At 37.6% G+C, this 117,189-nt stretch overlaps 2 protein-coding genes across 7 annotated transcripts; one reads left to right on the plus strand and one right to left on the minus strand.

Moving 5' to 3' along the window:
* Positions 1 to 8,788: 8,788 nt before the first annotated feature.
* On the minus strand, positions 8,789 to 27,338 carry INTS12 (integrator complex subunit 12). Of its 5 annotated transcripts, XM_074823216.1 has the most exons (8): positions 27,187 to 27,338; positions 26,078 to 26,149; positions 20,378 to 20,543; positions 18,221 to 18,373; positions 17,488 to 17,675; positions 13,523 to 13,682; positions 12,073 to 12,225; positions 8,789 to 9,744 (listed from the first exon to the last, which is right to left on the minus strand). In XM_074823216.1, exons 3-8 carry the CDS (start codon positions 20,531 to 20,533, stop codon positions 9,163 to 9,165), a joined length of 1,392 nt encoding a protein of 463 aa, XP_074679317.1. In that variant the 5' UTR covers positions 20,534 to 20,543; positions 26,078 to 26,149; positions 27,187 to 27,338; the 3' UTR covers positions 8,789 to 9,162. The 5 variants fall into 5 exon arrangements, with proteins under 5 accessions (XP_074679317.1, XP_074679316.1, XP_074679318.1 ...); XM_074823215.1 differs by lacking the exon at positions 26,078 to 26,149; XM_074823217.1 differs by lacking the exons at positions 26,078 to 26,149; positions 27,187 to 27,338 and adding an exon at positions 26,540 to 26,786.
* On the plus strand, positions 27,000 to 104,891 carry GSTCD (glutathione S-transferase C-terminal domain containing). Of its 2 annotated transcripts, none has more exons than XM_074823211.1 (12): positions 27,000 to 27,078; positions 36,482 to 36,913; positions 38,529 to 38,990; positions 44,622 to 44,876; positions 45,551 to 45,644; positions 88,609 to 88,724; positions 88,941 to 88,985; positions 89,383 to 89,511; positions 93,750 to 93,883; positions 95,656 to 95,686; positions 99,801 to 99,870; positions 103,819 to 104,891. In XM_074823211.1, the coding sequence occupies exons 2-12, from the start codon at positions 36,503 to 36,505 to the stop codon at positions 103,953 to 103,955; spliced, it is 1,884 nt and encodes a 627-aa protein (XP_074679312.1). In that variant the 5' UTR covers positions 27,000 to 27,078; positions 36,482 to 36,502; the 3' UTR covers positions 103,956 to 104,891. The 2 variants fall into 2 exon arrangements, with proteins under 2 accessions (XP_074679312.1, XP_074679313.1); XM_074823212.1 differs by lacking the exon at positions 27,000 to 27,078 and adding an exon at positions 27,410 to 27,444.
* The last annotated feature ends 12,298 nt before the right edge of the window (positions 104,892 to 117,189 follow it).

Raw genomic sequence — 117,189 nt, forward strand, 5'->3', positions numbered from 1 at the left:
AAAAAAAAAATGTCAAGCAGTGCCTTTCAATTAGTATTTACCACCTATCTGATTCCTTAGGCCAGATATGGGGATCATAATGTCTAGTAAATAAGCTAGGATTTAAGATGCATCAAAATTTGTCTTCCAGGAAAAAAAAAAAAATCATTATTCTCAGTGTCTGATGTTAGATTGAACATTGAAGAATGTATTGATAAGCTGATTCACTGTTTGCAGAATTCAGGGTCAAAATCCTTGTATTTTGCTAAAGTATCTTCAAAATGGTCAAGGCTATTTTAACAAGTTAATATAGTTCACATTGCATCCTCAACGAGCATAGCAAACAAAAAATCCCAAGGAAGGATCTGAATGTCAGGTGGCGCTTCTATAGCTTTGCTGACTACAGCGATCCTTAGGTCAGGCTGGTGCCTTACACCTGAGCTAGACTGAATAGTGATCTAACAACATATCATTGCTATCACCATTAATAACTGAGTGTTCATTGCAATTTATTTCAATACAGTAATGCCTAGGTCCTCTACTGATGAATGAAGACCTTCTTGTGCTAAGCATTGCAAAAAGCAAAAAAAAAGCAACTATGCCTGCAGCAGACAGTGTAATTGAAGGTAAACTCCCATCAGGTATTTTCTGTATTGCTGCATAATTGCTTGTTACTGACCAAACATTAAAATGGCAAGACTATTGAAATTAAGTGAGGAAGGGAGAGGGGTGGAAGGCTATACAGAAATTGTTCTAAAGCTCTTGTGTAAGTTCCTACTTCCTATAGTTGAAGCGTGGGGTAAGAAGATGAAATTATTCAAATCCCTTACTGAGATGTAATAGGAAATAACTTGTGAGCAAAGAAAGGATAAGAAAAGTTCAGGCAATCAATGCAAAAAGTAGTTTTAGCTACACTAATGGACCTAGTTTCATTCTCTTTAGTGTCCCAAATTTTAATTTCATTTTCCTAAAAATGTAAAGAAAGTTCTTAATCTTGCTCGGAAGGTGAATGCAGTGGATCAGAGAGATGAGAACCTGAAATTTCTTCTGGATTAAATCATATGATCGAGAAACTTTGAGTTCTCTGAGATGGACATCCAGAAACGGGTATGTGAAACTCTGAACTACTGCAAATCCAATGATCAATAATAACAGATAATGCATTATTTTGCCTAATTGTGCATCACCTCATGCATTTAAATCTTGCTGTTTCTACAGCAAGCAAAAAAGGTTCTCATCCATTTTATTAATGGATGTAGCTGTTTTTACAGAAAACTTTGCCTTTAGTTAAATGAAGAAAATAAAGCTTTGGAGAGGGAGTGTCAGCTTAGAAGAATGGACTGAAAGACCACAATTCACTCTACTAAGTTCGCACTGCTTTGATTTTTATATTTTAAGATTATGGGGAAGATGTGGACAAGAAGCTTTTCAGTATGTCTTGCAACTTAGAATATTTTATTTGGAGATGATCTATGCAGTAGTTGAAACAGTTTTAGAAATGACTGAATTGTACTTAATAGGCTTAATGCAGTCATGTAAGCACAATGGTGAAGTTTTGTATTTCAGACAGTGAAACTAATTAAGGACAAGAGTCAGGAAAAAAAAATATTTCTGAAGTCTTAGTTCTGAGAACTCAGCTTGAGTCATAGGGAGAGCTCTGATTTTGAGTGTTAGGTACATTCCCCATGAAAAATCAGGCTCTGTGAAGGTGTCTCAAAGCGTACTCAAATGCTGTTCTCCAAAATATTCACTGATATCCTGAAGTAACAGGGGATGAAGGATGAAATATACTGGAGCTGGCCACATAAATTTCATTGAACTACTGTGGGATTTGGGAACTCCTAGTAGCCATATGAAATCCCAGTGTATGGTTAGGACCCATAATAATTTTTGTTGTGGGATAACTTATATTACTTTATTATATCCTCATAACTTGGGACCCACAAAGTACTTTATTAGGTACCCAGGTGGACTGGTTTACTTCATTTCAGAAATTCAAAGTTTTAGTTGTTATCATTGGATATTACAAATACATTGCAAACTTTTATTTTTGTTTAAAACAGATGAATGCAAACTACAACTGCAAAAGATTAAGAGATGCTCTTTGAATCTAAAGCCTTCCTACATTAAGGAGACTTAAAACAATTCATATTAGACTTACTCAGACACATTTTTGTTCAGATAGTGCTTTAAATACTAGAAACTGAGCTATGTTAAGGCTCCAGAAATTCCTCAGAATATACAGTGATTTTGCAGCTGTTTCTTTAACATAGAGAAGGTTACAGTATTCTAAGAGTTTTCTTATTCTGATTAATGACAAAACTAATTTCTTTTGATTGAGGCAGGCTGCAGTTTAATAGACCAATCTTGCATTTATTAAAATCTGCATTTTACTTAATTGAACCGTTGTGACGGCAAGTATGTACAAGATTGGGTCCACTCAAATGGAAGTGTTTCTCCATTCAGGGAGTATTTTTAAGTTGCCATTGATAACCTGGAACGCAGAAAATGTCCAAGCCAATGAACAGCACGGAGTCTCTGGCCCTGACCTCTGGCACCTGTGTGCTTCACCATCTTCCCTCTGCTTGGACAGTGCTTGTGAACCTGAAGTAAGGATTCACCTTTTCAATGCAAACACAGATTGAAGAATTATTCCTTCTGACTTTTCATCTTAGGAAGCTTCACTGAGTAATTACCTCCTTCAAACACTGAAGTATATTTTTGCTGTCATTTTAAGATAGCTTGTGAAAATGCAGATATGTGAAGTGGACCTAACACCTGCAATAGGAAACACAGCCATGACAATCCTTGTGCCTGTAGATCTATTACTCATAATTCCTCTTACAATATTGTTTGTTCAGAAATGGTGAAAAAAATCTTCTTTTAAATTATTGTAATAATAAAAATCTATTTTTGTAAAGATCTGTTTCTTCTTTTTTTAAAAAGTAAGACTTTTTCCAGAAGCAAAGGGCTTTATATGCTATCCAAGATCTGCCTTCTGTTGTGAACTATAAAAAGCATCACTGCAAAACTAGCAGAGCAGAGGAAACAGTTGCCTCAGATAAAATGCTGCATTTCTAGTACGTGTTTCTAGTATGCTTATCTATCAATATATTACAAGTTGTCAAACACTATCAAAATACTGAGCAAGTTTCAAAATACACTTCAAGTTTCCAAATGTCAGCTTAGTTCTGTTCTTTCCTAGCTGCTCCTGAGGTCGTGACCATTATTTACTGCTGTGTTCAGCCAGAGGTCTGTCATGAGCTGTAATAGATAAAAGCTTGCGTTACTAAAATAAATTACAGAACTTTGTGTTAGATCTTTCCTCTTAGACCCAGGTATCACAAGCATGCCCTAGTCGGGCCAGAAGGAGCATTCATGGAACCAGAGTAACCTATTGTTTCACATTACTACGGGTATCAGAGTTTGGGCATCTATGAAAAACCATCATATATAAGTGGAAGTAATATATTACCATACCAATCATAAATCGGGTAAGAAAAGTCAAGTAGCTATTTTTATAGTAAATCACAGAGCAATTGGGTTTGGGGATAGAAAAGTCACAGGACTTTTTTCCAGTTATTTTTTCTAAATATGAGGTATGCTTCTCAAAATTCAGAAGGACCTTCCTTCTTTCTGCCCTACACTAGATTCCTCAACCTGACGTGCAAATTCAGTCAAACAGTCCTGCAGAACAGACTCCATTCCTAAAAATACAGTTGTTAATTCCATCCTAACTATAACTTCAAAGCAGAAAGCAACTGTTCCCTTCAATCTACTCTGTTTTTCAGCAGTGCCTATCTTACATATTCAAGCTAAAAACTTGATTTAAAAGACCAGGTCTATGCTATAAATCCCTCCTGATATAATACTTCAAAGAATCACAATCCTAACTGACATTTTTATACCAACAGAAGGAGACACTCTATTTCATTTAGGAAGCTGGGAAAGTTACAGTGGAAGAAAGTCTTTTGCTGATACAAATTGCAGCTCTATTGCAGAGTTTGCTAATACAGTGATATCAGCAAGTCCAGCTAGACTTGGCCTTATTTGGGGGAAAAGACAGGCATGCATAAAAGGTATAGAGTTAAGTTATTTTATTCTAAATGAATAGGAGATAACCTACGGTGAACCCATGCCAGAGTTACAGACGTACAATCAGGATACACTTGAATCAGGTCTCAGAGGTATTTTAAATGGCACTAGCTATCACAATTTAAAAACAAAGATCATTTTTTTCTGCTTTTATTCACCCCATATGTGGTACTTAATCTGCCCAGTTCACATGTAAGCTCCTGAACTCCTGGCAAGCAAAACTATATGTATACTTAGAGGCAAGACAGAGGCAGCTAGCACCTTGAACCTTCCTGGGGGAGCAGGTTTTACTACTAGAGTGAACACTTTACATAGGAGCACTCCAGCCATTAACAGAATCTATCTTCATGCTCTACTTCATAGTGTAAGCAACATTCTTCTGATTAACATTTAGGAAGAAAATATGCCTTCTGTTTGCTAATGGAAACTGCTTCAGTATCTTTTCCTACTATACCACCATTAAAAACCTTCTGTGCTAGAGAGGAAGAAGGATGGGCTGATCGAAAAGCAATAAAAGTTCTGGATTCCTCCTCCTCATGCTGTTATTTTTAAATCGCCCTGGAAGCCGCAGGCACTACAAAGACAAAGCCTTTCTTTTTTTCCTCCACAGGAAATAATGGTTGAAAAAGTATGCAAATTCTCCAGGTAGCTAAGGCAATCCTGAGTAAATGAAACTATTCCTTTGGATGTTTAAGGAACCTCAGCCTAAATCTTAAATGTGGTGAAGGGAAAAGAGGTATGGGAAATAGCTGCATGTATCAGATTTACACAGACTTAAAATACAGGATGGCTAAGAAAAGCTGTAGCTTTCACCTAACTACGAAAGTCTGTGTGGTGGGTTCACCTTGGGTGGATGCCAGGTGCCCGCCAAAGCTGCTCTATCACTCCGCATCCTCAGCTGGACAGGGTGACACAAGCTAAGATGGAAGGCTCGTGGGTTGAGATAAGGACAGGGTGAGATCACTCACCAATTACCATCACAGGCAAAACAGACTTGACATGGGGACAATTAATTTAATTTATTACCAATCAAATCAGAGTAGGATAATGAGAAAATAAAAACTAAATCTTAAAACACCTTCTCCCACCCCTCCCTTCTTCCCAATTTCTCTACCTCCTCCCCTCCAGTGGCACAGGGGATTGCGGTCAGTTCATCACACGTTGTTTCTGCTGCTCCTTCCTCCTCAGGAGGAGGACTCCTCACACGCTTCCCCTGCTCCAGCATGTGATTCCTCCCACAGGAGACAGTCCTCCATGAACTTCTCCAACGTGAGTCCTTCCCATGGACTGCAGTTCCTCACAAACTGCTCCAACGTGGGTCCCCCATGGGGTCACAAGTCCTGTTGGCAAACCTGCTCCAGGGTGGGCTCCTCTCCACAGGTCCACAGGTCCTGCCAGGAGCCTGCTCTAGCACAGCTCTCCATGGGGTCACAGCCTCCTTCAGGCACATCCCCCTCCTCTGGCATGTGGTCCTTCATGGGCTACAGGTGGGCATCTGCTTCACCATTAACCTCCATGGGCTGCAGGGACACAGCCTGCCTCACCATGGTCTGCACCACGGGCTGCAGGGGAATCTCTGCCCCGGTGCCCGGAGCACCTCCTCCCACTCCTTCTTGGACCTTGGTGTCTGCAGAGTTTTCTCTCACATATTCTCACTTCCCATTCCAGCTGCAGTTGCTGTTACACAGGAGGTTTTTCCCCCCCCCTCCTTGTTAAATATGTTATCACAGAGATGCTACCACCGTTGCTGATGGGCTCGGCCTCGGCCAGTGGCGGGTCTGTCTTGGAGCCGGCTGGTATTGGCTCCATTGGACGCAGGGGAAGCTTCTAGAAGCTTCTCACCGAAGCCACCCCTGTAACTCCTCACTACCAAAACCTTTCCATGCAAACCCAATACAGTCTGAGATGTTTTCCTGTTTAGAGATACTCTCCTCATCACAGAAGGGATGGAGAGAGGATTAGTAGAGCACTGATCACAGACAGAAAGACTCAAGATCCTTTTCCAGTGCTCAGCCTGAGCCAGTTCTTGAGAGCCAAACAAAACCTGGAGCAGCCAGGATGAAGAGAGGGAGCACAAGCTGTGAAGAACAGCTCAGGGGTGTGAGTGGAGAGCTGGAAGTCTTGATGCTTTAACTACCTGTCTTAATTGTAATGGTAAAGCATGAAGTGTAACCTGTATGTGGCTGGGACAGGTTTGAAGGAGTGTAACAGAATCCGGCAGGATACGTGAAATTAGCTGAAGGGAGGCTTGTGGGTGTAAGAGCCCAGTAAGGAAAAAGCCACGAACGTCTCCACAGAAGCTGCAGAGAGGCAGTCACAGCACCTACAAACCTCCTTTCTAACAGTAGCTGGGCTAAGTACAAGACCATGCTAGGGCTGGGGAAAGAGGGGGATTACATTCTGCAAAATGAAGAGACAAAGCTGATCCCACCAAAGTCTCTGGAAGCGGGAATTTAACGTATTCAGCCTGAACAATACCTACACACACAGACAAATTCCTCTTCCTCCCCCTGGCCTCCCCTTACAGGTTCACAGTATTATTAGCAGTTAGGCAGAGCAGCCAAGATGCTGCTAGGATACAAGTTACCTTGGACACTGCTGATGTCTGGATGCAACTCTGCCCTAGCACAGCTTCTGTCTTGCAATAATCCTGGGGCATCTGCTTCATTTGCTCCTGGAACTGAGACACTAAGTAACAATGAAACACAGATAGGTAGACACAGATATGACAGTTCCCATAAACATTGTGTGGAATACATCACTCAGTGTAACAAGAGAACTTTTCCTATGCAGGGTTAAAAAAACCCATGTTTTTCATTATTCTTTATGAAAGCAAAATATAAACTCTCATTTGGACAAAGGGCTAAATATATTCAGATCTCTGAACAATCTTGTCTATTTGAAACTCTATGCTATTGCAAATATTTTTGATCTATTTTAACAGCTAACGTACCTCATATCACTATTTCAGACACTTGCAAATCCACAAAGGAACTAGTGTAGAGGGGTAAAAGGAAGTCTGAGTTGAGGAGAAAGGAAAAGGGTTTCTGAATACCTCTACCCCCTGCCCAAATCAACCAAACCCTTTGTCTCATGAATGCTATGGGAGGGACAGTGACATATTAGGATCCCAGTTCTGGGTTACATGGATCCTAACACTTGGTCTCCCAAGTTCCAGACCCTGGCCCTTGTGCCTTCAGACATGGTTGGCAGGCTAGCCAACCTGAAACCCAAGAAGGGAGCTTGCCGTGAGTCTTACATTAGTATGAATCTGACACACTGCAACATCAGAACTGGTGGGGTGGTCTGCAGTTTTTCTGTGTCTAATTACAACTCAAGGGATAAAACAGGTACCATAATGCAGCTGGGTAACATCTGTGTCCTAGCATTTCTTTGTGAGTTATGTTTTTGCAGCCAGGAGATTGGAATTAGCTTCCTGTAAGCTTAAGACTCTTCTAAACCTCCACCACGTCCTGGCCCTTCTCTCCAAATTGCATCTGGAAATCCAACCTTTTTTTCCAGGCTTAAACCCATCTACATACAAGCCTTGAAAGATCCAATGCCAATATCCAATTAGAAGTAGTTTTGCAACACTTGCTGGTAAATTCAAATACAGGGTCCTCCAGCGGATTTGGGAAAGCATGCATGAGCAGTGTTCCCTCTAAAATCCAAATCACTGAGGGGAAGGGGAAAGAAACCAAACTTTTAGAATATACAGAATCCATTTGCTACTTTGCGTATCATGAAAGAAGACATGCATTTGTATGTGTCTACTTCTGTTCCTAGCTCCTACAGAAATTGCTGGAAAAGGTTTTCCAACTGATTTCAAAAATCTGTAATAGACATTTTTTAAAAAGCAACAAACAACTCCCTGCCCCACCCCTTCCTAGAAACTAGATGACAGGGCTAGAAAAGGGTTTTTATCTATCTGAAGTGTTGAACAGTGACCAACACTGTCACTAACTAGTGAAGAGATTTCTGCCTTTGCTCCTTGCTTGTATGAGGAAGCAGTAATTTTAGATAATAATCATACAGGCTATGGTAGAACAGTTCAGAGACTAGAGGCTTCATTTTCCAGGATAGGTTGGCAGACAATACTGCTCTGACAGATGCAAGGATTGTGAATTTTATAGTAATACTTAACAGCATGGAATACTTAGGTAATCAAAAAACTCTTCTGTGTTTCAGGTGTGCCAGAAAGGAAGATAACTTATTGACACCTAAGACAATTCCCTTCATTTTCTTCTATTTTCCCCTCTCTCACATCAACAAAAGTGTTGTTCAATCAGATTGTGTTTTAATTAAAATATACACTGCCTACCACTTATTTTCTATTCATAATCAACAGGACGATATTAAGGTTCTCTACAGATTAAGAAAGCTTGAAAACACTGTTCTGGCTCTTCCGCTCTTTTTATGGTTTAGGGACCGTTTATCTTCTGCCAATGCTCTTTCCTCCTCCCTCAGAGAAGTATAACAGCAAAATGACCCGAGAAGTTCCCTACCAAAACAGGCCATTTAAAACTCTTGCTTTAAATAGAATATGTTGTTTAACAGTTAATTTTTGAAATTGTTTAAAAGAAAATATATTTTTTCCCCTAAGGAAATGTATAATTTGGGATAAGTTTCATTAACTCTGTACAATACAGACAACTCTGACCAGCTGAAGCATTTTTAAGTATCAGAAAATCAGGTGAAAGAAAAACAGCAATGATTTCCCAGATTAATAATAGTTTTATTAATAACATTTAAGAATGACAGTTTCAGTCAGTTCAATTTATTAAGTGTCCACATAAATCTGTGGTTTTTTTATACTCCAAAATACCCAACTTTTACAATTTCAAGTTTCAGTGCTTTGAGCTAAAGAACACGAGCATATAATAGTGAATTCCTCCAACATATTCAATTCGTAGATTTGCAACGTCAGAAGAAATACTAGGATTAAAGTTTGACCTCCTGTATAACCTAGGTTTTGGGCTTCCCTGATTTAACTACTGTTTCATCCAGTAACCAGGGGATTTTCTTTAAGAAAAACACCAACCCTGCTGTTTCACAGAACACAAGCAACAAAATTACCACGCAGCCATACTACTTTTTGAGTTTCTTTTGAGCAGCCTTCTTCTTGACCATTTGTAACCTCTTCATAGCATTGAGCTGAGACTCCTGAGAAGTCGGGCCTTTTAGGGAGGTCGACTGATTACCAGTATCTGCCGTGGTTTTGCTTGCGCTGCCCCCACTGTTACCCACAGTCCCACTGTTGCCATTCCCACTGGTCACCTGGCTGCTGGTGCTTGGCGCAGTACTGCTGGGACTAGGAAGACCTACTTTGCTGACATTGTCACTGCTTACCGAACGGCTAAGAGTGGTTTTCCCCAGTGTCAGAGGTGGAGGAGGTTTCAGCTGAACAGGGTTTGTGTTGTTGTTGGCAGAAGCTATTTTTGACCCTAGTCCTGTTTTGGAGGTTGCCAACCCTGACAAACCCACAGGTTTCTGATTATTTGAAGAAGCTGCAGGTTTCCCACTGGCACTCTGTGCTGTTGATCCCAGTTTGGCAGTTGATGGATTGGCAGAGGAGGTTTTGGCTGCAAAAGCAGCCCATCCTGTAAGGCCACTGGTTGCTGAAGAGGAAACACTTGTACTGGCCGAGTTCCCCGAAATTGCTGCCGAGGTCTAAAATAAATAAAGCATTCTTATTTGTGTAACAAATAGCATCTATTTGTGTAACATCACAGCAGGAATAGATTGAGCCTCTGTTTCAGTTCTTTTCCCAGGAACACCCAGCGGACAATATTTCAACACTGGTCACTACAGTTAAAAGTATTAATAAAAAAGGAAAGGATGCCAGCTGCAGGCAACTTTTAATTTCCCAGCCACATAAAACCAGTACCGCCTTTTCTTCCCTTTCTTCTATACAGCTGGCAGGCTATCATATGGCATTGTGATCCCCCCTTAAACTCTAAAAGATGGTTTAACTGAAGTAACTACAAAAAGCCCAAATTTGTGAAGTATAGAAGAGGGAAGCAAGCCACCATCTTCTATTGTTTACTGTCATTACCTGGTGTCACTTTTTAACAAGATCACAGATGCTCAGACAAAAAATTAGACACTGAGCAAGTAAGTATTACATTTGTTACAGTCTTTTGGTCAAATTAGCAGTGTCTAAACTTCTTTTCGTTCCCTTCCCTGCTCTTGGTTCTTAGCAGCCTGTGCCATATTTAAAAAAAAAAAAAAGTCACTGGACTTCTTTCCTATAGTCTTCCCATTCAGGTACTGCAAAATACAAACCTCCTGTAAACAAAGTCTTCCTTGTGGGCAAAGTGCTATATCCATTAACTGCAGTTCCCACACAAACCCTATAATCCCCAGTTTTCAGATGGGGATAATACACACACTGAATTATTAAACCAGAGTTATACCAAATGGCAGAGTCAAAACGGAAATTAAAACCCTCTATTCAAGTAATACCCCTTCTATAATATATCCAGACAGTTTCTAAACAGTAAAGATGATGGATGAAATCAGGCCTCACTCCTACAACCTGTTCAGGCACATAAATAACTCTGCTGAGGTGAAAAAAGTTATTCACAAGTGTAAGTGCCTGAGCAATAGCCATCATATTATTCATGATGGTTTGCATCCAGGCAGAGCAATGGCAAACATAACTTTAAGCATATGAATAATCACTTTGATTCTGAGTTAAAGATGTGTTTTCCTAGGTAAGGGTCATGCTTTGTTGGACTACTATGTTATTTATTACACTGCTCTGGTTTACTACCTTTGACTAACTTTTGACAATATTTATTAAATAACTTGGAGAAAAAGAAACATGAGGCAACATATATAAGAAGCAGCAGGCTCCTAAATTAGATCTCACAGTCAGCTCTAGTTTCTCTATTGTAGAATCATAAAACCACCTAGGCCGGAAAAGACCTTCAAGACCATCGAGTCCAACCATTAACCCAGCACTGTCAAGTCCACTATTACCATGAGAAGAAGCCTTCTAACTATTAAAATATGCATATGTTACTTGACCACAGAGTGCAAATCATACCTTTTACACAATTCATAGAACCATGGAATAGTTTGGGTTGGAAGCAACCTTAAAGATGATCTAGTTCCAACCCCCCTGCCATGGGCAGGGACACCTTCCACTAGACCAGGTTGCTCAAAGCCCCGTCCAACCTGGCCTTGAACACTTCCACGGAGGGGACAGCCACAATCTCGCTGGGCAACCTGTTCCAGTGTCTCACCACCCGCACAGTGAAGAATTTACTCCTTACTAAATCTACTCTCTTCCAGTTTAGAACCGTTACCGTCCTACCCCTACACTCCCTGATGAAGAGTCCCTCCCCATCTTTCCTGCAGGCCCCCTTGAAGTACTGGAAGGCCACTATAAGGTTTTCCCAGAGCCTTCTCTTCTCCAGGCTGAACAATCCCAACTCTCTCAGCCTGTCCTCACAGGGGAGGTGCTCCAGCACCCTGATCATCTTTGCATCCTCCTCTGGACCTGCTCAAGCAGGTCCATGTCCTTCTGATGTTGGGGACCCCAGAGCTGGACACAGTACTGCAGGTGGAGTCTCACAGGAGCAGAGAATCCCCTCCCTTGACCTGCTGGTTACACTTCTCTTGATGCAGCCCAGGATGCAATTGGCTTTCTGGGCTGCTAGTGCACATTTATTTATGAGGTTTTCTACTTGTATAAAATATCATAAAAAAAAAAAAATCCATGGAAGAAATTCTGTTCTCTCCCTTGTAACACAAAACCACAGTCAAGAGTTGAATTCTTCAGGGACTTACAGTTGAATTGAGGTTTTTTTCCCCCCAGTCTGTTAGTGTTAATACAAATCAACTATGCTATGGTACTACTCAGTACACATAGCAGCATAGCAGACTATTTTCATTCATGGTTCTTGTGAGAAAAGATTGTCATTTTTTCAATTAGACCAATCTATGCAGTGAAATGTAAACTCTCACTCTGGAAAATGTAAACTACATTACCTTGACTTCTGTTCTCTTGAATGCTAGAAATGTTGGTGGGGTCTCAGGTTTTAACTTAATTTCTGGCTTCTTTACCAATGGATCCTTCACAGCTGGTGCAACTGAAACCACTGCAGGAGCTGGTTTTTGAGGTGGTTTTTGTGTCTTCTGAGCCTGTGCAAGTGGCAGGAAAAAAACACCCCAAATTAGTTCTGGGCCTAACATTGACTGTTTTGACTGTTAAAAAAAACCATGAGCATTATCAGATTGCAATCTAGCCTTTACAATTTCAAGCTGAACGGTGTCTCTGAAATATGGTAATAGGGGATGTGGAGGTAGTTCTGAGTATGGTACTGGGGACAGAGTCCAGCCCAAAAGCATACTGAATAGAACTTGCTATTTCAGTGTGGAAAGAATGGCAGTGTTGATGCTTCGGGAACAGAAAAGCACTGGGCCTTCGCAGAAATAAGGTAAAGACAGGTGAACTTGAAGACAGGAACCGAATCCAGCAGTACTGGGATGCAGGCTGCAAAAGCCTGCTAAGAAGTGGCAGGTAAAATGGTGGAATTTACGCCAAACAAAAAAAGGAAAGGATTCTGAAGGCAAATGCTGAATGGCTGCAATGGCTATCCTGTGCAGTAACTGACCTCAAGCAAACATTCCTCTCAGTTCAAAGGCCTGATGATCATCAGAATAATCAGGCCTTGTAAGATCTTAGATTGCCTTCTTTCCCTGTTTCTTAGTAGAGCCATTTCAACAGGTAACAATTTGCTAAGTTACCACAGAACAGTTCCAAAAGAGAACACATTTCTTGCTGTATGAAAGGGTTTGATTTTAAAATGTCAGAACTAAAGTCATGAGAACTAATGGTTAATGTTTCATGCACCCAAAGATGCTTTCTCATTCTGATGTTTGTTTCTTATAATAAGATGAGTGGGATTCCTATGAGATCAGGAGTAATTAGTTTGTTTAGTCCAGAAATTAACACGCAGATCAATCAAAATAAAGGGATATTTTCCTGGAATGTGCTACCCTCAGCTTATTATCAAGCCTGAGAACACTGAATACTTGAGATCTGGACCGAAATTTGCAGTCTTGTCTTACAGGAAAACAACCATTCCAAAGCTAAGAAGAAAATTAAAACTGTAGGGCTATTTGGTAAACATGTAATAAAAACTGAGTATCACCTGGAATAAAAAAAGTTTTCAACTGCTGCTTACCAAGTAGAAAATAATCCTATTTCATTCTTCTTCACTTCTGCTTTTTAAAAAGCTTTGTTTAAGCACATTACAGAAATCTCTTTGAGATGCTACATTAAAAAACACAGCTGCAGCAAGGGAAGCACTGCTGAGAAAAATGGTTCTCCAACATGCTTCCAAAGATTTCTGAAACCCATAAAATACTCTCACGTATTAGAAATAGCCTGCAGTATTCAAATAGTGCTCATATGAGACAAAAAACTGACTCTTACCATTCTCTTCATCTGCCTGGTACAGCGGGCACAATACCATACAAGTCGAGGATCATTCACTTCCTTGTCTGTCACCTGAGGTTTATGGCAATCCTGGTGGTAAAGATTATGGCACTCCTGACACTCCACTAGCTGATTCCCAGAAATAACTGTCATTTGCCTGCAAAGCAAATAGTTAAGAACAGATTATAGGAGAAAGCACTTAAAGGATTACCCAATTGTTGCCAATTTTGCAAGGTTTAAGGTAAAAACTAACAATATTTTTGCTTTCACATACATTTTCTACCTGTGGCAAATGAAATGTATTTCTCTTCTTCCTGTGGGAGTTCTTCCTAACAGATATTTTAGAAATTTTGTATTTTCAAAGGTAATTTCTTTCAAAAAAATCTAAAACTTCTATACCGTTAAACATGTGTACATGACACTTTTGATTTTCCTGTTTGATTTTTATATTAGAAATGTCTCACCTGCTTTACTCTACTTGGGCATTTTATGCATACCTCACTGTATACCAATAAGACTTCCTCATTATATTAGCATATGAAGGCCTGGTCTACATTTGGATAATTTTGCTGTAAACTGTAGAACAATACAGTTCAAGAACAAATAATATCTCAGTGACAAGCCTGTAAGAGTGCTTTCTGCTACAGGATTTAAAAGCATCATCACTGAAGCTGTATACTACTTTAAAGACGCTTTATTAGCCATCCTTTTGGTCCCTACTACACAAACAGACACTTGGAATTCGAGATAATACCAGAATCATGGAAAGATGGAACAGAAAGGATTAACTGTGCAGTCCTGCCTTGAAGCAAACATGTAAGCTGGTGAGGAGGACTTAATTTTGCATGGGCCTCTGGTGAAAGTAATCACGCTGTATAAATGACAAATTAGTGATCTACGCATGACTAGGAGTATGTCTGTGAATTAGCCAAATACCATTTTCCTAATGATTTCTTCTTTCAGATGACAAATCAAGCTATTTAATTGCTAAGCTGCTTTTGCTCATATCCCTGAGGAGCAGGTACCCAGGTAACCATGGAAACTCTATTTGTAGATGGGTGGGGAAAGGTAATCCCTTATTTCTTTATATAACAGGAAAATGATGTCTGAAGGTATTGTCCATATGGATACTAGAATATTTTCTAAGAAATATTTCTTTTTAAATGGGTTATTTAAAACCAGAGGGAGAAGTCTTTCTGAAATTCCAGGACCCGTTACTTTAGATGCAGGATATTTCAAAAGCTCTTTTATTTGTTTGTTATTCCTAAATAAACTGGGTCAGAACAAAGCAGTGACGTTTCAACACCATGTCTACCTTATTTTAAAATTGCAAAGAACAATCCCAGACCAATTAAAAAACCATGAACTCTTCATGCCCAGAAACAAGTTAAACTGGAGTTATTTTTAAATGGTATGATAATTGAGAAATAAACCTAATGATTTTCACCTTCAGAAACCAACCAAACAGAAAAGTATTAATAAAAATAAGGTTGTTCTTTCAAAACCAGGCTTTTTAGAAGACTTTTTTTTTCCATTTTTTTGAGAGACAGAGTTCACTATCATCTGCAAAATGCACGTAGTATTTCTTCTTCTTCTAACTGAGAAGCCTTGTTTTTCTGAGATCTGCAGGTATTGCAGAGGGTGAAGTTATTTTAATACTCCCTCTCTCCTTGACTAACTCGGTATAAAGGAACAAGAAGAAACACACCACAGGCATCAACATTTGATACTCCTAGTCACTATGAAAATACATTTGACACTTAGCAGATCTTGAAGAAACATTTAATGTCTCTGCTTTAGTTTTTACATCTATAAAAAAAGGAATAGTTAATATTCCAATGATCTTTTGCATTTGTGAACCTACAGCTGGGTTCTTGTTAACTTGTCTTCTTAAGCAATATAAGTATAAACCCTGTGGCTATGAACCCCACCTACTCTGCAATTGGACATGATTTTTTCATTCACAGTTGACTGAATAATTGAGTTATTAAAAGATGTCATTTTCTACATAATATTCATACTGGATTTATTTTACAGATTATCCAGTGCTTTTATATTTCATATGTACTGGGATGTTATTATTTCAGCTCAATACGGCCAACCCCAAAAAGGGCCCACATGTTGAAAACTGAGCAGTAAACTGGAATACTGTCTTAACCAACATGTTGGATTCAGAAAGTTTGAAGCACAAGCACTCTGAAAAACATCCTGTCCAGCGTGAGCTGGAGATCAAAAACCGCATGACATCAGTTCCAGCAGGTTTCATGCAAAATGAAAATAAATGCTGAACATTGGATGACTGTTGCCATCCCCTCTCTAATGGGTTGTTTCTTTCCCTGCTGTGTTTCTCCCTCCCTCTGGCATCAGCTTAATGAGAGCTATTTTAGTTAGCCAGGATAGATGCACTTTTTGCAAGAGCCCTATGAAACTGTAACCATGATTAGCTAGAAGCAACGCCTTCAGCAGCCAGGTTAAACGTTGATTGTGGAACAGCTAATGGAACCACATACCTGGCCTATGTTTTTCAAAGCAAAGTCTTGGCCATGCTAGGCACAGCAGCTGTATTTTCTTTCTTTAGTTTGCAGGCATTTCTCATTATGCCTGTATGTGTTTTCCTTTGCCAGGGAAGATGTAGAATTAATAATCCACAGGAGCTCAAGACTGTCTAAACAAAACTTTTCCTGCCAAATAAGTTAATACCATACTCTTAGTAGTAGATTTTAACATACTGCTGAACAGGGCTTCGTCCCTTTAGGAGAGAGCAAAAGTGGAATTTGCAGGAAGAAAGATAAAATTGAAATATTTATTTCATATTTCAAATGTTTTAACTGTCTTTCCTTTTCCAATGTCTATAATAAGAAATTAAACATTTGTGCCAACACATGGGAATAATGTGACTTGAAATCTCATCAGTCCACAATTGATTAACAGTATAATTGGCTGTAACAATAGAAATTTATTCTCCATGGACTGGAGACACCTCCTTATCTGCACAACAGGAACGACCGCAGAAATGACTGAAGAACAAAATTATAAAGCACGGTTTCCCAACTGACTTAAGCTGAGATAAAATACATGCTGCTACCAAAAGGCCAGTCCCACTTTCCTCTCTGCCCTGGGTCTACATTCCTGCATCCACACGTGTGCCAGCATAAGCATTCACACTCACTAAGCTGACTAAGACCTTACCCTACTGGAAAACCCAAGTGGACAGCTGATCCAGAAGCTGATTCAGCTGATCAAACACATGTGTGGGCAATACACCCCCTGAACAGGACAGGGGAGGAGGCACAATTGGGAGAGCCAAACTGTTCCTTTTGGCAGCAGTGGGGACTTACAAGGATATAAATCATCTGTGAAACCAAATCCCGATTTGAGTGATTTGATCCCAGGATGGATATTCAAAAGCATATTTTATACATCTGTTAACATGAAACATATTGTTAGCAGAACGTTACTAAGATCCAATTTTAGAGCCCTTACTGAAAAGTAAAGAGAACCTGTCTTGACTGCAAGATATATTTACACTGTTAACTATGTAAACTAATGTCAAATGATTATGAAAAGAGAAGCAACACATACAGATCTCATAATAATGCAACTTAAAAGTGTTTTCAGAAGAGAACTGATTTTTTAAAAATGCTTATCATTAGCCATTAATATTTTAACTTGTTTTCTAATAATTAAAAGTCAGTATTTGTCATGATAGGATTTGCATTGGGATCATGTCTTGGTTTATTATTTTTCACTTGTCCTTTCCTGAAGATGAAAAGTTGGTTTTCACATTAAAGGTTCCATTTTCAAGAAACCATTCTTATTCATGAAGGATGCTTAAATGTATTATTAATTTTAGATATTTGCTTAAGTGATTTCCAGAATAAAGTTATAGAAAACATCAACTCAATTCTACAAAATAAAAAAAAAGGTAACCACACAATTGCAATGAAGCAATGTTGACTTACCTGCAAACAACACAGGCTAATCCCATTTCCATAGCAAAGTCATCAGCACTGGTTTCCTCAAAGCTAGATAAATCAGGCATGGATAAATCCTTGCTTGTCTGAACTGTAATAGGAGAGGAACGAGCCTCTTGCTTCTCTAGTCTGGGCTTCTTTGGTGTATCAGCTCCTTCAGTGGTATCCCCTTTTATCTGTTACACACACACAGAATGTGAAAATGCAAAAAGCTAATGGTTATTATTAAAATGAGAAGATGACTGGAACAATTAGGTTAGCAGTATAAGAAGGTGTACTTTACACAGCATACAGACAACATATTTTCCTTCGATACATATTTTCTTCAGAATATTTATGAACTAGAAGCTCAAATCCACTTTTTGTACTTCACCTCAAAATCCTTGAAAAAGCTTTGGGAATCCCACATTTCAGCTTGCTACATTTTAGTAACCTCTTATTATCAGGATATTTAAAACATAGAATCACAGAACGGTTTAGCTTGGAAGGGACCTTTAAAGGTCTAGTCCAACCCCCCTGGAAGGAGCAGAGAAAACATTCACAGAATAATTATAACAAGACTTTTGTTGGATTGCCTAAATGGCAACATGACTGGATAAGGCAGCTCACAGGCTATGCACCATTAGATGAGTTGACTTACATAGGTTAAGGAGAGCTTTTGTCTAAAACATCTTCAAGTTTATTAACCAAGTTATTTCATTAGAGAACAGAAGTTACTTACTTTATCGGCAGATCTCTTTTCTGTTTCTTTTTTCACCTTTTCTGATGCAGAGGGCTTGCCATTGTTGTTGCCAGAAGGCAAATTAGAAGAAGCTTTAGGCTCTTGCTTACTGGAAATAGGTTTGGTAACAGATACTTTTGGTTGCTCTGTTTCCTGAAAACAGAAACAAAAAATGAAGGCAAACCCTACACTTGAGTTACTTCCTAGTTTGCAACTAGTTAGATAACAGAATAGGCAAACAACATGTCATACAACATTGATCATGCATATATATACACACACACACTTTCTTTTTAAAAACATTTCTTAAATATTTTCATATCACATCAACAAATTAATGTATTTAAGCTGCAGTCAACTATTAAAATCTTCCCTGATCACTCATCTTCCAGAGGAAAAGGTGCTCCTTTTCCAAAGACAGATCCTCTTTGGAACATTAATTAAAAAGGAAAACTTTTCTGCTTTTAAAATCAAAGAGATAAAGAACACAAATTTTCAGATAGTTCTGAGGACAAAATTCAATATAAGCTGAAAACATAAGTTGACATCTGATGTCACCACACATCAATATTTCATTCCCTCATGGAGAAAAATATTGACCTCCACTTAATCTCAGTCCATATTCACCTATCAGATTAATAAATTTACATCTCAACAGAAATCAATAGCTCTTATTAATGTCACATTAGTGTCAGCAATGGATAATAACCAAGTGAATCTGTAAATGAGTGATTAATCACACCAATTGCATGAACAAGGTACCACCCCCCGCTTGGTAAGAAGGGAGTAATTCTCTACTGTATACTGGGACGGGTCCTGAGCTTCAGCCCCCCTCAAGCTTGCTAACTTCCTGTTGCATCCAGAGTCAGAAATGGATTTCCTCATTTGCCCAGCTGTGGTAATCCTGTGCTCCTTACTCTGTTCGTGGACTTCATGGTCAACTACAAATTAATCCTGCAGCCCGAGAATGCAAGGAAAGGAATTTTTTCACCTTCTTCCATTTTTGAGCTTTGCAGTCCAGCTGAGACACACTGGAGACACACTGAAAAGAGGAGAACAAAAGATTTCTTCCTCTGGCATGAGCCTCAATCTCACCTGAGGGCAGGTGACTACCAGCCAAACCATTATTAGAATTGGCTTGCCTCTTTGTACTATTATTCAGCTCCCTGCCTCCTCTTTAAACCAACGCTTCTTTGAGCTCTGACATAGTGAGCACCTGAGAGTTTTGAGACCTGTGTTAGAGGGAGCTGCAGTTTAGGTTTCAGGGAGTTAACAATTTGAATAGAAAGGAGTTAGACCACACAGTACTAGCACGATGTATGCTGTAGTGGTAATAGTGCCTTTTAGTTATTCAGAATCACGTACACGTAGAAGTGAAATATTACTAACGTATCAGCATACAGACCATCATTAGAATATACCAGGGTGACTTCTAGGCATCCTAGGGGAGAACACTACCTCATTATCCATATGGCAATATGTAGCAATATCAGGATGTCCCCGCTTGATTATTTCCATAGACTAATCTCAGATTCAAATATTCTCTCTAGCAGGTGTTTAGTGATTTTCAGTAGATGAAAAATAATGTTTGTCCACTGGATGGCAATGGTTTCAGCCTGCAAATCATTTCTGCTTTGAACCATTTGGTGGTTTTCATTCTCATATGACTTCAGCATCAGTTTCAAGAAAAGAGATCCAGCTTTATCAGTAAATAGCTCGTTTTGTTTCATATTTATCTGCGGCAAAAACAATCTGCATTTTAAAGACATTTTAGTTTTGATTGTAACTGAGGAAATATGTAATTTTTGGGTTCACCTTAGATAGAGTGTATGATAGCTTACGAATGAAAGTGCCAAAACCGATATAAAAGTGAATACAAAAAGTACTATTACAAAATCATGACACTTGCAATATAGTGTGGAATATCTCTTTCACAGGTCTTGGTAAACCAACAAGGTAAACAGATTTTTTTTTTTCCCATTAACTTCAACTGAGCGAACAGATTGCATAAAAGGGGAATGATGAACGTTCCATAATTAGTTTTTCTTTTTCCTCAGTTTCTGATACTCTTAACTTTTCAGCTATAAAAGCGAACTAGGAATAGCAGGAGTTTTAAAAAGGCATACACAAATGTCCTGTGCTCTCTACTACCAGTACCTTCTGAGACGGACGATAGCTTGAGTCAGTTCCTCTGGCCAAAGACTCATCAAGAAGCGCTTTCAGCTTTTCAGCAGAGTCCTTACTCTTTGAATGCAAGAAGCCCAGGGCTTTCAGAAAAATAGGATCAAGTTCCAAGTTCACTGTAGCAGCCATTGGGGTGGCCCTGGAGGAGGGGAAAAAAAAAAAAAGAAAACCAACGACAGCTTTATTCATATGGAGCATAATTCAAACAGCATGTGGCTAACTATCTCACAGAAGATTTTTTTTTTTTGTGTGGAATGAAATTATATTAAATCACAGCAAAGATGATATGTAAATTAATTATCATCATTAGAAGATGACTGATTGTGAACCTCAGAGCTGCAGAACTTGAATTTGGCTTTACATCAGAAGTGATGTCAAATTCATTATTTGGCATATCTGATGTTCAGTAACTGAACTCATCATACTTACACAAATGGAACAAATATTTCATATTCTTGATATTCCGTACATACAGAATATTGAGAAGTATGCAAAATAAGTATAAACTTCAAGAAAAGCAATTACCACCCTTCTCCTTAACATTATTTGCACATACAGTGATTTCTATCTCATTGCTCATTTCAGAATAGCAAAGAAAAATCTTACTTGCAGAAAAAATAACTTGAAACTTCTGAAAAGAACAACTCATTGTAACATACAATATAAGAGATACAAAACAGCTAGTATATGATTTTATATATATATTAAAAGTCTGAAAAAATATATGGTCCATTTTTAAATTTAGCTGAAACAGTGAGAAAATTTATAATTCAGATTGTGATTTATCCAAGTCCTCTTGTGACAGCCTAGGTTTTCATGTTGAGTAACGACTATCTAGAGCTCCAAGATGACACAGTCAATATAAATGGAATAAAGTGAGGAAAAGTTTAGAACAAATTTAAAAAAAAAAAGTTTGCCTCACAGCAATACACTCCTGCACTCTGGAGCCTCCTCTATTAATTTCTTCAACAAAAGCTCTAAGGAAATTCATTTACATCAGAAATTGTCCCAACAAGGATACACAGCTCTCTAACTTAATCAGTAATTAACAACTAATCATTTAAGAAGGGAAGGGAAGTTTCCTGCTCTTTTTCAAAATGAATGAGAAGTGGTATGGCTAATAATCCCTTCAAATCTCATTTAAAACACATCAGGCCTTTTTTTTTATTTTTTATACAGTAATCTAGAAGACATTCTTGAAAAGGCTTTCATCAGTTCTGCTCAAAAGCACTGCCTGGACAGCTTTTTCAGCTGGAGCTTCCAAGGTTTTGTCTGATGAATTCCTTTTGATATTCAAGGCAGTGAACTTTTACCTCTCTGGCCAAAACACCAGCAGTGGCAGCCTGCTCCCTCAATACTTGCCTAGAAGTCTCCAGGAACCTTTATCTCATGCTGAGCTTTCACGAGACACCAGAGAATCGCTTGACTGAGATCATCAAGGAGTTTGACATACAGTAGACTTCATAGGGATTTTATCAATGGACCCAGCAGAGAGTTAAGAATACTCTTCAAGAGCCTCTTCTCTCTTCCTTAATCTTTGCTACTTGTCAAATCATTTTCTGGTGGCCACAGAACTTCTGCTAGTAAGTACTACACACCAGTTACTCTGCTTTTTCACTGATCAGAGACTGCTGTGCAAGCCCCATCCAGACAATTCAGTCCGTCTCTGATGTTTACAAAAAGTGAATTCAATGTGTGTGGAAAGCACGTACACTCTTTTTTTATGCATCTACCTCTGATAAATTTTCAGGATGCTCCTGAGTTTTGTGGGTAGGTTATCTCTTCTATTTCTTTGTTCTGTGAATATGCCTTCCAATTTCAGTACCATACAAACTTAAATTAGGACTCTGCTAAACCCTCTGTTGAATGAAAACAGTAGAATTAAAACAGTAATTTCAGAAATTTGGAATAATTCCCTGTTAAAAAAAATACTTTAAGTTCTTTTCCAAGGCTTCTTCTAGGAATATATACTTGTGTACGTAAGGAACAGGTAGCCTCAACAGTCATTAGCAGCCAATTCAGGATGCCTGTAGTATTTAGAGAACAAGTGTAAGCATAATAATTCCGTTTTCATCTTTCTGAAGGTAACACTTCCCAGAGTTATTTCTAGCTCTAGCATTTTAAAAGACATCTACTGTAAAGGATCTGTTAAAATCCAAATTTCAAAAGAGTTCTCTGCATCTATTCTTTTATTTGTGTATGAAATTGCAGCAATTATTTCTCTGTTCTCAAGGGAAAGTTATAATGTCATAGGCTACTGCAGTTATAACTAACATATCACATGAAATTTCTCATGAGAAGAGAAGCAATTGGGCTTATCAAACAGTTCAGCTATGCTCAGTTTAGGCACATTTTAAAATTAAAAAAAAAATCTATTTGTAAGTTAAAGAAGGTAAGTATATTTAACAGAAAGATGAACACATCAATAGTTGTCTCAAAACCAGCATCATCTGGAAAAAGTAAATTGATAAATGTACTCTCCTTACTGGACCACAATAACCCAACTGTTGAACAGGCTAACACCAGTAACTGGCCTGGTCCAAAAGACAGATTATTGCTTTTGGCAGTGGCTTTTTCCACGGGTTTACAGATCAGAACAGCGGTTTGATACTTATAAATTTAAGATCCAATGACATTCATTCATCCATGTTTTCATTCATACACTGCCCCTCTGGTGGTGAAGTCGGCATATAGCAACTTGATAGCCTTGGAGCAAGAATAGTACAGTGTTTTAATGATGATGCCATAGGTTATTCTGCCCAAGAGCACTCCTTGACTTTCTGGTTGAAGTGGAATCTTGGTACAGAAAATAATTCAAACACCGTTTAGGAAAAAAAAATAGGAAAAAAGTGCGTATGACACTGTCTTTTGTGTGGCAGTTTGACAAGGCAGCTCTGAGATTAGAGGGCTGTGTTATAAAGGAACTCAGAGAAAAACTGGTTCTGCACAAGGCAGTAGTAATTGGAGGCAACATGCAGGCAACTCATGGAGTAGGGACAAGCGCACCCTGTTGCAACTAAGCATTGATCCGTTAGTCCAGCCCTAAAAGCACCTTTCTCAGCTCCAGTCTGTTTGACACGTCTTCACTATTGTGTAAGAACTGTTTGATGATGAACAGACAAGACCAAATATAAGGTAGCAAAACTCTCTGAAGTATCTGAGACAATACTAAAAATCCTACAACAGACAATCCCGGAGTAACTTCCCAATGCAGACTACTCTAAGTGGTTTAAATCTCTGTGGGAAAAAAAAAAAGTTAATTATTGGGTTGTTATTCTTAAAACATCTAAGAACTTTTTGAGTCTCTCATTTCTTGAGCATACTATTGTCTTCTGCTAAATACACACAAGCTTAATTGAGCACTATACTGAACATGTGGTCTTCCAATTTAATAGACTCACTAGATTTCCAGGGTGCAAGAGCCCCTCTCTCTTCATTTATTTGCCAGCTATTATTTTTCATGCCTACACATATATTGTCTTACTCATCATCACTTTCAGTTAAATGGATCTACTTACATTACATTTTCAGATATGGTCGTATTTTCATCCACCTGTTTCTGAACTCCTTTTTCTATTATTTTCTGAGACAGGCATACAATTGAAGATATTTTTCCAAGAAAGTGCACAACTTCAATTCCTACTGCAATGCTATTATCAAACCCGTTCTTTACAAACTCAGCAATACTTTTACTTTCCACTGACACCCATTATTAAAAGGACTTTCATTTACATCTCCTCTTCAGCTACCTTCAACATCTGTAGCAGTTAACTTAAAAACCCAGTAACATGAATCAATAGCACAAAATTCCAATACACTGCACTGTGTTCATCAATACTTGATTTCACTTACCACCATAATATCAATTCACCCTTTTTTTTTTTCCCCTTTGGATTCTTCTGTTTCTCAGGATCTTCTCTACTCCTGACTAATCTAGTAACTGTGACAGTGGCAGATTTTGCTTACTTACCAATAATGCCTTCTCCAGATCACTTTCAGATTTAATCTAAGTCTTAAAGTAGATAAGGAAAATCTTGAAAGTAGGAAAAACTGAACTTCTATTTTCAGTTTTTGTTTTAGTATCTTAATAGGACTTGATCTATGACAACATAATTTCTCAGTTATCTCCCATGAGAGATATTTAAAAACTCACAGACTTTATTAGTCCAGACAATCCGATTAATCAGAACCACTGTATTAATCAGTTCTTATTTATTTGACATCTTCTCCAAAGAATTTTAGAAGACTGGAGTAAAATCTTCTGCTATGGAGTTACTAGTACCAGTATCCTTCATTTTACATTCTATTCTACAGCATATTTTGTACTGTTCTTTTAAATTAAGATTTCAATATGACCATAATCTGTTTACCCAAAATTTATAAAATGACACTATTGCCCTATACTTGCTGTTCTCTACTCCTCACAAACAGTACATTGTTTACGAATCACAGAATCATTCAGTTTGGAAGGGACCCCAAGTGGTCACCCTGTGGAACCTCCTGCTCAAAGCAAAGTCAACACTGAATTCACGCCAGCGTGCCTAGGCCTTTGTCCAGTTGGATCTTGAAAAACCTCCAAACACAGGAACGTGACAAACCTTCTGGGCAACCAGTCCCAATGCCCAACTGCCCTCATTTCCTTACTTTGAATTGGAAATTCTAACTTGTGCTGTCTCTCATTTTTCTGCAGTGCACCCAAGTAGAAAGACTGGCTCTATCTTTTCAATAGTCTCCTCTTAAGTATATAAAGGCTTCCATTAGGTCACCCTGAGCCCATGGCAGATGACATCCAACACTCTCCCTTCATCTTCAGATATAGTTATTTTGTCCCAGAGGACAATCCAGCTGGTCAGGCATGATTTATCCTTGGTAGATCCCAAGCTGGTTATCCCCAGTCACCACCTGCACTTTCTTATGCCTGCAAATGGCTTCCTCCATGACCTTTCCACAGGTGGAGGGAGCAAAGCTGACCAGCCTGTAGTTCTCCAGATTGTCCTTCTTGCACTTTTTGAAGATGAATGTAAGATTTGCCTTTCTCCAGTCTTTGGGGATCTCCCCCAGTCTCATGGCCTTTCAAAGATGACAAAGAGTAGCTCTGTGAAGACACTGTCAGCCCTCAGCACCCTTGAATGCAGTCTACCTGGGCCCATGGACTTGGTGGGTAAATCCCTGCTTCAATCCTCTTCCACAACTTGCAGTTCCTCCTCTCCTTGAACCCTACCTTGTGACTAAAGGCCTGGGAGACCTTATTGGTGAAGTCTGCTGCAAAAAAGGCATCAACTGTCTCACCCTTATCTGTGTCTGCTGTCACCTAAACACTTGTCCCACTGAGCAGCAGCACAGTATTTTCCTTGTGAATCCTTTCCCTGATAAGCAGCAGCTTGTTCTGTTGATATTGCTTGCTAGTTTCAAAACTAGCTTAGCTTTGACTTTCCTAACACCATTGCTACATGCCTGGGCAATATTTCTACATTCCTCCTTTGTAGCTTTTATCTCCACTTCCACCTCCTGTATATGTCCTTTTTGCATTGGAGTTCCCTGCTTAATCAAGCCCTTTTCCTGTTACATCTGCCTTACCTTTCTACAAAATGTTTCTGTTCTCATGAATAACTGTGTTGCTACAAAAATCAGTTTTATAAAAAACATTTAGTCAACTAAACGAGATAATCATACCTACGCAATTGAGATTTGCTAATCTCTGCCACCCCCAAGCTTCGATATTCTGCAAAAACGGACCTGAAGATGCTGTTTAAACAAATGTCATTGCTCATTAGTTTAAGTCGCAAATTTATTACGTTTCCATTATCGTTTTCACCTTTCTCTAATTCAATGACTGCAGAAATTTATAAGGTTTACAAATTCCCTAGATTATCATCCTCCTGGGTGATTTCTTAGTGGAAGAAGCAACTGAATTTGTGAATTAGTTACACCAAAGCTACGACCCAATCCTTTGCAACATACTTGCTGCAAACTCCTCCCTGACATTTCCTTTAAGAATGAAGGAAAAGCCTCTCATCTAAAAGTCACTCTTTAAAAATAAAATGCTTAAAAGAATAAAAAACCCGCTATCTTTTAATGAAAAATTCTCCTATGCTACAGTTGAAACTTATATACCCCGTACTGCAGATACACCACCTCTATTTGCTCGGTCCCTTTCTTCCCAATCGCTGTCCCCACGGGCGGGCCAGTGCGCCTTCATTCCGCAGCCAGCCCCTAGCACAGCGGAGGAGCTGACCTCCCGTTTCACTGCGGCGCCAGCAACCGAGCCCGCTCAGGCCCAAGTCAGGCACCGGGACCCGGCACCTCCCGCTCGAGAGCGGCCTGGGCAGCTCCGCACGGCCCCGGGGTGGAAACCACCCACCAGACGCGCCGCCCCGGGGCAGAGCAGCGCGACGGGCTCCCGCCCCGGCGGAGCCCCAGACGGCTGCGGGGACCCTCCCGCGCCCGTTACCGCCCTAGCCCGATTTCCTCAAGACCGCAGCAGCGGGCCGCAGCACTAGGGGGTACCGTCCCTCCAGACACAGGCAGAAAGGACGCCAGCACCCACAGGGCCAACACGGCCACCTCCGCTCCGCTCCGCTGCCCTGACGGCTCCGCCCAGGCCCTCCCCGCGCCACAGGGAGACTCAACGCTCGCCCCGCCCCGGGACCGGCGGTAGCAGCTGCCGAGTGAGGGTGAGTGTGAGTGTGAGTGGCCCCCCTCTTCCTCCCCCCCAAACCCCCTCCTCCCAGGTCCCGGCGAAGTCACGTCTGCCCCCGCGGAGCCGCCCGCCGCGCTCTTACCGAAGAGGAGGAGGAGGATGCGCGGGGACCACTGCCGCCGCTCTCTGCCCGGAGCCGCGTCCGCCGCCGCGCCGGTCCCCCGGCGCAACCAGAGCCTGGAGACAGCGGTTCCGGGGACGCGCTCCGCGCGGACGGGCGGCAGTGGGAAGCGAGCGGGGCAGGGCCCGGCGGGGCGCGCGCAGGAAGGGGCGGAGCCGGGGCGGAAGCGGCGGAGCTGGTCCGCGTGCGGGGCCGGGAGAGCGGTGCGGGCGGGGCGGGGTAAGCGCGCGGGGACACGGAGCCGTGGCGGGAGGGGCGGGTGTTGCTGTCTCGTGGCCGTTACCGGCCGCGGCGGGAAGAGGCCGGTGCTGGCGGGAGCTGCCTGAGGGAGGGCGGCCGGCGGGTGTGCGGCGGCAGCAGCCGCCCCGGGGTCCCTCGCGGGCGAGGGCGGCGGGTCTGGGCGCTCTCCGCGCAGCCCTGGGGAGCCCCGGTTTTCTGCTTCCCCCTCGCCGGCGCTTCCTGAGAACGGCTGCGTCCGCCCCTTTGCCGTTAGTTGTCTTCTGTTGCGAAGGGGTGTTGGCTGGAAACAACTTGTTGAGGTGTTTGTCGGTGAAGACCAGTTGATGGAAAGACGTTTGTAGCCTTCGTGTCGTTCCTATGACGTTTGGTGACTTATGGCTAAGGTTTTTGGAAAAAAAAAGCAACAAAAGCAAATAAAAAGTTTCCGTGTTGACTACCGGGTCCTATTATTCTGGGCTGACAAACTGCAGGAGAAGCTTAGAGTGGAGGTTTTATGGACTAAATCTCTAAAGGAGTTTTAACTCTGGTATTATTTTATGCAACAGCCGAGTTCTGCTGTGCTGTCTTTTAAAGTTTGGCTTCTGTTCTTCTTAGCCCGTGTCTTACTTTCTTGAATCATTGACAACTTTTACTTCAGCGATATACCTGTCTGAAATTATGGTTTAAAGCTGTTAATGGAAAGCTTGGATGCTTCTCTTTGGATTCACTTGAGGATGCAGTAGTGGCCCTTAACTCATGCAGCAAATTGATTGTCTGGATAGAAATATAACTCCAACCTCCGAAGTTGTCAGCCTTAAAGCACAAGTTTTACTTTGTACTAAGTTAAATATTTGCTAGAGAAAAACTTATGTTTTTAAATGACTATGTCGACCATTTCTCAGATGTTAATATGTCTTTACCAGAATTTCTGTTTTAGCATGTAATAATTGACAAATAAATAAGATCTTTTTCAGGAACTAAAAGGAAGAGGATGTTTATATAATTATTTATTTATTTTTAAGTTTTCCTGGGAAACATTTGTTTTTAAACCAACAATTTTCTTAGTTACGTTGTTAACATAGTAGCTCAATGAAGCTAATTTAACTGCTGTTTAGTGCATGTTGAAAGGCAAGAGAAAATGGTAACCAACAATAGTGAAAAATTATAGTTACTTAATGTTTTTTATTTTTAAGTAACCAAGATGATTTTTATACCAAAGGTAGACAAGATTATTTATCTTTAAGTTACGTTGCAAATCCTGTGATGTTCGTTGCTTCTGCCTTTCCCTCCTTCAACAGTGGCTACTGTAAATAAGGCCGGTAAAGAATAATAAAAAAAAAATCTTCCCACAGAATTTACAGTCTAGTTAGAGGGGAAAAAAATGCCAGGAAAAATATTGTGAGTGAATCATGTAATGTCTTGTAGGTTTTGTTAGTTCTCTGCTATATTTTTTGTTTTATTGTGTATGTCTGTGTCTGCTTTTGTCTTAGTAAGCTGCCAAGGGATTCATAAATTTATCACATTTAATGGAGGGGTAGTGGTTATGTGAAAATACTTAGGTGAGAAAGTGCAACCAGGTAAGCTCTTAGGTCTTTCAGAGGAAAGGCTGTGCATAAATCCATTAGGAAGATGTACTCTGCAGAGCCAAAATAGTGCAGAAAAACATCTGTCTTAAAAACAAAAAAATACAGGAAACAAGACTTTATAGTCTGTGCTCAGAAATAAGATGTTAGGAGGAATTCTCTGAAGTAAAAGATGGGAGAGGGATGACATATGGCAGTGTAAGTGTACAGTTCAGTTGAAGCGATGATGCAAGAAGACCTTACCTTCTCACAGGAAACAATAAGGAAACACAGGTAAAGTCACTTACAGAAAGAACTCCTGGAAAGATTTATTTCAGTTTCTCTTCTGTGAGAGACTTGGGAATAAAATTAGCCTGATTGTAGTTTTACGTTGTATTCATAGACTGGACTTAAAAAAACCAAAACCAACCCCAAAACCAACCAAACAACAAAAAAAACCCTTAAGGAAAATGTCTGATTTTTAGGGTTGCTCTAGGACAAACTCCCTGTGTGACGGTGAACTAAAAATTCTCTTTGTGCTTCAGCTTTTTACGTGTATAATGGGAACACAGGAAACTTCCACCTGGCAAGACTTTAGGGAGGAAAGTCTGTGAGACAGTACATCATTGTTGTGATGAAGGGACGTAGAAGTCTTTACAGTAATGATCAATATAAATAAATCCAGACTGAATGCTTTGCTGTCCTAATGAAATAAATATGTAATGAGTTGCAGTCATTACAGAAGCCTGTTTTGTTAAAAATATTTTTTAAAGTTTTTGTGGGAATTAAAGCGTTAGAGTAATTCTGTTGATGTTGAAAAGCTCAGTGCAAAAAGCAGAGTGGAGTTTTCTGTTGCTAGCTTTCTCTGCCTTGTAGTCTGAAAAAGTCTGTCCTGCTGGTCTGAAAAATACATAACTTTAAACATCCCCATAATTAATATTTCCTGTTCTTTTCCAGTTTGTTTAAAAATTGCCAGCTTCTCTCTGCACAAATGGAATAGCACAATTTAAATTCAGGCAAGAAGTAAAAGAAAAATACTAGTTAACAACATGTTAGAGTAATAATTTTTGGTATATGATTATAGTAAAGGAAGAAGAGTCAGTGCTTCCAGTTGTGAAGAACTATTACGGTGATCTAGTCAGACATAAGACAGTAGAGATCTTGTGGCATGCATGGACAGTTGAACCGCCGCTATGAACTAGGACAGACTTCAGTGCTTGGGTAGTGAATGCAGTTCTTGTAGTTTGGACGTTTACATGGCAAAGCTTCTGTCCAGGACAGAAGTCTTGTTTCTTGTATTAGGTAATGTGCATTTTATTGACCTCTAAAATGTCTGGTACAATATTTTAATAATGCTACTCTCACCTTAGTAAATCTAGAACCAGATGTTGAATGGGGAAAGAGGAAGATCTATTTGAGTGGTTACCCTGTAATTCAAGATATGGGCCCTTGGAATGTTGCACGTGGCTTCACATCGGTCACTCTCTGTCTGAGGCTGAAAAAGAAAATTTGCTGGATAAAATTTTGAGGTAGTCACTGTGGCAAATAGATTTTTTATATCTAGAGGAGTAAGAGCAAGAGAAACCTGTTGGATTAGTCTAAATCGTAACTTCAAATATGAATTAAAAAAATTCCTAAGTTGCCAAGGTAGGCATGTTATTTGGCAATTGCACAGTCTGTGTGAAAGTTCTGTATGAGTTCAGAAATTACACTTTCCATGTAAGTGCTTTATGAAAAATAAAGGTGGAGAACTTTTAACAGTGCTTCCTTAAGTTGGTAGGTTCAGACAGCTGCGTTTAGAAGTCAGAAAATGGGATAAGGTGATTTACAAAAGATTTTCTCAGCAATTGAAGTCAGGCTATTTTTTTTCCCCCCTCTTCTTCATGTAGTAGGAAGTTCTAAATAGGTTAAAATTTCTTCTGTGTTTACCTCATGCATTATGAGCTCTATAGTTGCAACTGAATCTCTAATAGAGACTTAGTTTATTCAGAATGCCATTTGGCTGTTTAACTTACGTATCTATGAACAAGATTAACTTCATTGCTACGTTTTGACCTTCTGAAATCTGTGAAATACAAATAGATTAAAAAAGCAAAAAACCCTTAAACTTTTGACTGTTTTAAAGGACAGAAAGAAAAGTCCTTTGCTCCCTGACAGTCTTGTATATTAAGAATTAACTTAGAAACAATTTACAGCCAATCTAGTTGCAAAAAGTAACTTCCAAGTATAAACCAAAACAGTGGCCTTCATTCCTTTAGAATTCTGAAAAAAATGTTGTCTTCTACTGCTCAGCAATTAAGGGTGTTTACCTGGTAGCTGATTTTGACATGAACACTGTTAATTGCCTGACTTGGTCACCAGCAGAAATATCAGCTCATAAGCTTATCTGTTCTTGTTTGAGGATGGTACCTTCATCTTAATAATTTGTATTTTCAATTGGGTGAAGAATTAAGTGTGAGTATTGGAAGGAGGGGGAGGAGCAAGCCTGAGCAAATTGACAAGTGAATCTTAACCTTCATTAAATCAATAGTTAAGAGTTTTAAGAATACTTAGTTTGATATTTGAACCTGAATTATGAATTTAAAGATACATAACGTAACATACTTGTTTAGCTTCCTTGGAATTTAGAAGCAAGTTCTTTGGTAATTGTACAGGACATGTGTCCCTGGACCACTACACTGGGCATAGCAAAGGAGGAGAGAAACAGTTGGAGGATACAAACAAGAGCTTCAAGTGCAACATTTCTTTTGTTTTCCTGCTGAGTGAAGCTCTTCTTGTCATCCCTTGAAGGTTAGCTGCAGAAACAAAAGTATTACTGTCCTAAATGGACTCTAATTAAGAATAGAATTTGTTCTACCCCACATAGCAAGTTTAATAACTCGTTATCTAAATTGATCAGTAACAGAACAGGGAGTATCATTCTGGGAAACCAATTTCAGTGTTGTAGCAGTGCTAATTTCAGAAGAGAAAGGGACTTTGGTAGGAAGAATAGTAGTAGTGTAGTATATGAGAAAAATTTAGGACTATATTTGAAGATAATTGGACAGTATACTGCAAAGACACCTTCAGGTCAGGCACCATGAGTACTTGCAGGATCAGGGCCTTTAGTTAAGAGAGATCTAATTGCCTGCATGAACCAAAATGAATCCCTCTCATATGGATGATGAAATGGCAGATTGGTTTGTTAGGGTCTGGAAATCATTTCTGTATGTAAGTACCTATTCTCGGATTTAAGACCCCATCTTGTGAAATGTGCAATGTTCTCAACTCTCCCTGAAAACCAAAGAAATGAGACATTTGTATTTTTGTGATGAGAGTTGGAGTTGCCTCCTCCTCTGGAGTTTATTCTGCTAAGGGTAAGATACTAGTTACTTGCACGTTTGTCAGAAATTAGCAATTTACAGTTTGTTTTTATTTGGTTCAGAATTACTGACTGGAATGATTAATTGTTGCTGTATTGACACTGTCACTGTTTATGTGATTCCTTAAAAGGGAAATTCTCATAATATTGACCAGAAATTTCATCTTTGGTGTTTTCCTTACTCCTCCCATATGGGGAGAGTCTAATTAACCTAAACAGCTGCCTTAGCTTAACTTTTCTACCGCATCACCTTCATATGAGAATCCCTCTCTAAAATTTTTTATGAGTACTTTTAAAAAAAAAAAATAAAATCTGAGTAGCGAATGAATGTTTTACAAATGAGTGGTATTTGCATTTTTTTGCTTTTTGGGATAAATGCAATTTCAGCATGTTCACAAAACCTAGCTAAAGGAGAATCTAGCTATTGGAATACTTATTAAAAACAACTGCCTATCCAACTAGAAGAAAATATATAAATGTCTTTTTATATATCAGAAGATTCAACAGCAGATATTGCAGTTTCACTAAGAGCCTTGAGATTCTTATCAGTGAGCAATGAAAGCTCTGTTTTTATTTCAGGGTTAATATGGCTACCTGTGTTTGAGCGGCTAAACTTCAAATCATACTGAGCATCATGCTTACCTTTGTAGACCTGTTTGCTGGTTCTTTGTGCTTCATGGAGTTGAGTTGTATAGTTCTGTGGAGAGTTACTGGAGAACTTTTTTGTCCTTCTGGGCTCATGAGTAGAATTACAGGCAGGTGCTGGAGGACTGCTAGCCACTGAGTACAGTAGTTTGTGTTGTACTGGACAGTGTTAAGTGACAATCCCTCTCATGGGCTATCTAAGCTTATTTTAAGCACTCCCAAGCCTGTGTGAGGTGGCTTTACGTAAGGAAGGAGAATACGAGAAAGAACCAAGTCCGGGTCTGAACTGACTGTGTGGAGAAGGTATAACAAGTCATGGGACTAGACGGTACTATGCTGATTCAGTGAGATACAAAGACCTGTTGATGCTATCTAGGTCCAAGCCACTGACAAAACAAGTAATTTCCTGGGCTCCCTGTCACCTGCAGTTTCACATTTCTACCATGTACTTTTCACAGACACTTTTGCAGCTACGTGCTGAGTGACATTAGTTTACTGCCCTGGCTGAGGGGAGAGAAAAATCTTGGCCCTTTCTTCCTTCTCCCCCCGCAAATAATTTTTTCTCAATTCTGCAGACTGTTCTGATTTTACAGTGTGAGCACAGCGCTGCTGTTTAGATCATGTATGTCACTGTTTGTGTATTATTTCAGTTTTTGTAGAAGTTCGTTTAGGTTCAGAAAAATAATTCAGTCTCTTTGTCCTAGTTCACTGTGTTGCATCTGAGTAGTGGTAAATTACTGTGTAAGTTTACAAAAAATTACTTAGTTTTGAAGAAGTTAGTAAACACCCTTAAGCTGTCTGGCCCAGCTGTCTCCCAGAGGTTCTCTCTTCAAGGCATTTAGAAGAACATATGTTTCCTGAGTGTACCTTTGCTTCAGTGCAAAATCTGGAACCTTACCTAAAATGGTTGAGAGAAGTGACTTTAAGATACTCTGGACTGAATGAAGTAGGCTGCATGCATATTCCCATTTTCTGACCCTGCAAGAGAGTGGAGTGGGTAGCCCTGGACAACATCTGCTTGTCCAGCTTCAGCAAGAACCCAGTATTAGTTTCTGTGGTTTATGTGACTTCTGTATGTGATAGTTGTGTACCTGCAGAGAAGAGTAATTGAATTTGACCAGACAAATTTCAAGTCAAATTTCAAACTTCAAGGAGACAGGTAGATTAATAGGATAGTGTCAGCTGTGGCATTTACTGTGTTGAATACAGAGCAAACCAGTAACCAACAAGTCATTATTTCCAATCAGTTACTGTCTCTAGACTGACTGACAGCTGCTACCTATTACTCATTGCTGCTGGGTAGAAGTAATTTTGCTTAACGGATTGGAGGAGAATTCACATTGACAGTGTTCACCCTTTCATCTACCAGTTTTCATAGCAGGACATTTTTGTCATTTTAATCAGTAGCCTGATTAAGTAGTACCTCTATTTGGACATCTTTCAGGTTTGTTTGTTTTCCTTTTTTTAATTTAGTATAATGATATGTTATCCTCTGTGGGGAAACAGTGCTTTAGAGCTGCTCCTCTGGATGAAAATGGGTAAGGGCCAGTGTGCCTATTGAGAGTACCTGTGTGGTGAAAAGGTTGATGTTTTACTTGTGCAGTTCTGTGTGATGGATTTGGAATCATTTGTAAGAACAGGTGATTAACAGGTGGAAACTACAGAATAATATACTTTAAACCTCTTTGGAATTTACCAAAATATTTAGCTGTTCTATACAGCATGATAGTGACCAAAAAAGCTGATTGTGTCCAGTAAGGTCAACCAGAAGAAAAAACTCTGGTGAAGTGATTTGTGAGGTGAATTGTATGTCTTCGTGGCTAGAGTGGCCAGGAAAAGATGGGGTTGTATGCTCCATGGTTCCCATGGAAAGTAAAAACAACCCAAATGCATGTGAGAGTACTATTTAATATTGAAAGAAGTACTATAGTTGAGGATATAAGTTTAAATTCTAGCAACTATGGATTTATCAGTTAAGACTAACTCTTCTTGACTAATCTCAACAGTACCTTCCACAGAACTGTACTTACAATATTGAATCTGTCTCAATTTATATGCTGTCAAGATTTATCCAAATAAAATAGCTTTTAGGAAGGTAGGTATCTTATTATGTATTGTACTATTCTTTGTGTGGCAAGTGTATTAATTAAAGAAAAATGACAGTACTACTATGTTGAGCCACTGTTGTTCTGAGGCAAAGTCATGTCATGGTTTAAAAATACTTCACTAAAACAATCATTATAATGATCTTTACTTAATGTCAGGTGGACTTGCTTTTAGTCTTCCACTGCCTTGTTTTGGACCATTGATTTAACTTGGTGATAGATGATATAAAATAGTAAAATTAATGTACACATCTACATGGAAAAAAAAGTCAATAGATACATCAAATGAAAACCTTTTTTGCTTTTTTAAGAATTACATCATATTCATGTAACTGTATAGAGACCTTATTAATCTAGACAGTTATTTGAAAGACTGATGCTGTTCCAGTGTTGCTTGTGCTTTATATATATGTATATAAAAAACCATGCTGGCTTTTCCTAGCAACATTCAAATTTCTTTTATTATAATAAAGCTTTCTTCTGTAATGATTGTTTTAAGAGTGCCATCTAGTGTCCAAAGCTTTTCAGTACGAGTTGTGATTTATAAGCTAATGAGCAATTTTATTGAGTGATGGAGTAGAAAAATTATTGCATCATTGTTTTATATTAAACTGGTGTGGAATAGTTTAATAGGAAGAAATGTAATTTTCAACCAAGTATAAGGAAAATGAATTTAAGTTTTTAATATAATGAGAAGGCATTGATTTCAGCTATGTTACTGTTGTATTTAACTACTTGAAAGTAGTTGTGTGTTTGAGGTGTTCATGTAGCATTCTTGAAATGAATGGGTTTTTTTCTTCTTATGTGTCCTCTTGACCTTCAGTTAGTATCTCACCAGGTTCTAGATAAATTTTTAATACAAACCCCAGTATTATTTCTCATGGCCTAAATACCCTCTATATACGTGCCTTCTAACAGTTACAGAAAGACATATGTGTGCATTAGAAAACTGACTGTTGTAGATATGTGCTCAGGAACTTGTTTTTTCAGTAATATATGGTTAATGTTGTGGGAGATTATTGATTTTAAAAAAAAGCTTTGCTATAAAATGTTTCAACACTAAAAAATTTAAAAGGAAATATTTTCTTTTGGTTTTGTGTGTTTTGTTTAATGTCAGAAGTATGCTAAAATGTAAAAAAAAATACACAGATCATTTCAGTGATTTGATGTGAAAAGACAGTGTGAAACCATTCATTTCTCTCAAGAAGAGCCTGCAGTTCACTTATTTAGGCAGGGTGTCTTTAATAGTGTCTTATGTTAAAATACTTTTTAGCAGATAGTAGAAGGACCACTGTTTCAAACCCTCTTTTTTGTTCTAAATTCAATATTCTTTTATGAATGTTGTGCTCTGATTTCTATTTCAGGAACTTCAGCTCAGGAGGAAGATGAAAGATAGTGTTGCTGAAGAACATTTATATTTGGGTTTTTCTCATAAGTACAGAGATAGTATCTTTCCTCTTCATACATCAATTTCACTGTTTTTGCTATCCTACTGTGACTGCAAATTATTCAAAATTTTCTTAGTGCCGACTGGTGAAGATGTGGATGATCAGTTTGTGACAAAAAACCTCCTTGGTGATCTTGAGGTCCATTTAATCTCCAGATGCCAGCTTCCAGTGGTAGTGCAGAGCTGCTGTTTACCTGCTGTTGTTGTGAAAGATGGCAAGTTCTGCCGAGCTGGCCTTTCTGTTGTCTTAAGGCATATAATACAGAAAACGTATGAGGCAGATCCATCTAAGAAGGATGTTTTGGAACTCTTAGGCTTTAAGAAGACCTGCCTAAAAGCCTGTGCTGAAGTGAGTGCATCTCTTTCTCTTAGATACATTAATAGGGGTTTTTATAATCATTAAATACTCTGAAGGAGACTCTTAATATTTATGTAAACTAGGTTCTTTTAGTAAGAACTTAGAAAATGAAATTTCCTCAGTGGAGAAGTATCTGTATTTTGGCATAAAGATGAAAAATAATTATTTTTAAAGATACTACTTTCTAGCAGCAAAAAAAGAACCTAAGCATTCAAAAAATAGGTCAGATCTTTGTTTCATGTGTAGCAGTGTAGCTTCAATGCACAGCTCTTGTAATTTGAAGTAAACTAAGAAATACCTAATTTATTGTTAATTTTGATTTCAAGAGCACTGTATACTTTTAGCCTTCATCACTGCCAAGGAGGCGCACTGCTGGCTTATGTTTAGCTTATGCTCACCAGGATGTCCAGGGTCTTTTCAGCAGAGCTGCTACCTGGCTAGGTAGTCAGTCCCTACCCTGTACCATTACAGGGGTTTAGCCCGTCCTGGGTGCAGGATGTTTTACTGGGTTTCATGTCAGTTCCTGTCAGCCAGTTCTCTAGCCTGTACAGGCCCCTGTGAGTGGGAGCTCTTTTGTGGAGTTTGCTGACTGCTCTGCTCAACACACTGTCACCCTTGATGTGAGTGTATTCCACCTCCCCCTCCAAGTCATTGGTAAACATAATTAAATAGGATAGGCCTCAGCATAGACCCTTAAAGAGCTCCACTTCTAACTGACCTTCAGGTAGAGTGTGAACCATTAACCACTACTACCCTTTGAGTTGATATTTCAGACCATTTGTCACATAGCACTTTACCCATCCGGCAGCTTGTCCATCTATACTTGCCTTCCTCACTCCTCTCAGGAGGTTGAACTCCACTGTTTCATCATCGCTACATCCATGGTTGCCATTGATTACTATGCCTCTAACCCATTTCAGTCCTGTTGGTGAGTAGCAGATCTGGGGAAGCAGATATCCTGTGTTAGTCCATCTAGCACTAGCATAATTTGTCCCTGACATCCTCCAGAAACCGCTAGTTCTGATCTCTTCTTGGAACTGCTGAAAAACTTGATTCTGTATTTCAGGTGGCTGCAAAGTGAGTAAACTGAATGAGAAAAAAAAAAAGTTTAAGTTTTAAAACCTTTAAGTACAGATAATAAGGAAAAGAGGACAAGGATAAGAACATGAAAAAAAGTAATTTTTTTTTTTTTAAGGTGCTGTTCAGTTAGACAAAAGTTTTTTGATGTTGCATACTAAAATACCACTAATGCATTTCTGTAAAATAAATGTGCTCAAAATCTGTTCAGTGTAATCAGGTTTTATTACCAGCACTTGGTAGAGCTGATATATATAAATCAGTCACAGTTTTGCTTCTTATGAGTTATGCAGGCACCCTAATCTTATGCCAATAAGGAGTAAAATTATGCTATACTGGATAACTGTTCATTCTGTTATTTAGGTTCCTCATTCTGCTATTGCAAAAGCAATGCAGAGTATCTGAGCTTCTAAGATTAACAAAGAATGTATTTGAAGCTGGAATTTCTTTGCTTAAAGTGGACAAAAAGATACCCTGGATTTTGTTTCTCTTTCTGTATAGACATTAATTACATAAATTTATCTGACAGGTTAGCCAGTGGACCAGACTTTGTGAGATCAGCATACCTCTGGCTGTGGAAGGATTTTTGACGGCATCTCCTGAGCACTGTCAGACTATTCCTCCTGACATTTTACAGCTTGAAAGGAAGCTTGGAGAACCTGTCCGAGTACATAATGATGACAAAATTCGAAGGCAAAAACTTCAACAACAGAAGGCAGATGCCAAGGCTGCAGTGCCTGTACTTGGTAAAGAAGCAACAGAGGAGGGAAAACCAGTGGAAATGCATGAACACCCACTCCCAAGTTTGGAACTGAGCATAGCTTTCTCCAAGCTACTTGTCCAGGAAGCATCAAATGCAGTCAACAGGGAGGCTGCTCACATCAGGAGAACAAAAACCTCTGACCTTCCACTTTTGGACCATGTTTTTGCAGAAGGGCTTTATTTTACCTTGACAGATATAGTGCTTTTGCCATGCATCCATCAGTTCTTGGTAAGACAACAAGTTCTGCCAATATTAAGTAGTGTATATGTATTTTTTTTTAAGAACTGGGACGTTGTAAAATATGTTAATTTAAAATATAACGTGGTGTTTGAAATGTGAACTTAACCTGAAACAGAAGATTTGTCTTTGTTATTGTACAACAAAAAACGGTGAGATCACCAAATTACTTTTAAATACATAGCACGTCAACACTATCAACTGTTAAAATATTATGCTGAAATATTTTGGCACCAAGTTGCCCAGAAAATTCCTCCATGAAAAATACTTAAAGTACATTCTAATATGCATAAAGCAAAAGTAGGGAAGCATGAACCTATCTTCCTGCTTGAGTTTAGTGTACTAGATTTATGACAGTGACTCAATAGATATTTTTCTAAAATGAGACCATTTTTTCCGTGAGGAATTTTTTGAAATTTGGAATTTTGATTCCATCATAAATTGCAGATTTTAAAAGGAGGGAGGATTGAGAATGGTATGATAATTTTAAAATACTAGAAGAGATGTCCGTCATGAGAGTTTTAACATGAACACTGAAAGTACATTGTAATATGGATAGGAAGGAAGTAGTTAAGCATGAACCTCTTTTAATTTTGGTTTCAGTGTACTGGGGGACAAGGCAAAATTAATTCCTACCCAGTTTGTTGGACTTGTACTACATGGATATTAATCTGAATTGGAATTCTTTTCAGCAAAGACTTGAAACTTTATGTGACTTTATCTTGACATGGATGGATATGCCTAAAAGAAAACAAATACCTTCTAAGAAAGCAAGAATGCCTTCTAGGGAGGCAGTGAATGGAGAGAGATTCAGGGACTGTAGTGGCTTTTTAGAGGTGTGAAGCCTTGGCTCTCCTTACCCCTACTAGAGTGAAGTGGTACTTGTGTATTGACTAGGGAAAGACTTCCAAAAGCTCATTCATTTATGCTACTGGTATGCATTCATGCTACTGGTATATAATTTCTTGAGATTCTCTTGAGAATTTTTTTTTTGTCTAATACAGTGTGCTATGACTTCTGAATTGCTGATTTCTCCTTATAATAGGTTAATTAGTCTTAATCTCTGCTGTTGTTTTCTTCTAGTTCCTAGGAATGACTTCTTTGTTGGGAGGAAACATTCCTGTGTAGCCAACATGGCTTTTTATCAAGCCCTCCCACAAAATAAACCAGTTTCATTGCACATCTGTAGATAAAGATGAGTGCCTAAGACAGCATAATACCTACATATCAGCAAACCTTTTATTATTCTGTGCAGGTTTTTTTTACAAAACTTTGTATTCTTCTTCAAGCAAGGACGAATCACTGTGACCCTGCTCAGAAATGAGGTGGTGTGTCTAGGGAGCCAGCTTCTTTGGGATGTGCTTCAGTCCCTGAAACTTCCAGTCATCTGGAGTTTTGTCATTCATAGTATTGTTGCTACTAAACTGTTTTTCATGGTTTGTGGAATGTCCTTTGTTTACTGCAGTGAAAGGAGAAGTTCCTTGGAAAAGGTTACATTGCTAGAAGCTCTTGAAGTAAAGTTTATAACTGAAAAGTTACCATTCTCCTTGCAGTCCTGTGAGATTGGCTGCTGCTTTTTTTTTTTTTTTCCTAATATAATCTTGTGTTACCTGTATGGTCCAATAGCATATGGAGAGAAAGCCCACACTTTCCTTTAGGGAAGTTGAATGTTTTCCTATCAGATTGTGTAAGTATTTTGGAAATGCCAAAAGTGTGGTCTATTCAAAGATGCCTTTGTCTCTCTTCTCCTTTGTAGTCAACGTAGCACGTTCCCAGTACTGAACAAACACCAGTGGGCTGGTTTCAATTGTCTTCATCTTTGTCTTTCTCCTTCACTTCAAGAGGTTTTTGTGGCACAATGAGGAAAAACAGTGTATGCCAGCAAAGTAACATGGACACTGTATATAGTGGGTATATGCAAATTTCATTGTGAGTGTAGGACTATTTTGCATCCTGTGATGTGTTTAGAGATCTGTAAAGATCTCCCAGTCTGTATAAGGAGGAATTTGAAACCTTCAAAGACTTTCATCAAGATAAAACAAGAAAAGCACTGACACAGCTGGCAGTCAGGGCACCACATAGAATGTGGAAAACTGGGGAATAATCTTTACTCCTCGACATAGAATGCCATTATAGAAACACTGTCGCAAGTGGCAAAGCTGATTTTAGAAGTTTCTGCACTCCAGGAGGCAGTTTGCCAGACTATTGGTTGTGTCAACTTGACTGCAATTTGAATCAGTGAAATCCCGTCTCTGTAGCTTTTGATCAATGATCTGTTAAAAACTCATTTCACCCTTCTTGTAGGGTAGAGCCTTAGTCACTTGGTTATTGAATCTTTTGTGGTGCATCTCTCAGTTGGTACAAAATTTATCTGGGCCTGAGAAGGAGATTCCATGTGCGTATGCTGGTTGTTGGTTTTTTTGTCGCACTTACCTAGTAAGTGTCAGTGTCTTGCAGATTCTGTTGTACAAATAGCTTAACGTTTGGATTAGGAAAATATATCAAAATACATTTTGAGCCTAATAAAGCCATGCAATTTGATTTTTATTTACTTTTTTTTTTAACCCATGATGCCCCCCTTTTCTCCCTCTACCCTCTTCTAGTTTCTGGAAGGAGGTAGGGCTTGTAGTGCAAGTGATAAGCTCAGCTTCAAAACCAGTTTACAGTGGGAAGAACTTCTGTGGCAAGACTGTGTGAGTCCTGCTCAGCACAGTCTGTGTACTTAGTTTTATGAGGATGTATACATGGAAAAGAACTAAGGAAATTTGTAACAAATGTGTCTTTATTTCGCATGACAATAAAATGATACGAGTTTGCCTACTACCGGTATTCCTGCAGTTGCTCTATGAGATTGATAGCTAGGCTGGTATCTGTTGCCAGGAAGAGCTCTGAGTGAAGATGGTATGCGCATTTTGATTTTGCAGGTTGTTTTACCAAATTTGCCTTATGGTGTTTGAAAACAAATGGAATTCCTGGAGAAGATGCTGTCAGTCAGATTCAGAGAAACAATCTCTAAAATCAAGATAACTACTAGCGAACATTAATGTGTGACAAATGTCCAATTTATAATTTTTTTAACCAAGATCATCATCCTCAGTGGATTTCTGTATGGTAATAGCAATATGGGAATCCAGAAGTAGGTTAATATGACTGTCTTTGAATTAAGATGATGAGTTATTTTACCAAAATAGTTAATTCATTGCTGCTTTGTTTGTTTTCCATATAATGTAATAGAGGATTAACAGCAATTTCTGTATAGATGATACTAAACAAAAGTAGTAAGACAAAATGCTTTCCTATTATTTAAAAAACTTTAATGTATTTCAGTCTTCTTTGTTTTTCCAAGGCCTTTTTAAATAAGAAGACCATAACTTTTTACAGTAATGTTTGATTTACTGGTGCTAGGTATGAGAAGATTCTTGGATCAGATGCACAATTGATCTCAGCAATCCAATTGAAATCATTCTGTAGATGTACTGTGAGCAGCTGACAATGCTGTATTTATTTGCTTTTCATGTGTGACCCTTGCGCCTTGGTGGTCTGCAGTTTATGCGCTATATATTGTGTAATCCATTTGTGTTAGCTTGCACCAAGGATTGTCCTTAAAAAACTGGCTTTCAGTTTCATTTTTACCTAAATTGTAAGAGCTCTGGGATAATGTTGTTTTATTTCTGTTCTCTGGTGAATGATCATTTTCTAAGCAATTATACCTCGGTTCCTACAGTTATCATCAAAATTGAATAACTTGCATCTGAAAGCTTCTTGCAGGCAGTGGGTTGAAACTGCTCTGGTTGATGGAAGTGCCAGAGTTAATTCTGTATTAAAATGATATTTATCACTTATATAACTGGACTTCTGGTTTTAAAAAGATCATTATAGTTGCACTTCCACTTTGCTTTAAGGGTGTGAATAATTACGAAGTCTTCAATGGGTATGTGTCTGGAAAGTATCATACAGTAAATTTGAGGAGACATGACTAGCTGATTGTAATTATAATTACCAAAAGTAAGATAATGAAGCTGAAGAGTTGTTTTTCATTACCTCATTCCATTTCTGTTATCTTTCTGAGGTTAGCTTTGTTACGCTTTCTATTAGTTGTAACTGTTTAAAATTAATAGAAGAATAACAAAAGCTCTGTTCTCCATCTGGGAGAAACCACTATTCACTTTTTAAAATACAATTTAGAACACTTGTTATCAAGTGTAACAGTGCCTCTTAGAATTGCTTTCCAAAAGACTTCTTCCTTAACTGAATTAATGTATTTCTGCTTGTGTTACCATTAGGATATTGAATTAGATACTAAAATTACACAGTTCATCCTCCTTTTGCTTCTTTAGCTATTACTAATTACTTGTGATTACCCTAAGAACATTATAAACACAGCATGCAAGAAAGCTGATAGAAATTTTGTGTCATTTCAAGTGTTCTTTTCCAATTTCTATTTTCACACTGAGGACAGATGTGTGGAGCAGCATTGTTTTTGCATGGCCTTTTCTGCGTTTTCCTGTAATCATGATTTTTAATTTTCTGCTTAAAGCAGGCACAACATCACAAAATAGTTGAGGTTGGAGGGCACCTCTGAAGATCATCTTGTCTAACCTCTCTGCTCAGAGCAGGGTAAGCTAGAGCCAGTTACCCAGGGTTGTGTCCAGTCAGGTTTGGAGTGTCTCTAGGGATGGAGACTTCTCAACCTCTCCTGTAAGAGGATGATCTTCACTGTTCTAAAATGTTTAGGAACCTGATCAAAAATTATTTAAGTTCACCAAATGTGTCCTTTTTAAAATCAGCTGGTCTTCATGTAAAAATGTGATTTGGGTATGTTTTTTATAATATATGCACCATATTCTTATTAAAGAATTTTTTTGTTTGTTTACACTTAAAACTCTAATTTCTTTTGAAGGCATCTCACCGTCATGCATACTTAATTCAGAAAAGAAATATACTACTTACCATTTTTGTGTAAAAATGCTAAGTTAAATGGTAAAAAAGTTTGAGTACATATATGATTTAAGAAAAAATTTTGGATTCAGTGCTAGGAAGAGAAAAGGCACAGATGTAGTGCAAAGGCTTCAGTAAAGACCAGGGGCAATGTATGCCTGTGCCTGTTTTGCTGTTCCCACGTAGTTAAAGGTATTTCAGACTTGCAGTTGCCAGCAAAACAGCTGTCAGTGGATGAGCTTTAAAGGGCTACAGGGTTTCTCTTGGGAAGGAAGAGCATTCAGGTGTCATGCATAGAGTTCAGTATTCATCGCAAATTACTGCGTGGGGTTTTTTTGGGATTACCAACCAAAATGAATCATTCCCTTGTTAGGAAATAGCAGATAATTAAGAATATTATTTAAATTGTGTTTTCCTGTTACTGTCTGAAATTATGATGAAATTGGTCATGTGAACCTTTTCATCCTGTTAAGCAAATGGGAATTGCAGGTGAAGTCTAAGTGGCCAACTTTCAATTCCACCTGCAGGCCTGAACTCTTAACTGGTTAGCTCATTGCATTACTATCATCCTATGAGTGGGTATGCTCGGCGTGGAGCCAAGCTCGCTTCTGTAGTTCGTGCCTTCTTGTGGCTTATAGGAAGAAATTTACAGTAGCAAGTAACCTTTCCATTTTATTTTTCTAGGTTTCCAGCATAAAACAAGGGAAAAATCTGGTAAATTTACCTCTGATATCCAGTTGGTATCGAAGAGTTCAAGAAGTACCTGGAGTAAAGAAAGCTGCTAGCAAATGCAGTATGGCACTTCTCCAGCTTCCAGAGTTGATGTCTGCTCCAGAGGAACAGCTACAAGACTTCTCTTCAGTTCCTGATGAATTAGAAGAGGAGAATGAAGACAGTAATTTTATAGGTGGTCCAAGGCCAACTATGACTAAGTTAATGGTAATTTAAGCTTTTAATGAGTTATTTTTAATAGGAGTATTGTGCTTGATTTGAAATAGGTGAAATTTATTAGAACTGAAGAAGTAAAAATACCTTTTGCCCATCTTCTGTCTGATATGCATTGACTTAAAAGTGATTTTACTTTTTTGTTCTAATAGTTGATCATTCAGGAATTGAGCAAAGATAGGACTGCTGGAAGCCCTATCAATAATTCTGAATAATCAAAGCAACTTTTTGTTTGAATTGCAATATTGTATTCTTCTTTTAAAGTGATTTATAAAAAGGATGACAAAAGACGTTACTCTGATGTTTGGCTTCATTATTCTATTGCTTCTGTTTGGGTTTTTTGCTTTTTGATTAGAGCTTTGAACATCTGGGAACCCTAATGAGTTTTGTTAAAGAAAATTCTCTGTTATGTTCCATAATTCTCAATATTTTTTGCATAGAGGCTGACAGCATTTCTTAAAGAAAATTAACAGGTCTTTCTTGTGACAATGAGAGAAATAAATAATTTGAATCCCATGTAATGTAGAGTCAGCTGCCTCTTTAGTTTCAGTTAGGCTGAAAGTGTTGCATATTTTGATCTGATGCCGTTAAATGCAGTGGAAATTTTGCTACCAACTTCAGTGGGTAAAGGAGCAGGGTCTTAATTTGTTTTTCCTCCTTTCACATAGGAAAATGGTATTGAAGCAAAGTTTTCTCCTCATCCATGCCCCAGCTGGACCCTAGACTGGACTAATCTACCATCTGCAGTCAATCCTGGAGAAGGTAAGCATTTTTATGCATGTGTGTATGTACTTAACAGTGCCTTCTTCTGGTGAAGCTACCTAACTGTTTCATACTCATTAGAAAAATTTGGTAGCTACATATGAGTGAGTCTTCCCTTGTGTGGCAGTGTTCCCCGCCCTGTAGGGGTTGTTTGCTTTGCTTGGTTGCAGGGCGGTCTGTTGCCTACTGTCCACAGTTCTACAGAGAAAAAACTGATTTATCACAATGTTTGTTGTTTTCATTGGTGTTGTGAATATTGAATACCTCTTCTACCACACAGTAGAGTTTCCTCTAAAAGGTCTCATACATACTGCCAGACAGTAAGAAGTTAGTGGATGGTAACTCCTTTCTGTAGGGAAGAAGAAGGTTTGCGTTCTTTTGTGTAAATAAGATAACTTAGATACTGAAGTCAGTCTAGCCTCAGTGGTGTAGAACTTCTGATTTAAAGAGTACAGAAATATACATGCAAAGTATAGATGCTCTTCAGTGACCAATATGTGAAATTCCTCACAGAATATGTTAGGAATCACTGAAAAGCTATAGGCACTTACAAAAAAGGCTTTTTAAAAAAAATATCTAATTATGTGAATACAGCATGTATTCCCATCTACAATATACAGGCTATAAAAATAAGATCAAATTTTAAGTTGGTTTCCTCTGGTGTGTAGTTCACAAAGCCATGACAAAACCCTCATCTATACCATTTATATAAAGTGTCCATCCTTCTAACCTGAGCTGTTTTCCTTTGGTTTGTCCTGAGAGAACTCTTTACTGGGAAGTTGCACACCCTGCTTTAATTACTGATTCTTTCTTTTAGCGTGGAAGAAAAAACAAAACAAAACTTGGTTTTGCACCTGTCAACATTACATGATGCTTCTTCAGACTTTATGGGGATGTTTTTGATATACTACTTATGTTAAAATAGCTCTGCAGTCTGACTGCTGAAATGCTCAGAGGTTTACGTGTATTGAATTTCTGTGACAAGTTCTGTATTTTGCTGGAAGTGAATAAACTTTTTTGCTTATTTCCAGTGCTCAGGGTTTTGGCTGTAAGTTTTAGTTCTTTTCTTGAGATATCTGTTTTCTTCTATTTGAAAGAAAATTTTGAAAAAGATGCATAACATACAAAAACACATAATGAATGTATATTTGGAAATTTTGTGCTGGAAAGAGTCTCTTGGACTCAGTTTGACTGGGAGAAAAATCAACTCCTGCTGCTTCCTGCCTGCTTGTGTGCTCGCTCTCTCTTTTTTCATGTTTGCTGAAATAGTTACTCATGACATCGATATCTGAAATCGGTTTTCAGTTAAATATTTTGGAAGATTTGCTAGCTCAACAAGGTGCCATGAGGGAGAGCTTTCACCTCCCTCCATCCAAGATCACAGTGGTGCTGATGCCATTTTCTGATTTAGGGAAACTCCAGATGGTTGTGTTTTTAGTCCAGGAGCAACAGAGACACATAGGATGAAAAGAGATTTCCTGATATGAGAACTGATTTTGTTTTTTGGTTGGATATATCAGCATGCTTACCTCTGGTGTTTTAAGTGGTACTGTTCTGTTTCCTGATTCTTTTGCTAGTACAGCCTAATCATTGTTATATGAATTGAATTCTCAATATTTTACTACTAAATCCTACCTGGCACACTAAGAAAATAGTCACTGGATCTGACAGGGTGTTAAACTGGATTTAAATAATGCAATTCAAACTCTCACACAGATTACCCCTATAACTGGTAAATTTCCTCTTACTAATGTTCACAGCAGTTGAGACAAAGTAGAGAATGTTCAGTTATAAAAACCAAAGATATCACTTTGTTTTTTATTCACTTTAAATTTAATTTGCCGGAAAATCTTAATTTAATCATATACATGATATCCTGTCTTTGTTCTATCTCATCTTAGATAACTCAGAATTTGTTATATGTATGTGGAAGTTCTTAGGTTGAGTTGTTCAGTCTGTCTGTAAGTCTAATTAGACCACTTTGCTGTCACAGAAAAGAATTACTGATGATTTCAGTTCTAATATATTATTTATATTAGACATTTAAGTTCATTCAGTTTTTTGATAGGGACTATTTACTGTTGCAAAACTAAAGATTATGACATCACGATTTTAATTTAATTTGCTTAGTGGCATTTCTGAAGCAGAATGAGATAGGCAGTTGGACTAGATGATCATTATAGGTCTCTTCCAGCTGAAATAGTCTGACCACTTCAGGGCTGACCAAGTTAAAGCATGTTAAGGGGATTGTCCAAATGCCTCTTAAACACTGACAGTCTTGGAGCATTGACCACGTCTCTAGGAAGCCTGTTCCAGTGTTTGACCACCCTTTTGGTAAACAAATGCTTCATAATGTCCAGTCTAAACCTCCCCTGATGCAGCTTTGAGCTATTCCCATGTGAAAACCTCTGTTCTAGTCCTGATGCAATTTTTAAAAGGTATTTGGTTGACCAAAATGCAGTCATGTTTACATTTTGGATATCCTCCAGCTTTTTAAATTTCTAAATTACTTCTAAAATATTTGTCTTCTAAAGTTGTGTATATTGGCCTTGAAACATGTGAATCTGTAAGCCTTTGTGAGCATCTGGACTGTACTTGAAACATTGCAAAATATCCCAAAATATAGTATCTTACTGCCTTCTGTAACTGTTGATATTCTAGGATATTGTAGTTGTTGAGTTGTTGTTACAAACTTTCACTTTTGGAAGGAATTTGACACAAAATATTTAACTTATTTTAAAATGTATTGTAAACGTTGGTTTCTGTTCTAGTTTACTATATAAAAGCTTGGCCAGTACTTGAAGTATATTTTTTCTAAGGTTGTTTTCCAAATCTATGTTTAGAACAGAAATATGTTGATATTGTCTATTAAATACGGAATCCAAAACCTCTCAGCACTTCGTTGTTTCTTCCAAGTCACATAATGTATAAAGACTTACCTGCAAGCACACAAACCGAATCTTTCTCACTAAATGCATCTCTTGATCCTGAAAAATCAATTTGTGCAAAATCTCAAAAGAAAATGTAGTATTTCTAAGTTATATTGGAGGCAAATACTGGAAACTTGTATGCCATTACAATATTTAATGAAATAATTATTTGCAATAAACACTTCAGTTGGCAGAGATCCTAGCCCAGAGGTCCTAACCAAGCTTGGTGCTTGGTTGTGTTGAGCTTTCCATAGAAGCAAAGGTAGATACGATTGTAAATATGTACAGACAGTACAAGAAGAGGGTGGCAGGTCAGAATATGAAAGTGTAGGTGGTTATAATGTGAGACTGATGGAAAATGAGATACTTAAATCAGCAGTACAGGGAAATAATCACATGATGTATGTCAGCATAGAAAATGTTCTCATTTTTTTTTTTTTGACAAGGTGGTGGCTAAAATTTTGTGAAGAGGGTCTTGTTGAGATAGGAATGCTGAATGGAAATAGTGTGCTACTGCTGATTAAATGTGAGGTCTGGGAAAGAGAAGGTTATATTTAATTAGATTTGTGTCCAACAGAGAAATGGGGCATCTCTTCTGTGGTTTCACAGTTCATATTAGGAAGCAGTAGTAAGGATTTTTTTTATCCTTTTTGGAACTTCAGTCAATCCTGGAGTCTGCTTGTATACCTGGTCCTCTGCGTGTGTGTGAAATTGTTCCTTCTCTTCAGGCTAATTTCCTATTAGCTGCAAAGGCTTGTGGATATCAAGATCAGTTTGGTTATGATTAGAAGTGCTTCCTTTAGGCTCACCTAAAGCACATTAAGGAGAGGGGGGAAAGTGTGTGTATGTGGAAATGGAGAGCGATAACCCTTGTTGCCACTTTATTATTCTGATGATATATGGGGATGTAAGTCTTTGCTGTGATTTTTTTCATCAAGCATTGTATTCACTGTGAAACAAAAAAAAGGGAGAAAGGTTATATTTTTTTAACAGGAATCTATTTTTTCTTTAAAACAGCTTTTTATTTATTTTTTTACCCAACTGTGAAATTCAAGAATGAGAAAAAAAACTGGCCCACAGTCTCACAAACGCTTTCTTCTTTTCTCATGAGTTGAAATACTTGTTAAGCAGGAAGTACTTAAAAGAAGAAAAGTGCTTTATTTGTGGTATCTCATTCTGAAATTACCAGCTAGACTGACAAAGCATGCATGTGATGGTATTTACTTAGAAAGGTAGTAGTTATCTGTGAACAAATTATACTATTCTTTCCAAAGTATGAAACTGCTCCCAGAATGAATGTAGCAAGTAGTAAACTACATTCTGTAGGCTTGTGAGTAATGCTCTCTTCATAAAAATATTTTTTCTTAAATGAAGGAATTATAGTAGGTCAGAAAAGAGCTCCTTAGCTGAAATATGACTTGCTGTCAGGTGAATGTGGAAAGACCACTGTAATAAAAACCAGGAGGAGTACATGCACAGCAGGAGATAGTTCAATTACAGAATCTGTGAAGAGTTTGAGGTGGAGGAATTTAGTTTAAAAAATGTAGGCAGATAAATAAAGCTAGATCAAAATAAATGAATGCATTTTACAAGTGCAGCTTGCTCTTACCAATTAATGGAAGACATGTAGCCCTTTAACTCTGTAGTTGGCCCTATTTTCCTAAACAAGTACATTTCAATGGATTGTGTATAAACATGACTCCCAGTTAAGCATGTCAAGTATTTTATATGCTTCGTTACTCCTAGTATTGAATTGATTAGGACAAGCATTGGACTTGAGGTGAAATTTTCCATGTATGAATGTTAAAAAGCCGATATGGAAAAAGAAAAGACCTTTCACATCTTCGGTGTCCAGCACACAAGTGTAAGAAACGGTGTGTTACTACATTGCAAGGCAATGCATACCTGCCTACCTGAAGACAGAATGACTATGATCAAGTTTGTTTCATTTATGTTTGCTTTGTGATCAGTAGCAAGTTGATGGCCACATTAAATGACTATATAAAACTATCACAGAAAGGTTAGCCTGGATAAAACAATACCCTGATTGATACTTGCCCCTTGTTTGCATTCAAGCCTTCAGACCTTTGAGAAAGTTGCTAGATTTTTAGAATGCTTAGCTTTTAAAATGAGACAGAATTTGGAAAGCCCAACATCTGTGGTTCAGGGGTAAGGATGTCCCTTAAATGGTTGTTGAGAAGAGATTTGTTACCTTGAATTATGAGCCACAGAGTAATTCAAAATTGCGGGAGAGAAGCAGAATTCAGGAAATACAAGTATATAATATTTAAAAGGTTGCCATTATGTTGTCTTTTTTTCCTAAATAATTTATGTCAGCTGAGAATTTGATCTTCATCGCTTTTTCTTTTTTTGAAGCCTGCTTTTATTAATAGGAGTATTTTAATATATGCATGAATATAAATCTTACTAAAGATGCCATATTCAGTTATTTATGTACATATAGAGTACAGAATGTTCACATTAGAAACAGAGAGCTTGTCTGATTTACAGAATCACGGAATCATCTAGGTTGGAAAGGACCTTGAAGATCATCTAGTCCAACCGTTAACGTAGCATTGGCAGTTTCCAACTACACCAGATCCCTCAGCGCCATGTCAACCCACCTCTTAAACACCTCCAGGGATGGGGACTCCACCACCTCCCTCGGCAGCCCATTCCAACGCCTAACAACCCCTTCTGTAAAGAAATACTTCCTAATATCCAGTCTAAACCTTCCCTGGTGCAACTTGAGGCCATTCCCTCTTGTCTTATCACTCTTTACTTGGTTAAAGAGACTCATCCCCAGCTCTATGCAACCTCCTTTCAGGTAGTTGTAGAGGGCGATGAGGTCTCCCCTCAGCCTCCTCTTCTCCAGACTAAACAACCCCAGTTCCCTCAGCCGCTCCTCGTACGACATGTGCTCCAGACCCTGCACCAGCTTCGTTGCCCTTCTCTGGACACGCTCGAGTAATTCAATGTCCTTTTTGTAGTGAGGGGCCCAAAACTGAACACAGTCATCGAGGTGCAGCCTCACCAGGGCCGAGTACAGGAGTAAGATCTCTTCCCTGTCCCTGCTGGCCACGCTATTTCCAATGGTATCCTGCTGGCCAGGATACCATTGGCCTTCTTGGCCACCTGGGCACACTGCTGGTTCATGTTCAGCCGGCTGTCAGTCAACACCCCCAGGTCCCTCTCTGACTGGCAGCTCTCCAGCCACTCCTCCCCAAGCCTGTAGCGCTGCTGGGGGTTGTTGTGGCCCAAGTGCAGCACCCGGCATTTGGCCTTATTGAACCTCATACAGTTGGCCTTAGCCCATCGCTCCAGCCTGTCCAGGTCTCTCTGCAGAGCCTCCCTACCCTCGAGCAGATCAACACTCCCACCCAACTTGGTGTCATCTACAAATCTACTGAGGGTGCACTCGATCCCCTCATCTAGATCATCAATAAAGATGTTAAACAGGAGTGGCCCCAAAACCGAGCCCTGGGGGACACCACTTGTGACTGGCCGCTAACCAGATTTAACTCCATTCACCACAACTCTTTGGGCCCGGCCATCCAGCCAGTTTTTTACCCAGTGAAGCATGTGCCCATCCAAGCCACGAGCAGCCAGTTTCGCCTTTCACGTGAATGAAAGGAACCTGCTCCTTCAGCACCCTCGGGTGTATCCCATCAGGTCCCATAGACTTGTGTGTGTCTACGTGATGCAGTAGGTCACTGACTGTCTCCTGGATTGCGGAGGGGTCGTTTTCCCAGTCTCTGTCCTCTGGCTGAGGAGGCTGGATTCCCTCAATACCACTAGTCTTGCTATTAAAGACTGCAGCAAAGAAGGCATTAAGGACCTCAGCCTTCTCTTCATCACTTGTTACCATGTTTCCTCCCGCATCCAGCAGGGGATGGATACTCTCCCTGGTCTTTCTTTTGCTGTTGACATACTTATAGAAACATTTCTTGTTATCCTTGATTGCTGAAGCCAGGGTAATTTCCAGAAAGAATAGTGACGTGAGAATGAAGCTCTTCTTCCTGTGCCACCTTTGTTTGTGTTTGGTAGTGGTGATAATTTTTTCCCAAAATGAAATGCTACATTTTTGGGATTGGGAAACTGCTTTACTTGGCAAAAACATAAGTGAAACTGTTTGAGCATAATTTGTGATGACTGGTTATCTCAAATCATTTGAGTACGACAAGAAATGATGAGTAAATCTAGTATGTGGCTTTGAGAATTGACATCACGATATGTATGGCCAGATGAAGAATAGAAAATTTTCTTAAAATTATTTTTAAATAAACTGCTTATGAATTAAGAACATGAAAAGATAGGAGACTTCCGCTATTTTTATGTGTTTCACTGAAGAAAAGAAAAGCTCTTAATGCTACTTGTTTGCAGAGGAATTGTTTGTCACAATGTCTTTTCCTCTTTAAAAACACATAATTGAACCCCAAAACAGTGAAACTTGCTTCCCTGTAGGAGGAGGATCTTTGTGTTCCACAACTGTCACATAGAGCTAATGCTCATGTTTTCTTTGTGGCATTAATTATTTGCAAACCAGGTTTTGTTTTTAACCAACTGTCCAACATAACTTAGGGTTACTGTAATAGAAGTCTTTTTCTGGCAGAAAGAAAAATGAATTACAGACATTTGGCTGACACTTTGTTGCACTGGAGTTGTTAAAATATCTTAGGAAGGCAGGAGTATTTTTCTTCGTTGGCAAAAATGAATTGGCTAAATAAAAATTCACTGGGATGTGGACCTCACAAATGTTTTTGTAGTTGGACAACCATTGATCTTGGAGATCCCATTTAAGTATATTATTCCAAAGCAATTTGGTTTGTCCTTGGGTCAGCTCTCAAGGACCGAGTTCGTTCATCATAAGTGCTTTGCAAATACTGAGTACTGTGTCAGTAATTTGCTACTCTGCAGACTCGTTCTCCATACCTGCTCTCCTTTCCTTCTCTGTTCATAAACACCGATTTTTTTATAGAACATTTTATAATAAAACTGCATTAGGCTTTGAGAAAGTATTTGTAAATGAAGTATGCAGAGGAATTTATTTCGATAGTTTACTTCCTCATCTACTTTCTGTGAGACACCGATTTAAGGGGTTTTTCCACTTAGAAGTTAACACTACAAATATAGTCTGTCTTAGGAGCTGCAGTTACTTCATCAAATGACGAAGTAGCACAATTGAAACAAGTTTCTCCATGATGCCTGTTCATCAGGTTTGACCAGTGTCACTGTTCAGAGTGATCTCTAGTCTTGATTTCCATTGTGCATAACTTTTGAATTAAGGCATCAGCTGATTTGTCTACAGTTGCAATAAAACCTCTGGTCTTTCTTTGAAGACTAAATATACAAGTAGTTGTGAGTCTATTTTTAAAATTCATTTACCTATTTACTAGGATGTTTTTTTGTAAAAATGACTTCTCAGGTCCCCAGACTCTCCCCAGCTCCTCCTGTCCGCTACCTCACCCAATAATTCTATTATCTTTTATCTGGACAGGATCTGAAATACTAATCTACTAGCAAATACCTCTGTACTCTGTTTGTTTAGATCAGTAACATCTATACCTGTCTCCTGCCTGATTTTGGCTATAAGCTGAATTCGTAATTGCTTGCATCAAGCAGAATGATTCATAGAATAATAATAATGTTAGAAGGATACCTGTTTGAAGGAGGAATTGTGGGTTCACAGTATCATTTTATTTCTCCAGAACAGAGATGAAACTGTAAATTAGATATTCTAAAGTGAAAGAATAAGTTATGAAGGACAGCTATTTTCTAAAAGAGCTTCTGTTAAACATAGCAGGTGGACCAAAAAGAATTAAACCAATGTTTACAATTTTAGTTTAGAAACATCTTCAAAATTTGAGTGCCTTTAAATAACACAGTCTAGAACAATAACAGTTGCACAGAACACAGTGTTATAGTTCTGTGGAATTAACTGATGTTTTGATTAAGCAGTCTTAGTGGTATACCAGACAACAATCCTGGAGGATCAGTGTTAGCTTCAGCTTCCAGAACTAATACTAAGTAAAAGATATTTTAATGTTGTGTGGCTTCTCAACAGGGAGGATACAGAGACTTCTTAACTTGGCAGAAGAAACTTTTGAAAAATTTTCAGCCCTCATTTATCATATACAAAATTATCTTTAAAGAAAGGGAGGAGATGACTTCAGTGAGCTATGATGAGATTCTTGAACTGATCCTTTAACCTTTGAAAAGCCTGGCTTCTGACTGAGTTCCCTGTGTTTTGGACATAATGTTGATTTCTTGGGTTTTGCCCTTATACCAAACAGTTATCAACCATTCTCTAACTTCATGTGATTAGTTATGACTGACGTTTTAATAATTGCTGCTTGGGGTTTTTTTTGTGGGTGGTTTTTTTTTTTTACAACATTGAAGGAAAACAGCGTTAGATTATGTAATTATCTTTTAACCAATTTAAAAGTTTGTGACTTTGGGTCCATGTTAAAATTGTTTGTAATTGCTAACAGAACTGACTAACATAATAATTATGGAATAAATGCTTTATTAGATGCAGAGTTATTTGTTTTGAAATGGTTGTCAAGATTGATTCAATATATCCACGTTGGTTCTAGGATTATTTTGTGAGGATAGGTCACAGTTATTTTGTTCCGCTTTTTATATTGGTATTACCTTTGGAATGCTTTAGACTTGAGAGATGCTTTCTGAGATGAGAATAGATGTTGCTTAAAAATCAAGGCTGTTATTTTATTAAAATTCAATTTTAATAGGGAATCTGATATTTTATGAAAAATTTTGCTAATCAAGAAATGCCAATTATGTGTTTTACTTTAAATGTTAAAAGCAACAGTGTTTCTAAAATGGGATCCAGGCAGTCATTTATTCTATAAAACAAAAAGAGTTAAAAGAAACACTTTAAAGTTCTCTATTTCCCTTCCAAGCCTGTCAGAACTTTTTGAAAGACTTTGAAGATTTTTTTTTTAATAGTTTTGTAGCCTATTTCAGTATCTCAAGCATCCTGAAACAGGAACTCATCCTTCTTCTTCAACTGATTTTTCCATATCAGACAGCTCTTTGCCTGCAAACCACATGGGTAACAATCCAAGGGAAACTCAACTGAAGCTGCTTCTCATTAACCTCTCCTTAAAGTTATACTTTTGCTGCACTCATTATAAGTTTAAACCACATTTATGATTGTATTGCATTTTGCAATTCAAGATCTGGAAAACCTGCAATGGAGCCAGGTTGCCTCATATTCTTTATAAATACTTGAGAAGTAAACAATTTTCAGTAACAGAAAAGAAAATGCTCACAGCTTGAATATAGGCAACACTGGTATTTGAGATGATAAGTGTAAGGAAAGGGAAGCTTATTACTATATTCTTCTTTTATATGGTATCTTAAAAAGAGGATTCTTGCAAAACTTTAGATTTCATATGTGACTTTTTTGGATCTTTTGACTGTTGTGGGATATAGCATTGCATAGTTAGCCTGAGGACAATTTTGATGGGAGTTTGAATGCAATTGCTAATTTTTAGACAAAGAATTCTTTATGTGTAGCTGGAAATAATAAATTATGCATGCCACCAAAATGGATAATTCGTCCACAGCAATATACACTGTTCCTACTATTACTGTGCTCTGTCTCCATTTTTCTTTTGTGATTGTCTTGGTTACCAAACTAAACAAGGGAAGAGAATGCATTATTTTATAATTTTAAGATGCATATTTGGAGACAGGAGGCAAAGCTATTACATGACTAAGTTAAATTAGTATGTAATAATGATTTTTAGGTACAGTGTTTTACTGAAACAAATGCATTTTGAAAACATAGAAGGCTTCTATGCCTCGTGAGAGCAATGCATCTGCATTATGAGGGATACAAGTTCACTACATTTGTTTGCTCAAAGTCTGTTGCACTTTTTGAGTGATGTTTTGGTCTAAGTGACATGCTTAACAGCCTCTGAAATACTAAAAATCTTCAAAGAAAAAACAGTTGCTAGTGTATCGTATTGAAAGTCAGACTAGAAAGAATAGTATCAAGTTTGAACAGCTGCATTTTGATTCAGTTAGGAGACATTCTCATTGGTGTTTGGCTTGTTCTGTAAGAAGTTACTATGGTGAGGGTGATTGACGGACTTTCTATATGGCTGATAATCATACTGAAAAGTGTCATCTTTGTTTCAGTGCCTTGCTTTATAGAGTAAGTGTAAACCCTCAGAGAATTACAGAGGCCTTAGCCCTTCATATTGAATATCCCCTATAACAGGAGTTCAGGTTTTGGTGAAGTTTAATCCCTAGAGGTATGGTTTTAGAATTCCTTGTTAATTGTGAGTTTATTAGGCTTCTGAGAGATTTGTTTTATAGAATACAGTGTATAAAGTTCAGCAGAGGCTTTTAGTCCTGTTGTGGTTTGTGTTTGTTTATTGAACATATCTGAAGAATTAAAATTAAATGCTGCAATTTGCCAGTTGAAATGTTTTAGGGATTTACGATTTGTGAACTGAGGGCAATTCTTAATGATTTGGTGTTGTAAATTCACAGTAGTCCTAGTTCTGACAGCTAAATTAAAGCATGTTCTTGATTAATCAGAGTGAATTACAAAGTGGCTGCACTTGACAGTCACTGACCTAAGCTGGCTATGTGTAGATAGAATTTGAGTGTGATCTGCCATGAATAGAAAAAGTAGTTTTATTCATTAAACAGTGGGGTTTTTTCTCCCTTTTGTCTCTAAAGTTCTCACACATACGGAAGGACATAAAACCTAAAAACATTAACTCATAGTGCCGTGGTTTGAGCTCAGAGGGCAGCTGAGCATCATGCAGCTGCTTACTCCTTCCTTCCCTCCCAGCACTGAGAAGGAGAAAATAAAGTAAAAAAGCTTGGTAGTTTGAGCTCAGAGGGCAACTGAGCACCATGCAGTCACTCAGTTCCCCCTTCCCGCCCAGCGCTGGGGAGGGCCAAGTAAAGTAAAATGCTCAGGAATCAAGGACAGGGAGGGATGATCCATCCATTACTGTGACAGGCAAGAGACAGACTCATTAGGGGAAGAAAAAAAGAACAGAAATTTAATACAGACGCTAACAACAACAACACTTAACAGACAGAGTAGGACTGTGAGAAGCATTAACACATCTTGAAAACACCTTTCCCCATCCCTCCCTTCTTCCTGGGCTCAGCTTTGCTCCCCATATCTCTACCTCCTTTGCCCTAGCAGTGCAGGGGGCAGAGAATGGGGGGTGTGGTCAGTCCTGCTGCTTCTTCCACCTCAGGGTGGGCAGACTTCTGACATTCTTCCCCTGTCCCAGCGCAGTCCCCCACTCACAGGAGACAGTCCTCCACAAACTTTCTCAAACATGAGTCACTCCCGCAGGCGTGTGGGTCACCCCTGTGTGCTGCAGTCCTCCCAGTGCTGAATTACAACAGCGGGGCCTTCTTCCCATGGGTTCCCCATCTTCTTTGGGTGCAGTCACCCATCCCGGCGTGGGGCCCTCCATAGGCCACAAATCAACATCTGCTCCACCATAGACCCCCATGGGTGGTGGTGGGGGGTTGCCCTGCTATCTCACCCTGATACAGGGGAATGTCTGCTCCAGCGCACCTCCCCCCCTTCTCCTTTCTTCCACTGACCTTGGTGTTCACACAGATCTTCTCCTCAACTCCCCCAACTCCTCCCAGGTTCCCCTTCTTGAATATTATTGCAGAGGCACCACCACCGTTGCTAATGGCTCGGCCTTGGTGCAAAGGCAGGTCTGACTTGGAGCTGGGGGAGCTTCAAGAAGCTTCTCACAGGGGCCACCACTGTAGCCCTCCCTCCCCTGCTACCAAAAACCCCTGCCACTCACTCAAACCATGACACATAGATGACTGGCAGATTTTTATTTATTTTTTTAAACAGGACTATTAAATTAGTTTTCCATGTCTTCCTCAGAAATCTTTAATGAATGTTCAATAGCCTGTTAAGTAACTGTGGCCTTTGTTTCAGTTAAGCTATTTGGTCTATCTTTTCCTCCTGGTATCACTGTAGTAGAGTTTACTTGTTTCTTTGTCCCTTTTATATTTGTGTTCCTTGTTCATGGGATAACAGAGCCCCAAAGTTATATTATTTATCTTTTAAGCCAGAGGTTTAGATAAAAAGTTTCTGCGAAGTACTTCATAGCATGGAGGTGCAGGTCATTCTTTATGGAAGATTACTATTGAGGAAAGAAGGATTGATGATGGATTCTAGTAATTTTGGTTGGGACAATGTCCAGGAAAAATCTGGGATGGATGATTAATGTGATCCAAAAGGACATCTTGTAAACATGACTCAATCATCAGCAGGGGTATTTTTGGGGAAGCCAGAGTATATAGCAGTTTATCTCCTTTAGTGGTTAATAAGGTGTATTTAGGAGTGATGCTGTGCTACAAAGTGACACTTTGTAGAGAAGACAGTGATGACACATCTCTTGTTCCTTTTTGCCTGGAAACTACATACAAGAAGGCATTTAACTACTTTTTTTTAGTCCTGTTTATAGTGTTGCCATTTCATAACAACTGATTCCATATATGCTATCCAGTCTGAATTACACAGATGCTGATCATTCATGCACTACTGACTCTCAGAAGGTCCTCATGGCAGCTGAATATCTAGTTGTCAAAAAAATCTGCCTGTTTCAGAACTTCAAAAATATAAACAGATAATTAGATGGAGAAATGCTGGCTTTTTTGTTCATGTTCCATTTATTTTCTCTTGCTTGTGTCTGAATAGGTGAAAATAGACTTTACATCTGCCACTATGAGGAAGAACTAAATGCCCATTTCAGGAGTTTTGGTCTTTGTACTAGTAGATGGGAACTTTCCTACAAAGTATATTTAGTGTTCAAACTTACAGCAAATTCATCTTTATACCTTGTCCAGTTTTAATCTGTATGTACCTGATTTTCAGCATGCTTTTGTAATGATGTGCCCATTTTTGGAACATGAATTCCTTTAAAAACCTTTGGATACCATTTAAAAAATTGTAAAGATGTGTAAAGAAATCCTGTCCCGTTTTCACATAAACAAGTAAAAAGATTGCTTTTATTTAATTTGGGCCAATATTTCCCTTTCTGAAAGATGTTTTAAGTTTCTCAGTATTTTAATCAAACCTTGTAGTAATGAATTCCATATGCATTAGCATATGTATTAATTACAAAGATTTAGGAGGAAGGGGAGTTAATGCCTTTCTTTGTCTTCAAATATTCTGAATATGCTATGGGATAAAAAGTTAAATTGTTGAGGACATTAGTCTTCATCATTTTTTTCCAGAATATACTAATACGTTAGTATTTCAGTTGCTGTACAATTTAAATTGATCTTTTGTAGCACTGGCATTGTCTTTAAGAGAGATATTTAATCTGCTTCAGTATCCTGGTATTTCTTGCTGTAAAATGTCTTCACTGCTTATCTGAAGAGTGTTCTGTAAGTTTTCTCGACTTAAATCCCAACTACATTGATGACAAGGTGTAACCACTGTAAATCTTGTGTCCTTTAGCTATTTCATGTGTCATCCATTTGCTGTATCTGAGAATATGGGAATTCATAATTCATACAGTTATGTAGCATAACCAACACAGGGAGTTAAAGTTTTTTTTTTTCTCTTTCTTTGCAGTATTTTTATAGGTCACTTACATTGTTATTTTCTACACATTGTAACTGAGGGGCAGTTTAGTTTTAAATTTATCAGCTCAACTGTTAAGCGAGCATGACTGATCTCTGTATTTCTGCTACAAAGCCTAAGCAGTCCTTTCAGGCAGATGCATCAGGAGACCTTCGTTACCTCTGAAACAACATTTTGGCTTTTTTACTTACTTCAAAGTGTAGTGCTGAGCTGTGCAATCTATCTTTCAAGACAGAAGTGTGAACTGGTCGAGCGGAATCAAGTTTTTCTTGGCTGTTTCACCAGTGCGCTGCTGTGTGTGAGTGTTGGAGCTTAAAAGTTTCACAGGCCACAGGAGGGCAGCAAAATCTGTTTGGATAAGAAACTACCTGGATGGATTGAGCTGTGCCCTGCGACTGAGTCGCCCAAGGGAAAGATGCTTTTTGTGTGGCAGTTCTCAGCTCAATAACCTCTAATATCAAAATTTGGGACCACCCGTTGGAAAAAGTAATTTAAAACATTTTTTTTTTTCCTTCAAATTAGAGTTCATGATTTAACAGTTGACATAGTCATTGTGTTAGAGTAGGTCCTAAAAGCACTAATTGCGGTCTATGCTATGTGCTGTATAAACACATAGCAGAGTAATGCCTTCTGCCTTGAATATTTTCAAATTTAAGAAAAGAGGTAACAGCTGAGCAGGGAGTGATGGAGGGGGAAAATTGATGAGCTAAACAACTTCTGCTGGAGTTTTCTATTCTTTGGGGTAAAGGAGAATGCTGGGAAGGTATTTGTAAGAGAATGAGAAGCTCAGTGGAAATTTCAGGGGATTTTTTCCTGGCACATATGTAACAACATGAGAAGATTTGTGCAAGTGATATAATTTTATTTTTTTTTTAAATCAGTAAATGCTGCCATAGTTCAAGGGCCAGCATTTTGGTAACTGAAAAAGATAATAGCATTGAAGGCTAGGTTATGGCTGGAATTTAGAGGAAAGGGAATTAACTTGTTTGATATGGTAGAAGAAAAAAGTAGGCAAATGAAAGGATGTAAAGAGATGAATTTTAGGCAACTGACCACTAATTTTTTTTGTAGCAGCACTCTGAGCACATGTGACCCTCTTCATTAGGAGTGAAGGGCAGTAGTCAGAATGTGAAAGAGCTGTCTAGCCTATGCAAATGTTTGAAAATGTTCCCCAGAAACAAGTCAAAAAGGATTCTCTCTCTTAATTGAACCTCTCACAACTACTTTTCCTGGTGTAATCTTGCTTTCAAAAAAGGAAATGTAGGCACCGGGAAATTACACAGAAGTTAAGATCAGAAGATTATCGAAACATGAGAAGGAAGGTATAGTTTCTGTGCTTGGGCACAGAAAAGACTGCAGCCCAGAGAATGACTGAAACTGAGCCTGAGCATCTCTTTTTCCTCTTCCTTGGTAACAAAATACTGTAAATATATTGAAAGAATTTATATGTTGTTCTCACTTGAGTTTATTGAAATTCACTCATATTTTGTTCTGGGGATAGGTTCTTTAAAAGCATTATTTGTTATTGATTTGGGAGGGAAGGAGGAGAGGATTTGCTGGAAGCTTAAATACTTCATAGATGATTTACGTTACCTTTTTTATAATGGTCTCTGGAGAACCCATTAGATTATTTGTAGATTACTTGTGAAAAATAATTCAACCTGTGTACTTAGTTTGCAGTTTCTTATTTTACCGGATTACTGAAACTCTATTCATCACTCCTACTTAGTATTAAATATCCTTAAGGAGTTATTTCTAAGGCTACTGGTTGTTTCCAGCGTTTGTGATTGCCCAGATTTTATGTCAATTCATAAATTATCATAATAAAAAAAATGGAGGTTTATTTTGTGGTTATTAAGCTACACAGTTTCCTTCAGGAATGTAGGCAAGCATGTTTTTAACAACCTTATTTTACAGTGTCAGAGTTTTGTACATTGCGGGGATGGGACTGCATCACTGTAATGTAAAAGTCATATCATTGTCAAGGTACTGTCAAGTTTTGTGCAGCATTAGTGAATTTCTGTAAGCTCTTTATTGACATTTTATAAGGAGTTTATGAATCACAACATATTTAATTGAGGCAATACAACAGGCTTGTGTCTATAAAACATACTTTGAAACTAATGTTTTTTGTTTTGTGTACTGTTAAAGGTAAGCATTGTACAAGTGGCTGTATATACCTTCTTTTTCCATCCCCCAATCTTCATCTGTTGCAGATTTGAGGTACAGATTTTGTTTCCAACCCATAAATCATTTGTGACAAAATATGAGATAAAGAGGAGTTTTTGTGTCTGTTGAAGTTACTTATGGTTTCCATCTGCACTTTCAGTGTTTTTAGATTTCCATGTTAAGAACAATGAAGTATTACTTGATTTGGATACAGTTCCACATTTACCTCTTCCTGAAAGTGAGTTCTTAGGCCACAATTGTGCATTTAAAGTTCTAATCAGCAATTTCAAGGAAGACAGCACTGCTGTGTTTAAGAAAAAAAAAAAACCCAAACCTGGTAGTGAAAAAAAAAAAAAAAAAGGGAAAATTATTTTGAGTGATTAATAATCTGTTCTGAGTAGTGTGATACTTTCAAAGCTTTTAATTGCACAAAGGAAAGGCCAGACTACTGTATGTTTTAGTGAAGGTGGTATTAATTATTTTGTACTTGAAATGCATCTTTTCCAGATGGTCTGGAATAGCTTCTGAAAAGTTAATTTTTGGCGCATGTCTCATGTCAATTTTCTGGCATCTTACCATAGCAATATCAAAAGGAATTCACATCCTTTAAAAACTTTTAAAGTAGGAAATTCAGCTGTTTGTAGAATTATCTTGTAAGTATAGAAGAATAGGAGAATAATCCCAATATTAAAATCAGTCAAATCTAATCTGAAACAATAAAATTGCCCCTGTTGTTGTAGAACATTAATTTAAAAATGCAGAGATAAGAGAGAGATATGATACTTTTATTTCAGTTTGTGCCAGGAGGTTACTTTAAAACTTTTGCAGATCTGTCACCGAGTTGTTAGTCTTTGTGTTGATGTTTAAATTGCTAGTGTAAGTATTGTGAGTAGGCCAGCTGAGATAGTATTCATTTAGTTGTTCCATCAGCACATCCTACCTGGAATTTTCTTATGTGTCTTATTGGTGAAGTGCTCTTAAATATGCTTAAATGCTTTTGAATATCCCATTTGCCAATCCTTCTTGTGTTTTTAGTGACATGAAATAAGAAACAAAACAACATTCCCTCACCCCCACTCTTAGCAGTATAAACTGTTCTGAGTGCTTCCATGAAGAAATGTAAACTGGACAAAGTTCTTATCTTGGGTCTCAGTTGCATTGCATGTTATCTGCAGTCTTTCCTTTGATAGTATGCGGGGAAAAAATCAAAATGCACTCTTATACTCCTCTGGCTTATACAAACACTCCTTGCTGTCCTACATTTGTACCTGACATTTTGAAGTCAGTGCTGAAAGTTAGCTCAGGTTGTAAATGGTTCTAGGCTGTATATGTGATGTTCAGGACTGTGTCTGGAAACTGGCTTCCTTTCCCTATCCTTCATCAGTTAATGACATTGGGAAATACTGGTATATGTTGTGGACTTTCATGAGCTAGCATTTCATGCTGCATCCTGGGTGAATTCATGTGTTTCGGTGCAAGTTCAGTGGGACTTAACTAGCTGGTATCTTTAGGAAAGAACACGGTTCTGTCACTTGCATCATGACTGGCTTATTTTGTGCAAAAAGTAAGGCAGTTTGTAGATATAAGACCTTGAATCATGCCTCATATTTCTATTGTGTTTTATAGTAATATTTGTATATATTTTGCTTGGAATTTTATTTATCTGTATCATTCTTATGCTTCTGTGTCATCCACAGAAGCTACTTGTATATGTGTTGCCTGTTCTGAAATGTGCATAGGGATTTGGTGTTTGTAGCTCATTTTCCCTCATACAGGGAAAAGAATGTAATCAAATCTTGGTTCAGAAGTAGTAACTTGAAAAGTGAACCAGGGTATCAAATATGCATAGGTAAGCTTCAGAAACCAGACTTGCTGTGGAAGTCAAATTTGGTGGACTTTAATGACAAGTTTGGCATGAATATGAATAAATTTCTAATGTTTTTCATATTTTAAATTGATGATTTGGGCTTTTTTTGATTTATATTTTTTAGACCTTGTGAACTGTAATAGACAGAATTACTGTTTTAACTTTTAACGAGCTTCATATTACTGCTACAAATCTAAGTGTGAGTGAAAATGCTTTTTTTTTTTTTCCCCTGCTCTTTAGTGGTTGCAGTATCTATAGTCCTCCACACGCTCTCAACGTGTTTGTTTCCTTTGCATGAGTACATTTTCAAATCCTCTGGCTAGATACTTCAGTGGATTTTTTAAAAATAGGTACACTTGGTAGTGTGAAGAATGGAGAATTTTTATTTTCAAAAGCAGAAGTTAACAGCTTGCTTGAAGGTGGCTGTTCACCAAAGATGGTTCTTCACAGGTGTTGATGTTGCTTGTTGAATGGAAATGAATTCTTTTGATTCTGAAATCAGTAGACTTTTTCTTTTTAATGTGAGAGGGAAAGCATAGTTTGTTCTGCAGTGCAAAGTTAAACTAATTTTTTTTGTTAGTAGTGTGCTGTGAAGTGTCCTCCAAACCTTGAAAAAGGTTACTTAAATATTTAGCAAAATGGAAAGAGGGATGAAGCAACAGTGCTAACACTGAAAAATGTTTGTTTAGTTATATTAATTTAGTTCTATATTCTGTTTGTTCTTGTGCTATGTGTCTTCTTGAAGGCATGATTGTGAAGTGTGCTCTGTTGAAAAGACTGCGATGTACTTGTGCAGTCTAATGCTGCAGAACAATCCAGGTAATTAAGAAGAGACTGCCTCAGTCCTGTCACCATGACCTTTGTCATGGGTGGCTTTGGTGTGACTTCCTTCACTTCCAGTTTGTGAATATTTGCTTATTTTGAGCTTTCCAATCATAGTAGGTATCTGTTGGTCTGCAGAGTCCTAAGGCCAGGGACTTTTCTGTTGTCTGTATTCCTGTAGTACTTAAGTTTCTCAACAGCAGCAGTGGTTTTACTGCCAGATCTCTGCAGTACAAGTCTGATCTGAATTAGATGTTGGCACTCTACTGTATCTGTGACAAATTAGCACACAATTTGGAACTTGTGCCTAGATACTCCTATGCTAGCTGTGAGAGGACACCTGAAACCATACTTGACTTGGAAACAGTGCTATAGAGAGAATGTTATCTAGATTAAAGCTTTTCAGTACAAGTTAAATGTCAAAAAAATAAAGGTGGGTGGGGGTGGTGTGGAATTGAAAGTGTTACTTGAGTCCCCAGGGTGATATTGAATCAATGCTTTGCAATATGAGGAAGCTACATGTTTGGTCTGGTAGTAGTAGCACTCAAACATGATTTCATAACTTGTTTAGGTTCCACCTGACCTAGAATCCTTTCTTGTGCTTAATACTGCATGTACCCATAATTAGAGTCCTTGTCCCAGAAAAGCTTGTTGCTTGGAGAATCTCTCCCTTGTTCTTCCTAGAAGATTCTTATTCTGTCACTTCCTCCATGTATTGAATTGTACTTTGATTTCACTTGGTTCATTTTCAGAGTCATTTCCTAAGGAAGAAAAGATAAGGATATAGAACTCAGCAGAGAGTTATGGGTATCTCAGTTCTAATATCAAGTCCTTCCTCACTTCCAGTATTGAACATCTGAAAGAATGTATGATCAGTCTGTTCATTTCACCATGTCATTACTATCAAATTTGTTTCCCCCTAACTCTATGGAAACATTTTGAGCCCAACTCTGGACTAGCATAAAAACAATGTACTATTTTGTTTCTTTTGACAATAATTCAGTAGTATGACTGGTTTTGAAATAATTTGGCTGAGATCACTGCATCTCTGATCACTGTAAATCAGTAAATTAAGAAACCCAAGGTTTCCTCTCCCATTTTTTTTACCTTTAAAGTTTAAGGGAAGGAGGAAGATCCAGGAAAATGTGGGCAGTCCTAACAAATTCAGTAAATGGCTTAATCTGAAATGCACAACTGCTTACTATTGGAGTTTATAGATCTAGCTCTACAATAACACATGACCTAAGAATTTAGGCCTTGTTTGTTGAAGACTCTGTGGAATCCTGATTATAATTTAAATGGTTTCCAAAATAATGAGTTGGGATTTCCAGACCTAATTTACCTGTAATACAGAAACGTGTTGCTGACCAGTGTGGTGTTACACTAAGCAAGCAGCTAGAACTTTTTTTAGTATAAATGTGTATTGTAAAGTATTTGTGATATCCTTTAATTGCATTTATGGATCGGTGTATATGGATATGTTTCTTATTTATAATAGAAATATAAAACTGTAAGTACTGTGAAAAGTCTTGTAGCCAGGAGTTTTAGAACTATTTTTTCATATGTAACTTTTAGAATGAAGGGTTAAGAAGACTGTTTATTCTTGAACAGGTTCTGAATTTATTGTTCTAGCTGATTTAGCCCTTTACTTTAGCCATAAAGTAGCTATACAGCTCTTCTGTGTGTGCTAATTCTGAAATGGTTTGCATTCTTTGGTGATTTCTGTGGCAAACTGGAAGTAAGCAAAAATAAATGTCACTATGCTTTAAGCGTAGGAAATGTGGAAGCAAATCCCCAATTTTACATCCAGATCCTGTAACTTCAGACTGGTAGTTTCCAAATAAGACATCTCATTCGTTAGTCACTTAATGTAGAATTTTATTTTCTCTGTCACAACACTTGCCAAAAATAATGTGAAAATAAGTCTGGCACTTAATGATAGTAACTTTCTGTTCCATATTTTTTCTCCAGGTTTGCAGAACCTCTTTTTCTTGTAATTGACTGTGGGTCAGATAGTTTTTGAGGGAGGCAGATGCATTTTGAACTAATGAATAAATCAAATGAATGCTTCATGCTTTCTTAAATTAGCCGTTGTTGATTCTAGTGATTTTTTTTTTTTTTAAGTATATAAATATAAACAGTAAAATTCTTCATTTGAGCACTCCATTGCTTGCCCATTGCTAGACTCTCATTCTTTGTAATTCAGGTTTGTCATCCCCAAAATGTATTTCATATTTATCTGAAGTAACCTTAGCCTGCTAGGCAGGTATCAGTTTTGAGGAATTGTGACAATAGAAATAAATTTTGTTCATGTCATTCCTCTTGGTTTACCTGAACTAGAATATGAAAGCCAACACAAATGGGTATATAGCCATCTTTCAGAATTGTTGGTGTCCCTATATTCTGTAATGTATTTTTTGAGCACAATCTATTGCTGTACAATTTTTGTGAAGCATTGCCATAATTTCTTTGCTATACTCTCATCTTTTTTTGAGAGACTGGAAATGATTTCTTAATTAAAATAATCTGTTTCTCTAAAAACAAACCAAACCCTGAAAAAAGAATTTGAGCTGAGACAGAATAGTTCTTGATCCTGTGTTACATGCTATTCAAAAAACATCTGCCAAATGGATTACTTTCCATTTTATCTGCAGCACATATTTGACATTCTTCTGCTTGTGCTTGTTAGCGGATGCTTTGGCCCAGCTGTGATCCCACTTGATGTATATTGGAGTTATAAGTTCTCTGTAACTTACTTTGAATAATGTTGAGACGCGATGCAGAAAATAAATCATACCTTCAGTCAAGCTTTCTTGACATTTTGAATCTTAATCAATTTGTAAACAAAGGTTAGATTGTTCTTTCTATATTTGTGTCCGCCATTTTTTTTCTTGTTTCATGATTAATACGTGCATTTTACATCTCTGTATGTTTTTACCTGTGGCATAAAGATTACAGCCCCAGTTGATTCTTGGTTGTAGGGAGCAAGTAGAACACATGGCAGAGGTTATGAATGTTGAACTCTATTTGAGCCATAACATCAGAAATTTTGTTGAAAGATTGGTTTGTAGCTGTTGCAATGGCGAACAGTAGGGCTGAAAATCACTGCAGAAACTTTCTGCAGAACATGCTTGTTGTTTGTAGATTCAGCTTCACCTGGTTTTGTATCAAGTTGAAAACATGCAGGTCTATATGAACATATCAGGTTTTGTTATCAAGGAGATGAGCAGATTCTGTGCTGTATTTTTTCCTGAAGGTCCTGCAAGGATAAATTAATCTCTAATAATCAGGTAATCTCATATCTAGTTCAAGGCATTTTATGAACATAGAACTTTTTTTTAATCTAAGTTCACCATTTTAATAAATACTATAAATACTTGCTTAAAAAGTTTTTTTTAAAGTAAATTTAATTTTTACAGTGATTTCTAGAGCTTATTCTTCCCTACTGCAACCATATATGTACTTTGTTTAAATGTAGGAGTATTCCTGTTTACGTCATGTGTGAAAACTGAGCAATGAGAGCTTTAGTAGAATCACAGCTTTCATTTTATGTGGTTCATTAAGGTGATTCAGTTAGATTTGCCACTGTGCAATATATGCAAAGCCAAATAAATAAATTTTAAGACTATTTAGCGTATTCTTTCAGTTTTGTATCACAAATATACTGCATAGCTGAGTGCTCCATACTGCATTAATTTCCCATTTGATTTAATTTCATTGTGTGTCGGAGAGGGACAGAGCATAGCACTCAACTCATTTTTTTCAGTTAATTTTCTGAAGTATTTTCAACTTGGTAATAATTAATTAATTAAAAAACAAAACAAAAAGAAAAACCCCAAAAAACCTAACCCTGTAATATTTAACTCAAAACAACTTTATGGAGAAATCAAATCTGATGGAATGTGGTCCGTAGTCCATTCGTAAATCATCTAGTGGCTGCTGCATGAGTAAGATTAGAAGCATACTTCCTGATTATATTTTTATATAAAGCTGCAATACAAGAGAAGAAATGGACTATAGAACAGCCATTGATTATCAAGGGATGTTGAGCACCTTTGTACTTAAGGGGGAAATGAATTGAAAACCATTGATTACTTTATCTTCCATCCGAAGATTTTAGGGACTGTAGACTATTTATATTGCATTTTTCTGCCAATATTCACCATTACGCAGGTATATGATGGAGGTTGCGGTTACTATCACAGCTCAGGTTTTCTTGGATTTTGTAATTAAAAATACCCCTTAAAATTACAGAATACTCAGTTATGAATACTTCTATACTCACGTATAGTCTTTTTTGTCCTATTGTAAGAAACACTTTCCCCTGTAACTGCAATATAATTATTTTTGTGTAGAGATGCTTGTTCTGGCTTTGTGTCTTTTCAGCTTGGTTTACTCAAGAAGTGGTTTGATTTAAATAAAATGATCCCATCAAATAGCCTCAAAATAATCCCACTTTTATACCAGAAATGCCTATTTCAAGGATTATAGTTGTATAACAGTATCAATCCAACGGATGAGACTTATCTCTGTAGGTTAGGCTTTGTGATGTGCTGTGTCTGTGTTTAGTTACTGTCAAAACAGTTTTATGTTTTTGGCCTTGAGGAGAATTTGCTCTCAATGTCAATACCCCTTTAGCTCGCTCTTCTTTGAATGCTTGTTTTGCAAAGGTCTCAAGCATCTGCAGAACTTCTGCCTCGGGAATATCACAGTAGTATGTATGTGCCTTGCTCTCGTAGGTGGTGTCCATGCAAAGGTGAAGGATCCCCATGTTTCTCAGTTCCTTTCAGCTACTTTGAGGAGCTTTGATTTCCTAGTGACCTGTGTTACTGACACCTCCCCTTCTCAATTCCCCACACAGTTACAGCTCCAGAGAAATAATTCTGCCTGTCAGTGCCTACATTATAGGTAGAAAGGGATGCAATAGGAATCTTGCAGGTTTTTCTGCATGGAGTTTGTGAATAGGAAAACTTAGGAAAACAGGATAACAAAAAAAGTTGTGACAGGCAAACTTTATTCAAGTATAGCAAGCAATCCATGCAGTACAGAGCTTTTATATATCTTATGTTGCTGCTGCTCTAGATTCTTCATTAGTCTTAGCTGTGATAGTTTAAACGTTGCCAAGCTTGAGCATACAGAGTCGTTTATATTCTTATTTTTCTAGCAGAAGTGGTGCTTGATTTCCTTGTTTAGAATAGTAATGAGCAGTGATAACATACAATATATAATGGAAGAAATTTTAAGGAGGACGTGATGCTAAAGCGGCTTAACTTCTGTATGTTATCCATACATTTTTAAAAGTTACATAACTCCAAAAAGAATATATTTTATTTTCCACTTTTATGTAGTCATTTTTTAGTGTCTTCATTTATAAATGATGCAAAGCATTCCTACAGTCAGTTATCAGAAATATATATGTTTATATATATTAGAATATATTTTATGTTTAAGAACTATTAGCTGAGGCATTGCTTAGCAGAGGCACTGCTGAGGCATTTCTTAGCCAGGTACTGCTATAAAGTGTATGAAGTACTCATTTTTTCAATGCTAGACATCCCCTATCACAATTATTAGGTGGTGAAGTGGTCTATAGTCACAGACACTTGGTGATCTATTAGGTCAATTTCTGCATCAGCATTAAATGATGATGATATGGTAAATATATCTGTATGATCTCCAGTACCCCAACTCTGTATCCACAGATGATGTTGATGAAGGAAGAGTAATTGTATGAGATTATTTTTGCACTAGAAGGACGGTATGGTACTTGAATGGGTTACCCAGTGGCCTGTGGTATTTGTATGCTTGGGGTTTTTTAAGATCTGGCTAGGCCTGACCAAGTCTTGATGGTAGCTCTGATTGGAGCAGGAGATTGTACCAGCATAACTCCAGAGGTCTTATCCAAAAAGCCATTGCTGTGATGATTTATTGTACTGTTTCTTTGTGCATTTTCCAGCTTTTGGCTCCTTTGACATTATAGTGGCATATAAAGTTTGTGTCAGAGACCATTTTCTACACAATGCCCTACAAATATTTGCCTGTTGTTTAAATATCTTAGATTTATGTTCTATACTACTCCTGAACTACCTCATGGTTTTACTATTTTCTTGTGTTTAGTTGTGTATTTTTCATTAAGGCAGATGTTTTGCTGAATCTGCTTTCTGCCAATTAGTAGGAGATAGATTTTCTTTTTAAGTTTCTGAAGGCAGATGTTTCTTTGCCGAGTCTTTGTTTAGTTGAAAGCTGATTAATTTCTGTTGGAAAAGAGTTCATAATTTTTCATTTCTGTTGGCTTCAGATCAATTTCTGAAATATTTATGGAAATTCAGCCAGCTGTTTGAATGACTTCAGTCCATACTACCCAATTCTTCTGTCTCTCTCCATCCCCTCAAAGCTGCTTGTCTAATTTTGTTCAAGTATAATAAAGTTATTAAAATACACTGGGGAGATGAGGGAGAGAAATGCGCTAATGTTTTCCCTCTGCAAAGGGAGAACATAAAGAGTAGGAAGATACTATTGTACATTTCCTCCTCTAGATTAATTAATACGGAGTTTTCATGCTGGAGAGAAGTTTATAGATGACCTTGCTGTTTAGGTAGGTGGCCTTAAGTACGCTGTTTGTACAGTAAACAGGAGTGATGTGTGAAGTTAAGCTGAAAGTACTGCTGTTTGTCTTGCAGCCAGCTGTTCAATTGCTTGTTGTGGAAGGGCCAGATGAAATCATGTCTTTGTTTCCTAATGTTCTTTACATGTAAAGCCTAGGGGACTCAAGTACGGTACTGGGCTGGTGCTCACAGTTTTCATGAACTTTTTTTTAGATTTAAATCCCAGTCTCTGTTTCAAAGGTGGTTGAAGGGATTTATGGATTTTTCTGGCTATTTGCTTTCATAAACTATGTCAGAATAATACAAAAGTCAAAAAGCTGCTTAAGACACAAGTAAAAGGAGCTTTTTGTTATTAAAACCATTGATTAGGCAACAGTTGCCAATTGTAGTGTTCATTGTCTTGGAAACCCAATTTTTGCCTCTGCTTTGGATTCCAAGAAAATGAGAACCTGTGACAATCTTTGCAAGCTTGAGTACTTTTATTCCTTATAGTATCAGTAAGGAAAGACTCTCTTTTGCTCTTTTGTCAAAAGCATGTATATTTGTAATGTAGAGAACTGTATGGACAATTAGATTTTCAGCAGTGTTTCTGAAGTGATCTTACATTGGATTAGCCAGAATTAAAATATTCTCTACCTTTAGGTAGCTGCCTTTAGGCAGCTTTCTGAATTGATATACCCAAATTGTCTCTAATTGGTATTTTATACTTGCTCTGAAAATGAATGTATTTATTTGTAAGTGCTGTATGGCATAAGCTGGCACTTCTGTGTTAGAGAGGCATTTCCCCTTATGTGTAGTCCTTCAGAAATGCAGTGTGCTATCAACACCCTACCAGCTCCCAACATAAAACACAGCACCATGAGGGCTGCTACAGGGGAAAACCAATTCTGGCTCAGCCAGACCCGGTACAGTCTCCACCCCTTATTCCATACCATTTATGTCATGCCCAGGTCCCACATAACACTCATTTATTCATTCTGTAAGCTTTCTTCACTCCTCCAGATGTTCAGTGACTTGGCTCCCATCTGTCAAGATGGATGTTCAGGACAGGAGCAGTATGTTTGACTGTTGGACTCCAGCACCGGCTAGGTTTGGGTCATCATCGCACATATCTGGTTCACTCTTCCTCGTTCCTACTTGCTCCATCACTTCCTGCAACATACAACTCAACAGGAAGGGGGTGGGGTCACCCTTGGTCCTCCGAGGCAACCACTACGTGTATTGGAGCCCTGCTTCCTGAGAAGGCCCAACATCGCCTGTTCATGGGAAGTAGAGAATAAATCTGTTTTCTTTTTTTTTGCTTCTGCGCGCGGACCTTTGCTTCGCTTTGCTTATATTAAAACTGCTGTTGTTTTACCCACAAGGGTTGTTTTTTTTCCTATCTTATTTTCTTTCTCCTCTTTGCCCTGTTGAGGAAAAAAAAGGGGAAGGGGGGGGGGAAGTGATAGAGCGACTTGGTGGGTACCTGGCATTTAGCCAAGGTCAAACCACCACAAACATGTTGAAATTTTATTACATTTTCTTTTTTTAAACTTGATGTAAAACATTATTGTCTGCATGTTGCATGTTTTTGACCTGTCATGAAAAATTTCTATTTATGACAGTATTGTTTAATTTCACAATCTTTCTGTCATAAAGTGTGCAGTAAAGTAACATTTGTTTGTAATGGATGACTATTGCTATGAAGTATGAATCAGATGATCACACCATTATTATTTTATATTGAAAGAAAAAAAGTAGGTATTTATTCTGTTCATTTCATTGGTTTGTCTTCCACTGCACTATAATTAGCTGGTGCTGATTATAGTCAATTTGTGCTTTACCTAATTTGGAAGGATTTGAATGGGTGGTTTGGATTACTGACAACAATGAAAAGGAGCAGTTTGAACAGGAGCATTCTGCAAAATGCCCTGATTTGATTCATGTGTATAAATAACATATCTGTTGGAACTCTAAAGGTGGTTTGGGTACCAATGGACTATATGAATATATTTGTTTTGAAGCCTGTTTTTTTCATAATAGTAAATGCCTAAGTTGCTTAGCAAGTGGTCTGGTTTGATATAGTTACAGAGCTCCTCAAAGCTGAAAATGCTGACCCAAATTGGTTACCCAAAGCACCATAAACATATCAAAGGACTATCTGGTAACCATACTTGGCTGTGGTATGCTACCTGCACAACTACACAGCTAACATTCCATAACAGGAACTTAATTATGACTAGAGGACTGCCCTCTCAGCCACTTGTGGCTTACTCATTTTGTGTTTGTAGTATGAGAAAGCACTGGAGGGAAGAGAATATGGAAAGAGAAATGCTAATTGAAAATATCTTTTTTTTTTTTTCAAAATCTGTCATATGTACTACTCATAACAAAAGTTTGTTTGACCTCCAGAATTGCATTCTATAATAAATAAACTTTCATTCTGATCATCAGCATTTACAGTGGTAGACTGGTAACCTGGCAGAAGTAGACACTGACCTTCAGTATCAGAGATTAAAAGAGCACTTATCCAAAGCTGGTGACTCACTTCAAAACTGCATGGAAAGCATCCTAGTTAGCTGAGTATTAAAAGGAATTAATTGTGTTTACTGCCTAAACTGCAGTTCATTTTGATTCCCCCCACCGCAACTTTGCTGAGAAAATTAATTAGAAAAAAAAGAAATGAAACAGTTAAGTGGTCAAACAGTTACTAAAACTGAATTCAAACCTCGTGATGGAGTCATGTAATTCCTATATTTTTTATGAACTCTTGAATGTTTTTTCAGCCCTTTTAACTAACATAAACCATGTAAATACCAGACACACTCATCTAATAGAGTAAAATTAATTGAATTGAGTACAATTTTCATAAACTCCAGATTTATACAGGATCAAGCTATAAGTGCTGTAATAATTGCGGTGTAGATCAGACAAGGTAGAAATCTGTAACCATGGCCTTCCCATGTGCAACTAGAATGCCCTTGTTTGGAATTCATATCCAGCCATTGTGAAATGAAGTGATATTTGCTTATTAAAATGTTAATGAATTATGAATCAGTCATCAAAACCTTTGGAGTGTGGGATTTAGAATCATAGAATGGTTTGGGTTGGAAGGTTCCTTAGAGATGATCTAGTTCCAAACCCCTGCCATGGGCAGGGACACCTTCCACTAGATCAGGTTGCTCAAAGTCCTGTCCAACCTGGCCTTGAACACTTCCAGGGAGGGGGCAGCCAAACTTCACTGGGCAACTTGTTCCAGTGCCTCACCACCCTCACAGTAAAGAATTTCTTCCTTATGTCTAATCTAAATCTACCTCTTTCAGTTTAAAACTGTTACTCCTCATCCTATGCCTACACTCCCTGAGGCAGAGTCCCTCCCCATCTTTCCTGTAGCCCCCTTGAAGTACTGGAAGGCTGCTATAAGGTCCCCCTGGCTCCTTCTCTTCTCCAGACTGAACAACCCCAACTTTCTCAGCCTGTCCTCACAGGGGAGGTGCTCCAGCCCCTCGATCATCTCTGCGACCTCCTCTGACCCACTCGAACAGGTCACTGTCCTTCTTATGTTGGGGGCCCCAGAGCTGGACATAGGACTCCAGGTAGGGTCTCATGAGAGCAGAGTAGAGAGGGAGAATCCCCTCCCTCGACCTGCTGGCCACACTTCCCTTGATGCAGCCCAGGACACTGTTGGCTTTCTGGGCTGTGAGCGCACATAGCTGGCTTATAGTCAGTTTTCCATCCACTAATACCCCAAGTCCTTCTCCACAGGTCTGCTCTCAATTCACTCCTCGCCCAGCCTGTATTTGTGCTTGGGATTGCCTCGACCCATGTGCAGGACCTTGCACTTGGCCTTGTTGAACTTCATGAGGTTTGCACAGGTCCACCTCTCAAGCCTGTCCAGGTCCCTCTGGATGGCATCTCTTCCCTGTGCCACACAGCTTGATGTCATCAGCAAACTTGCTCCAGGTGCACTCAATCCCACTGTCCATGTTGCTGAAAAAGATTTAATTTTTATAATGAGTGAAATGCAGGATGAATTTTCAGGGGTGAAATTCCTTTTCATTAGGTTATGTGTTTGGAGGGATTCCTCCAGCCCTTTATCTTTGTACAGTAGACAGACATGATGTGTAACGTTAAGCTGAAAGTACTGGTGCTTGTCTAGCAGCCAGCTGTTCAATTGCTTGACACATAAGGGCCAAATAAATCGTATCTGTCTTCAAAGTCAGCTCTTCCTGTTTCTGAATTATTAGTTTAGGTTCTCTCACTCTTATTGATAAGCAAATCAGAGACAGGAATCATCCAAATTAATAATATACCTAATATTTAAAATTATTTTTGCTTAACTAGAGGCAGTGGTGGGAAATACATCAAAAGGTGTCTTTCAGTCTTACCTTCAACTACTTGTGATTAGCTACTCCTTACTGTAAAGAGGCATTTAGCTCTTTTTCCTTAACAATCAGTTATAGATATTCAGCATAAGGAGCTTAGAAAGGGAAATCTGCTGTGTTCCTGCATGCACTGTGTATAGGCTGCCTCTCAACTACTGAGAGTTTGTTCCCTGGAGGCAAGATCCTGCTGAACAGCTGTGAGTATGAATGGCAGGGGCTTCTGGCCCTTGTTCTGACCTCAACAAGGGCCTGTCTCTGTTTCCTGATGGGCAAGAAGCTCTCCTGTTTCTGGAGAGACAACTGCTTTTAGCCCCTGGTGAGCGCTGAATTCAGCAGGAATTAGCCATTCCCCCTTCTCAGCAAGACAGTAGCTGTCTATCAGTATGTTAGGCTTGTGAGAGGTAAAGAAACCATTTGATTCTTGTTTCGTTGTCAGGCAGTGACATCTTCATCTGAAGAAATTTTGCAGAAAGTGAGCAGCCCCTACCTCACAAACCTGACATTTGGTATAATATTATTCATGGGTAAACACAGCACTCCTTTTTCCACATTCATGACAGCAGAAGTTGCTTTTCCCTTTCCCTTATTCTTCCCCGAAAGTTTTTTCCTTTTTCACTTTCTAAGGTTTGTATTGATGTGCTTTTCTCCTCAGATCTTACTCAAACACTTTGCTGTAAGTTATAGATGGGTTTGGGCACCTAAGGAGTGTAAGATAAAGGCTCAGGTAGCAGCAACAGAGGAGGTAAGGTGAGGACAGGAGATGTAATTTTAAAGGAACACCACTGCTGTAAAGCTGTTGCAAATCTGTCTGCTGTACTGTGTTTTCTCTGACACCTGCTCTTTGAGCAAGATATTTAGAAATCTTACTACCTGTAACATATCCATTTGTCGAATCATAAGATAATTCAGGTTGGAAGGGACCTCAGGTGGTCATGTAGTCCAGTAGGATCAGTTATGATCCTTATGATCAACTGCTCATGAATTCTGAACACATTAACTTCTCTTTGTGACGTCTTGACCCTAAAGAAGTGGAGGTAAGGGAGAGAGATTAAGGAAAAAAAGAGACAGGAGTGCAGGAGAGACAGTATATGAATAAATGTGAGAAAAATAAGTGAAAGAAGGGTAAATGCAGTTTCATTCTTTTCTCAGTTCTGTCATGACACGGTGTTTGATATCTTCCTTGAAAGTCCATGATTATATAATATTGCCTGCTTTCATTTTAAAACAAAGCAATTCCCTAATCTTTGGGATTCTAGAAAAATAGCTTGAAAATATGAATCTTCAGAATGACAAGGATGAACAGACATTGTCAGATAGCTTGAACGTGTAGTAGCTCAAAATTTTGGAACTAATCTAGTGTTTTGGGAAAGGTGCTGATACATGATTTTTCTAAAGATTGCTGTTGGCAATATTACAACGTGAAAAACTTGGAAGAGCATGGCTCTGACAAGCACAAACTAGTGTGGATACCATTAATTTGAGTACATATGAAGGCTTCATAATCTAGTACACAAAAGTTTAAAAACAGTGTAAATACTAGATTAGATGTGTAAAAATTATGTTAGCTGTGTCTGGATAGCTTGTTGAATATTCAGAAGATGGGTTCTGAAGATGAGCAATTAGGAAAACAAAGCAAAAACTTTTGTAAGTAGAACATAGTTACATTCAGGGGGAGCTCAGCATTAATTTTAATTTCTTTTTACTGGCATCTGTTGACCTTTATTTTTTTTAAAAAAGGTGACTTACTCTTTTTGTTGCTTAAAGTCTGATAATACAAAAACAGAAGCAGGCCAAATTCCTGCTTAGGTTGTCAAAGGTCAGTTTTCATGGCTGTCTGACCTTTTTAGACTACACCAAGATAGCGTATGTGAGATGAAGGGGTTTTTTATGCCTGAAGTGATAAAGCTATTTTGCCTTAATAAAGAGCAGATTGGTTAGTAAGATCAGAAGGGACTCATATCTAAAAAACCAATAAAATGCTCTTGTGGAGCTCAGTTGTCTGTCTTGTCCTTTTTATTATTTTCCTATGTCTATATATTTTAAACCATGCATCGTAGCATTCTCTTCTCCGCCCTTGACCGTAGCTAAAATATCACCACCTTTGATCATAAAATCCTTTGTATAGGAAAAATAATGTGTACTCTGAAGTTTTCTTTTCTGGCCTTATCTGTTGAGTGCAAGTGCATGCTATATGTTCTCCAGAAGGATAGTTTATAGACTTTATTGTGATGTTTGGGTTTTTGGGTTTTCTTGTTTTCCCACTTCAATGAATGCTAAGGCTGTTATTCTACATGTGTACACATTAGTAACTTTGTGAATGCTGTTAGTTCTCTTAGACTTGCCAGGAACATTCAAGTGTGCAAAGTCTGGTCTCTGCAGAATGAAGACTGATGCATTCTGAACTGCAAAGTGCAGAGCAGCTATGTATTCTTAGCTGTAATGAGGCTCTGGGCATCAAATGTTGGCTTTTGCCAACCTATTTGTTAGTCCTATCCTGATCAGAGGTTAGTTTAAAAATCAAAATAGCACAAAACAACACAACTTTCCTGAAAATCTAGTTATTGTTGTGATGAACTGGAAAAGTTAAGGCACAAAGTACCAATGAATACCCAGTGATCTGGTAGGAAAAGGTAAATAGACTCTTATACCAAGACAACTTAATAGCAATTTTCTTCATTTAGTAGGTATTGCTGCTTTTAGAAATACATGAATCTGTAGAATTGGCATATGTACTTGTTACCTCTTTTAAAAAGTAAGCTTTTACATGCCCTTTTACCAACAAGTAAAGGCATGTGTTTCCAGATATCATAGTTCCAGAACATCCACTCAGGGGTTAAAAAAACCAGCAAAACCAAAAAAAAAGCCTTCCCCTGAACTCTTTGGATAAATGTGGTTGCTGATTACTTCTATTCATAAAAATGCACTCTGGGCAGCACGATATCCTTCTGTCTGCTACAAACAGTAACATGATAAACCAAATTATTTTATAAAATGCTAATAGTAAAAATAGAGGAAAATGAGATTTTCTCTGTTGCAACCTGCTTTATAAAACAGTGTTTTCCATGAAACTTTAGCTCATACTTCTGTTCTCCAAGAGCGAATGGAGAGAGAGCTTAAAAATAGGCAGAGGTGAGGTGTGGAGAACAATAATAAAAGCACAGTCCTTCAGTTAACGTTGCTGGGTTTTATTACTCACTTGCTGTTTTGCTTATGTCTGTGATCATAGAATCATAGTGGTTTGTGTGGGAAGGGACCTTAAAGATCATCTAGTTCCAATCCCCCTGCCATGGGCAGGGACACCTTTCACTAGACCAGGTTGCTCAAAGCCCTGTCCAACCTGGCCTTGAACACCTCCAGGGAGGGGGCAGCCACAGCTTCTCTGGGCAACCTGTTCCAGTGTCTCACCACCCTCACAGTAGAGAATTTCTTCTTTATATCTAATCTAAATCTACCTCTTTCCGTTTAAAACTGTTACCCCTCATCCTATCACTACACTCCCTGATGAAGAGTCCCTCCCCATCTTTCCTGCAGGCCCCCTTGAAGTACTGTAAGGCCACTATAAGGTTTTCCCAGAGCCTTCTCTTCTCCAGGCTGAACAACCCCAACTCTCTCAGTCTGTCCTCACAGGAGAGGTGCTCCAGCGCCCTGATCATCTTCGTGGCCTCCTCTGGACCCACTTGAACAGGTCCATGTCCTTATGCTGGGGACCCCAGAGATGGACACAGTACTCCAGATTGGGTCTCATGGGAGCAGAGTAAAGGGTAGAACCCCTTCCCTCGACCACACTTCTCTTGATGCAGCCCAGGACACAGTTGGCTTTCTGGGCAGTGAGTGCACATTGCTGGCTCACAGTTAGTTTTCCATCCACTAATACCCCAAGTCCTTCTCCACAGGGCTGCTCTCAATCCACTCCTCGCCCAGCCTGTATTTGTGCTTGGGATTGCCTCGACCCATGTGCAGGACCTTGCACTTGGCCTTGTTGAACTTCATGAGGTTTGCACAGGTCCACTTCTCAAGTGGTAAAGTAGGATATTTCATGATAGGATTAATATATTAAAATTCTGATAGAGAAGTAAGGAAATAATTATAGAATCAGAGCCAGATTATTTTTTTTTTCAATTTGAGCCAACTCAGTTACTTTCTAAATTAAATCAGTGGGAAATCTGTTTTAAGAGGAAATCATGTTAAGCCAATGCAGAAAGTCTAAGCTGAAAAGATCATATGTATGAACATATATATGTATGTATATATGTACATATATATGCATATGTATATATTTTCATATCCAGTGTGTGGTAAAAATCATCAGAAAAGCAATTTGCAAAAGTAAAGGAAGAGCAAATGAGTCAATAATACCCCAAGTTATCCGATCTTGTATCTAATTAAGCAAATGTTTTAGCCTCTGTAAACAAACATGACAATTTAAATGGAATAGAATGGGCTCCTATTTCTCTGAGAACTAAAAAATAATGATAGATTGTCTTGAGTCATCTATGTAGGAGAGTTAGGAAGCAGGTGGTTGTTCACCATAGATACTATTCTGTTTTACTTACATTTTTCTATTGAGGAGTTCAGTGAGCAATTTTTCAACTCATCTGCAAGCTCCCTTTTGTACTTTACGATTCTTTTAATATTATATCCAGAATTAGGGAAAAGGATGGTTAATGTCGCTTGGTGATACAATTAGTAAAGCTTATCTTCTACTCTGATTTTTGCATAGGAATTTATACCTGGTTAAATAGAGGAAGTGATTTACGCTTTGAGGGCTTCAGTCATGGTCATATGCTTAAGAAAAACTACAAGAATTGTTATAATCAGTCTTTGTAAGTGCAAAACAATTCTGTTCTGTCCTAAAATGCTGGTTTGCTTTCTAGGACCATGTCACAGTGCCTAGGGAAAGCCAAGGAGGAAGCTGAAGTGCGCGTATACCATGTTAATGTGGAGTACAGCACTAGGACATGCTCGATTAATCAGTGAATGAGACCTACTTCATAGGGTGCAGTGTAGCACCTTACAGAGAAACAAGCTGAGGATTCCCTAAAAATAGTAGTAGAGACAAAGGAATTTGAGTTTTTGAGTTTAACACTGCACTAACAGGACTGTTACCACTCAAAGAGCCAGTACAGTTGCCATCATCTTGTGTAACTGCATCTTTTTGCTGCACCTTGTAGATATGTCTCTTGAAAAGGCTTGAGCATTTAATTATCCCAGTAGTCTTTGGAGATCTCTGGCCCCGCTGTCTTTATATCACATTACAACTCTATGATATTGTCTGCAGAGCCAAAAAGCAAGTACTTTCCCCACCTGCAGGTTGCCTTTTGGTATACCCTGGGAAGATGATCTTGGAAAGGTAACAAGATCAGAGGAATGAAACAGAAAAAAAATAAGGTTTGCTGTAGTTTTCTCTACAATAAAACATAATTTCTGACATAGAGCTTTGGCTGCAGAACTAGATATTTTGTGTTGCTTCAAAGTAGGTCTCTTGCTTCTGATGAGTCTGTCCCTGGCCTTCTGAAATGTCTTTAAACATTGCTGCAGGTAGGATAACCCAGAAATATCTCCTCAATGTAATGAAAATGCTGATTAAATATCTACTTGAAAATTCTTTGAAGTTGGTCTGAATTAAATGTTTCCATTTACTTTTCAGTGAGAGTCATTTGGAAAATTCACCTATTGTATTCACCCACAGTTAATTGTATTAGATTTTAAAGGGAACTGATGTAATGGAAAACGTAAAAACATTGAAACTTCTTTTTATAATTTGACTGATGTTTTCTTTGTCACTGTCAATTCCAGCAGATTCAATATCCCACATTATAAGAAATACTTTTATGACCAAATATAGCAGGTTCTGCATTTCCTGAGTATTTTCAGCTTTGCTTCTCAGTCGGTTTCATATCTTCATAAGCTTGTAAAATTTCATTTTAACATGTCAAATGATTTGTTTTAGCATTAGTCTGGATCAGACTTCCTTTTTTGGGTGGACTCAAATTTATTTTCCATTTAGGTGTCCCTTTATTTTTCTTAGCAAATGAAAGAGAATTCTCAAGATGAAGAAGCAAGATTATTGCTAATAAATTACTTTATACTATATGTTAATGTAAAATAGTAAAAACAAATACACAAAATTCTTTCTCAAAACTACTCTGTGTTAGAGGCCAGCCTTTGAATGCTGCATTCATGTCAGAGCTCACAGTTTGACCCTTGGACTTAATGCAGTTAGTAAAAGAGTACATTCTTTGTAAGTAAGAGGTAAACTTCAGTTGACAGACACTTTGTATTCCAGCATCAATGAAAAGAGCCAGACTGAATTATTTCACAAAGCTATGCAACAATAAGGGAGTTGGACATAAGGAAAATAATTTATACTGAGCCTGACAAGTGGAGGGCCAAGGTTAGTGTCATTCTGCAATCTAGACTGCCATGAGGAATCATCAGTTAGGGACATTTTGCAGTGTTGTTTTACAGCTACTCTGTAAGAGCCTGCTTTATTCCTGAAGCTGAAACCATACTCTGAAGAATGTAACTTTTTGCTTCTAAATGGACAGATTTATATCATTTAGGAGATATTCAAGTCCCAATACAGGATGTGGTCAGAGTTCTCTCTCAGCAGCCATGCTTTCTTTTCTGAGTCCCCCACTTTGAGTTATACCCAAGTGTAAAAACCACAAACACACTATTTTCTGTATTGAGTTCAGATACTGCTTAAAAAAGATAATCATCCCATTTTCCCAGTCAAAGTGGCCTCCCTTCATCGTTATAAAAGGGAGGTGAGAGGTAGAGGAGGATTGAGATACACTTGCCTATCGCATGCCTCTTTGCCTTTTGATGGAGTATGTATTTTAGACTGTAGTTCAACTGGGTCTTTACCACGGCATACTTGTAGATGATGCTTAGACTGGCTGGCCCATCTCCTGCTACTTCTCCTCTCTCCTCTGGTGTGGTCATGCAATAAGAGTAGGAAACAGATGTGGCTGAAAGCTAACAGCTGCCTTCTTGGGAGGGAGGGAAAGGGAGTCAGGTCAGTGCAGTGAAAGGGGGCAGCTGGAAGGTGGCCCCAGGCTGTAGAGGTGGAAGGCAGATATTCAACTTTCAGCACAGGCCCACACAGATTGAATTAAAGCAGCTGAAGTTGAAGAAGAATATTGTTCAAGTAACCAAAGTGACCACTGGACCCCGACAAAGTTACTGTCCTTGCTAGTTGTATTTATTGCCAGATTTGGCAAAGTTCTTTTTAAGAAGGTATTATTATTTGTGACTAGTGAGAGTATTTCTTTGTAAATAAATGTCAGCTGAACTGGCATCCTTCATCTGTTTGAATTCCGCTTTTTCTAGCGGTTGCATGGGAACCACTGTACAGCTATATTAATCTCACAAATACTACATGTAAAAAGAAAAAAATCACCCATGATGCAAAACCACAACAACCACTCCCAAAACAATGAAGCAGACAATCCCTCCACCTGCCAACAGGCACCAAAAGTAGTGTAGCTGGAGATGACATCATCAAGGCAAAGGAGATATGAACTGAGTATTAAGAAATAATTAGAATGTGCTGAATTATTGTAAGGAACTACCAGAGGAAAATAAAAGCATTTGTTCTGGAAAAATTTGTTCAGGTTAGTATAAAATAATAAAACTGTTGCTTTTGCTTATAGTTACCGAGTCTTTTTGCTGTACTAAGAGTAAATCTCCCTAATCAACATAACAATAAATACACTGTACCTGAATTTCTGGGAAAAGTAGACACATTACCATTTGAATTATCTCAGGCTTCTGGAAAACCTAATAAAAAGATACTTGTGCTAAAACAATAGAAGTATGCAATTCTGCTATATGGAATAGGAGAATGCATGTTATGTGTTATATGTTTGTTTTGGTAGCTGTGTGTTCAGTTGTGCGGTGTTATGACTTCAGAGTTGAATAGGGTTAAAGTCTTAGAGGTGATATTTGGGTTTTGCTTATTTAAGGAAACTTTTATGACTTTTCAAGTTTAACTTGAGAAATATGGAAGTGTTATTTGAGGACTGAAGGATTATATGAACTTGAACACTGACAAAAGGTAATATAAAAATAAAGACTTTTTGCCTTCTGAAAAGTTACATTTCTTTGTGCCAAAATGCAAGATCTGTAAGTGCCACAGAGATTTTAAAACTCTGCTTGACAAGGTCTGACTTAACAATAAAGTTTGATTTGTGAAGTCAAAATACTTTTGTTATGATCATTAACTGAAAATGAGTATGAATCTTTCTGGGACTGTATGGCAATCTGTCAGTTGGGTTCTTACGAGGGTAACAAACCATTTTATGGGGGCCTTTCAGTATATTGTAGAAAAAGGCCACATTCTTCAAGGTTTTTGCCTTGTAGGGCTAAATTTCAAGCTACTTTCTCTTTTATTGGTTCTTGAAGACAACAGTATTGTTCACCATCACAGGGCTTCAGAAATGCAAAGTGAACTGTAATATTTTTAGATGCAGAAGTTCTAGTTTAATTCATTGCCTCTTTGCTTAATGAAGGACTAATTAGCTGTCCTAACAAACATTCTCTATAGGCTATGTTATGGCTCCCTGTGTTTCCATAATTCTAGATACCAAGCTCAAAATACAGAGGTAGAGCAGACAAAAAAAACTATTGGTTCAAGCTTGGTTCTCTCCATCTTTCAAGGGAATATATGCTACTTATTATATGCACAGTAAGGGAAGATGAAACCTTGTTTGTTGATGATCACGAAGACTGAATTTTTAGAGAGTTTTTAAAGCTATAGGCTTTTTTTTTTTTTTTTAAGTATTTCTTATTAATTTAATATTCAGGAGGTCAACTCAGGTAGTGAATCTGTTGTTGCTGATGAAACCTGTTATCATTATACTTTTTGATTTTTAGTGTCTCTAGGATCTATTTGCTAACTTTGCACAGTATGAAAAATTGATGGTGTCTTTCAGTTGTACTTGATATTAATAAATCTCACACCTCTCAGGAAAACCTTAGCATTAGAGAATAAGAGGGGAGAAGTTGGATAAGAAAGTAAGAGCATTTGCATGCATGGATTTTTGTGCTGTTTGTGGCATGACAGGTGTGGTCTGTCCTTCAAGTGTTGTGCAGGAAAATGGCTCAGAACATTTGTACTAATGCTGTTGAGAGGCAGGAATTGGAAGCAGAAATTGTCTGCCTGGTCCCTCTCATAATTACGAATATTGAAGTCGAAAGTGGATATAAGAGAGCGATACAAAAGTTATCAGGGGAAAAAAGCATTTACAACAAATCCCATTAAGTTAATTGTGGCAGTTACTTGAGCTCAGGAAGCCTTGAATTCTAAAGGCTTTCCACAAAGGGAGCTTGCAACTTCATACCAGGAATGAGCTTTAAGTACTTTTATTACTTTTTTTTTCACCAAGTAGAAAGAAAATTTGTAAAGGTCAAACTTGGTTTTATTTTAGGGTTTTTTTTACCTAATGCTTGTGAGAACCAACCCATGTTAAAAATGCATCACACTGTAAATGAAGCCACCTAAGCTTATGAGGCAAATTTTGTTGTGTTCAAACCCATTTTGGAGAACAGAGCTGAACTTTTATCTTTGCAGTGTATTCCTAAGGGATTCTGTGTGCTTTGGCTGTCTTGAGGTTCAAAGGGCAAGTCCGTACTGAATTCTGTATAACAAAAAAACTCTGTTTATGCTTTTATCATGCTTTTGGAAAGCCTGTTTTTCTGTGTTTAACTGAACCTGGAATTTTATCCAGTAGTGATCAGGAGTTATGTCCATGTATCCTTCTTGCTGTTTGTGCCTGCTGCTGCTGTCCACTAGTTCTGGACCTTCAATATCACAAGAGTAGGCTTATACCACAGTTAGAAGTGTGCCTGCAGTTTATAAAGATAAGCTGAGCTAATTTTAAATCGGTACTTGGATTTTAGCAGAATAGGAGCTGAACACATTTCGGGAAGGCTGGCTTGCCCTAAATGCAGAGCTGTCATAGCAGTGTTGCTGTATGTGTGCAAACTGGTTGTTTAAAGCAAGCTCAGATTTACTGAGCTGAGCCGCAGTCACACTTCTTAGAGCTGTGTAATCATAGTCAGATGTAGATATTGTGCGTGGGCAGCTTCTAGTGGGCTGCTAAGGAAGCTGTGTATCTGTTAGGAAGTCTGGACTTGCTTGGCTGCCTGTTTGCTTATCAGATGAAAGAATTCAGATGTGACTCAGTTTCTTGCTGCCAACATAAAAGGGGAAGGCATCTGGTCATTTCTTTTCTGTTTTAGAGCAACAACTATTTTACTAAGTACTTTATCAGGTAGAATTAAAATAATTGAAACAGAAACAATAAGATCTGCTGACTGATGAAAACAAATGCAAGTAGTAGTCTGTATTATCAAGATAAAAGTCCCTGTTAACTGTACCCCCTTGCCACAGCTGTATTTCAGGTGTGGGGGATATAGCAGACAAATATAAATTAGTTTTCTTGATTATTTTATTGCCCAGGTAGCCTCAGTTAGATTAAATCTATGTGCAGGACAACAGCTACTTTTTAAAACTCAAACAATTCATTGTGGTTGTGTGTGCGGGTATGTGCATACATGTACACAGAGAACGTACTTGTGTGGTTTCTAGGTATAGGATTTTCTAGGTATAATAGCACAATACCCACCTATCTAACAAATTACAGGTTTGACCTCATAAGCTGAATTTCTAGCTCAAGTACCGTGACAGTGCTTGATTTTGCACATGCTGGAATACCTGCATCTTCCACTGGCTACAGTTAGAACTGTAGGTGTTGAGAACATTTGAACATTAGGTTATCAAATAGAAGCATGAAACTTAAAGGCAATCTGTGGAGCAGTTCACATAGGTATTTGGCACACAAGGAATTAGGGTTTCCAGTATAGTCTTTCATAAAAACTTTTTCCAAGGATCTACTCATGTGAAGGAGATGATTCCTTAAAATGTATTTGTTACTTTACATAATGTGGTAAATGTTTCATATCCACAGTCCCTGTATACATTTTTGTCATTAGAAAGCTTCATTTTCTGGGATGTATATAAAGCATAATCTTTATGGCAACTTTGACAAAGGGTGAAAAATGTTTGAAATGCAACAGTGGTTTTATTTTTATAAAATGTACTGGTTTATACTTACAAAGTTGATAAGTGAGGAGGTTGTATTCAGTCTCTTAATTTCCGTTAAGAAGTAGTACCCGTTTTAGTATGTCACCATGGAGCACAGTCACCTAGGAATATTTTTTAAAATATCATTACTTTGGTTTTTTTAAATGACTGTCTGTGCAATAGGTGTGCAGAATGAACTCTGCCCTTCTTCCTCTGCCTTCTGTTGTTGGTTTTTCTTTTCTTTGCCCTGACAGTATACAATGTAATGTCTTGAAAAGTGTTTTTTTTCCTCATTCTACCCACAGCAATGCAGTGATAATTTTATCTGATGAATTTGTTGAATTTGCTGGATTATTTGTTGAACTGAAATGTTATTTAAAGTAAAATATAACACAAAAAATACATTTTCAGGGTAGAGATTTAAACAATAATAAATGCAATTTATGATGATGATGAGAATTGAACTGCTTTTGTAGCAACCAGGAAACTTCACTGATTTGTGGGTTTTATTCTGAACTACTCCTCAGTACTGGAAAAAATGTGTTTTTAATAGACAAAGGTAATGAATTTAATACAAAACTGGAGAGTGCCCATACTCAAATATAATGTGGTATTCCAAGTAGGAAGTATGTTCATATTTCAGAGAACATTATGATTGGTACACCTAAACCTCCTTCATGGAAACTCATTGTAAAGATGAGCTGATGAATACTTTTATTGTCAGTGTCTATGTCAATCTCTGCTTTCTGAACAAACAAGAAAATTAAACAGGTCTGTCCGCACTCTATTAGCCCCACTGAGACAAAATGCGTCTTTACAAATATGTAAGTGCTGACTAAACAAATTCATTAAATGTGAAGCAACTGTATGTTGGACTTCACCAAGCACATGTGAAAGAAATTAATAGTTTTTCCGTTTCTGGTTGTGTTACAGATGTGATGGGAAGCCAGACTTTTCTACACAGGAGTAGTTGCTTTGAGACGTACCTCCTTACACACACAATCATTTAAATAAACAGGGCTGCTTATTATGAAAAGTGTCAGGAGAAAGAATACAACTTTTAAAAACAAGATGCTTAAGGATGTTGTGTAGCTATAGTAAATAGGATCTGTTTTGGCAGCCTTACTGTGAATGGGTTTGAGCTCTGTTTCTGGGCATGGTTCACAGGTTTGGTATATAATCAGGCTAGACCTTACACTGATTTGATTACTTTATATTAAATTACTTGTAAATACTTTATACAAGTCCGTTCCTAAGGATACATTAACAGCAACAATTGGAAAATATATTTTTAAATATGCTGAAGGTATAGAGAAAGCTCTAACAAATATTTGTGAATTTAGCTCAAAGTGGATTTGGATGCCCAAGTGTTCCAGCCATTTTTTAATCTCAGTCACAAACTTAATTTACAATGCTTTGCTGTTACCCATTTAAAATTATCAACATTGAGAACTTCTGATCACTACTTAGGCATTTTCTCTGTCATCCCCAGGAAAGATGTCTAGAGACCGGGCTCTGAGGAAGCAGCAGCAATTGAATAATTTGGTAGCAGCAGTGACAAAGCTTGCTAAGCCTGGAGATGTGATTGTGGATTTTTGCAGTGGAGGGGTAATGTATATTTTTGTTTGCATGATACAGTTTCTTTCAGCTGTCATCTTTGCAGTTCTAGGTGGTTGCTGCTGCAAAGCAAAAGTACAAATACTGAAATCTTGGATGCTTTCAAAGGTTCTGTCACTAGTTAGGCGATGCTTATCATGTAATGAGTTAACAATGGGGGACACTGAAAAGTGACTCAGATTTTGTTGTTTGTTTTTGTTTTCACAGGGCCATGTTGGAATTGTTCTTGCTCACATGATGCCGTCATGTCAGGTAAATTCTAACTAAAAGTACAGGTGGGTATGAGCTTTTGGTCTCTGATAATCATCTTAAAAAGATGCACATGTAGGGAGAATAAATATGAAGACACAGTTGTCTCAGCAGAGGACTTAGATTTGAAACATGCAAATTTTTATCATAATCCCAAATGTATGCAGTGCTTTCCTGAGAAAACAAAAGTTATAAGAAAATACTTTGTATTTGCAAGATGAATGATGTTGGCAAGTATTAAATGCTTTTCATTGCTAATCCTTTTGGAGATCTCATGCTCTGCAACGAGTAGTTTATAGGTTTTCTCAACTAAACTACAAAGTTTTGCACTTGTTGGTAATGTTGTGCTTTGATTTCTCAGTATTATTTTGCCTTACTTTCTCCTATGTATGACATCTAGGTGGTGCTCATAGAAAATAAGGAGTTGTCTCTGGTTCGTGCTAAAGACAGAAGTGATGAACTAGGTTTAAACAACATTTGGTTCATTCAAGCAAATTTGGACTATTTTCATGGGACTTTTAACATTGGGGTGAGTGATTATAACTTTTACACTTCAAAACGTTAGTGTCTTGTTAATTATTCTTAAAACAACTAGAATACCTATGAGAAGAAAATTTTGTGTGTCCTTACAGACAGGTATTTTTGATGCTATGAGAAGCACCCTTGTTATATTAATCTGTATTAATGTTGTTTTGTATTTATTATTTGTTGCAAATCGGCATTGCTTTTATATTACATGAGTTAAGAAGGAAGTGTCTGCTCCAATCAGATAAAAAATATGAGTGCTGTCTGACCATGTTGAAGAAAAAGTGGGGCGGATTCTCGGTTTAATCTTGTTATTTTAAAATCAGTGATTCATTAATGGATATATTCTGGAGAAGGTTTTGAAGATGGGAAGAGAAGACTTCTGTTTCTCAAATTAAGCCTGAGTACAGTAAAGTGAGGTCAGAAGTGTAGTTAGGTGACAGTAAAAGCATTTTAAGATAAAACAAACAACTCGAAGACTACACAATAAAAAACTGAGAAGGAACTATCATGACGGAGAGAATGTTATACTGATGACATACATGTGTATTCAATGTACAAAGTATACTCAAGCTATATTTATGAAGGCAGAATGATATCTCAGTTCTGTAGGACTCATGCTGAGCACTCCTATTGCAGTCAACAGGTGATATTCTGACTCTCAGTTAACTGTAAATGAGCAGGCCAAAGGAGGAATTTGAGTTCTGCAGGAGCAAAGTAGGTGATTTGAATACCGATTCGAAGCATCTGTGTTAGACCGGGTAAGTAAATGAGATGAATGTCCTCTCCACAGTTCTGCAGCCCTAGTGAAGAGTAAGGCATAAATAGTCTTTTGTAACTCTGAAAGATTCCTGTCTTCCAGTTTTATATTCTGTTAATAGAACCTGAACTTTTACAGCAAGCCCCAAGCTTTCAGTGTGAGTCTGACTGTTCTTTAAATCATCCATCCAAGGGCCTGTTTCGGCTGTAGCTGAGGATCTTTAATGCTGAAGGTTTATGGTATGTGAACAGTGCTGTTTAATATTTGGTTAGTTTATTAAATAAAGGAAAAGAAATACAGTGCAGGAGAAAGAGGAGAGAATAAATTATTTCAGCCCAGTCCTTCCAAGTGTAAATTTTAAATTCTCTAGCTTTATTTTCTGTGCTATGTTGTCATATAAATTTCACTGGATGACCTAGAGATCTATTTCAAAAAATCATGAATAATTTACTGAATTCTGTGTGTGAAATGTGTAATAGTTTGTCAGTGAAATGAGTCTCCAATTTTGTGATTGTTGGAGTTCCTGTGTTCTTTTTTTGGGGTCTGTTTCTAAGGTTAATACTAAGTTAAATACCTCTAATAAAAAAATTGTTATATTCTCTTGCGAGTTTTGTGACAAGGAAAATATTGAAGTATATGTCAGAAAAATTCACTTGGAATTTCTTAATTTCCAGGCCTGTGATTTCAGTTTCTTTGACTTGATTCTGTAGTCTATTCAACAGACAAATCTGGAGCTTTCCCTTTTTTGGGAGACCTGTATCAATCTCAGCTTCAGAATTAGTTTGTATCCTACCGTGATTCACTCTTCAGGATTAGCTCATTAACTCAGGATTGACTTTCCTATGCAGCCACCAGCTGGCTGGTTTACTGACCAGTAGCACAAGTGTTTGGTGTTGTTTGAAGGTAAATAATGTAAAGTTTAGCTGCCTTTGTATCATTATGTCATAAACACTGGTTTGATAAAAAAATGACAATGTAATACCAGAATACGTGGATATGTACAAAGTTTGGCAATGCATTAGTTCTAAACCCATCTTCTGAGGCTTGTCAAGGTATTCACTCATTGCATGACTTCATTTCCAGTAAAACAATGCAGTGTAAATGTGAGGGTGGACACAATGACAAGAAATTCACTGGTTATAGTGCTTGAAATGTAAAGAGGTATAGAAAAATGAAAGTGCCAGAAGTAGTCATCTCTGCTTTTGGTATTAGTTTAAAACATGTTTATATGCGTTTTAGTTACCTTGACATCAAATCTGTATTACTTAGCTATTTTCTCATCTGTTATCTGCCAGGAGTTCAAAAGCAGGTTAAAAAAAAAAATATGTTGACCACTTCCCTTTTGCTCCACATAAAATTTCTACGCTTATTGATTGTTGGGGTAATGAACTTAAACAACCTGTTTGAGTGCCAAATGTACTGGTACACTACACTATTACATGTTGTGTATAACCACCAACCACAATAAAGGATTTCTGTCTAAAAGTGAAAGCTTCCAAATATTTCCATGCAGTGTTCATTTATATGCCAACACCCAGAGGAGTCTTTGAGATCTTAGTTGGTTTTAATACTTCTGTAGTACTATCTCAGCCAATTTGTGAGAACAAGATGAAAAGTTTAAGGTTTGGTTGGGGGGGGGGGGGTATATTTTTGAGTGTGTTGAGTTCTTTTCAAGATCACTAAAGTGAACCTGTGAGGTTTCATGAAGCCTTCTCTGTGCACTAGGCTGTTCTAAGGGAGTTGCAGCACCAGAGGAGTAATACAGGACAATGATCTCACTCTGCGTTAGCTCTGTTGCTCTCTTCAGGGGCCACTTTGTTTTCCTGTGTCTACAGATACATGGACTTGTGATCCAAACGCATCATCTGCATTAGTCCTCACTTTTTATTTTGTTTCAGATAGCAAGTTTAAAATGTAGGATATCCTGAGAAAGCTTTGTCTTGAATTTTATTTGTGATTTTTTGCTTAACAAAATTGATTCTGAGAAACCCAGAGAGGAAATTGGTTGGTGTAAAAGTTCATACAGACTCAGCAAAGCTATTCACTGCTGTTTTAAAGTCTCTTTTCCAAACGTGCAAGCAAAGCAGAGGTCTTTGTTTTCTGCTTGGATAGATGACAAAGTAGCTATAATTATATTCCATGATAATCTGATAGCTGTGATATTAAGAATTTATTTCTGATGTTAAACTTGTTCTATTTTTGTTGTTATATTCATGAGAGTAGAAAACTTTCGTTGTGAAATTATTTTATTATTAATTTTTTAATATTCTGCTTGAGACAAGAATATTTGATGCTATCTGTATGCAGTTGTAGTTCAGCTGATGATTAATGGTCTGCTCAGCTGAGTTTACATCAAGGAGTCTGCAAACAAAAAAGTCTTTGTTTTAATCTGCATCTGAGAGCAAAGTTTTTATCTTCCAATTGCTGTACCTTGAAAAACAACTTTGAACCCTGAAATCTGAGCTTTGCAGTTTTAAACCTTTTCCTAAATTTACAGTGAACAAAAAGCAAACAATGCAGTCATACAAATCTGCACCACTGCACAGAATTAAAAATGTGCCTCAAAAATGTCTTCAGTTTAATGAAAACATAGATCAATGTGTATGCACCAGGTCTACTCTGAGCTACTGAATACATGGAATAAGGCAGAGAAAGTAATGCCTCCATTTTACTTGACCCATTTGGCATCACAGGTGTATATATATATAGGAGAGAGCTGCTTGCCTTTCCTTGCAATATATTGAGTACAGCAGTAACTTGCCTTTCTGTAGGAGAGCATGAAGAATTTGCATGGTCTGTGCGTTACCCAAACACACATCAGTGCTTACAGGTAGCTGTTGTGTTTGAATGGCATTCTAGTTTTAGTTTGAGAGCCCATCACTAAGAAAAAGAAAGAAAAGAATAAGGAGAGAAAAAAGGAGGGCAAGTTATATTTGATACTTCCCCACCCCCTTGTTTGTTTTCTAAAGTTTTTACTCAATACCTTACAATGAAATGCTCAAAATTTATGTGTATATGTTCTTTAAATGTGACCTTCAGGTATATCTGTTACTTTGCTTACTGCTAAGTTGAAATACAGTTTTGAAATAGTTCTTTGTATTAAGTCCTTTCTACTTGACAACTAATCACCATAGTAGTTTTTCTTTTAATATTTTTCTGGAGCTTAATTTTTGATTTATTTGATATCACAATGCAGTGCACCTACCTTTTGAGTGCTTTTGGTGAGTGACCCTTGATCAGTGTTGATGATTGCCTTGTTAATGGAATAGACCATAAATTTTTCTCAGCATAGATATGAAAGAGAGGAACGAAAAACTGAGGAATTAAGGACCAGGCCTTTGGCATAACAGCTTTCATTCCAAAAACTTCCTCATATATTTAAGTAACTCAGTCATCCAGAAAAATACTGCAACATGATTGTATTTAGAACATTGCTATAAAGAATTTGCTTGTTTCTTTGTTTTTTGTTTTTAACACTCTAGGTGGCTCTGCATGCATGTGGTGTGGCAACAGACATGGTGATCGAACACTGCATCAAGTCACGGGCAGCCTTTGTCATTTCTCCTTGTTGTTACGGCTTCATTCAAAACACAGTGAAGTTTAAATATCCACGAAGGTAAACTAAAGCGGACAAGATAAGCTTTAAAATTTCAACTTAAATGAAGGAAGAAAATACTAAAAAGTATGGAATTAATCAATTGAAGATCATTGCAAGTGTTTAGGCTGAATTGGTTCACAGTTATAATGCAACTGTTTCCTCCTGGTTCTCTTTGCAAACCTGTCCTGAGAGGGAGACAGATTGGTAATTCCTGGGTTTTTTCTGGATTTATCTATTCATAGTTCAGAAGACTTTATACCATCAACATAGTAGATACAGTATGTGGAAATCTGTGTAATATGCAGACCTTTTACCTTGAAATCACAAAGTTAATAGAAAACTCATGAAAATTATTGTAAGAAGGGGAATTGACATTTTAATGTTGGAGAAAGATGTAAGCAGTCAGCTTAAAGAAGTGGGTCTGCTTTATACCACAGTTTACTGCTTGTGAAACTCTTCTGATTTATTGCCAAGTAGACAAGCTCTCCTGTATTTCAGTTCATGTTTTTAATACTTTTTCAATGAACTGTAGATATTTTGTCATCTTCAAATCTGTCATGTTGGAGATACTTATATATCTTAGGCTTAAGAATTATAGTGCCTTTGATAAAAATAAAATGTAAAAGGTAAGCATAAAGTAGTAGAAGAGGCTAACAGCTTTCTGAGGCAGAACTAGATGAGGGAAGAGGGTTGTGGGTTGTTGTTTGTTTTTTTTTTTTTTTTTCATAAACCTGAGCTTTGTGTTTTGTATGTCCAAGATTAGTCAGATTTAATTTTATTAGGAATTACAACATTGTCTTAGGTATATACCTGCTAAAATAAGATACTGAAACATGCTGTCTTAAAAGGAATTAACAAATCTAAAAAAAATCTTATGCATCCATTTTAAATATTTTTCTATAATATCGAAGTGTGCTGTCACAGAAGTGCATGGAGAGTAAATATTTAGAATTTATAAGTTTGATAAAATTGTGTTTAACAGTGCTTTCTTAGTCAATTTGATTCTTCCATCTCTTTGTGTGTCCAGTTTTGTCTTCTCTTGTGACACAGTAAAACAAATAATTATTCTTAAGGAAGAGGCAATATAATTTTAAGCCTTTTAAAGTTAGCAGGTATATAGCTGTTCTCTGTTGACTTGTTTTAAAATTGACTGGATACTGTTTAACTTTTGACATTTTAGATCATGAAGTCTGGAAATGCTCACTGTGATAGAAAACTTGATGTAGATGCTGCAAGAGTGTCAATCACAGTTTTGTGTTTGCCAAGATTTTGAATCTAACATTGTAATCCTATGTAGAAAATTATCAGCCCTAGCTCAAGCTACATTTTAGGGTTTGCTTTTTCTTTCTGCCTTATTTGATATGATCATAAAACATGATAGCCTGCACATATCCCCGTATTTGCCTGTGTTCTATACTCAATTCCACTGTAGAGGTACCTTTTATGACACAAACAAAACATATGCATTTCTAGAGGTTGTGTACATGTAATATAAAGTGTTTATGTGACTCTAGAAATGCCAGTAAATCTGTGTTAGCATTTATAATGATTTAAAGAGAGAATTTTTATGAATAATACAATAGGGAAAAAAAAGACAACACCAGATACACTTTTCCATTTCTAGTGAACTGGAACTGTAATGTTTTCTGGGTTTTTTTAAAATACCTTTCTCTAGGATACAGATATTGCTATTTTGTTTAAAATGTGTTCAACTATGTAATGATCACTTCTATTTTCCACCTCTGTTTTTTTAGATGTTAATTGAATTGGTCTTTTTTTTTTTTTTTTAGTCATCAGTTCAAAGAAATTTTGTCCTACAAGGTATGTAAAAGGATTGGGTGGGGGAAGAGGGTTATGTGCAGTTTCCTGTGTTTCACTGGGTCTTCTTATCAAATGGAATATAAGTGGCTATCTTTTAATTGCAAGGAGAAGCACGTTATGTGAAAAGTTCATTAGTAATGCAGATGTCATTGTGTTGCTTTCTTTCTACCATCCAATTTTTAAAGCTTTTTGTCTTCAATAAAATTAAATAGTTTCTCCACAAGATAACTTTTTTATCATAATGTGTAAGCAAACCATTCCTAAGATACTTCAACATGCATCAGTTAACAGTTACAGGTTACCAATTTATTTAGGTCTTAAATACAACTGTTTATACTGTGAAAATGTCTTATCGTTTTTTAGGTAAAATTACTGCTTTTATAGATACTAGATTCTGATAAACATTAGATATCTCTGTCTAGTTTATGTCTAGAAGATTGGACATAGTGAGTAGCAAGAGTTTATACTCAGCAAGAATTTTATATGGTATTGTTTTAAAAATGTTATTCAAAATTATTTCAAAAATATTCAAATGTGCTTTGACGCTTGGGAGCCAGGGTCTGTGTGGACTTGGTCTGAGCAGAAGGTGGGAGAAAGAATCAGAGGCATGCAGATCTGACAGAATGAAGATAACATGTGACAAGAGAGTGAAAAAGGACAAGAGCAGAGAGGTGGACAGCAGACAACTGGTACTGATCTATTAAGCTTTGCTAGTGCATTTAAACTAGTTAGTGATGAGCAACCAGAAATTCGAAGGTTAGATGCACTTAATGTGGTAGAAAGAAAATGTTTCAATTTAAGAGAAGCAAGGCTATATAGAAACTTTACTGAGTTTACATGTCAAATCCTAGACAAGGGTCTTGGTGTTTACAATATAGAAATGTATACTAGAGATGCAGAATAATCCTTTGTAACAGAAATATGAGAGGGAGATGGTATTTCTAATATCCAAATGGTTTTTGGAACAGTGAGCACAGCAAAGATGCTATATGTAGCAGGAAAACGGAGATTATCCTTTTTAATCTTCAAGTATGAGGGCATTTAAAAAAATCAGAAAATTTCTAGCCATCTTATATAGGGAAGTTCAGTTATCTGGTAATACACTAATCTTATCTTCATGACAGTCTGGTTTATGTACACTTTACTAATTTACATGGAAATAATTGTCCACAGATTGAGATGATAAAAGCAGTGCAGTGGATTTGGACCTGCCATTGTTTTTTTTATTGATTAACATTCTTTTCAATACATTTATATGTTTCTAATGCATAATCACGAAGAACTCAGGTTTCAATTCAGAAAAAGTTTATTTACTAACATATTATTAAAAGTAGACCTGTTGAAAGTACAGAAGGAGATGATGGCAGTTATAAAGTCAAGGATGCCTAGATTATGATAGTGTATAATCTCATTAAAACTCAGAGAATTTTTTTTTCTTAATCTGTTAATCCATGGAGGTTTAAATCACAGGATTTGTCAACACTATAGAAGTTCCAGCATTTTATTATTTGTGTTGCAGAAGGGCATAGGGGCCAAGGACAATGCTAAAAAATATTGCTGCTCTTAATAATGTAAGAGTCTATAGAAATGATCTAGGCTGGTTGGTGCCTCAAATAATCCTAGTTATAAATAACTTCTGTTATCCAGCTAGCTATATGCGTTTATATATTTCATATTAATAAATTGTCACAGGTTACTGGCCAGTAGCCAAAGCTGCCATGTGTTAGCCAGACATTGTCTGTGTCACCCCCCTCCAGTTCCTGTTTTAAATTCATTTCTCTTATCTTTCTTTTTAGTGAGATCTAAAAAGACATCCAAAAGTCTGGCAATTCCAAAACTTTTTTGATGAGAACATTATGCTGTAATTCATTAGTTTATAGCTGCAAAGAATAAGGTTATGATAACTGTAGATTTCTACTGTGATACATTTTGAGACTGTTTGTCAATACACTTTCCCTATAGGAGAATTGGAAAGTAAAACTGAATAACTTCGCACATACAGCTTTGAAAACGTAATGGGAATTGAAGCCATGAGTTCTAGTAAGCAAGTTAACTGTTTATGCTCACACAAAGTTAGGGCAGTTTATAATTCCCTTCATTATTTTAGAAATGCTTTTCTTCTTATTTATGCCAACAGGGAGTGTGCCAATTTAATGACTGTGTCATGGGGAAAAGATGTACTCATAACTTAGGCTCTAGTTTAACTTTTTGGATCATCTCTGTGGGAAACTAAGGCATTAGAGTCAGTCCAGATTTTCAGGTTAAGTGGTGAGGCTCACCTTGGCTCTGGTCTGGTCAGATGAGCTGAGAACACGATATTGCAAAGAGCCAGGTTGTGTTGGGTGCCTGAAGGCTGGTGAGGGGTTCTCTGCTAACATGGATCTTTTCCCTGTACTCTGAATCCCTCTTTTTCTCTCCAAGCTGCCTGTTACTGCTTCTTCTCTCCTAACAGCAGCCACATTGCCTGTGGCTCTCCTTTTCCTCCATTCTCCAGGAGTCACATCTGAGTTTAACGTTTTTAGCTCTTTTGTACTACAAAAATAGCCATATTTGAACCAAATTGACTGGGCATAACATGTTTAAGTTCTAAACATGTTATAACATGTTCTTATTTTGCTTGCATATTTCTTATGGAGCTGTGAGCTGAAAACCTTCACGTGAATCAGCTGTACTGGGGAACAAATGTCACTGCCTCAAGATACTGTAAATTTATTTAAATGAGTAATATTTTGAGTTTCAAGTAGTGATAATATTTCATTTTATAATATATGGGCAAGCTTTTTTGTGGTCAGGTGTCTATTAAATTTATGAATTGGGTGGAGTGTACTGCGGAGGGAGTTACCATCTTGATTTAATATGAAGATGGGATTTCATTCCGTTTTTTTGTTAAATGAAGCCTTTTGGATGTTTATGTCCCCATAATGAGCTGGAGTGAGTATCCTCTACTTCAGGATACTGAAGGAAGCTGAAGTATCCTTAGGTGAAGTTGTTCACTCCATCTGTTACAGGACCCAAACCTTTAAAATCATCATTTTATATCAGACAAGAAAAAAGAAAATTTTCTTTTTGATGCAAGACACATGTCCTTTTCTCAGATCTATGACATTATAGGAGACTTGGGAATGTTGTACAGTTCTAAAATGGTTCTGATTTACTCTGTCCTGTACTTAATATTGCAGTTGTCCCTCAGAGCACAGCTGTCATCAGCATTAATTTCATTGCTACACCTTCAAGTCTTTTTTTCTTACCATCTGGCTAACTTGCCTTCCTTGGCTTGACTGGTCTTTGAGAAACCATTATGTTAGCATAGGTGGTGTTGTCTGAAGGCAAATGAGGATGGGGTTTTGCCTGCTTGTGTAGTGATCTAAGCAGGGAGTAAGGTGGTGGGGCTAACCCTCCACTGCACCGTGCCCCTGGGTGACAAGACAGGAAGAAACTAACTGCAGCTGTTGTAGAAGCCTCTGCAGAAACTTTAAGTGGAACTGGGATGATTTGAAAGTGAATTGTGCCCGCTTTGATGTAGGAAACTTTCCTATTCACAGCCAGGTATGTTTTGCCTTCAGGATCTTTTGGATTGATCCTGAATGGATTTGGCAGAGCAGAGGAAGTTTGACCCACAAGGGGATTTTCTGGGATTCAAAATCACTGCTTGGGAGAAATGTGCAGCAGTTCAAATCACCTGTTTAAGAATTTTGTCTTGACTGCCTATTGATGCAGAGATGCTGTCCCTTGATGACTGTGCTAAAAGAAGTCTCTGTTGCTCGTCAGTAATTGAAGGCAAAATTAGTCTATATATGTCTTTGAAGAATGCTATCTTGTATACATTGCATCAAATTCCAATTCAACTGCTGCAGACAATTAGAGAAAATTTAGCAAGGAACAAATACTCATGAGTAGAAATGTGGCCATGGTTACAAACACTTGATTTGCACACACATTTACAAGCCAAAGCGGTATCAAAATTAGGATTTGCACACAGATGATTTTTCTAGAAATATGATCTTCAACATTATAGCATTTTTGATACTTTTAAACTTTTAATTAGATTTTTTTTCTTACTTTATTTGGAAGATGGAAATGCTACTGGACCAAATTTCTTTTTTTTTTTTTCTAGGAGCACATGATCCTTTGCAGATTTGCAGATCAGACAGCTGTTCAGCTTCCACCTGAACGCAGGCTAATTGGTATGAATTTCTACAGCTGTTGTGTAAACTATCTCAGTAATGAATTGTAAAGGAAGAAGTAGTACATTTATGAACAGGTCATTAAGTTGCTGTCTTCACATAACACTTGAAAAATTTGTGTTTCTTCACATTTCTCCCCTTGCTGTTCTGAACTATGGTATAGAAACTCTTTCAGAATTATCAATATGAGAAAGAGGGTTTGCATTTTACTGATTTTTGTTGCTTCACCTTTTTTTTTTTTTTCCTCCCACTATTCTCTGGAAAGAATGAGGGTTTTTTAAAAGTTCACTAGAGTCCTGCTATTGCCAGCTTATAGTCATTAAAAGCACAGGCTATTCATAGTAGTGATTTTCAGTGTGAACCCTTTGTCCTGCTTATAATTGCTGGTGGTAACTCTTAGAAGGGCAAACATCTAATGTCACCTGGAAACAATAAAGCTAAATTGCAGAGGCTGTGTGAGCTTTGGTACAGGCAGGCTTAAGAGCATACAAACCTATTTGGTCCGCCTCATTATTAGGGTCATCATAATAATTTTAGAAAAAACCCAGAAGGTTTTCTGTGTGTTTTTGTTTTGTTTTTTAAATAGTGAACAATATTTATAATTTGAAGACTTTGCAAGAATGTAGTTTGGCTTACCCCTTACCTGGGGTACCAGCCTTCCCATTGTGGGGAAACTTATAGCTACAGCAGTGCAGTACTCAATATTTACCTTTTGGTAATCAGTTCTGTTTCAGGTTTGTATTTATTGCTGTTCTGAGTAAGACCAGCTGCCTTCCGTTGGGTCATTTCTGTTCAATTAACAGCCAAGTAAGTTGATCCCTGAGATTTTAGTTTTAGTCAGATGTCAATGATTTCTGACGAAAAGAAATGCAAGAAGCTATCATTAAGATAAATGGAATTTCATTACTCAGAAGGACAGCAAAATCCATAACACTTCAAATATTTGCAATAAGCAAAGACATTTCTTCATTATGTGCAATATTCTAGTATTCTTTGACTTACAAAAGGGTATAATATGCTCCTGTCTGGTATTCATGTTCTGATAGAAGCTATAAACTAGCTTCCAGGTCAGAAAAGACAGAAAGGTCTGGGACCTCTCAGGATATAACTTTACATTCTTGGCTTGCAAGAAAAACTTAGAAAGTGTATTAAAGCAGTAGTAGCAAATAATCATAATGTCAGAATTCAAAGTATTTCCTATACTTACTGCACTAAAAGAAAATAATAAAGATTCTGAGATAACTATTTTACAATAAATTTTTCGGCTCTTTTGCTATCATCACAGTATATGAAAAAAATTTTAAACCCAACAGTGTTCAGTTACCAGTGTAGCACCCCACATTGTCTCCTGCTGCTTACCAGGTAAACTGGAAATTGGAAAAGGACCCAAAAGACTTTTTTGAAAGACTGTAACTTTTATGTGTTCTCTGTCTTAGATACTGCAATTTTTTTTTTCACAAATTTAACTTTTATGTGCCTTGCCCTGACAAAAAAGCTAACATAAATCTTATTCCTCTCCCTTCCCCTACATCATTGCTTCTTCTGTTTTAACGAATGTTATCTTTTCTTTAAGTTCCATATAATAGTGTTTAGGTGAAGGTGATTCCCATTTCAGTGTTCTGTTTCAGCTTTGAAACTGTTTTTATGGGAATCTTGTTGGGGTACTTTTTAAATTTTGCTTACAAGTAATTGAAGATTGAATCAGATCAGCATTACAGCCATGGTGAGATTTTTTTTTTTTAATTAATTTTGTGCAACGCATGATCAGGTATTGAGAAAACTGTGTAGACTTCATTTAATGAAAATATTCCTGAACAGGTGGAGACTTTTTCTTTTCTATTGTAAATGGTGTCAAAATGACTCACTCTGCTACTTTCTGAATATTTTAGGATTGTATTCTAAACTGTATTTTAGCAATTACTACTGAATTTATGTAGCTTCAGTGAAGTGACAAATGATTTTGTTTCATTACCTGTAAGCCCCTAAATCACTAAAGTACGGCATTCTGTCTGTGACTGTCGTGGCTGAAACAATGGATTTGTTAAAGGAGCTATCACCAATTTCAGTAGTATCTGTGAATGTAAAAATATGCAGTTGAACCCAGTTCTGCTACGCACAACAATTCCCTCTTAAATGAACAAAGTTCTGTTTCCCATTTTCACTGGATGTGCATGTTTTATCTACTGTATGCAGCAGTGGGACCTGAGTGTAAACATACCGAATGGTTTTGTGAACATTGCTACAGCCCACCTGATTTAGTCCGTCAGATCACAGAACTGCTCCATGTATTTCACACAGTCTTGCTGAGAGCACCCGGGGAACCGGGCACCAGTTGTGACAATCCCAACTGCCCTTTAGTGTGTACACTTTGAATAATAATGATATTGGTGTCAGTGGCAGGAGCATGTACATGCCATTTTGTTCAACCAGCCACAGAACGTGATTTTCTATGAAACCACAAACGTGGGAGAATAGTGCCACAAGAAGTAATTTATGGAGATCTATCCTGGTTATATAAACCGGTAATTTCTCCCTGCAACATATAAATCCATACAGGATGGAGCTGGAAAGTTCTTTTTCGGGCCTAACCTTATTATATCTCTAAATTGTTTCCTACTCAATTACTACCCCTCTCAAATTCTAAGCCACCAACAGAAGAGAGTCCAAATGTCATAATGTTGGTGAAGTCAAAGTAGTGAATTTCTTTTGTAACTAAGGAATTCAGCTGAGAAGAAGAAAATACTTCTGGCCATTGGCTTCTAGGGGAAAAGCAGAATAGCTTGGACTGAGTACTGTATTAAAGTGTGGTGCGCACCAGCTGTTCTGAAATACAAGGATACTGAGGGACCTGCTTATGCAACATACCCAAAACTTCTGCAGACACCTAACGGATGCATATCAGGGCTTGTGATGGTACAGGCACTCAAGCTCTGTATACATTCAGGTGGGCGAGGCAGACAGTTCCAGAGGGTAGTTTGAAATGCCAGACTTGTATCCCGATGGTAAACAGAATGAGTGCTCCTGTCTCTTCCCTTCATCTTAGACTCCAAATATATTTAACTGTACAATTCTGTCAGGAACAAGAAAAGAGGTAGAATCATTGGCTTTGAGACTGAAGCAAGATTGTGCCTTGTTTGTGACTTGTTACTGACAAAACGTTTCAGGGAAGTGCTAAATCTTTCTTGCAAGAGAGTTTCAAACTGCTGAAAATATGATCTGACAAATCAATTCTGTATTTCAGAACATAGTCAATTATAATGAGTAAATACGTAAAGGCAGATTGCCCCATCACATCACCTTGGCATGGCTGTATCATAATACAAACTTCTAAGCAGAAAAAACCCTTGAATTTATTATTCCAATTTTTTGTGCAGGTAAATCTGAGATAAGATTAGTTTTCATTAGTAATTTAGTATTTTCGTTTGTAAGAAGTTACATTCATGTCTCAAATCAATTACACTGTATCACTGTTTGGTATTTTAGTCTTTTATTGATATTCAATAACCAGAGATTTTTCAGATTTTAGATGAAAGTACAGGAGGAAAACAGTTACAGTTATAAAGGCAGTAGAAGCTTGGCAATTCAGAGAGCTAAGGGGTAAACTAGGCATTTTTTTTCTTCCTGTGGCTTTCACATTAATGCATGGATTTTTCTGTAAGTTATGAGAATGCTTAAACATAGTTGTGCCTGTTATGTTTCTCCATATATAAAGAGTTAATAATCCCTCTCAAGATCTTTGCTGAATGAGGGTTACAATTCACAGATGTGATTTAGAACTATTAATGACTGTCTATTTGAAGTAAAACAGATTAAAATAGTTTTTTAAGTAGATTTGGAACTTATTTTTTAGATGACTTACCGATGTGTTTTCCTAACATTGAAGTACATGTTTCTGATAATGTTTCTACATTTTTAGAGTTTCCATGCTCTCCTTTGCTCTCGTTTTAGGAAAGCAGTGTATGGGGCTTGTGGATCTGGATCGGGCATGGGCTGCGGAAGAACGTAACTACTCTGTCCAAGTTATATCTATGGAGCCAGAGAGTTGTTCTCCAAAGAACAATATGTTTGTGGGCATCCCTACTTAGAGTGTGAAACTTGCATTTGATTTGAAGCTGAACATAAATCTTCAGTGCATAATGACATCCATCAGATACAAGTATAGCTGGGAACGCATCTTGAACCCATTGTGTTTGGAAAAGGAAGCAGCACAAAAGGTCTTAGAAAGTGAACTGCGTGCAGAGCATCACAAATTGTACTTGTGTTATTAACTTTTGGTTCTGTTACTGAGAAGTTTCTGGATCTAACAACTGTGCATGGCATCATATCCATCTGTAAAGGTTTAGAAAAAAGTTGGTCTCATTGATTTCCTTTTTAGTAAAACTGCCTTGGCTGCTTCAAAATTGCATTCATGATCAAAACTGTATTTGTGTTCTTAAGCAGAGCAGTTATCAGCCAATAATGCAGATCACTAGAGGAACAGAAAAGATCAAATCTATGGTGTTAGTGAAGAAGGCTGTGCGACAGGTCATGGCTTGAATTTGCTAAAGAATTCCGTACTATTGTAGGAAGATTATTTTTAATAAAAGTTCATCAAAATACTTGGGGCATCATTCTGTTTATGAAAAATATATTCTAACTTACTAATCTTTTTAAAAAGACTTAAAAATTATCTTTAAATATTACACAAGGATTCTGTAACCAGGCACTTGAAAGCGTGTTTAGTTAAAGAAAGCAAACCCCTAATTATCCATTGATCAGATAACGGGAGCTAGTGATGATGTCAGTGAATGGATACTTCACTGCCACCTCTGCTAATTGAAGTGTATTGCTTCCCATTCTTAAAAAAATTGCTGTCAGAAGAAATTTTTAAGGACTGTTCATGTGTCTATATACATCGCCTTCACTGATTTGATATTCAGTTTAAAATTTGAAGAAAGTTGCCATTGTGAAGTCATTTGAAAAGATCAACCACAGTCATGTTACTGTAAAATGAAAATAAATGTTCTTCTGTGTTCTGCTTAGTAGGCAGTTCTCTACCCCAACTTAAAATCATCTGTTGACACTGGCACAATGGAAAATAGCTCCTAATGAGATTTTAACTGTGTGTTTATGGGTTTGAGACATTTATGAATTCTGCCATGGTTTAGTTTAAATATATCTGAAGTTTGGTCAGTGTGAACATACCTTCAGTGCATGTGGCAAACAATTACAAACCATAGGTATTGGAGGAAAAGAAAGGATCCTGAAATGTTTCATTCCTCATGAAACTAAAAGATCTAAATACTTGGATTTTTCTAATGTGAAGACTGAAGGAAGCTGCACACTTATTTGGAAGCACAAAGGTGAGCGATGTAGGTATGAATTCATACTTTTAGCCTGAGTTCTTCAGTAGATAGTGACAAAATACTTTTTCTCCAACTTTTTATAGTTACAGGAGAAACTGGAGATTGGAAGAATATATAGCACATATAAAATATATGACAATACCAGTTGTCTCCATGATTTTCTCTTGTACTTGCCCAAAGAGAATTCAGTTTTTAAGATAGCATTGTGTCAAGTCTGAACATTATTCATGTTAAATTACTTTATTTAGAACTCCAGGTACTATGTCTGGAATGAGAAAATGTCTTTCATTACCTTTTATGCTGAAGGAAGGACTCATCAAGGTGAGACACCTGATGCAAGCTTTGATGCTGTTTACAGTAAGGATTTTCACAATGCTCTGCTCCAGGCAATCGGTACCAATATGAGTGTTTTAGTTATGGTGATGTTGAATATTTGACATGATCTGATATTAATAGCCTTCAGTAGAGCAAAAATCTGTGCTGTTAAATGCTTCAAAATTTCTACAATATCCGTCTCAATGGTCTGTAATAGTTTTTGGATCTACCAGAAAAGGAGAAGGAATACATTTGGGATGTGCCACAGGGAGCGTGTGTGTCACTGAATAAAAGATAAAAATTACTTTTTTAACAGGCAAAACCAGTATTTCTTGGACACAGAGGTGGAGAAGGAGCCTTATTTGGAAAATAGCTAAAGTCACACAAGAATCTGAATATCACTCTCTGTTTTGTTAGTATTGTGGGGTTTTCTCCCATTTTTAAAGTACCTGTTTTCATGTTAATGATGTAGCTTCCCACAGGTGTTGTTTATTTGTGACTTAAGTAAATTATTTTATATCTGCTACCCCACATAGAGCTGGGCTTCACAGGAAGAAGAGGTTTATAGAAGCAACACTAGTGCTGTGTTTATATGAATCATGACATCCCATTTTTCTTGGATGAGCCAAACTATAGAAAGTGAATTTGTGACAGATTTTTTTTTCTCAGAGGTCAGGGATATTTTGGTGGCATCTCATAGTATCTGTCATCTTGATGGCTTACAGGATAGTGAGACTGCATCTGATTTGTTGTGCTGCTTTGTGGTCTTGTCACTGTTGGCATCAATGAGCTTTGGTTTCTTTTCTTCTCAGGAGAACAGAATCTTCCTCATGTCTAAGAATGGAGTTACCTTACCATGAATAGTAAAGCCTGAACTATACTTGAGGCGAACGGATGTTTTGTTTATTGAAATGTCAAGAGGAACAGATGAAAAAAAGCATAAAAAAGAGAAGATATTTTCAACAGCTGTCAATAGCTAATTTACCACAGATTAAATTGCCACTCTGTGCCATGTACTTCCCTCTAGAAATGTGAGCTCAATTATATTAATTTCTAGGTATGTTAATTTGTTATGTGCTTCCATATACATAAATGGTATGGAATTAATAGAGCTTAGAATTCCCTAAACAAGGTGACTGGACATTGTGGTCCTGGTAAGTGAACAACTGCTGTTGTGCAGCCTGTTATGCAAGGAGCTAGTTTGATGTCCCAATATGTCCCCATACTATTTGTGTTTCTTATGTGTCTGGTCCCAGTGGGACCAGCTTTAGGGTGGACAAAATGTTGTCCTAACATAGTCATAATTTTCTGTTGTCTTGCTAGTCTTCTTTTACGTTACCCTTGTAGCCAGTAATCCTGGAAAAACTAAGTTTATAACAGGAAACAGATGACCAAACTGAACTGAGCTCCTCTGTGTATTTAAGTTAGTCATCTGTATGTATGGGTATCTTTATTTTTGTTCATTGTTTTTAGTCTTTATCATGTTAATTATCTGCTTCATCAGTCCTATTTCAAGAGGTTTTAGTATTGCCATATTTAGGCAGGGTTAGTAATAAATAAGGAACATTCCTAGTAGGTACATTGTGGCCCCTAATTTTACAGTGGCTTGATCTTAACAAAAAAAAAAAAAAAAAAAAAAATGTTAGTATTACTCAGTTAAATCAATCTATTGATTTTTTTAAAAAAAAATGAAAAATACGTGTGTTGTCAAAATTACCCATCGATCGTTCTTACAGAGGCACATATAAAATGATTCATTTGTAGGACTGCCATAAATTTTAGACTGATGTTTTCTGTTTCTGATTATCGCTTGACTGGTGGATCTGTCATTTGAAAAGGCAACGATGATAAGCAGAAATGTCTTTTTAAATAGCTGTCTTCCTAGATGACATGCTATGCCAGGTATTCTCATTGAAAAGAACAATTAAAAAACCCTGTATGCTCAAATATGTACACATACAAGTTTGAGCTTTAAGTAATCTTCAGTGAAACAGCACACAGTTGATTTTATAATGGGTTTATATACATATTAGTTTGGCTAGACATGATCAGTTGCAGCTATTTTCTGTCAAGATTTTGGTTTGGGAATAGTGATTTACCCTTTCAATGAATATATATATATTTAAAGAGTATTGAGCTAGAAAAGCGTTGTTTAACAAAAGGTAACTGAACAGCTGAAGTGTTAGTTTCAGTCTTAGTGCTTAGTTGCTCAGCTGTCAACAGAAAAAAAAAGCACAATTTTTTCCTTTAAGCCTATTCAAGTACTACTTTCAGTGTTTTTTTCTGGGAGCATTTGCCTGTCATAAGAAACTCCTGATATACAATCTCAGTCTAAGTTCCTGTGATGTTATTACTACTTTTTTAAAAAAGGGAAAATCTAGTTATCATATACGTACCTGTCCATATGTCTAGTGTCAAAAATGTTACTTACATGAAGAAAACCTCAGAACTTTCCACGTTCAGACTTGCACTTAAACTACCTGGCTATCATGGTTTCAGTTCAGTAGCTTGTCCTTAGCAAGTTTCAGTTTATTGCAACTATCATTAAAAGAAATTCATTTTCCTAAATTAATGATGTATTAAGATTATACGCAAACAGTAAAACTGAAACCAAATACATTTTCTCTTTGCTTGTAGCTTTTATTTACTCAGAAATGAAACGAGTAATGAAGTGTCCTGCTCTGCACTCTTCTCAAAGTGAATTTAAGTAAATATCTGTGTTTTCAAAATTCCCCTGATAAGCCTCATATGTAAGGAAGAATGGTTAGGATAGTTTTATAATAAATCACTCAGATCATTTCTGAGTGAAAACAGAACAATTTTTAAATGTTGTATGTGTTAAATGGTATATTTCCTAACTTGTAATTCAAAAGCATTTTACTTAAATGTTTGAATTTTTTGCATTTTGTTTTTTAAGGTGCTAGTGGAAATATTAATTTCATGAAAAGTGAGTGATGCTATTTGAGTATTCTTATTAAGTAATCACTGATTTCAGAAATTAAATTATTGACTAATTCTATGCATTTTCCCCTTCAGACTATGTTTTACATGATTGTTGCTGATCTTTCATAAGTTTGCACAGCATCAGCTGTGATGGTGCCCTTGAAACAGGTTTGCTAAGTGATACAGTTATATTAATACTGAATATGACTACTAATTTTAGTGCTAATCTTTTTTTTTAAAAAAAAACCAGCAACAACATATACCAGTATCATTGAGAAATATAAACCTGTTGTCTGAATTGAAATGTACCTGTATTGCTTCAGCAATTTTACTGTCACATTCCTTTTGATAAATTTGTCATTCTTCCTTGAGTGAAAGATTTCCCTTGAGCTTTAAGAATTAGAAGAGCACTTACTCAGGATACATGAGGGTTGAAATCACGGCTGCACTGAAGATGGCAAACTCTCCATGATACTGAGGTTTTCATCCACTGACTTGCAAATACACGAAACATCACTTTTTAATTATTTTTGTGTATGAGCCCTTTCTATGTTTAGACTCCATTGTTGTATTTGAAAAGTTTTAAGAGGCTTCTATTTTAAAAATCTTTTTGGGGGTGTTAAATTGATCTTTTGAGAGGTTGAGTGAAACTTGCCTAATAGAATCTGTAATATCATATTGGAGTTGTGACTTTTATATATATGTTGAACTGTTGAATACGTTGGAGTTGAACTGTTTTATGTATATCAGACTTGAACAACAGCAGAAATCTTCTGCAGTTCTCTAGGTTGCTACAGTAGTCATGCATGCAGCAGAATGGAAAATGGGTATAGAACTGCAGAGCTAGAACAAAAAGTACCCAGGATGAGCTCTTTGTACTTTCCCAGAGATACAGCTGGTAGTTGCTGAGTGGAGCAGAGATGCAAGTGAGAGGGGTCATGGGGTATATAAGTACCAAAGCGTAACGATGCAGTGATGGCCCAGAGAGGCGTACCATGTGTGCCCAATCCAGTAGGAAACGTGCATAATGGAGATGTGGTTCTTTCAGCACTAAGGAAGCATTTCATCAGCAGGTCATAAAATTCTGCACCTGTATACGGCACAACCATGTGTAAGATGTATTGCAACCCAATTTTATTGGATTCACTGTGAAAATCTTGTAAAACATTTACACCACTCACTGATCAAAATGCATAGATAAACCACCTGCAGAGCAGAACCATTACTGTTTCTCACTTAACAAATCTGAAGGTTGAAAGATGCTGCTGATGTGGTGACATCACGCTGATGTGATGTCATTTTTTCTCCTTTTTAGATCTACTGTACCTACACGCTTCTTTGCTACCTATGGTTTGGTTAGTTCACAGCAAGTATGTTGGAGTGTAGAAATAATTCGTTGTTGATCATACTAGTGCTGATACTGGTTTTTTAAAAATTATCCCTTCTTTTCAATGCATGTCTTTGAGTTTGGAATCCATTCATCAACACTAGTGCCCAATATGGTATTTGTATATTGGTGAGGATCGAGTTACATTTCTTGAAGCTTAGAAGAAAATCTCTGTTCTGTCTGCCTTCAGAATCAAAGTGCAATTAAATGAGAGGTGGAGTCAGAAGAATTTTAGATATGTGAAAACTAAAATAATGTCAGTAATTATATATGTGATTGTGAAATTTGAATAAACTACCACTTGCTAGTTGCAAAAGGGTTAGAAATAGATATAGCATACAGAAAAAAGGCATTTTTGCTTGTTAGCTGTGTTCATATGCCAAAGTCTAATTTCAGAAACTGTTTTTAATATTTTTGTGCACTTTAATCCATCAAAAAAATTAGCTCGCATTAACGTTCTTACACTTCTGTCAGTCCTAAGTAATTTTCATTTTATCTTTCTGTTAGTGTGCTATTATAGCTCCCTTTTTTCTTGCTTTCCCCTCTCCCAGTGCTAGTTTTCCAACCCAGATGGTTACTTTGGGTGTGTTGGAAGAGCATTCCATGCATATTTTTAATTGTTAACAGGTTTTTCTGAGCATTAAAGTGTCATTTCAAAATAACATGCCAATGTACTTAACATGCCCTTTATTTTTATATGCTACTGTTGTAATTTTTAACATTTTTATTAGTATTTGGTTGCTTTTGCTGCGTTTAATGTTGTAACATTTCATTTAACATTATAATTACAGTTTGGAGGTTTTTGGAAGGAATGTATTTTTGAATGTATGAAGACAGAGTAAGTTACTGTACTCCGAACTGTTACCAGTACAACTGTGTTGTAGCTCAAACACCTGCAATTATAGCAATGTAATTCCAAGTTATATTCAAGAAAAATGCAATTGTTCAGTCATGGACACACGAGACAAAGGAAAATCACTTCTGTTATATGAAAGTAATAGAGGAAAAGGCATATCTAAGGTAAACAGTGCAACAGTAAATTAATATGTGCCACAGAAAACTCAAAAGTTAGCTTTCCTTTATCTCCATCATTGTCTTGATGTCCAGCTTCTGATGTGTTTCTCAGTTTTAGTGTTTTTTCTTTGGATTTTTGTAATTTTGTTCACCCTCAAACAGTAGCATGTCAAAGGCCTTGGCATGACTCCAGTTACAGATGTATCATTTTGGAATGATTAGGGATTGATATGCTAGAACAAATGTTCCTAAAATGATGTTGCAGTAATAAAAAGGAAAGAGAATTTTTTTCAGTTTTAGAGCTTGTGTGGAGAGGTGATCCTGTTTCTTGAGGCTACAGAGTTAGATGGAAATCATAGACGCATCGGGTTGGAGGGCTTCCAAGAGGCTTTGCTCTGTGATTTTTCCCAGGGACGGGAGTGAGGGTGACCTGCACATAGTTCCCTGTGTTATCCTTCTTGCTCTAAGATTTACCTTTCTGAAATCATCAGGGAACAACCTCCTCAGGCTTCACGACCTTTCAAAGACAATAAAGAGCAGCTTCATGATGATGCCAGCCAGCTCTCCCAGTACTCTCAGATGTGTCCTATCTACTCTTATGGACATGTATGAGTTAGAGAACAGCATCCAAGTGGGGGAACTGGTTGTGGCTATGGTGTGATGGGAAACATTAAACATAGAGGAAATGGATAAGTTTTCTTGCCTATGGAATAAACATGAACAAGTCTAAAATTAACTTTTAATTTACTCATTTAAAGAAAAGCCACACAGTATCTACTCCACTGAGGAACATCTGACTTCTATCAGATGTTTTAGCCTAATATTTTCAAGACAGCTGGGGTACTTTTGGTATAGGCATGTGGAGAGGAGCAGTGGGGTGTAAATGTGGAGAGAGAAGGGTGAGTTCAATGGAGGATGGTTATTTGAGATACTCCAGCTGTGGAACTCTCTCCCTCTAGCAATTTTGTTTCCCTACACACACCCTCTCCCCCGCCCCTCCCCATTTTTTTGTCTGGTATTTCCTGGACTGTGGACCATTTCTGGGTTATCTATGGCTTTTTGAAGATGTAAGAGCTGCTTATATGTTTTTTGTGACAAGCTGACCTACTATTTGGTTGCATTCAGTTTATGTAAAAATACTTATTAAAACACAAGCATAAGGTGAAGAAAATCATGTAGGTGATTTTAATAGCTTGTATACAAAGAATCCTATTATTTTGCAAAGAAAATATAAAAGTGGTGGTCTGGGATCACATAACCAACTTATTGGCACCCCCAGAGTTCTACACTAAGTTTGCAAAATTAAAGGCAAGTGATTGTGTTTATAACATGCATGTTTCTTTGTGGCATCTGTATTTAGCCAGTGGAATTCCCCATGATAAACTATCACTGAGCCAGGTTTTAAATCAAGTTTTTAAATAGAGGGTTTTTTAAAATAAGGATAATGAAGTTCTCCATAGCTCAAATAGATGATAGAGAAGGATCATGGGGGATGGAAGCCTCATGTTTTAGAACTTAGGCCAAGAACTTGGAGCCAACTACTGTTCGTTAGAAACATTTTTGCTCCTTTCTCAGAGGCCTCCAGTCTGGACCACAGAAGAATCAAAGTTCTCATTCACTGTTGCAAATCCCAGGCGCCGTCCTTTAATTGAGGTCTTCAGTGGCTGACTTCTTAAAATTAGCTTTTATTCAGTTTTATTCTTCAACTACTAAAAGGCTGCTGAACGGCACAGCTTCTGGTTATTCTGGGTTTTGTCTGGGCTAACATTATTCTTCATGTACTTCAGCATAAATGGTAGATTTCTTTCATGAATAGATACCTTTTTTCATGCCCCATGCTTTGTTACAGTTCCTGAGCTATAATACATATGTATTGCTGTGGTTCAGTATAAGCTTGGATGATGACATAATGGGCTGGTAGTAGCTCCTAGTGTATTTTATTGACATTGGTTTCTTAAACAAAATCACATCAGATATAGGCTACTCATTTTGCCTAAGAGGCCAGTAGTTATAGTAGGTGTGTGTAATTTTGCACATTGCTTTTGCATGCTTTTGGCTAATTTTGTAGAAATGGCTAAATGTTTGGCACCCATGAAGGTTGTTTTTATTCATCTGGCATGTTCCCATTCAAATACCCATTTAATGTGGTCACCAACTATAGAAATAGTTAAACAATACTGTAAATGGACATGTTTTCTTTGTTGGGATGATTGCTAACACTTTGAATTCTTTTCATTAAGTAATTTGACCGCAGGCATCTCTTTACTTTGGAAAAAGAAGAGGAAAAAAGCTCTAGCAAATAGATCTTTCTCTCAGCTTTCACATTTGCAGTGCTTATATAGGGGGATATAATTAGAATTTCAGGATAAATTACACAAGGTATTGGATGAAAATCAAGACTAAAATAAACATTAAATTCCTCTCTTTTTTTTGTGTTTGATCATTACACACAAACATTTGGTTATAAATAGATGCCTCATCCATGTTGGAGTAACATTTCATGTTCAAAGTAGGATTCTGGAAAAGAAAATCCTTTTTAAACTGATTTAAAGCAATTACGCAATTTGAAACCTTCAGTTAGTTTATGAATCTTTCTTACAATTGGATTACTTTTATATGCTCTCTAATAAATACCAAAAAGCCCTCTAAAGTAAAACATGTTCCAGATGAATAATCCTTACTGAGAATTTGCAACTGCAGTTGTTTTTAGCTCTTGATAATCTTATATTAACAGGGTATCTGTATACTACTGGTATATACAATAGCTACTGTTACAAGAATAAATACCAGTGACGTGTACTGTCAACCTGACAGACAAAAATCATCTAATTAAGTTGATGTTAGCACTTGCCTTGTTTGAAAGAAGTGGGAACATTCAAGTTCTGAGGATCATACAGCACCATTTGTGTCTACCATCCTTATTCAGAATTTGCTGCTGTATGTAGAGATTGCTAGAAAGTATAGTTTAAAAATTTTTCAGGATAGTCTTGTGCATCTAATCTTGAAGAATGTTAGCATCTTTCTGAAGGTTGTCTGTTAACCATGAAAATGTAGGCATACTTATCCACAAAACTGTGATGACTTGATACCTACCTTCATGTACAGAGAAGAGTCAGTGCAGGCCAGAAAGCAGTAAGGAAAAGATTTTAGCTGTTGCTCTCAAGTTGGTTTTGAACAATAGCACTTTGTGCCTGGGTCATCAGGTCCGCTAGACTCATACCTTACATGAAGCACAGCAGGTTTTCTGTAAGTGCTGTCTGACTCTCCTAATTGTATGCATCTTCCACACATTGAGAAAGAGTAGAAAATACCTTTCTTTACTCAGTAATTTTCTGGTTTGAACCAAGAAAATCAAAGCTGAAGTGGACACCCATGATGCCAAATAGGAAGAAATTACGAAAAGCAGTAAATGCCAGGAGGTACTAGTTTAAGTTATAGTCCGGACCCTGTTGTGCTGTCAAGGAGGAATCTGTAGAATTTCTATGACCTGTCTGCTTAACGAAACATGTCCGTAGTTCACACTGATGCACTGATCTTTGGGGCTGCGTATAATGTAGAGAGTTGTCCTACAAGTGTGCACACCTAACTTTTTATTCATGTCAGTAATGCTATTGATGTTGGGGAAATGATTCATAAACTAAACGAACTAAAAGTTCACTATGACTAGGTTTGGGTTCAAATGTTTGTTTGGTTTGAATTCCAAAATCAATCCAAGAACCAGAGAGTAGCATCTTTAATGTCATTTACAATACAAACAAATCTGATCCTTTAAGTGGACTTCCTTTGATTGCTTCCTGATTTAACATATTTAAAATGTATTCCTTTGTCCTTATATGATCATCGCCCTTAGTTTCAGTAAAAGTGGAAACTGAGTACTATGCAAGCTTGACAGTCTGATTTTCGGATGGGTAGCTGACATTCTTTAACTACACTCGAAGGAAAAATGACACCTCATTTATCTGGATAGTTTCCTTCTGTCTTTGAGAGCTGACAGTTTGTCAGATTAAAGGTGCAGCTTTTACACTCTTCAGATTATTGCAAAATATTTTAGAGTAGTTCAGGCTATAGCTCTTGAAAGAAGGTAGAGCTTTTTATAGACACTTCCCTGTCTGTCTTTTCAACTCCAATACTTCCCCTACTTGACCAAGCATAGTTATCAGTCATGGTTATTTATGTATTAGGACTAAAAAGACAGGAATAAAATGTACTTTCTGAAACACGACAGGAACCAACTTTTATCCATTTGTCCTAGTTCCATCTTCTGTCTGTCCTTAGAACTGTTCATTAATTTTGTCATTAATTTGGTTACCTGTGGATTCTGCTATTTAAAGCTCTACAGAGCCATTTAAAATTTGGACTGGTTTTCATTTGTCCTAGAACATTTTGATATGGTCTGCAAACCAGTTTTTAAAATTGTCGACAGATTTGTTCCTGTTGTTCCACATTTACTGTTTCTTAGGTTTTCCCTCTCCTTTCATGCTAGCCATTACAGTTTGTTTTCTATTCCTGAAATTTTCTCACTTTTCCTTCTGCAGACTATCTTCATTACTGATGGAAAAAGCTTTTAGTCTGGTGCTCCCAATCCATCTATTGTTTTTCTCTACCTTAGGAAAATCTCAGTTTAGGAGAATGCCGGTTTATTTCAGCAGTTCAGGCATGTGTCAAATTGCATTTTAAAACAGAATCCCAAATTTATTGTCTCCTCTCAAAAGAGATCTGTGAAAACCTGTAGAAGTCTTTAGAAGTGTTATTTGGGTTCACTTACTGTCTTTGAATATACAGCTTCAAGAACACAGTACAAAGTAAAATTGAGTGGTTTTGCATTGTTTTAGCAGAATATAGAAGAATCAGTAACTGTCTACCAAAACCTGTAGATAACTGTGAAACTGCTTCATTTCCTTTCATACTGAGCACTTAAACCCATCTTAAATCTTTTCCATCCTCTTGTCTCTCACAATGTGTTCTGAATACGTGAATTTCATGCACGTTTTAGTCTCTCAAATCCTACCTAATGAAAACCACAAACAAAATCTTTAATGCTGAAAGGCATTAAAAGGCTCACAAGCAGCTATCTGTGCAATAATCATACCAGTCATGTGCTTTATTTAACTATTACTACATTATACTTATGAGAGACTTTTTTTTAGTTTTGACTTAAAACATATGAAAACGTTATTGGTATAAATTGTTAGTTTCACAGAGGTCAGTACTGGGTCCAGTTCTGTTTAACATCTTCATAAATGATCTGGATGATCATCAGCAAGTTTGCTGATGACACAAAACTGGGAGGAGTGGCTGATATGCCAGAGGGTCCATGCTGCCATCCAGAGGAACCTCAACAGGCTGGAGCAAGGGGCTGACAAGAACTTCATGCAGTTCAACAATGGAAAGTGCAAAGTCCTGCACCCGGGGAGAAACAACCCCCTGGACTGTATGCTGACTGGCTGGAAAGCAGTCTTGCAGAAAAGAGCCTGGAGGTCCTCGTGGACACCAAGTTGAACATGAGCCTAGACTGCATTAGGAGGATTGCTGCCAGTAAGTCAAGAGAGGTGATCCTGCCCCTCTACTCAACACTGGTAAGGTCATGCCTGGAATGCTGTGTCCAGTTCTGGGCTCCCCAGTACAAGAGAGATACAAAGGTACTGGAGACAGTCTAGCAAAAGGCTGTGAAGGTGATTAAGGGACAAGAGCATCTCTCCTGTGAGGAAAGGCTGAGAGAGCTGGGACCATTTAGCCTGGAGAGAGAAGGCTTGGGGGAGGAACTCGTCAATGTGGACAAATATCTGAATGGAAAGTGTAAAGAACATGGAGCCAGGTGCTTTTCAGTGGTGTCCAGTGACAAGACAAGGGACACAGGAGATTCCATCTGAACATCAGGAAACACTTTTTCACTGTAAGGGTGATGACTGAGCACTGGCATGGGTTGCCCTGAGATGTTGTGAAGTCTCTATCCTTGGAGCTATTCAAAAGCTGCCTGGACATGGTGACCAGCTGCAGGTGACCCTGCTTGAGGAGGGGGGGTGGACCAAATGATGTACAGAGATCCCTTCCAACCTCAACCATTCTGTGAAGCAGTGACAGAAATAATCAGCTGCCCACACTGTTTTAACTTCTGAAAGTTCTTTTGGAGATTGCAGTTATAGAGTTGAACAGAGGAGCTGGGTCAACAATATCAAAACTATGAAATCTCTCAGAACATCTGTAGTAGGTTTTCTTGCCTACTATTCCCCCTTGATAGCTCAGAATGTATTTTCTGTATGTCAAAACAAGATGGAAATTAAATAAGGAATTTAATCAATTAGACAAGCTCATTTT

Source organism: Strix aluco, chromosome 4, assembly GCF_031877795.1.
Source record: "Strix aluco isolate bStrAlu1 chromosome 4, bStrAlu1.hap1, whole genome shotgun sequence".
Taxonomy (NCBI): Eukaryota; Metazoa; Chordata; class Aves; order Strigiformes; family Strigidae; genus Strix; species Strix aluco.

Coding starts and splice junctions, on each gene's coding strand:
- INTS12 (XM_074823214.1), bottom strand. CDS start 26,175: ATGAGCAATGACATTTGTTTAAACAGCATCTTCAGGTCCGTTTTTGCA. Junction 17,676..18,220: donor AAAAGAGATCTGCCGATAAA/GTAAGTAACTTC, acceptor TGTGTGTAACAG/ATAAAAGGGGATACCACTGA. Junction 12,226..13,522: donor CCAGGCAGATGAAGAGAATG/GTAAGAGTCAGT, acceptor CCACTTGCACAG/GCTCAGAAGACACAAAAACC.
- GSTCD (XM_074823211.1), top strand. CDS start 36,503: ATGAAAGATAGTGTTGCTGAAGAACATTTATATTTGGGTTTTTCTCAT. Junction 36,914..38,528: donor GCCTAAAAGCCTGTGCTGAA/GTGAGTGCATCT, acceptor TTTATCTGACAG/GTTAGCCAGTGGACCAGACT. Junction 88,725..88,940: donor TGGATTTTTGCAGTGGAGGG/GTAATGTATATT, acceptor TTGTTTTCACAG/GGCCATGTTGGAATTGTTCT.